The sequence below is a fragment of the Bombina bombina genome, chromosome 3 (assembly GCF_027579735.1).
Source record: "Bombina bombina isolate aBomBom1 chromosome 3, aBomBom1.pri, whole genome shotgun sequence".
Taxonomy (NCBI): Eukaryota; Metazoa; Chordata; class Amphibia; order Anura; family Bombinatoridae; genus Bombina; species Bombina bombina.
In genome coordinates, this window is record NC_069501.1 from 1,186,510,984 (window position 1) to 1,186,655,162 (window position 144,179).

Genomic DNA, 144,179 nt, shown 5'->3' on the forward strand with positions numbered 1-144,179 from the left:
TGTACCCGAGACAAACCATCAGCATTGCCCTGCAAAAGACCAGCCCTGTGCTCAACAGTAAAATTGTAGGGTTGCAAGCTAAGAAACCACCTAGTAACCCTTGAATTTGTTTCCTTATTCTGACTCATCCATGTGAGAGGAGCATGATCTGTTATTAATTTAAATTTTCTTCCCAACAGATAGTACCTAAGGGTCTCTAAAGCCCACTTAATGGCAAGGCATTCTTTCTCCACTATAGAATAGTTATTTTCCTGTGAAATAAGTTTTCTGCTTAGGAAAAGGACAGGATGCTCTTCTCCCTGACACTCCTGCGAGAGAACTGCTCCTAAACCAATATCAGAGGCATCTGTCTGTACAATAAAATCTTTAGCGAAATTGGGGGTTACCAAAACTGGATGGGCACAAAGGGCATCTTTCAAATGCTTAAAAGCTTGTTCTGCTTCTGGGGACCATTTTATCATAATTGGGGCCCTTGCTTTTGTGAGATCTGTCAAGGGTGCCGCAATTGTAGCGAAATTCGGGATAAACCTTCTATAATAACTAGTTATCCCAATAAATGCTCTTACTTGTTTTTTAGTTAGAGGCTGTGGCCAGTTCTGTATGGCCTCTACTTTTGTTGTTTGAGGTTTAACTAATCCTCTACCAATAGTATAACCCAAGTACTTAGCTTCCTGTAAACCAACAGTACATTTTGCAGGATTGGCAGTTAACCCAGCGGACCGTATTGCATCAAGTACTGCTTGAACTTTTGGAAGATAGGATTCCCAATCTGTACTATAAATTATAACATCATCCAAATATGCTGCCGCATAACGAACATGGGGTTTCAGAATTCTATCCATCATCCTCTGGAATGTTGCCGGGGCCCCATGTAAACCAAATGGCAACACCGTATACTGAAATAAGCCCTCTGGGGTTGAAAAAGCTGTCTTTTCCTTTGCTTGACTAGTGAGAGGCACCTGCCAATACCCTTTCGTTAAATCAATTGTAGTGAGATAACGTGCTTTTCCTAGCCTTTCTATTAACTCATCTACTCTAGGCATTGGGTAGGTGTCAAATTTGGAAACACAATTAAGCTTACGAAAGTCATTACAGAATCTTAATGAACCATCCGGCTTTGGAACAAGCACGATTGGACTGTTCCACTCACTTTGTGATTCCTCAATTACCCCAAGCTTTAACATTTTTTCTACCTCCAGTTTAATAGCCTTTCTACGAGCCTCAGGAACCCTATAGGGTTTAAGGCAGACCTTCTTCCCTGGTTCTGTTATTATGTCATGCTTAATAACATTAGTTTTTCCCGGTACCACAGAAAATACCTCTTTGTTTATTCTAATAAAATCCTTGACCTCTCGCTTCTGATGTACAGATAGGGTTTCCGATATATTTACCTCTGGTTCAGTGACAGGGAGTTCTGTAGGTTTTAAGGCAACTAAAACTTCCCTATCTTTCCAAGGTTTTAACAGATTTATATGATATATTTGCTCAGGTTTCCTTCTCCCTGGCTGACTTACTTTGTAATTAACATCACCCACTTTCTCAATTATCTCATATGGGCCCTGCCAAGTAGCCAAGAATTTATTTTCAACTGTAGGGACCAGAACTAACACCCTATCCCTAGGTTGAAACACCCTGGCTCTAGCATTACGGTTGTAGCTGTACTTTTGTGCTTCCTGTGCTTTTCCCATATGTTCCCTTACAATGGGCATGACAGCTTCCATACGATCCTGCATTTGGGAAATATGTTCAATAATACTTCGATAAGGTGTTGTCTCTAGCTCCCAAGTCTCTTTAACTATATCTAGTAATCCCCTGGGATGCCGCCCATATAACAGTTCAAATGGGGAAAAACCTGTAGAAACCTGGGGAACCTCCCTGATAGAGAACATTAAATAGGGTAACAGAAGGTCCCAATTTCTCCCATCTTTGTCAATTACCTTTCTTAGCATACTTTTGAGAGTTTTGTTAAACCTTTCTACTAAACCATCAGTCTGAGGGTGATATACTGAGGTCCTTAGTTGTTTTATGCCAAACAACTTACACAATTCTTTTGTAACCCTGGACATAAATGGAGTTCCTTGGTCTGTCAAAATTTCCTTAGGTATCCCGACCCTGCTAAACATTAGCATGAGTTCTTTTGCTATGGACTTTGCAGAGCTGTTACGAAGGGGAACTGCCTCAGGATAGCGTGTAGCATAATCAAGGATTACCAGTATATACTGATGTCCTCTAGCAGATTTAACAAGCGGACCCACCAAGTCCATAGCAATTCTTTCAAAAGGCACATCAATTATAGGCAAGGGCACTAAAGGGTTACGAAAATCTTTAGCAGGAGCTGTAAGTTGACACTTAGGGCATGAAGCACAATAATCCTTGATGGCTACAAATATCCCTGGCCAATAAAACCTTCTAAGAACTCTCTCTTTGGTTTTCTCAACTCCCAAATGCCCCCCTAGAATGTGGTTATGTGCAAGATTTAATACAGTGTTCCTAAAAGTCTGGGGCACCAAAAGTTGTTTAACAATGTCTGTTCCTTTCTTCTCTACATGATATACCAAATCATTAACTGCTTCAAAATAAGGATAGGGTAATACATTTCCTGGCTGTGTCACAACATCATTTATAACCCTGATATTATTTCTTGCCTCTATCAATGTTGGATCCTCCCATTGGGCTTTTTTAAAATTACCAGGGCCACCAACCAGATCTATCAAATCATCAATATTTTCCGAGCTAGTACTTGGTACTTCATTACTCTGAGAAGGTTGATCACCTACTAATACAGGCATAGGGCAATAAATCTTATTTTTCTCCTTTTCAATGGAACCCCCTTCAAAATCAGTTTCAGAGAAAGGAAACACATAAATATCAGAAGTTTGACATATTTCTGGAGATTCCCATAACTCCAGAAATTTTGGAAAATCTCTCCCTATCACCACCTCATGGGCTAAATTTGGTACTACACCAACACAATATTTTAATTTACCACACTGAGTCTCAATCTCCACCTCAGCTGTAGGATATTCCCGTTTATCTCCATGAACACAGATAATTCCCATTTTTTCCCCATAATCTAATACTGCATCTGGTACTAAAGATTTAGCCACTAGTGTGACCATACTTCCTGAATCAAGCAAAGCCCTAGACACTTTACCATTAACCGTCACAGTACAGTGCTATTAGACAATAGTGAATGTGCAACATTACAGTCCATAAATTCATCTTTATCACAGTCTCTAGCAATATGCCCAACCTCATTACATTTAAAACATCTTACAGGTTGGTTATATTTAAATGTTTCCTTAATTCCTGGGGAAATGTCTCTGGTGTTTTGCCTATACACCTGCTGCTCTCTTATCCCCTTTATCCCCTGAACAGTCTTACCAGTTCTTGTAGAGCTCTGGGTCTTGGGAATGTGGGGCTGATCCATTGAAGATTGTTGCAAAACTTCTCCTGAAGCTATAAATCTTTCGACCAATACAATCAACTGATCCGCTGTTTGAGGATCACCTTGATTAACCCACCGCCGCAGGGAAGCAGGTAATCCACGCTGAAACTGGTCCATCACCAGTAGTTCCACTATTTTGGTAGCCGAATTAACCTCTGGTTGCAGCCACTTCCTGGCAAGGTGTATAAGGTCGAACATCTGGGATCTTGCAGCATTATGAGATGAAAACATCCAGGAATGGAATCTTTGTGCACGGACTGCCGAAGTCACCCCCAGGCGTGCAAGGATTTCTGCTTTCAATTTCTCATAGTCACTGGCTTGTGCTGGCTCTAAATCAAAGTAGGCCTTCTGAGGTTCACCACTAAGAAATGGCGCAAGTATACTTGCCCACTCAACTGTCGGCCATTTTTCTCTTTCTGCTGTGCGTTCAAATGCCAAAAGATACGCCTCAACATCATCAGCTGCTGTCATTTTTTGAAGATATTGACTAGCCCTTATTACTCTGGAACCTTGGCTGCCACCAACATATTCAGAGTTCAGTCTTTCTGATATGGCTTGAACCTCTCGTTGCAGAGTCTGTGTAGCACTTTGCTGCTCCTCCCGGGTCTTCCTGAATGTCTCAGCTTGCACAGCAGCCATCTGTTGAATCAACAATTCAGTGTTCTCCTTCTGTGATTTAGCCAGCAGCATAGCACTCTCTGACTGGGCCAAGACCAACTGTTGCAGTGCTGCACTATTTTCAGCAGCTTTTCTGTTAGTCTCCTGCTGTATAGCATTAGAATGGATCAAAGCTTTAATGACTTCCTCCATGTTGCTTGCAGATTATTATGCCCACAGACATACAACGTGGTTACCCGGATTCTCCACCAAGTGTAACAGGAAACACTTTTAACCACGGTCTTCTAGGGCACAAATGCAGCACAGGACAATCCACTGTAGTTTAAAAGGCTTTATTTTCCACAGCAATAACAAACAGGCAGTTCATTTTCAAAAGAGAGAAATCCTTCCTCTGCAGCAAAGTTAAGTACTTTTAAATGTGTCCCAGCACTTCACAGCATTCCACAAGTGCTTTGTAAAAATAATGTCCTTTTACAGTTCACAGGAACAAAAGTCTTTTACACAGTGTAACAAACACACACACACCAGCTTCTGTAGCTGTGTAACTAACTCCCAAGGCCTAAGTGAGGCTGCTATTTAAACCCTCACAACTTCTAATTAGCCACACCTGTGATTAGCTGCTGGACAGCTTCACAGCTGTCTGGGATAATGGCCCACCCTCTCTCCAATTATCCCAAACCCCAGGGACCCAGAACACAGTTTATCAACTGCATAATCAAATACACACTCTTTCTCCCTGGGGTTTTAACTGAAAGGAGAAATGGCATGTACAATGCTTGGTCTCAAATATCTTCCATTTATAACCAGGCCTTGCTTTCTGTCACAATAGATAGATATTTATATATCTATATATATATATATATATATATATATATATATATATACAGTATATATCTATAGATACAGTATATATCTATATATATATATAATGGGTTTAAAAGAGAGAAAAAAATCCTGGATTGTTATAACAATATAATATATATATATATATATATATACACAGTATATATCTTTGACCGATTACAGGGTTGTTGGGCTGTTCTGCAATTTTTCCAGGGCTGCTTTTTATTCCCAGTCTGGCCCTGCTTAGTATCTTCAGGTTTCAGCGTATCGGAAGCAATCTGGCTTCTCAGCTGTTTGGACTGGCGGTTTAACTGTTAGACCTTCAGCGTAAGTAGAAGAGCTTTACCTGATTGTAAAGTCCTCTGCTTACGGTTACTTAGCGAGGTCGATTTTTAGCCTTTATTTACCTGGCAAACAGTTTGCAGCACGACAGCTCCCGCAATCCACTCTCTACAAGTATAACTGCTCGACAAGCCTAGATTGGTGTGCTCCCACTCAATGTTTGTTTTCTTGAGTCTACACGGAATTGGATCAGTATATTATGGACACAGCCGCTTTTTGATATACAACGGCTCAGCTGTAAGACACTATTACAGGACATCCTAGTGGTAACCATAAAGGAAGGACTGTTCTAAGAATTACAGAACATATATTTGACAAGGGGACTTTTTGTATTTGTTTATTTATTGTTTGTGATTGTGCAGTATACTTGAGCTTCCACATATGGGTTTTCCCTATTTATCTTATATTGGAACACAATAAATTTATGTAAAAAAGATACCTATTCTTTCTGTTGATTTTTTTTTATCAGAGTGGATGGCTGTATTTTATGCATAGCTATCTTTTAAATTGATACTGTTTTGAGGCAAGAGTGGTACTTATCAGTACTAACTTTTTCTCCTTTTTTGATCTAACTATTATATATTTACTTAAGCACTGATCTATATGGGACTTTTTGCCTACACTAAATACCTGTGCCTTGTTCATTTTCTATTTTTTTTATAATGATTGCTGTCTCCGTGGAGTGTTAGGGACAAAATCCAGATTGTAATGGATCAATGAGGGAGTTTAATGCGAGGAAATGTGATAAACATGTTTATACAAGGCTGTTTAAGGGTGGTTTTGGACATTTGCCAATGGTTGAGGGAGTTGGAGACTGGTAGTATGTTGAGGGATGATTTCAGTTTGAATAAAATTGATTTTGTTAAAGTAGCAAAATCTTGAGCTGAGAGAAGTGGAAATAGGAGGTGAGGGTGGGCGGAGAAGGGTATTAAAAGTGGAAAACTGATGTTTTGGGTTTTACGAGTAGAAATACGAGTAGAGATGTAATCCTGTTTAGAGACAGTAAGGGCAGAATAATAAGAGTTTAAGATGCACTTGTAGTGTAAACTAGACATGTGCGTTTCGTTTCGTTCCAAATAGAAATTCGGACGAATTCAACAAATTCGGAGATTCGAATCAATTCGAATTTCCAAATTACCCTAACAACGAAACTAAACTAATCCAAATGCATTTGTAACAAATAAATCCAAATTAGTTTGGATTTATTTGTTACATTCGAATGGTCATGGACTAATCACAATTCAGTATAAAACAACAACAACAACAACAACTAACAACTAACAACAACAACAATTATAATACTAACAACAACAACGCATACTAACAACAACTCCAATACTAACAACAACTCTAATACTAACAACAGCAACTCTAATACTAACTACAACTCTAATACTAACAACAAAAACTACAACTCTAAAACTAACAACAACTCTAATACTATCAACAACTCTAATACTAACAACAATAATTCTAATACTAATAATAAAAACTCTAATACTAACAACAACAACATCTCTAATACTAACAACAACAACTCTAATACTTCCAATTCCAATAAACATTAAAGGATCATATGTAACCTATTGGACCACAGTTTGGGCAGCCCAGCTTTACAACATTACAATACAGCTATTTCCCTTTCCATCTAAGTTTTTGTGCCCGCTAGTGTAGTATCCAAAAAATTTAATTTATAATCACAATTCAGTATAAAAATTTAATTTAGTGAGATTTAGTGAGATAGAACAGTGAAATAATTCTGTTTGTAAAACTTGGACCCATCTGAATCCACATAACACATATAGAACTTCTGAATTTACAAATCGAATCTGAAATAAATACATCTGAATTTATTCTAATCCGAATGAAGACAAAACTAATATATTCAAATGTACCTGAATTCAAATCTATCTGAAACGAAATTCTAAAAAAATCAGAATCGGTCTGAAACTAACTCAAACAAATTTTTCCACTGCACACATGTCTAGTGTGAACAATCAGCTGAATACCGATATTTTCTCCAATGTTGCTCAGCAGTGCGGGAATATTTGCATAGGTAGCGTGTCATAGGAGCATGCCAAGGCTAAGGATGAGTGTGTGATTTTCAAGCTAAAGTAAGAGTGGAATTGTAGTGACAGATCATTTGGCCAGGGTAGGAAAAGGAGGAAATGGAAGAGAGCAGAGGTTTCAGAGAGTTTAAAAGATGTTGTTGATCTTAAGACTTAATGCTTCTGTGGAGTTTGGTGTAAGGGTTATAAGAAGGGGAGTAATAGGAAGTGCTGTGATGTTGCAAGTGAGGAGATGGTAGTCAGAATATGCCCCATTGGGTGATCAAGAGGTCATGGATAGAAGTGAGCTTGTTGCAAACAGAGCAAGAGTTCCAGAGTGCACAAGTGAAGGGTGTGTTGGCTTAATAAACAAAAGGAACTTGAGTAAGGTTTCCAGAGTTCTCGTTTCTAGGTCTGTGGAAAGGCATACATTGGTGGGCAAGATTAGCAAGTTGTGGGGGACCAGAATTGGGAGAGACATCACCAGCTGCTAGTATGAGCAATATGTAGAGTGACATAAGATGAGATCCATATTTGCAGTATTGAGAGTGTCTTTGAGATGTGGTGCAGAAAGTGTAAAGATCTCCTGTTCTAGAATGCACAGAACTCATGAATGCACCATTGTTCAACTTCAAGAACGTTTTATTAACTGAAGATAACACACCCATTTCACTGTTATACCTCATGCTTGTCCTTAGTGTTAGAATATATGAACTGCAACAAATATAAACAGCAACAGCTGGAACAAACCATTATGATATATTCATTACAGAGGGGAGAGAAAGAGTTTAGGAATATGGGAAGTTCATGAGACCAAAAGTGAAGTGAGTGAAGAGATGGGCCAATGAATAATGCAGATGGTAAGGGTATGGGAGTAAATTAAAAATATACTGTGTTGTACAGGTAGCAAAAAGGAACAATTGATAATTATATATAGAAGTCAATAAAGTATTATATACATATAGCATTTTCAAACAAATCTTATGTGCATGTTTGTACTTTCTACAATTTGACTCCAGCTTTAAAAGGTAAGATGAGATGAGGTGTTTCCCTCTTACACGTCCTTCCTAATCTGGCTCCTGCTCTAGAGACATGGAAACACATTTCCTTTAATTAAATACTAATCAATCACATGTTGGGGGCTTCCCCAATGTCTGCTTTTATTCTAAGCTATTTCTTGAACTGGATAGAATCACTAACTGCCTCTTTACCCACCCAGCCACTCTAGCTTTATCAGTTCCTATATTATTCTATGGAGCACATTCAAAACATTATGGATAGAAAAGTGAGTTTTAGTAAATTAGTACAAGAAAATAAAATATGAACTGTTCAAGATAATATACCGCTCTTTACATCTCTCTGTCTATTACTACAGATTCACCAGTATGATTCACCTGGAACCTAAAACCTAGCTTTCCATATGTATAAATATGATCTGCATTCATTGGGATTAGGAAACTGTCAAAAATATTTGTTACCTACGCAGGGCCAGATTACGACCTACTCAGGGCCAGATTACATTTAACATGAGCAATAAGGGTTTTATTGCAGGGGTTTGCACTCGTCGGGCTTACCACTCATATTGCTTGAGCACAATCGAGACTTACACTAGAATGATTACCGTTAGCATGAGCAATAAGGGTTTTATTGCAGGGGTTTGCACTCGTCTGGCTTAGCACTCGTATTGCTTGAGTACAATCGAGACTTACACTAGAATGATTACCGTTAACATGAGCAATAAGGGTTTTATTGCAGGGGTTTGCACTCGTCTGGCTTAGCACTCGTATTGCTTGAGCACAATCGAGACTTACACTAGAATGATTACCGTTAACATGAGCAATAAGTGTTTTATTGCAGGGGTTTGCACTCGTCTGGCTTAGCACTCATATTGCTTGAGCACAATCGAGACTTACACTAGAATGATTACCGTTAACATGAGCAATAAGGGTTTTATTGCAGGGGTTTGCACTTGTCTAGCTTAGCACTCGTATTGCTTGAGCACAATCAAGACTTACACTAGAATGATTACCGTTAACATGAGCAATAAGGGTTTTATTGTAGGGGTTTGCACTCGTCTGGCTTAGCACTCGTATTGCTTGAGCACAATCGAGACTTACACTAGAATGATTACCGTTAACATGAGCAATAAGGGTTTTATTGCAGGGGTTTGCACTCGTCTGACTTAGCACTCGTATTGCTTGAGCACAATCGAGACTTACACTAGAATGATTACCGTTAACATGAGCAATAAGGGTTTTATTGCAGGGGTTTGCACTCGTCAGGCTTAGCACTTGTATTGCTTGAGCACAATTGAGACTTACACTAGAATGATTACCGTCAACATGAGCAATAAGGGTTTTATTGCAGGGGTTTACACTCGTCTGGCTTAGCACTCGTATTGCTTGAGCACAATCGAGACTTACACTAGAATGATTACTGTTAACATGAGCAATAAGGGTTTTATTGCAGGGGTTTGCACTCGTCTGGCTTAGCACTCGTATTGCTTGAGCACAATCGAGACTTACACTAGAATGATTACTGTTAACATGAGCAATAAGGGTTTTATTGCAGGGGTTTGCACTCGTCAGGCTTAGTACTCGTATTGCTTGAGCACAATCGAGACTTACACTAGAATGATTACCGTGCCTTCAGAGATCTGGTTAACTGTTTCGTGAAACAAAAAAGTTGCACAAAACACATCAAAAATATATTACAAAGTATAATGACACTCATATTAACAATATCTAATAAAAATTATTAAGAATACATATTGCACACAAAAGTTATAAAGGCTCAAAGATATGATATATATATGTATATATATATATATATATATATATATACTGTATATACAATATATATTTATATGTGTGCTGTGTACATATGTATTTATGTATTTATATGTATTTACAGACATATCTATACATATAAATACATATGTACACACATATATATATATATATATATATATATATATATATATGCATTGGAGCCCTTTGGACTTTATGCCCTTAAAGGGATACTAAACCCACATTTTTTTCTTTCATGATTCAGATAGAGCATGCAATTTTAAGCAACTTTCTAATTTACTTGTATTATCAATTTTTCTTCATTCTCTTGCTATCTTTATTTGGAAAGAAGGAATGTAAAGCTTAGGAGCCGGCACATTTTAGGTTTAGGACCATGGATAGTGCTTGCTTATTGGTGGCTGACATTTAGTCACCTATAAGTAAGCATAACCCAGGTTCTCAAAAAGCGCACATGAGAATATGCGATCAGGTTTGTGTTCAAGTTGGGTGTTAGGTTTTTTCCACTTTTTTTTCTCCAATGACTTCTATGGGGGAATACGTGAACGTGATATTCTAACTTCAGCTTTTTGTGCTTGTTGTGTTAGCGCATTAGCGGAAAAAGTTTACTTTCAACTCATAATACGAGCACAACACGATGTGCTCAAAAAGCTTACTTCTAGCTCAAATAAATCTCTAGTGGGAACGTTAATTAGTGCTCCACTTGTAATCTGTCCCTTATTGTTTTCCTATCTAAAACATGAATTATATTATTGTGTCCCCCAGGTTCCCCAGTCTAATTTATTGTGAAGTTCAAACTATATAGATTTACAGAGCTTTCTATATTATTCCTCTGCTCAAAAAAATGTACTACGGATTCATTAATCACTTAAAAGCTCATATTGCAGAAGGGGTCTGAAACGCAGCTCGCTATATCACTCAAACCCACTTGCTTACCTACCTCTGATTGGTGTAGTTTTATACGATTATTCTGCAATAAGAGTCACCTGCAATCCTAGCGCTACAGCAGTTACAACTATACAGTAAAACCCCACTTACACTTCATCGTTGTCTTAACTAATCTAGTCTGATTTTTCACGATCCGTAACTTCATGATATGCCGTACTGGGCAAATGTTTTAGGCAGGTGTAAAAAAATGCTGTAAAGTAAGAATGCTTTAAAAAAATAGAAATGTTAATAGTTTTTGTTTATCAATTAACAAAATCCAAACGGCTAGATTTAGAGTTTTGTCGGTAACGACCCGCGTAGCTAACGCCGGCTTTTTTCTGGCCGCACCTTTAAAATAACTCTGGTATTGAGAGTCCACAGAATGGCTGCGTTAGGCTCCAAAAAAGGAGCGTAGAGCATTTTTAACGCAACTGCAACTCTCGATACCAGAGTTGCTTACGGACGCGGCCAGCCTCAAAAACGTGCTCGTGCACGATTCCCCCATAGAAAACAATGGGGCTGTTTGAGCTGAAAAAAAACCTAACACCTGCAAAAAGGCCGCGTTCAGCTCCTAACGCAGCCCCATTGTTTGCTATGGGGAAACACTTCCTACGTCTGCACCTAACACCCTAACATGTACCCCGAGTCTAAACACCCCTAACCTTACACTTATTAACCCCTATTCTGCCGCCCCCGCTATCGCTGACCCCTGCATATTTTTTTTAACCCCTAATCTGCCGCTCCGTAAACCGCCGCTACTTACATTATCCCTATGTACCCCTAATCTGCTGCCCCTAACACCGCGGACCCCTATATTATATTTATTAACCCCTAATCTGCCGCCCCCAACGTCGCCTCCACCTAACTACACTTATTAACCCCTAATCTGCCGACCGGACCTGAGCGCTACTATAATAAAGTTATTAACCCCTAATCCGCCTCACTAACCCTATAATAAATAGTATTAACCCCTAATCTGCCCTCTCTAACATCGCCGACACCTAACTTCAATTATTAACCCGTAATCTGCCGACCGGAGCTCACTGCTATTCTAATAAATGTATTAACCCCTAAAGCTAAGTCTAACCCTAACACTAACACCCCCCTAAGTTAAATATAATTTTAATCTAACAAAATTAATTAACTCTTATTAAATAAATTATTCCTATTTAAAGCTAAATACTTACCTGTAAAATAAATCCTAATATAGCTACAATATAAATTATAATTACATTGTAGCTATTTTAGGATTAATATTTATTTTACAGGTAACTTTGTATTTATTTTAACCAGGTACAATAGCTATTAAATAGTTAAGAACTATTTAATAGTTACCTAGTTAAAATAATTACAAAATTACCTGTAAAATAAATCCTAACCTAAGTTACAATTAAACCTAACACTATACTATCATTAAATTAATTAAATAAAATACCTACAATTACCTACAATTAAACCTAACACTACACTATCAATAAATTAATTAAATACAATATGTACAAATAACTACAATGAAATAAACTAACTAAAGTACAAAAAATAAAAAAGAACTAAGTTACAAAAAATAAAAAAATATTTACAAACATAAGAAAAATATTACAACAATTTTAAACTAATTAAACCTACTCTAAGCCCCCTAATAAAATAACAAAGACCCCCAAAATAAAAAATGCCCTACCCTATTCTAAATTACTAAAGTTCAAAGCTCTTTTACCTTACCAGCCCTGAACAGGGCCCTTTGCGGGGCATGCCCCAAGAAGTTCAGCTCTTTTGCCTGTAAAAAAAACCATACAATACCCCCCCCCAACATTACAACCCACTACCCACATACCCCTAATCTAACCCAAACCCCCCTTAAATAAACCTAACACTAAGCCCCTGAAGATCATCCTACCTTGTCTTCACCTCACCAGGTATCACCGATCCGTCCTGGCTCCAAAATCTTCATCCAACCCAAGCGGGGGCTGGCGATCCATCATCCGGTGGCTGAAGAGGTCCAGAAGAGGCTCCAAAGTCTTCATCCTATCCGGGAAGAAGAGTAGATCCGGACCGGCAACCATCATCTTCCAAGCGGCATCTTCTATCTTCATCCGATGAGGACCGGCTCCATCCTGAAGACCTCCACCGCGGACCCATCTTCATCCGGGGACGTCCAACTGAAGAATGACGGTTCCTTTAAGGGACGTCATCCAAGATGGCGTCCCTCGAATTCCGATTGGCTGATAGGATTCTATCAGCCAATCGGAATTAAGGTAGGAATATTCTGATTGGCTGATGGAATCAGCCAATCAGAATCAAGATCAATCCGATTGGCTGATCCAATCAGCCAATCAGATTGAGCTCGCATTCTATTGGCTGATCGGAACAGCCAATAGAATGCGAGCTCAATCTGATTGGCTGATCGAATCAGCCAATCGGATTGAACTTGATTCTGATTGGCTGATTCCATCAGCCAATCAGAATATTCCTACCTTAATTCCGATTGGCTGATAGAATCCTATCAGCCAATCGGAATTCGAGGGACGCCATCTTGGATGATGTCATTTAAAGGAACCGTCATTCGGCTAGTAGGCGTCGGGAGAAGAGGATGTTCCGCGTCGGATGGAAGATGATGGCTCCCGAAGAAAGAAGATTGAAGATGCCGTTGATCGAAGACTTCATACGGATCATGGACCTCTTCAGCTCCCGCTTGGATGAAGACTTCATCCGGATCATGGACCTCTTCAGCTCCCGCTTGGATGAAGACTTCAGCCGGATCATGGACCTCTTCAGCCCCCCGCTTGGGCTTGGATCAGGACATCGGAGGAGCTCTTCAGGACGGATCGGTGAACCTGGTATGGTGAAGATAAGGTAGGAAGATCTTCAGGGGCTTAGTGTTAGGTTTATTTAAGGGGGGTTTGGGTTAGATTAGGGGTATGTGGGTGGTGGGTTGTAATGTTGGGGGGGGGTATTGTATGTTTTTTTTTACAGGCAAAAGAGCTGAACTTCTTGGGGCATGCCCCGCAAAGGGCCCTGTTCAGGGCTAGTAAGGTAAAAGAGCTTTGAACTTTAGTAATTTAGAATAGGGTAGGGCATTTTGTTATTTTGGGGGGCTTTGTTATTTTATTAGGGGGCTTAGAGTAGGTGTAATTAGTTTAAAATTGTTGTAATATTTTTCTTATGTTTGTAAATATTTTTTTATTTTTTGTAACTTAGTTCTTTTTTATTTTTTGTACTTTAGTTAGTTTATTTCATTGTAGTTATTTGTAGGAATTGTATTTAATTTATTTATTGATAGTGTAGTGTTAGGTTTAATTGTAACTTAGGTTAGGATTTATTTTACAGGTAAATTTGTAATTATTTTAACTATTTTAGCTATTAAATAGTTCTTAACTATTTAATAGCTATTGTACCTGGTTAAAATAAATACAAAGTTACCTGTAAAATAAATATTAATTCTAAAATAGCTACAATATAATTATAATTTATATTGTAGCTATATTAGGATTTATTTTACAGGTAAGTATTTAGCTTTAAATAGGAATAATTTATTTAAGAAGAGTTAATTAATTTCGTTAGATTTAAATTATATTTAACTTAGGGGGGTGTTAGTGTTAGGGTTAGACTTAGCTTTAGGGGTTAATCCATTTATTAGAATAGCGGTGAGCTCCGGTCGGCAGATTAGGGGTTAATAATTGAAGTTAGGTGTTGGCGATGTTAGGGAGGGCAGATTAGGGGTTAATACTATTTATTATAGGGTTAGTGAGGCGGATTAAGGGTTAATAACTTTATAATAATAGCGGTGCGGTCCGCTCGGCAGATTAGGGGTTAATAAGTGTAGGCAGGTGGAGGCGACGTTGAGGGCGGCAGATTAGGGGTTAATAAATATAATATAGGGGTCGGCGGTGTTAGGGGCAGCAGATTAGGGGTACATAAGTATAACGTAGGTAGCGGTCGGCAGATTAGGGGTTAAAAAAATGTAATCGAGTGGTGGCGATGTGGGGGGACCTCGGTTTAGGGGTACATAGGTAGTTTATGGGTGTTAGTGTATTTTAGAGTACAGTAGTTAAGAGCTTTATGAACCGGCGTTAGCCCAGAAAGCTCTTAACTACTGACTTTTTTCTGCGGCTGGAGTTTTGTCGTTAGATTTCTAACGCTCACTTCAGCCACGACTCTAAATACCGGAGTTAGAAAGATCCCATTGAAAAGATAGGATACGCAAATGACGTAAGGGGATCTGCGGTATGGAAAAGTCGCGGCTGAAAAGTGAGCGTTAGACCCTTTTTTGACTGACTCCAAATACCGGAGGTAGCCTAAAACCAGCGTTAGGAGCCTCTAACGCTGGTTTTCACGGCTACCGCCAAACTCCAAATTTAGGCCAAAGTGAGTAAAAAAAAGAAAAATAAATCAAATTAATATTTGGTGTAACCATACTTTGCCTTCAAAACAGCATCAATTCTTCTAGGTATACTTGCACGCAGTATTTTGAGGAACACGGCAGTTAGCTTCTGACAAGACAGTAGATGGGTGTAACAGGGTCCCACTGGTTGATGGCACTGCTGAACATCTTCTGATTGCGATAGTAAGTAAGCATTATTATTATTATTATTACTACTATTCTTTATTTATAAAGCGCAAACAGATTCCTCAGCGCTGTCCATGGGTACAAAGATAAAAGTACAGTACAATGCAATATAAAAGACACCAGACAAAGTTTAACAAACAAGCAAATACAGGGGGAATTGAGGGTCCTGTTACTGTGGGAACTTACAATTTAGATAAGTCATATGACTTAATATCTTAATGCATCCTGGGCCACCAGAATTGTCGGCTAATTAACTCTTGGGTCTTGTTAATTATTCCATGTCCTCCTAAAGGTTTATCATGGATAAAATGAAGGACTTCTGACACTACAGAATATTGTAATGCAACTATGTTATTGTGGGTCTGAAGATCTGACTGCCAGACACTCTCAAAGGGGTTGGACCTCCCTTGTTTAGGAGTAATTTGATGTATTGTGTCTCAGAAAGAAAGTTTGTTGGCTAGAAAATGTCCTGATTGAGGGACAGTATTTTGGACAGTTGGTTTTAAATCCTTTTCCCCAGATTAACCTACAGTATATGGGATAAAGTATCTGCTTTGCCATTTTTCACATAGAAAAATGTACTTTTTATTATGAAATATATATTTTATATATATTGGATACTGTTAATGTAAAATATATATCTATACCTATATATCTATAGAAATAGATATACAGGTATTAGGTATATACATACATATTTATAAAAATATGTATTTACAATAAAAAGGACATTTGCCTGTAAGTGAAGAACATTAAATGTTATATATGTACAGTAAATATACAGTAAAACACATAAGTAGATTGATACATTTTGTCAGTATATGGCCGGGTTATAATACAAATTATTTAATAATTAGTATTTCAAATAATTAAACAATTAAAACCAATATTTATTTCTAAGTTCTTTACGATATGTTAAAGTTATAAACACATTGAATTATATTTATAGAAACCAGATTATGAATCAGATGATACACACTTATGCTGTGATAAGATCCTTACAAAGATCATAAAAGAATGTCGTCTCCAAACATCCCATGATGTATGCTGGCTTGGTTGATTATCACGTCCCTGTTTGCTATCCCCTGCGGAGCTGTGAGCTTCAAAGCTAAATCTTTTGTTTGAACAATTGTAGAATTTAGCATATTGAGTGGGGAGGGGAAGAAAGGTTTAAATTGTGTAGTCAGCCAGGCATCTAAGGTCTCACGATCTCAGAGTTGCAATACACAGAATGTGTCCAGTAATAAAATAAGCATTTTCAAATTTAATATTTGATAGATTGTATACTTATTTTATCTTATTATACATATACATATATATTATCTACTGACATTCACAGATACCCTGACAATGTTATATATATATATATATATATATATATATATATATATATATATATATATATATATGTTATGATAGCTGATATCGGATTAGTACCACACAATAAGAGAATGACCAATAAAAGTCCTGGACAGGACCTGACTTTAAAAGAATCATTTAATTCGCTGATGTGTCAGACAGAATCAGTTACTTTTACATATAATGAACTAAGAATATCGGAATTCTGACATCATATAATCAACCGCCTAGAATTAAGAACATCAGTAAACCTCCCTTACAGGAACAATCGCTTTAGCTAGTGGGGTTAATACTTAATATACAGGGTATACATGCGAAGTTGAAACCCAACATCATCATAATTCTGTGCATTACCACACATCCAGGCACATCGGACAATGTTATGGATACTAACATTCTCTTTTGAGTCAATAACCAATTCTTAACATGTTATTAACCACGTAATAGTAGGTGTGTTTTCTCTCCTCCCATATCCCAGTGATGCCAATGACAGCCGTTCTCGGATTGGTAGCACACAACAAGACAATGACCAATAGTAGCCCTGGATAGGGCTTGACCTCCAAGTAGGCGTGTTTTCTACTCACATAAGTAAAGGCAATTTGCGGCCCGGCACACCCCCTCTGAGGAAGCGTAATGTAAAACTCGACCGCGTCAGGGGTTCTGTGTGTGTGTTTGTTCATTTTAATGAGCTCTCTGCTCGACTCAATTTGTGGTTTACAATTTATGTTTGTTTGTCCAAAAATGGGTTATGGGATATAAGATATTAGCTTAAAGGGACAGTTAACACCAGAATTTTGTTGTTTTGAAAGATAGATAATCCCCTAATTACCAATTCCCCAGTTTTGCATAACCAACACAGTTATAATTATACACGTTTTACCTCTGTGATTACCTTGTATCTAAGCCTCAGCAGACTGCTCCCTTATTTCAGTTCTTTTGACAGACTTGCATTTTAGCCAATCAGAGCTGTCTCCATGGTAAATTCATGTGCATGAGCTCAATGTTATCTGTATGAAATACTTGAACTAATGCCCTCTAGTGGTGAAAAACTATCGAAATGCATTTAGATTAGAGGCGGCCTTCAAGTCTAAGAAATTAGCATATGAACCTCCTAGGTTTAGCGTTCAACTAAGAATACCAAGAGAACAAAGCAAAATTGGTGATAAAAGTAAATTGGAAAGTTGTTTAAAATGACATGCCCTATTTGAAACATGGAAGTTTTTTTGGACTTGACTGTCCCTTTTAGGGTTTATTCATAGTTAAACATTTTGGCTCAACAATGGTTATTACTAAAGACTACAGTCTCTCTTTCTAATTGATACTTTACCATTAGCAATCTGAGCCTGCACTTAATATATTATCACCCAGCAAGCTTAATAATATTTCATCATTCCCAGTTCATAACCTTAACTAAAATACTGAACAACATTTTTCAGTTTCAATCTAATCAACTATCAGCAGAGAAGTGTTTTTAAGTATTTCTTGGCAGCATCTTTCCATACAGTATATTAACGCTGTCTTTTAAAAAATAACTAAATAAAAGTTATATTTTATATACACTGTGATTCTTTGTGCTTGCAGCATTATCTTTTGTACCTATTTACTAATAGGTTTTTTGTATACATTGATACATATTTATACATTTATTTATATATATATATATATATATATATATATATATATATATATATATATATATATATATATATATATATATATATATATATATCCATTGGAGCCCTTTGCAGACAAATACCTGAAAAACATGAACATTTTTTTTTATTCAATATTAATATTTAATAATGGTTTTAATTGTGTATGTGGTGTAAATATTTTACATTTCAATGTTCTTCACATAATAGAAAATGTTCTATGTATTTTTAAATATATATATATATATATAGATATAGATATATAATTTTACCAAACAATTATTAAATATATATAGAAATATTAATTTAAGAGTGAATAGAACATAATCTTCTATGTGAAGAACATTGGAATGTGAAACAATAATAATTCATGTTGGGTTTACCGCACTTGAATAAACACGATCGGGTTATCGCGTGAGTATGGATGTTTTTTTTAGTTTTCGCGCTCCTTTGAAGTCTATGGGAGAATAAATTAATGCAGTCAAATAGGCTGGGTTCTTTCTCTCCCACTCTGCACTGGGAGGTTGATTTATCCTGCTGACCCTTGTTACCTATCTTTGTAAAGGCAATAATATTGAATTGAAATTTTCTGTATAGATGGCAGTTTGATGGGCAAAATCAGCTGTTTTTAAATGGAAAAATAATGGTAGAAAATCTAGTTTTAAACAGTTTAATATACTCTGGAAGAAAATATATACAGTATATAATTGGGAGCACATTAAAGGGAAGAAAGATTTACATTATTAAGTCTATTTAATATCAACCACTGTCCCTATATATAAACTTTAGTTTTTTTGTTTTTTTTATATTTATTAAGGAAAGATTGCATACAGTAATCATGAACAGATACCATATATCACAAGCAGTGACATTACAAAGTTTGGGTGATATCAAAATATTCACATAAATACTTTCCATCTTTAAAAATTTAAATTTCTTACAAACCTGTAGAAACATTTTGATTCATACACTTTGGATTAGAAAGCCAATTTTTTTTTAGATTGCTTGAAATTACATATTGACAATGCATATCAATTTCTGGACAATAAATGGATACTTTAACCTGTCTTGAATAACAGAACTGGATACAGTTATATGAAGGATGAGAAATAGCATCTAGACTCCCCATGTTCCCCACTTTTGACCATTCCATCACTACTGTAACTTAAGTACCGGTAACATTTTTATTTCTATATTTTTATATATATATATATATATATATATATATATATATATATATATATATAATATATGTATTAATAGAGTTCTTGGGCTAAACATTAGGATTGAATTAGGGGTGTCATATTAATGTTAAAAGTATGACAATGTTGTACAAATAAATAAAAGTTTTAATTAGGGGGAACTTTATTTAAATTGTGATTAAAAAAAATATATATGTATATAATTTAAATTAAAATTGATATCAAACTTTAGCTGAAGTCTCATCAAGTTAGAAGCTTACTTGATAAACCAGAGATCTGCTCCTCTGCTCCTTTTTTTGTATTTCTTAAATCTATGATTGTTTTGCTTCAATATTCATATTTTACCACGACTGTGTACATTTCTATAAGGAATAAATTAAAAAATATTCCATACTGTAATACCCATAAAAACAAAATCCCAGCATTGAGTAAATCAATACAAAATTCAGGACAGTGACCAAGAGAACAGTGTTTCATTCATTACCTGGGTAATCAATAACTCTGGCTATTTGTAAAGGTGACGTATCATCGAAAGTTCACGGTTCTTGCAGATTCTTTGTGGGCAAATCACTTGTTTGCTTACATATGTTCTCTTAGTTACTGCTCTGTTTGTGGCTGGTACCTGAAGTCATTTCCCTCTTAGTCAAAGCTTTATAAAGAAATTATTTCCTAAATCTGATTTTCATCGTCGTTCTCCATCCTTTAACTTTCTTGGGTGTTTTAGACGAAGACCTGATCTGCAAGGTAAGCTCATACAAAATATGATTGCAATATATTTAGTTATAGGTGTAAAATTATTTACTATACCAAATGGGCAATAATATATATCCCAGAAATCTTCAAAATACTTTGTTATGGGCATAAACGTATTTACTGTACCAAATGGGCAATAATATATATCCCAGAAATCTTCACTATATTTTTTAATGGGCATAACCGTATTTACTATACCAAATGAGCAAAATTATACATACCAGAAATCTTCAATATATTTTGTAATGGGCTTAAACATATTTTCTAGACCAAACGAGCAATAATATACATCCCAGAAATCTTTAATTATGGTTCTGAGAGTAAAGAAACTTTCAAAATAACTCAAATAACAATATATTTTGCATTTCTTGGTATGCCATTTTTTTCTAGCTTTTATTTATGTTTTAATGCCATTGTTTATAAAGTATTTATAAAGACGGGTGTTTTGCCAATGTTCGTCATCATTACAGGAAAACAAATTATTTCTTTTTGAGATAAAATATTTCCTATATATTGTGACACCTTTTAATAGACCATTGTGTTTGTATAGCAGGGTGTAGCATAGGATAAGCTTTTAACACATCAAATATCTGTTTTCAAATGTTAAAAAAACTTTGAGATCTTATGCAACAGCATACTGTATAATAATAGTGGTCCACTAAAAGGTATTACTATATACTGGGAACAATATGTTCTATCATTGTTATCATAATGTCATTCCTCACATATGTATTGTATGAATTTTTAAAATAATAAAAAAAAAAATGAGTTTACATTTTTCTATAAGAAACACTCAAATAGAGGAGGGTATGCAAGATAAATATATTATTATAAAGAAATATATTAAAATGGGCTATGATAAATTGAGGCTATGGGGCCAATTTATCAATCTCCGTATGGAGCTTGATGCCCCTTGTTTGAAACAGAAGTTATGAAGCAGCGGTCTAAAGACCACTGCTCCATAACTTGTCCGCCTGATCTGAGGCCGCGGACAGAAATCAACCCGAACAAATACGATCGGGTTGATTGACACCCCCTGCAAGCGGCCGATTGGTTGCAAATCTCCAGGGGACAACATTGCACCAGCAGTTCACAAGAATGATAAATGCCGACAGCGTATGCTGTTGGCATTTATCGATGTGCGGCGGACATGATACGCTACATCATATCATGTCCGCTCGCACATTAAAAATAAAATAAAGAAACAAATTTTTTCTTTCGTGATCAGACAGAGCATGCAATTTTAAGCAACTTTCTAATTTACTCCTATTATCAAATTTTCTTCATTCTCTTGGTATCTTTATTTGAAAAGCAAGAATGTAAGTTTAGATGCCGGACCATTTTTGGTGAACAACCTGTGTTATTCTTGCTGATTAGTGGATACATTCACCCACCAATAAAGAAGTACTGTCCAGGATTCTGAACCAAAAATTGTCTGTCTCCTTAGTCCTTAGCTTAAATGCCTTCTTTTTCAAATAAAGATAGCAAGAGAACGAAGAAAAATTGCTAATAGGAGTAAATTAGAAAGTTGCTTAAAATTGCATGCTCTATCTGAATCACGAAAGAAAAAAATTGGGTTCAGTGTCCCTTTAAGCAATATGTTTTGTTCTATGAATAAAGTTTATCATTTAATTTATAGCACAGCAACATGTGACTAAAATATGAAATGCTAAAGCACAGAAACAAATATTGTACCTCATTCTTTTAAATTGATTATAAAAAAATGTAATCATTGTATTCGTTTATTTTATTAATAATTTTATTATTACTCATTTCATTTTTATTGTGCTTTAAATATGTAAAGGACATACATTTGTGTTAAGAAAATACTTCAATTTATCCTCTATTTAAAGTCTGCTTCAGACTCGCAATGTACTTCCAGTCTAGAGCTTAACACGGATGCTAAGCCAATCAGGAGCAACATATGTGCGCAGCCAATAATTACAGGTCTGAGAATCAGCAGCGCATTGCAGTGGTTTAACACATAGGTATAGGCAAGCAATGGTACAATTAGCATTAATATATTTTATTATTGTAGTTTTATTCCTTTAAGGGATGCGTAAATTGTGGCAAATTATTTCAGGAATCAAAATGCATAAAATATTCTCATTCTAAAACCCCCCAATGAAGAACAAATGTAAGAAACACATATTCCGTCTTTTTTAGATTTGGTTATCTGAGAAGTAGTTTAGAGAGAATATGAAGCAGGTACATATGCAAAAGAAAGGTATTTGTTCAGGCTTCTCATTTTAAGGATTAGTTGAATTTAAGATGATATACACTTGACGTTATGCATATTCATTTGTTTAGTGTAGAGTTACTTTTATGTGGCAATAATGTCTACCTTATCTGTAATAACCACTGGATTGCACTAATCTCATTCAGGGATTTTCACATTTTAAAAGTCATAGGTGGTGGGTCTCCCCACTGATGAAATTTACAAGTCAGTGCCCCCCCCATAATAGATGTTACTTTATGTATTCTCTTTAAAGGGACAGGAAACCCCAACATTGATTTTTTTTTGTGTGATTCAGATAAAATATACCATTTTAATCATCTTTCCAATTGACTTCTATTATCAAATTTGCTTCATTTTTTTTTTCTTTGCTGAAGGAACACTGGCAGATAGCTGAACACATCTAGTTAACCAATCACATAAGACAAAAGTGTGCAAGCACCAATCAGCAGTTTGCTCACACTAGTGTAGGATATGTGCGTATTCTTTTTCAAGGGATACTAAGAGAACAAAGCACTTTGAAAATAGAAGTGAATTTTAAAGGGACATGTTCTCTCTGAATCATGCAAGATTGATCCCCTTCACCAAAAACTGGGAACAGCCGAAAATTTTTATCTGTGCCTCTGCAGGAGGCCCTTTCCTGAGCGAGGCCTTAGGCAGTCACCTATTTGGCCCATTGCTGTCTCTGGCTGCCATTGAGTTATCATAAGTACATGAAGATGTTTGGTGATGAAGATGAAATTGCGGTAGCAATTAGCGCTTATAAAATTAAACAGAGATCAGATCTGTGGTTCATTTTATAAATGTGCCCCAAATACTCCCAAAATACAGCCTAGTGTGTTTTATTAAAAAATAAAGATAGCAGCATCTTTATTTTTTAATAAAATTAATGCACTAGGCAGTATCTTGGGTCTAAAGTCGGTGGCAGTGGGGTGTTAGAAAAAAAAAACAGCACTAAAAAGTGCCTTTACATTTCAATGGGAACTGTGTGTTCCCAGTAAATATATATATATATATATATATATATATATATATATATATATATATAGAAGGTGTAGTAGCACTCCAGCTTCAAATAGCTCCGTTGAGCTCTCCTTGCCCCGGGTGCACTTCAAGAGTATAGATAAAGCAGCAAAGAGGAAGTCACTCACAGGGTCTTGCAAAAAGATAAAGTATTTATTTTGACGTTTTTTGAGAAAGGGGTAACACCCGAAACATCAAAATAAATACTTTATTTTTTTGCAAGACCCTGTGAGTGACTTCCTCTTTGCTGCTTTATATATATATATATATATATATATATTTGCTTATATACATATATATTGAAGTTTGCTGCCATCGCTGCACTACTTACCCCCTTAGCTGCGCGATGCTCTGATGCAGTCTCTGACGGTATCAGAACGAGGCTCCCAAAGGCGTGCACTGATATTACGCATGTGGAGCGCTAATATCGTTTTCATGAAACCGATATATAGGACCCCACTTGAAATCTGACCCTAAATGTATGTCATAGTGACTTGGCCTCTTCCCTGACATTCATTTTGTTTACATATAGGGTATCAGCAAATTAAAAATTAATTTAAATGCTTTATCAATATCTTCATCCTTTATTTCAAATCCTTTATTTCAACTCAATAATATTTCTCTTACCTAACAACATTTCCCTCATCTAACTCTGCATTAACATCTTACTCAATTTTGCAGTCCTCACCTCCTGTTTCTCAACCTCCTACCCTTCTAGATTGTAAGTTCCCACGGGAATAGGGCCCTCGATTCCTCTTGTACGTGTTTGTAAATTCTGTCCTGTCTTAGAAGTTTTACATTATTATTTAAATGAACTGTATCCATGGACAGCGCTGCAGAATATGATGGCGCTTCATAAATAAAGTATAATAATATTTCCTTCTTTTCTAAAAAAAAAAAAATCCATTTATTGCAACAGGTTTGAAAACCTTACTTCCTGATATAAAAAACAGTTTTCAATAGAATTCTAGAGAACATGAGATTTAGAGCTGCATATTAATAGCCATTACGTTGTGTGGAAGATTCTCTTCAGTCACTCTGTAGACCACTTGGAACTTAATTGACCATTGTAGAAGAAGTACTTATCTCTGTAGACTCACCTAAACTGAGCCTCTCCATATTCCAACTCTCTACGATTTCCTCTTTTTCATGGCCTCCTACATCTCCTTCTACCTGCCTTTACCCTTCTGATCTCACTCCCTTCTCTTACCCCGGTCAACCTCCATTGTCATTCCACTGAGTGCAACTACCAAACACCATCACACTCTTAGAACCTCTCAATGTTTTCATTCCAATTTAACAACTAAAAACAATAAACACAACTCAAAACTGTTTGAAGGTTATTTTATCAGAGCGTAGATCCCTGTGCAGCTAAAACGGAAAGTCTAGTCATAATTAAGCTTTCATGATTCAGATAGGGTATGTCATTTTAAACACCTTTCTAATTTACTTTTATCATCAAATTTGCTGTTTTCTCTTGGCATTCTTAGTTGAAAGCTAAACCAAGGTAGGCTCATATGCTAAGTTCTAAGCCCTTGAAGGCCACCTCTTATCTGAATGCATTTGACAGTTTTTCATAGCTAGAGGGCATTAGTTCATGTGTGCCATATAGATAACATTGTGCTCCCAGCCGTGGAGTTACTTATGAGATGGCACTGATTGGCTAAATTGCAAGTCTCTCAAAAGAACTGAAATAAGAGGGCAGTCTGCTGAGGCTTATATACAAGGTAATCACAGACGCAAAAAGTATATTAATATAAGCATGCTGGTTTTGCAAAACTGGGGAATGGGTAATAAAGGGACTATCTATCTTTTTAAACAATAGAAATTCTGGAGTAGGCTGTCTCTCTAATGCCATTTATCCATTTGTTTGTTTTGCACATATAATGTATTGTGTAACCTGGAAAACAACTCCTTGCATTTAGTGCTACTGTGGGGATTCATTATAAATCAATAACATCCAAAGGTTGTTATAAGCTGTGTTTGAAAACATGTATCATGTGAACAAGAGCATATAAAGTACATCTGCACCACTATTAATGTGTAACATAATCTAACTGCTTCCTTGGATACGACAAATGGATCAATAATCATAATTGTCCATAATAGCAAAACACTACTTTTATGCTTCAGTCTTGCAGCTCCCAAATGGGACTTTGCCTATGTATTTAACCCATTTGCAGCAGTTAAATGCATTGCTATCTAGGGTCACTAATGCTGACATCACATATTCTAATGAATTAGAGCTAGTTATTTTTGCATTACATAGTTCCTTTTGTGAGGGGGTTACAGTGTGTGGAACTCAGAATGCACGAACAGATACCAAGAACAATGAAAGTATTTTTAAAAGCTTTAGTGATTGATAACCAAAAGAACAGTTGTTAGATCAAAATGAAGATCACAGAAACAGCAAGTAGGAAAATAGGCCCAATTTAGAACATTAAAGTCCAATACAAGGTTCAGAATACTTTTAAGTAGTTTGCAGTAACTAAGTCCAATGGGCACTGGTACTGGAATTGAATAGTAAAGGGTGAGGCTGTCACAGCATACCAGATAGGTACAGCAGGCACAGCTGGTGAGAGGAAAGCAGACACAGGATTTTCAGCAGGCACAAGATACCAAGTGGGTACTGTTGGTGAAACTGTCACAAGATCCTTTAGGATGCCCACTAACACTGCTCCTTCCTGCCTACCTGCCAAGCCAAAATGGAAGCCAGGCCATCCAAACACACTCCTACCTTCATCTTTTTTGTGCCTTCCCATGGTCCTAGTCACCCTGGCAGCAACAGGAGAGCGCATAAGGATTAAGAAGCAGAAGGTGAAGGCCTACCAATGGGGTACATTACTTCTGCTTACAGACTTAGCTGGCAACCAAGGAAGTCAAATTATCAAAGAGTTGTGAAAAATATTCATGGTGGGATCAAGACTGGGGGCTAAGGTAGAGCTTTTGGAGGACCATATAGGTTGCTTGAATAACCTACCTAAGTATGCCCTTTTGGAAAGGTACAATCAAGGAGAATAATAGGTAGAGGCACTAACAGTAGTAAATATGATTTGATTATTTTTTTAAATTGTACACTTTATCTGCATAATGAAAGTTTAAGTTTTCACTTCCATATCCCTTTAAGCTTACTGGTGCTTCATTCTACATCTTTACAATTCATTTCATAAAAGTTATTCTTAGTTTTCCTACTTTTTTTTTATCTGACTCAAAGTCACCATGACTTGCATTTTGTATTTCTTGGAATCTAAGGAGAAATAAATTTCAATATTTTCTAAAGATAGATTACAGATTAGACGGTATTCCATATGGTAATGCTTATTTCACTAATGTTTACATTTCATGTTTAATGCATATTTTCAAGTGTTTATAGAACTCAGTAACCAACAGCTAATACAAGTAAGGGGGAAAAATTAACATTCATATATTTCTAGCTAAAATGAATGTGTATATATATATATATATATATATATATATATATATATATATATATATATACACACACAATTAGTTCACAATCACACCTGAGGTTGGTCAGTACAGTTTTAAAAGTTTAAAAACACTCAAATATCCATAACTTTTGGCTCTATAGTGAGCCTTTATCTAATTAAATGATCTGTTATGCTCTACTCATTAAAGACTTTGTACAGAGGAGAAACATCATGGTTTGTTGAGTGTTATTATAAGTCCTTGCACTCAGTGCTTAACAAATTGCCTCATCTGCCCAGGTGCTGATATTCAGTCAAATACATGAGAAAAAAATTTGTAAAAGAAACTCACTCACTCACAGGACTTCTCAGTGTAGAAAAGATATATAAAGTAGCAGAACTCCAGTACTCAGCTCCACTAAGCACAGAAGAAAGCTGCAGTATCTTTGCCTTCCTCACAGCAGGACAGCACTAAAATTAGGGGTCTTGCCTGTAGCAGAGCTTTTGGACCTGCCTCATGGCTACACTTTTCCTTGAAATGGAGATCTGTTACTGAATCTGTAAGCAAAGAGCTAGCTCTGTGAACCACAAGCAAAAGACAGTGCAGGCAAGACCAACTGTTCCAAACTGAAGTATGTTTGCTTTATTTCAATCTGGACTAGCTTCTTACAACACACCGTTTAACTGATAGTGACACACTCAACATAAAGCATATACATAAAGAAAACATATAGGCATCAACACAATAAATAAATATAACTCTGACAAAAGGAAGCAGGATTATTATTATTATTATTATTATACTTTATTTATGAAGCGCCAACATATTCCGCAGCGCTGTCCATGGATACAATTAATTTAAATAAAACAATACAAGACTTGTAAAAGACAGGACAAAATTTACAAACACATACAGGAGGATTGAGGGCCCTATTCCCGTGGGAACTTACAATCTAGAAGGGTAGGAGGTGAGGACTGCAAGATTTGGAAAGATGTTAATAAAGAGTTAGATGAGGGAAATGTTAGGTAAGTGAAGTTAATTTATTATTGAGTTGGGTGGTAGGCTTCCCTGAACAGAAAAGTCTTCAGGGAACATTTAAAGGAAGACAGATTAGGGCAAAGCCCGACAGCACGAGGGAGAGTGTTCCAGAGGGTAGGTGCTGCACGACAGAAGTCCTGCAGTCTAGCATGAGAAGAGGTGATAGTTGCGGATGCAAGGAGCAGGTCATTGTTGGATCTTAGTGGATGGGCTGGAGTATACTTGTGTATTAGAGAGGATAGGTAGAGGGGAGCGGCATTGGTGAGAGCGTTGTATGTAAGGATTCAGGATAGGCATAAATAATAAAGCTCAAAACCATCTGTTTGTATTGTCACCTTATGCAAAATATATGCAAATTAGTCTTTTTTCCACAGTACACATTTTGGTGACCCAGGACTTTCTACCAACAGATGGCGCTAAGTTACACAATGTCCAGGAACTTTGTACCAACAGATTGCGCAGTGTTACACAATGTCTATGTATGTATCCAAACAGTTCACATATACACCTGAGCTTGGTCAGTACAGTTTTAAAAGTGTAAAGCCACTCAAATATCCATAATATTTTGACTCTGTAGTAAGCCTTTATCAAATCAAATGATCTGGTATGCTCTATTTGTTAAAGACTTTGTACAGAGCAGAAACATTGTGGATTTTTGAGTGTTATTATACTGTTGGAAGAAAGGCTATGGCGGCATTTATCGTCTGGCGGACGGACATTGTCTGCTCATGTAGACCCGTCTGCCTGGGATCGCAGAATGCCTGTATTTGCTTGTGCAATGCCGCCTATGTTTGCTCTAGTCCAAAGGCACAAGAGTAGAGGGATGTCAGTCACCCCGGGTTGAACGTAATAGCCGGTGTACTGGTTAGGAAGATGCAGTCTAATGACTGCTGCTTCCAAACTTTTGGAGGTGATGGGCCCCCAGAGGTGTATGCACAGCTTGATAAATGGGGGCCTATGCTTTAATTTTTTTTCTGAATGTCTTTGCTCTCACTCAGTCTGGGAAGTTCTGGCACAACTCATGGGTATATAATTGTAGTAAAGGTTTTACACCAACTTTGCAAGGGTTAAACACATATATATTTCTCAGCTTCATGACTTTTTTTTGCTGTTCATGTGCTTACTAAAATATAATTTTACCTTTTAGTTTAAAGTTTCTGAGGGTTATCTTTGTCAGTTTCAATATAAATGTACATAACCTGAAAACTAATGTTTTTTCCCTATTTTTTTTTTAATGTGTTTAATTATTTCACATTCATTTATGCATCATCAGTTTTGATTTTTATTACATAACATTACATTAATAATTAAATTAATCAATGTGATTTTTCATAGAATAAATTATTATTTTCAATGTTTAAAATATAGGCAAATATTTCTGTACATTGCCTTTCTAATCTGAAATGCATTGGTTTGTATATGTTCATCACTATTACTAAATAACACTGTATTATAACATTTTCTTCTACTAATTATAATATTTTTTTCTGGGGGTTGTCTACATAAAAATGTGCCTGCTTTTACAGGAAGATCAAACATTAAGTGCTAGATTACAAGTGGAACGCTAATTTATTGCTCACCCATGAATGGGCAAATATGCCCATTTACAGGCGCACAATAAATAACTAGCCATTACAAATGGCTGGTTATTGCTTGCAAGCTCGCAGTAGCAATAAGCGCTCAGAAAATTAAACAGAGGTCAGACATCTAGTTAATTTTCAAAATAATCCCCAATTGCCCCCAAATGAAAGAATGTTCTTTCTTTTTTTATTAAAAAAATTAGCATTTGTTTTAAATAAAAAAAACAGCAAAAAGCAATTATGAGGGGTTAAAGTTGGCAAGTGGGGGGTGCTAGGAAAAAACAGCACTGAAAAGCGCCTTTTCATTGCGGTCATTGGGAACTGTGTGTTCCCTGTAAATAAATAAATATATATAAATATATATATATATATATGTATGTATATGTTCCCTGTAAATATATATATGTATGTATATGCTTATAAACATATATATTTATGTGTTAATATGTGTATATACACATATAAACACATAAATATATAGGTATATATTCATATAAATATACAGTATCTCACAAAAGCGAGTACACCCCTCACATTTTTGTAAATAGTTTATTATATCTTTTCATGTGACAACACTGAGGAAAGGATACTTTGCAACAAAGTAGTGGGTGTACAGCCTGTATAACAGTGTAATTTTGCTGTCCCCTCAAAATAACTCAACACACAGCCATTAATTTAAAAACATTCTATGCCGTATTATTACCAGTGATTAACAGCGTAAAAACCATAAACCGTATAACTTATATTGGGTAGCACTCTGTTATCTTACATCGTAGTACTATGTTGTCTAGTAATTTAACTCTCAACCTTATTAAGGAGGCTTAATACAAAATAGCAGTCTGTTGCCTTATATCATAACATTGCATTGTCTAGCAATTCAATTCAAAGCTCTATACCGTAACCCTATTAGTGTTGCTCAATTTTGGGTAGAAATTAAATTTTTGTTATCTGCAATTATACCAGTGATTATTAACCTCCAAACAGCGCTGTGTACATTTGATAATAGGTCCATCTTTACTTGGACACGGTACTATTATATGTGGAGAGATTACCTTATTATCCACACAACGGCTGATATTTAAGGACATATCTGTGAATGAGAACAGCTAATAAATAAGCCGTGTGAAAAAGCACAAAAGACTACCAAATTGTTAAACACATACTACTAATAAATATATACAATTTTTGATCCGCCGATACTGTACTATTATCAGCATAACGCACTGTTACTACAATATCCTACAAATTTTGCTATAAAGTATTTCTATCTGTGCAAGAACCGTACATTGTGGTCACATTTGTGGATGAACTCTATATTGTATGATTTAGGGCACATAATATCTGATCAGGGTAACTAATGTTTAAACATCACACATATTTTGTACAGTATTAGGTTATTGAAAATAATAAACCTAGTCACCCTGTCACTCTATGGTATTTATACAACATTTGCTTCGCAACATACTTTACTCAATAAGGGACAATTATACAATTCAAATTTTACAGTACAATATATAAACAATCTTCTGTTTAGATATTCTGTATTTTATTAGCTTACTTCATAACATTAGTTTTACTTAATACTGTAGCCAGATGTAGACAGTGTATAAGACATCTCAACACTGATGGACTATTCTAGTAGCATTTAACAGCCAGAGCAATATTTTGAGCTTTGTCTCCCAATCACACTGGTAACACTAATACTAATTTTTATCACAGTGTGGCGCAAATCATTATTCCTTTTGGATTGTGTGCTATCTTATTTTAGCACATTCACCACATCTACCCATGTAGGATAAGAGTGACTCAATTTGATCCTTTATAGGATAGACTCACACCACTTGATGTTTTTAATGTTTTTTGTCCCATTTTAACCTATATTAAATAAAGTTTATCATTTTAACCGCTACTTTCCCCTTTTAGGGAAATTCAATAGTTAGTGTGTTTCCAATTGACACATCAGTATATAGTAGATTGTAGTCTTTTTGTCATTATCGGTCTTCATTTTTTGGCTAATATAGAGATGATGAGTGCTTTTAAGGGTACACACTTTTCTGAAGGTTTTATACCTTCTGTAGCATTGTTCTCTCATGTGTACAGCACCTACTCCTAATAATAATATATGAAGTCTTCATACTAACAAACAATAGGGCATCTCTATCCCAGTAGTGCCATTCTCTTTCCCCCGTTTCTTTCTTTCCCGTTCCCTTCTAAACACAGCCATTAATGTCTAAACCGTTGGCAAAAAAAGTGAGTAAACCCCTAAGTGAAAATGTCCAAATTGGGCCCATTTAGTCATTTTTCCTCCCCGGTGTCATATGACTCGTTAGTGTTACAAGGTCTCAGGTGTGAATGGGGAGCGGAGGTGTGTTAAATTTGGTGTTATCGCTCTCACACTATCTCATACTGATCACTGGATGTTCAACATGGCACCTCATGGCAAAGAACTCTCTGAGAATCTGAAAAAAACAATTGTTGCTCTACATAAAGATGTCCTAGGCTATAAGAAGATTGCCAAGACCCTGAAACTGAGCTGCAGCACAGTGGGTAAGACCATACAGCAGTTTCACAGGACAGGTTCCCCTCAGAACAGGCCTCGCCATGGTCGACCAAAGAAGTGGAGTGCACATGCTCAGTGTCATATCCAGAGGTTGTCTTTAGGTAATAGACGTATGAGTGCTGCCAGCATTGCTGCAGAGGTTGAAGGGGTGGGGGGTCAGCCTGTCCGTGCTCAGACAATACACTGCACACTGCATCAAATTGGTCTGCATGGCTGTTGTCCCAGAAGGAAGCCTCTTCTAAAGATGATGCACAAGAAAGCTCACAGTTTGCTGAAGACAAGCAGACTAAGGACATGGATTACTGGAACCATGTCCTGTGGTCCGATGAGACCAAGATAAACTTATTTGATTCAGATAGTGTCAAGGGTGTGTGGCGGCAACCAAGTGAGGATTAAAAAGACAAGTGTGTCTTGCGTACAGTCAAGCATGGTGGTGGGAGTGTCATGGTCTGGGCCTGCATGAGTGCTGCCGGCACTGGGGAGCTACAGTTCATTGAGGGAACCATGAATGCCAACATGTGCTGTAACATACTGAAGCAGAGCATGATCCCCTTCCTTTGGAGACTGGGCTGCAGGGCACTATTCCAACATGATAACGACCTCAAACACACATCCAAGACGACCATTGCCTTGCTAAAGAAACTGAGGGTAAAGGTGATGGACTGGCCAAGCATGTCTCCAGTCCTAAATCTAGGGGGCATCCTCAAATGGAAGGTGGGGGAGTGCAAGGTCTCTAACATCCACCAGCACTGTGATGTTATCATGGAGGAGTGGAAGAGGAAACCAGTGGCAACCTGTGAAGCTCTAGTGAACTCAGAGCGTTAAGGCCCTCTGAGTTCACCAAGAGGGTTAAGGCAGTGCTGGAAAATAATGGTGGCCACACAAAATTGGGCCCAATTTGGACATTTCCACTTAGGGGTGTACTCACTTTTGTTGCCAACTGTTTAGACATTAATGGCTATGTGTTGAGTTATTTTGAGGGGACAGCAAATTTACACTGTTATACAGGCTGTACACTCACTATTTTACATTGTAGCAAAGTGTCATTTCTTCAGTGTTGTCACATGAAAAGATATATTAAAATATTTACAAAAATGTGAGGGGTGTACTCACTTTTGTGAGATACTGTATATTTAAATCTGCTGCCCATTGATGCACGACTTACCACTTCACTGTGCTAGTTCTCAAGCCGTGTCTCACGGCATCAGAACGAGGCTCCTATTGGAGCCTATGGAATGCGAGGTCGTGTTCACATTGCACCTTACTTGTAATACCAGCACACATTTGTGTACGCTGGTATTACTAAGTGGCATGCAAATATCGCTTTCGCGGAAACGATAATTTGCGCTCCACTTATAATCTAGCCCGCACAAAAATATTAGCGATTTTATGCATTAACATGGCTCAAATGCAAAGGATAGTGCTTCTTTTATTGCACTCAAACATTCATTTTTTATTACCCCAGATGTTTTGGAACTACATTTCCCATGATGCTTAGGTACTCTGCAGTCTAGTTGAGCATCATGGGAAATGTAGTTCTGTAGCATCAGGGGTGCCAAGGTTAGCCATCAGTGCTCTAGGGCATGCTAACATCTGCATGTTGGATAGTACAGATGATCTAAATCTCTCACAGAATACACTTCTATGGGGTGCACACAAAAATATCATGTTGGATATCGCTCGAGTGCTAAGGCGGTAAAGCATGATTTTTTTGTGCGCACCCCATAGAAGTGTATTCTTTGAGAAATTTAGAGCACCTGTACTATCCAACATACAGATGTTAGCATGCCCTAGACCACTGATGGCTAACCTTGGCACCCCAGATGTTTTGGAACTACATTTCCCATGATGCTTAGGTACTCTGCAGTCTAGTTGAGCATCATGGGAAATGTAGTTCTGAAACATCAGGGGTGCCAAGGTTAGCCATCAGTGGTCTAGGGCATGCTAACATCTGCATGTTGGATAGTACAGGTGCTCTAAATCTCTCACAGAATACACTTCTATGGGGTGCACACAAAAAAATCATGTTGGATATCGCTCGAGTGCTAAGGCGGTAAAGCATTAAGCCAGTGGTGCACAAGTAGTGTAGTAAGTCATGTCGTTTTTTTATTAATAATAAGGGTTTACTTCAGGCCTCAAAAAGCGCTACATTTTACAGCAGCATTTTAGATTACATTTGAGCTCAACACTTAACTCACCACTTGTAATATGAGCACAACAAGCGCACTAGCAGTGCTCCCTGTGATATCCATTAAAAGTATAGGTTGTGCTTAGAAAGTTTAAATTCAAGATATAGAGATAAGATGGTGTGGTCAAATTTTTAATCATCCACTTGTGATGCCAGATTGTACGTTATTCACACGGGAGACTGTGAGCAAGATAACGCACCTTCAGTATCAATTGCGCTCCACTTGTAATTAAAGCTAAAATGTTTAATTATGCCTTAAATTAAAAAAACTGTACAATATTTATTTTGTCTGCTTTTACTGTAATTTACTGTAACTTCTCTAGTGCATTCAGTGGCATGCAGAAACCTGACACTTCTGTACAGTGATTGGTTGATCTTCACAAGCTTGTTTACATATTCCCCTAATTGAACATGGTAAAGGGATTAAGATAATGAAAATTTAAAAAAGCTTTTCAATAGATTTGTCCAACGGCTACAAAATATAGTATATTTTCCTAACAAAATATCAGTTTGAACTAATTCTAAAAAACTTTTGGATATGTTGAATACAGATGCATAAAAAAAAGAAGAAATGTCCCATTAATAATATAGATGCCGGTTATAAGTGCTTTGGGGCTATAAAATTTGTAGTTATTTAAGATCATGCAAATGTAATCCTGATAAAAAAATAATAAATGTATTAACCCCTAAAGCTAATTCTAACCCTAACACTAACACCCCCCTAAGTTAAATATAATTTAAATCTAACAAAATAAATTATTTCTTATTAAATAAATTAATCCTATTTAAAGCTAAATACTTACCTGTAAAATAAACCCTAATATAGCTACAATATAAATTATAATTATATTGTAGCTATTTTAGGATTAATATTTATTTTACAGGTATTTTGTATTTATTTTAACCAGGTACAATAGCTATTAAATAGTTAATAACTATTTAATAGTTACCTAGTTAAAATAATTACAAAATTACCTGTAAAATAAATCCTAACCTAAGTTACAATTAAACCTAACACTACACTATCAATAAATTAATTAAATAAAATACCTACAATTATCTACAATTAAACCTAACACTACACTATCAATAAATTAATTAAATACAATACCTACAAATAACTACAATTAAATAAACTAACTAAAGTACAAAAAATAAAAAAGAACTAAGTTACAAAAAATAAAAAAATATTTACAAACATTAGAAAAATATTACAACAATTTTAAACTAATTACACCTACTCTAAGCCCCCTAATAAAATAACAAAGACCCCAAAATAAAAAAATGCCCTACCCTATTCTAAATTAAAAAAGTTCAAAGCTCTTTTACCTTACCAGCCCTTAAAAGGGCCCTTTGTGGGGCATGCCCCAAAGAATTCAGCTCTTTTGCCTGTAAAAGAAAAATACAGCCCCCCCAACATTAAAACCCACCACCCACATACCCCTAATCTAACCCAAACCCCCCTTAAATAAACCTAACACTAAGCCCCTGAAGATCTTCCTACCTTGTCTTCACCACACCGGGTATCATACCGATCCGTCCTGGCTCCGAAGTCTTCATCCAAGCCCAAGCAGGGGCTGGCGATCCATAATCCGGCTGAAGTCTTCTATCAAGCGTCGGCTGAAGAGGTCCAGAAGAGGCTCCAAAGTCTTCATCCTATCCGGGAAGAAGAGGAGATCCGGACCGGCAACCATCTTGATCCAAGCGGCATCTTCTATCTTCATCCGATGACGAACGGCTCCATCTTGAAGACCTCCAGCACGGATCTATCTTCTTCTTCCGACGTCCAACTGAAGAATGAAGGTTCATTTAAGGGACGTCCCTTAAAGGAACCTTCATTCTTCAGTTGGACGTCAGAAGAAGAGGATAGATCCGCGCTGGAGGTCTTCAAGATGGAGCCGTTCGTCATCGGATGAAGATAGATGATGCCGCTTGGATCAAGATGGTTGCCGGTCCAGATCTCCTCTTCTTCCCGGATAGGATGAAGACTTTGGAGCCTCTTATGGACCTCTTCAGCCGACGCTTGATAGAAGACTTCAGCCGGATTATGGATCGCCAGCCTCTGCTTGGGCTTGGATGAAGACTTCGGAGGCTTGGATCAAGACTTCGGAGGATGGATCGGTGAACCTGGCATGGTGAAGATAAGGTAGGAAGATCTTCAGGGGCTTAGTGTTAGGTTTATTTAAGGGGGTTTGGGTTAGATTAGGGGTATGTGGGTGGTGGGTTGTAATGTTGGGGGGGGTATTGTATGGTTTTTTTTACAGGCAAAAGAGCTGAATTATTTGGGGCATGCCCCGCAAATGGCCCTTTTCAGGGCTGGTAAGGTAAAAGAGCTTTGAACTTTTTAAATTTAGAATAGGGTAGGGCATTTTTTTATTTTGGGGGTCTTTGTTATTTTATTAGGGGGCTTAGAGTAGGTGTAATTAGTTTAAAATTGTTGTAATATTTTTCTAATGTTTGTAAATATTTTTTTATTTTTTGTAACTTAGTTCTTTTTTATTTTTTGTACTTTAGTTAGTTTATTTAATTGTAGTTATTTGTAGGTATTGTATTTAATTAATTTATTGATAGTGTAGTGTTAGGTTTAATTGTAGATAATTGTAGGTATTTTATTTAATTAATTTATTGATAGTGTAGTGTTAGGTTTAATTGTAACTTAGGTTAGGATTTATTTTACAGGTAATTTTGTAATTATTTTAACTAGGTAACTATTAAATAGTTATTAACTATTTAATAGCTATTGTACCTGGTTAAAATAAATACAAAGTTGCCTGTAAAATAAATATTAATCCTAAAATAGCTACAATATAATTATTCGTTATATTGTAGCTATATTAGGGTTTATTTTACAGGTAAGTATTTAGCTTTAAATAGGAATAATTTATTTAATAAGAGTTAATTTATTTCGTTAGATAAAAATTATATTTAACTTAGGGGGGTGTTAGGGTTAGGGTTAGAATTAGCTTTAGCGGTTAAAAAATTTATTAGAGTAGCGGTGAGCTCCGGTCGGCAGATTAGGGGTTAATGCTTGAAGTTAGGTGTCGGCAATGTTAGGGAGGGCAGATTAGGGGTTAATACTATTTATTATAGGGTTATTGAGACGGGAGTGAGGCGGATTAGGGGTTAATACGTTTATTATAGTAGCGGTGCGGTGTGGTCGGCAGATTAGGGGTTAATAAGTGTAGGTAGGTGGCGGCGACGTTGGGAGCGGCAGATTAGGGGTTAATAAATATTATGTAGGTGTCGGCGGTATTAGGGGCAGCAGATTAGGGGTACATAGGGATAATGTAGGTGGCGGCGGTGTACGGAGCGGCAGATTAGGGGTTAAACATTTTTAATAGAGTGGCGGCGATGTGGGGGGGCCTCGATTTAGGGATACATAGGTAGTTTATGGGTGTTAGTGTACTTTAGAGCACAGTAGTTAAGAGCTTTATAAACCGGCGTTAGCCCAGAAAGCTCTTAACTAATGACTTTTTTCTGCGGCTGGAGTTTTGTCGTTAGATTTCTAACGCTCACTTCAGCCAAGACTCTAAATACCGGCGTTAGAAAGATCCCATTGAAAAGATAGGATACGCAAATGGCGTAGGGGGATCTGCGGTATGGAAAAGTCGCGGCTGCAAAGTGAGCGTTAGACCCTTTCCTGACTGACTCCAAATTCCAGAGGGCGGTAAAAACCAGCGTTAGGAGCCTCTAACGCTGGTTTTGACGGCTACCGCCAAACTCTAAATTTAGGCCTTACGTAGCACAACATTTTGTACTATATATGTACCAAGCGACTAACCAGAATCTCTATGGCCATATACAATAGACTGAGTATTTAAATTAAAGGGACAGTAAAGTCATAATTAGACATTCATGATTTAGACAGAACATACAATTTTAAACAACTTTTCAATTTACTTCTATTATTTAATTTGCTTTCTTCTCTTGTTATCATTTGCTGAAAGGTTTATCTAGGAAAGCTGAGGAGCAGCAAAGAACCTAGGTTCTAGCTGCTGATTGGTGGCTGGATATATATACCAATAGTCATTGACTCACCCATGTGTTCAATTAGAAACCAGTAGTGCATTGCTGCCCCTTCAAAAAATGATGCAAAGAGAATGAAGGAAATTAGATAATAGAAGTAAACTGGAAAGTTCTTTAAAATTGTAAATTCTACCTAAATCATGAAAGAAACATTTGAGTTTCATGTCCCTTTAAGCATTTTACAACTGTTTATACTGTTTGCTATTTAATTCAATATTCTCACTATTTTTTTTTCTTTTCTTTCACAGTACCCAAAACAATGTGCACAGGGAAGTGTGCAAAGTTTATTGGGAAAGCTCTGTTCCCTCTGGGAATATTAGCTATAGTTTCACATCTGCTCTTGTACTTTCCAAACGGACGGATTTTAGAGGTGGACCAGATAACAGATTTCGTTTGGTATTTCCATGGAATTGTTGGAGCTGGTATATTGGTAAATGAATTATTCTTATTGCTCTTACATTACTTGAATTATTCTGTAAATATAGCTCACATTAGGCCATTTTGAAAGCATTAGACTTGACTGGGAATAAAAAGCAGCCCTGGAAAACTTGGAGACCAGCCCTAACTTCCTTTGAGTCGTATAATGCGCACTCAGAGGGGATTACTAGTATACTCCTAAGCCCGATATTTCTTTTTCAGATTTATTTTATATTAGTTTGTATTAAATAAGTGCCATTAATCACCTCTTTAAATTGTAACTTTCCAGTCCCAGCTGCTGCAGCCCACCGGGAAATCTCCTGGTATCCTGGTAGGCCAATCCGGCCTTGAGAGCAACACAATATTACTAGTGCTATAGGCCATAGTCATTCAATAATCAATGTTTAATTTTCTCCCAAACAACAGAAGACTTGTGCTCTCGCAGCCAGGGACAGGCAAAGACAAAATTAAACCTTTATTATTCATATAGGTCATGGAATAAATTTTCTAAAAATCTCCCAATTTACGGGAAAATGAAGTAAAAATAAGCAGGCAATGTATTATTTAAATGGGACTAGACTTAGCCAAACAGAGGAGGAAAGGGATTTGGCAGTAGTAATAGATAACAAGCTAAAGATGGGTGCGCAATGCAGAGCAGCGGCTTCTAAGGCTAATAAGATGCTAGCATGTATTAAAAGAAGTATTAATTCAAGGGAGGAAAGCATAATTCTGTCACTATATAAATCCCTGGTAAGACCTCACCTTGAGTATGGAGTGCAGTTCTGGGAACTGATCTCAAAAAAAGACATTGCAGACCTTGAAAAAAATCAGAGAAGTGCCACAAAGCTAATAAGGGGAAGGGATAATTTAAGCTATGAGGAGAGGTTAGCCAAACTGGGTTTGTTTTCTCTAGAAAAAAGGCGCTTGATAGGTGACATGATTACTTTATATAAATATATTCAAGGCCTATATATAGAGATGGCAAAAAGAATTTCTTTTGTGACAAGACATCACCATTTAAGGCTGGAGGAAAGGAGATTTAACCCCTTAATGACCACAATGTTCCCTGTATGTCACTGGTCGTTAAGGGTTTTTTCAGGACATAATAGCACAAGTCTAGCAAGAACACGCTATTAATGCCCTCCCTCCAGCAGGCTTTGTGGAATAGAGCAGTCTCAAAGCTGGTGGAAAGACCGCGCTATAAAACAATCAAGTCCCAAAAAAAGGCCAGCGACATACAGGGTACGTCGCTGGTCCTTAAGGGGTTAATCTCCTGCAACAGAAAAGTTTTTTTCACTGTAAGAGCAATAAAATTGTGGAACTCATTACCAAAAGAGGTAGTGAATGCCAATACCTTAGATACATTTAAAAATGGTTTGGATACATTTCTGGCTAGAAACAGAATTCATGGATATGATTGCTAGTGTTAATTCAAATGTGTCACATTTATGTTGAAATTATTTTTATTTCCATATCACAGCATAAATAACAGTATATACATCCTGAGAGCAATTATTACAGTGCCTCAGACAATGTGTCATCTTAAATCAACATGGGAACATTTTTAACTCATAAATCCTTAACATTGATCTATGATAGATATCATGAGTAATGATCATTAACAAACCTAAATAAGAAATAAAAAAGAGAAAAAAAAAAGAAAATAAAAACAAAAATAAGAATACAAATAAACATTAAATCATGTCTGTGTTGTCAATCAATTATGTCTGGGATCTAAGCTGAGTGCGTCATTTGGCCAATTTATAACTATGAGCATCTAGTTTATAGAGTTTTTACCATAATCTTCTATTTGTGGATTCTGTCACCTGACCGTCATTGTTGAATGCATTATCCAATAGAACCATATTTTGTTAAACTGTGTAGTGTCTCCTTGTATCCATGCTACCCTTTCCGATAGTGTGTATATGTCTTTTATTTTGTCTAGTACTTCTTTCCAAGTAGGGGGACCTTCCTTCCAGTGCCTCGCTATGCACACTCTAGTGGTCGTGCAGAGTATTTTAATGAATTTATTAATGGTGGGGTTCAGGTTGGGCAATCGCCTATGAAGAAGTGCTTGGTCTATGGTTAGTACTATTCGTTTGTCTAAAACTTTACTGAGGAGATCATTGAGCATTCTCCAAATATTTTTGATGGGTTCGCAATCCCACCACATATGTTTATAAGAACCCTGTATCCCACAGCCTCTATAGCATAATTTGGACTTATTTATTGAATAGTGTGATGTTTTTAGGGGCGTAAGATACCAGCGAAATGTTGTTTTTATAGTATTTTCCCTATGGTCCGCACTAATAAGCCCCTTACAGGATTCGAAATATAATTGGTCCCATTCATCTTTTGAAATCTGATCTGCCCCGTCTTCTTCCCATTTTATCGCTATGGACGATTTCTCGGTGTAATGTGTGTCCTGAATTGCTATATAAAGTTTAGAAATGAGCTGCTTTTCCCTAGTCGGGTTTGAGCATATTCTTTCCATAACTGTGGGTGGGTGTTTCCCACGGGAGATATCATACTTATTAAGGGCAGAAGAGATTTGGAGGTATAGGAACCAATATAGTTTGAGTGGGGTTATTAGCTCCTGAAGGTGATTGAATGAAATGATTTGTGAGTGAATGAGAAAGTCTGCCACCCGGTAAAGACCTTTATTAGCCCACTTATCTAATGTGTTGTGAGTTTCCTTGGGAAGCAAGAGTCTGATCGGTTTGACCCAGGTGCCTGGAGGCAACATCGTTGGGTGTTTAGTTAATTGTTCCCAGTGTGAAAGTGTATCTAATGTTGAGGGTAGGCTACGGCTATCTTGGTGTATATCTTTCTTGGAGTTCCACAGAAGGTCATCCGTGTAATCCAATTCTATACTGTCAGTTTCTATTTTTGTCCAGAGAATCTCTCTTAGTGGTTTCTGGAGGAGCGAGGCTTGTGCTGTCCTAGCTGCTAGATAGTAAGCTTGTAAGTGTGGCATTCCTACTCCACCTAGACGTCGGTGTCTAGTTAATATATGGGATGCTATCCTAGCATTACCATCTCCTCTTAAGAATGAGATTAGTTCTGATTGTAGTTTCTGGAGCTCCGAGGAAGGGACCCTGATCGGCAGTGCTCTAAAGAGGTACAAGATCCTCGGAAGCACATTCATTTTTATGGACGAAAGGCGTCCGTACCACGAGAAGGTCCCCTTCCTCCAGGATCCAAGATCTCGTCTAATAGATTGAAATAGTGGGGTATAATTTAGCTTGTACAAATCATCGTGAATGTCTGAGATTTTTGTCCCTAGGTAGGTGAGCGAGCTCTTGACCCATTTAATATTGAAGTTGATTTCTATCAGTTTTTTTGACATGGGGGGTTAGTGCTAGTGGCAGGGCCTCACATTTGTCAACATTTATCTTATACCCCGAAATCTCTGCAAAATTTTGTAGGATCTGATAAAGGTTAGTCAGGGAGTTGAATGGGTCTGTCAGGGTCAATAAGACGTCATCCGCAAAGAGCGAGAGCTTATATTCTGAGTTACGGATCTTTACTCCTTTAATATCATTTGCGTTTCTAATGGCTGCTGCTAGTGGTTCCATGCATAGGGCGAACAGGAGTGGTGAGAGGGGACAACCTTGTCTTGTACCGTTCTTTATATCTATGGTCCTGGACATGTATCCTGCTGCACTAACCGTTGCTTTAGGGTTTGAATATATCCCTTTTAGTGCTTTCATGAAGGAACCCTCAAAACCCATTGTGGTGAGTATTTGGAACATATAGGTCCAGTCTATTCTATCGAACGCCTTCTCCGCGTCCAGTGAAAGGAGCAGAGAAGGCGTTCCTTTCCTTTTCAGATGGTCGGCTAGGTCTATAGTTCTACGCACGTTACCTTAATAAAACCTACCTGGTCGGGATGGACCAGGCGGGGTAGTAGCGTCTGGAGTCTGTTTGCCAGGATTTTTGTCAAGATCTTGAGATCCTGATTGATCAACGATATGGGTCTGTAATTATTACACCACCTAGGGTCCTTTCCTGGTTTTGGGATGACTATGATCTTGGCTCGGAGTAGATCAATGGGAATATCGGAACCTAGCATGATGTCATTGTATAATTTCTGTAGGTGGGTTATTAGGGGTGTTTTAAATAACTTGTAGTACTCGCTGGGTAGGCCATCGGGGCCTGCCGCTTTGCCTGCTTTTAGTTCCTTAATGACATTGAGTATCTCTTGTACAGAAATCTCCGCATTGAGGATATCATTCTCCTCAGGGGTGATTGTGGGAAGGTTAGCTTGATTTAAGAATCTAGATAATAGTCTATGTGTCCTGTCAGTGTGATGTACTTTTTGCCCATCATATAGTGACTCGTAATAGTTTGCAAATATATTAGCTATTTCTTGGGGATTCAACGTCTGAGTGCCCTCTTGTGTGTATAGATTGGTTATAGAATATAATTTTGTTCTATTTCGAAGTTTATTGGCTAGATATTTATCCGGCTTATTAGAGTATAAAAAGTAGTTTGCTTTTAGTTTTTGGAGGGTTCTCATCGCCGAATCGTTTAAGATTTTTGACAGAAGTTTTCTTTTAGCCTGGAGGGATCTAAATGTGATGTTAGATAGCGTGTTTTTGTGCTGGGTTTCTAATGTAGAGATTTCTGAGTGAAGTTGTTTAATGTTTCTATTAGCTATGGTGGTGATCCTAGCTTTTTCCTTTATCAGAATCCCCCTAATAAATGGCTTATGTGCAGCCCATGGGTTGAGTGAGTTAACAGTGGAATCAGCATTGGTAGACCAGTATTCTTTCATTAATTTTCCTAACTCAGTGTGAAATTGTTTGTTATGGAGTATGGAGGGGTCAAATGTCCAGGACTTCTGACGTTGATTATCAATTAGCCCTGTCATGGATAGTTGGACTATCGAATGGTCTGACCAGACACAAGGGTGGATATTAGAAGTAATAATATTTGGTATTAAGGTCTGGCTAGTCCATATATAATCCAATTTTGTGTAGCTGTTGTGGGCATGTGAATAAAATGTATGGTCTGTAGTGTTACCAAACAATGTTTCCCATGTGTCCAGAAGGTTATGTTCTGACATTGATTCTCTTATAGATTTCATTATGGATAATAGCCTAAGTTGTTTATTTGAGGGTTTAGTTATCGTCTTAGAATAATGAGTAGAGATATTAATGTTAAAGTCTCCACCAAGTATAATTCTGGAGTGGGACCATTGTGTTAACATATGGGATATCTGTCGAAAAAAGGTTTGTTGCCCTTCATTTGGGGCGTATACGTTGCAGAGTGTGATTTTCATACCTTGTGTGCGGCCCCTGACAATGAGGAACCTTCCCTCAGTGTCTCTTATGACCTCATCAGTTTCGAATTGTAGGGAGGAATGCAAAACTATTGAGACCCCTCTTTTTTTCTGTTCTATTGTGGAGTGGAAGTGGGTTGGATAGTGTCGGTGCCAGTATTTAGGGATCAGGGTTTGTGTGAAATGTGTCTCCTGGAGAAAGATGATCTTGGCTTTCAATTTTATATATTGGGTAAGGGCTATCTTACGTTTGATATTGGTGTTAAGGCCTCTCACGTTGTGTGAGAGAATAATGAGGTCATTGGTCATAGGAGTTGAGCGTGTAACTATATCTTATGGTAACAGTCTTACAGGTAGATGGTAGGTGTGGTATCAGTCAGTGTTTATACTCTGTTTGACAAACATTTAAAAGCCACACAAACATGAGAACATAAATAAAAAATAAACTTATTAACATATAAACCTTGAAACATAAAAATCTCGTATTAAAATACAAAAAATTGAACATTCAACTAGATGTAGGGAGCTGCCACGACCGCCACCCCGAGGCGACATTAGAGAGAAAGAGAGAGAAAAGAAGAAAATGGGGTAGAACCAGCCCAGGGCAGCGGTCATGGGAGCGGAAGCAAACCGGCATATTTTCATAACAGGCAATAGGAATATGACTAATGCTTAAGCCTCTTTCATTTTTCTAATAAAAGTGTAGCTTGTAGGAGCAGATGTTAAGTCTAAACATGATAAACAAGACAAAACCTAATAAACAAGGGTTTAATCACCCTTAGTCCGTATGGAAGGTCTAGTTTTGGCAGCTGTAAGGGAAAAATATTACTTTCTGCAAGTCAAATGCAGGGAAGGGGGGAAGGGTAAAAGAGAAGAGAGGAATAAGTTCATCAGATTATACTCATCTGATCAAAAATTTGCTTCCATCACGGATCTTGCAGTAGGATCTTTCTTGTTATCTAGAGTCACCAGTCACTTTGGTCTTTTCTTTTGCACTGTGGTCCACTTGGTTCTTTTGAAAGAGCTCCAACACCCTTGCTGTATGAAAATTCCGTAGGCATTAGCCGCCAAGCCCACTGAGTCTCTCACTAGACGGTCAGAACCTGCAATCACCACTGAACCTTAAAAGGTGACCTGAAAAGTGAGGCCGGCCGAGATCTGGAGCACGAACCCTTTGCACGCACCTTGCCAATGGAACCTCTACCTCAGCCGCGACCATCGCAAGACCAAGCAGGGAGTGGAGAATTCCCCTGTTCCTCCCACCAGATATGGACGTAGGCAGACATCGAGGCCTACCACTCTAACGGACCACTGATTAATCAACCAGGAAGACCCACAAGGAGACACGCATATTGTGCGCTTAGCTCTTTGACTCCGAGATAGGCTGCAGCTTGCTTCTACACGGAACTACGCAGCTCATTTGAAACGGTTCCCCAGATCTCATCACTGAGCAATCCTACACTAGGAGGGTAAGCAGCATCTCAGACCGTGCAGGGTCTTTCAATACCCCAATACTATATAGACAGGGACCAAAATGCCCGTTTTCATCACCCAATTTAGGACCTGCAACACCTAAGCACACACATGGCGATCTCGGTCTACATAGGCCTCAGTTAATTAGTTTCACTGAAATAGTGACATTGCACTAAATGTCTCAAATTCATCCACAGCGCTAAACCCCCACCACCACCTGGGGTTTGTTCCACTATATCACATAAAAATTAGAAACCTTAATAGGGGAAGACATCTTGAGACAAGATTATATATTTAAAGTGACATAGTCAAATGAAGCAAATGATATTTCCTATCTGTCTTCTACCTTTTGTGACTATATCCTTACACAGAGATACCTTGTGAGATTAACACAGCGATTTCATAAATTCTTTAGCTTTCACCAAACAACGACTAGGGGCGCAATCAAATATACGGCGCAGGTTTCGGCGCAAGCGTGGGAACCTGCACCGTCCGTAATTTCACCTCGCACATCGGGGTATTACATAAACCCCACCGGCAGCTCATAAAGTGCCGTAAGTCTGATAAACTAGCGATGTCCAGAAATGAGCGTAAATACAGATTTCTGGAGTCGCCAGTGACTTACAGCATTTTAGAAACTGCCGGCGCCTAAGAAAAGTAAATAAAATAACAAATCTCCCGTAAAAGTCTAAATAAGCCCGACACGTAAAACCCCTATATCCGCAACCCCCCCTCATTACTAATATTAAATGTATTAACCCCTAGACCGACAACCCCCCACAACGCAATATGCCTATTTAAACTATTAACCCCTATATCCGCCATCAAACCCACACCGCAAGTAATAACTCAATTATTAAACCCTAAATCCGCCAACCCCAACATCGCAAACAAACTATTAAAACCATTAACCCCTAATCCGCCATTAACCCACAACGCAATAAACCTAATAAAGTATTAACCCCTAAACCGCCATAGCCCACAACGCAATAAACCTAATCAAGTATTAACCCCTAAACCTCCATAGCCCACAACGCAATAAACCTAACCCCTAACCTAACCCCCCCTAACCTAACACCCCCTAAATGAACTAAAATTAGCTAATTTACAAGACACTAACGTTACTATTAAATTTTAAAAAATCTAACACTACTTAAAAAATAAAAATAAACTAAGTATAAGTTAAAGGGGCAGTCTAATCAAAATTCTGGAGTAGACTGTCCCTTTAAGCAAGAATTTCAGAAAATAATAAAATCTAAGATTACAGAAAATAATAAATAAAATTACAAAATTTTAAATAAATTACACCTAATCCCTATGAAAATAAAAAAGCCCCCCCAAAATAAAAACACCCCCTAATCTAATAAACTACCAGTAGCCCTTAAAAGGACTTTTTGCAGGGCATTGCCCCAAGATAATCAGCTCTTTTGCACAAAAAATACACACAGCCCCCCCTACCAGTAACCCCCCCCCCAACCAAACCCCCCCCCCAAACTAACAGCCAACAGCCAATAGGATTTCAGTAGCTCTCATCCGATTGGCTGATTTGAATTTGAAGGCTCAAATCAGGCGATAGGAATTCAAGGGACGCAATTTTTAATCGTGTACCTTGAATTCCTATTCAGTGTACGGTGGAGATCGTATGAAGAGGATCCTCCACGCTCCATGGCTCCGCGGTCGCCGCTCGTCTTCAGTTACAGAGTCGCCGGTCTTCAACTCCGCCCTCCGCTCCGCGCCGGCTGGTTCCTGGAAGAAGAAAGAAGAGTTTGCCGCTTGGAAGAAGACTTCACCGCCTGGAACAGGACCTTTAGATAGGGTGGGCAGCAAAAGAGCCGAATGCCCTTTTAAGGGCAATGCCCAACAAATGCCCTTTTCAGGGCAATAGGTAGTTTAGCGTTTTTAGTGTTAGTTTTTTTTGGGGGGTTTGGTGGGTGGGGGGTTTACTGGTAGGGGGGGCTGTGTGTATTTTTTGTGCAAAAGAGCTGATTATCTTGGGGCAATGCCCTGCAAAAAAAAGTCCTTTTAAGGGCTACTGGTAGTTTATTAGATTAGGGGGTGTTTTTATTTTGGGGGGGCTTTTTTATTTTCATAGGTATTAGGTGTAATTTATTTAAAATTTTGTAATTTTCTTTATTATTTTCTGTAATCTTAGATTTTATTATTTTCTGTAATTCTTGTTTAAAGGGACAGTCTACTCCAGAATTTTGATTAGACTGCCCCTTTAGTTTATTTTTATTTTTTAAGTAGTGTTAGTTTTTTTTTAATTTAACAGTAACGTTAGTATTTTTTAAATTAGCTAATTTTAGTTCATTTAGGGGGTGTTAGGTTAGGGGGAATTAGGTTAGGGGGGGTTAGGTTAGGGGTTAAGTTTATTGCGTTGTGGGCTATGGCGGTTTAGGGGTTAATACTTGATTAGGTTTATTGCGTTGTGGGCTATGGCGGTTTAGGGGTTAATACTTGATTAGGTTTATTGCGCTGTGGGCTATGGCGGTTTAGGGGTTAATACTTGATTAGGTTTATTGCGTTGTGGGTTATGGCAGTTTTGGGGTTAATACTTGATTAGGTTTATTGCGTTGTGGGTTAATGGCGGATTAGGGGTTAATGGTTTTAATAGGTAGTTTGCCATGTTGGGGTTGGCGGATTTAGGGGTTAATAGACTTTATTAGTTATTGCGGTCCGGGGTTGCGGGTGACAGGTAGATAGACATTGCGCATGCGTTAGGTGTTAGTTTATTTTTGCAGGCATTTTCGGGAGTTACGGTGCTCCCATACTCAGCGCAAGGCTTGCTGCGGCTGCCTTTTATGGCGAGGTAAAAATGGAGTAAGATTTCTCCATTTTTGCCCCGTAAGTCCTTGCGCTGGATATTGGATACCGATTTGCAACGCGGTTCTATGTTAGCTTATGGGAGTAATAATTGCGGGCGACGGGTGACATATACGTGCGTAACTTGTATGCTATGCCGTATATGTAATACCAAAATCGCGTAAAATCTGGTGGCGGAGGATATTGCGGGCGACGCTGCATATGTAATGGAGGCCTAGGAGGGAAGATATATCACTGATTAAATTAAAATGTCTCCCAAAAGGCTGAACAAGTCGGGGAGAAGAACTAAACAACTACAGACTCCTACACCTTCAGTAAACAATTTTTTCAAAACTTTGGAGTTTAGGACCTCTAATACAGCAGAAACAGGAGATCCTGGCCCTGTAAGCACCCTCTCATCTTCAGAATCTGATTCCGAACAGACAACAGATACTATCACTATCCCTACAACTTTATTTGAGTATATTCCTTCTAAAAAAGACTTTTCCACATTAATTACTCAAGTTAAGCAGTGCATCAGGAACGATATCTGACCTCAAGAAGGAAATTTCAGAAATCGGACACAGAGTTGAATCACTTGAAAACAACCAAGAAGTCCATTCTACAGCGTTATCTGACTTGCACAGCCATATCCAAAAGCAAGATCTTACAATCCTAGAATTAGAAGATAAATTAGACGACGCAGAAAATAGAAGCAGACGTCACAACATTCGAATCAGGGTAATCCCCGAAAGTATCCCACCAGCAGACTTGGAACAATACTTGCAAGACTTTTTCAACTAAAAAAAGAAGAGATGACATCTAAAATCGACATAGATCCCACAGGGCCCTACGTCCCAAACCTCAAAACCTCCCAGGGATGTAATAGTCTGCATCACTAACTTCCAGGTAAAAGACAAATTAATGAAACTTGCAAGAGACAACAACCCATCAAATAAGAAAAATCGGACATACAGATGTTTGCTGATTTGTCCCAAAGGACTCTATCACGACAAATAGAGCTAAGACCTCTCACCATGCTGTTACGGAAGATGAACATCCCTTACAGATGGGGGTTCCCTTTTCATCTGATAATTAATTTGAAGGGCCGTCGTATCACTTGTTCCTCAATTAAGGATATCCAGAACATATGCAAGGAACTTGACATCACACCACCATAAATAGAAGATAGTCAGACTAGCTCAATGGAGCAATCCAGCTCACTCAGTTTCCTTCCGCCCCCGCAGAGGAAGGAGTGGAAGCAAGTTCAACTAAAACACGAAAACAATCCTCGTCTCTCCATTCCCTGGTGGTGGAAAAAAGGATGAGACCAGCCTATCAACTGATATTCTTTTTTTTTGTCAAAATGTTATTATACCATGTGATAGTCACTTATTTTCTTATAAGGGCCTTAGTCCTTATACGTCTTCAGTTAATTGTTCAGTTAGGTTTTGTGTGTTGTTCATAGGCACCTACTATGTCTCTCCCAGCATACTTTGTCGACCCTCTCTTATTAATAGGTAATAATTAAAACAGTTAAGTCTATTAGAGGCCTCAAATGCATCTTGTTAATTACTTGTTCTCATACAGTTGGGAGATTTTCTCCTTCAATTTAATGCTAAAAAACTTATTTTTTAAGGTATGGAAAATGTATCTCTTTTTCCTTATTTTTGCTTTTGTTTTTTGTTGTTGTATGTACTCTAATTACAATACTAAAAGATTCTATATGTTGTAAACAATAATATCCACACAATATATACATTTTTTAAAAATATATTTTTATTGAGGTTGTAAAATAAGTACAGCAGGCAATTTATATCACAGAGTTACAAACACTGACATGAACATAATCTCCAAATAAAGACTTTTCAAACTAGGAAAACGCATATTGCATAAGAAAGCAAATAAAAAGTGAACCTCATATTTTCTATTAAGGTGTATCCCCTTAAGATATCATGAGATATAAAATGGAGCAGTAGTTTCTCCCAAAGACATAAGGGGACTAGATTGATGAAATAATGGGGGACTTTGGGGAGAAAATAAAATAAAAAATCAGACCGCTCTTGGGCCCAAGATAATTTAGAGAATGATGCAAAACAAATTGTGTAAGGGACAATAATAGTTTGGTATAAAGAGCTAGTACATAGAGTGAATTAGTATTATCACAAATTACATACTAGGGAACAAGGGGATATTTATAATATGTTTGTTAAGGTTACTCCATGTCTTTCTGGAATGTTATCGCCGCAGTCTAAGTGCTGCTCTAGAGTGGATAAAACTGAGAGAGTATTGGTACACTTTTAGAGTTATAAGTAAAACTGTACTCCCCTCTAGTGGAGAAGCCTGGTATCAATGTAAAGTCTTATAGTAGCATTTCAAAATGCAACATCTTGCTAGGAATATATTTTTCATGCAATTTAACAATGCAATAACAATGAACATACCATAGGTATAGGTGTTGAAATTCTATCACAATGTCACACAGGTCTGTAATGTAAACAATGAGTAAACTCTTAAAAATATAGCAATCATAGTACATAGATGTATTCATGTAGATTTAATCATCTACCTGACTGAATCTGGAATAGTTAACGCCTGCCTTTGAGTTTACACTGACATAATAAGAAAAAAAAATGTTGATACACTATGCAGGTTAAGCGTTCACATACACTCCAATAATTGTCAGGGCAAATGATGGGAGAAACTTCACTCGTGTAATTGGTGGTATGATTCTCAGCTATATAATACAATTAATCCTGAGACAACAGCCAAGTAACCCCAAACCCAAGCCACATATCTGAAATATATACGGATATTTAATGTTTCAGACTCCTAGGTCGTCATAAAAAGTTCCAGAGGATATATGGATGTGTCTCTAAAAGTTCAAGTAAATTTCTGTTAGAGTCAGTTAATACCAACTCTGTGAAGTGTGGATTAGTATCCTACCCCGCATCAGCGCTCTAGAATCATCAACCCACTCCAGTCGCCGAAAAGCTGCCTGGATCTATTAGAGGGACCAACCAAGTCCTGGTTCATAGGTGCCTTGAGGTATCACATGGAGCTGCACACTCAGCGTGCAAGAGCCGGTCAGCCCTTCTACTCGCAGACTGGACAAAGTGAGGACCTGCAAGACTTGACTGCCGCTTCTCAAGCGTGCCTCTCCCATCAATCTGGGTGGATTTAGTCTCTGCTCCTGTACAGGGTTGTGACCTATCTGCCATCTCTAGAACTCCGACAGCCCCAGCCAGCGGCTCAGTGCCAGATATCACACAGCATTCAGCGTAAGTATGGCAGGCTGGTTCTTCACACTCTCTCTCCCTCTGTATTGGTTGCCTTTGTGTACTCGATGAGTTCCAGGAGCTCCCGGTCAAAGGTTTAGAGGGGATCTCCTTTCTTTCGAGGCTCCCTTTCCACCATCCTTTTTCTGGGAAAAAGTTCTGGGAGTCAAGCGGAGTAGCAGTTGTCTCTTCTAGCGGGTTTTGTTTTTCCCAACCTGATTCCTCTCCACTTTAAGTGAGGAATCAGGTATCTTTGAGGAGCAAGTTGTATGCTTAGGAGTACAAACACTACCCCATTCCTTTGTCAGGTGGTCAGAAATGCTTTTAAGTTGGATGTCCAGTAATTCAGCAATAATAGCTATTAGCGATGTGTCACCAGTGTCCATTCTATTTCTATATATGTATAGCTCTCTGTAGAAAAACTTGCCACGTAGAGCACTGGCTGCACAGCAATGGCGCAGCAATCGTGAAGACAAATGAGGCTTCAGAAATAAGGGAAGGCCTCAAAATAATAATACCGGTACTGAGGGCTGGGATGGCCGCACTGCAATCCAAAACCCTATCTTTTGGGTGAGAGTGCCTTCAGTCGAGCTTCTCCACCTATCTGAATGTCCTAGTACCAATATTTCAGCTTAATTCTAGATAAAAGTGGTGAATGACTCAGGAGCTGAAGCTCAGTGCGACCAGTAAGTTGGCCGCTGCCCGGAAGTCCCCCCACACAATAATTTCTGTTGAACCCTAATGTGTAACACTAAAGGATTAAATTGTCCTAACAAACGTAGAATGGCCATCTTAGACCTTCAAAAGAGAGGGGGACATATTTTAATGTTACAAGAAACTCATTTTAAATCTAAACACATCCCTAAATATTTCTTACCCCATTATCCCCGAAATTTTCACTGTACAAACCCACATAAAAAAAATTAATGGAGTCAGTATTTTGATACACAAATCCATCACATTCACTAAAACCCATATAGAAATGGATAGAGAAGGGAGATACTTGAGTGTAAAGGGCCTTCTATATGGAAAACCACTTACCTTGGTAAATCTGTATGCCCCTAACAAACACCAAGATGCTTTCATAAATTCAGTCACGAACTCCATAATCAATACAGCTAAAGGTTCCTTAATAATAGCAGGAGACTTAAACACCCCGTTGAATTCAATTGGTTGCACCAACCCTGATACCAGAGCAAAACCCCCACATCTCCAAAATATATGGCAAAACTTTAAATTGCTTGGTTTACATGACACTTGGAGATATATCCACCCTCAAAAAACTGATTTCAATTTTTTTTCTCACACTAACCGTAGCTACTCCAGATTAGACTACCTACTAGTAGATCACTTAGTACTTTCGTATATTAAACACTCAAGCATAAAACATACTTCTTGGTCAGACCATTCCCTAGTTACGTGCACTATTAGGTGGCCCTCAGCTCCTTTCAAAACCTTTCAATGGAAATTAGACGAGAATCTCTCTCTTGATAAACACCAGATAAAACAATTTGCTAAACATATCAAATCATATTAGTCTATAAATAAAACCCCAGATGTTGACGTTGCCACCCTTTGGGAGGCACATAAAAGCACCATAAGAGGTGAATTCACCAAAGCAAAAGCCCAGATAACTAAACAAAAGAGGGAAGAATTTATTACTCTAGCCAAAGAAACAGCAGAACTAGACTTTACACATAAATCCCATCCTGATGATGCTAAAATAACTGAGCAGCTTAAAGACAAAAGAAAAAAGATGAACACTATGTTACAAATCAGACCCAAAAGCAATTATTATTCCTCCAACTGAACTTTTACAGAGAGGGAAATAAATCAGGAAAATTATTAGCAAAATCTTTAAAGAAACAACAGCAGAAAACATACATACATTCCATATATTCTCCCCAAGGCAAACAAATTGAAGACACCAAAACCATAGCAGACAAATTATTATTATTTTTTTTACCATAAACTATATAATCTATTCCCACACAGAAATAACCTCTCCCACCTACAAGCCTGTCAAATATATTTGGATGGTATTCCTGTTCCCCAATTGTTTTTAGACTATCGTGAGTCTCTAGATCAACCCATACAACCCTCAGAAATCCTTGAGGCAATAAAACACCTAAAACAAAATAAAGCCCCTGGTCCTGATTGATTCTCGGGCCTCTATTACAAAACTTTAGCAAAACAACTCACTCCTCACCTAACCCCTCTATTTAACACTATCTCAGATAACTTTTCTTTCCCAGACACTATGTTACAAGCAAATATATCTGTCCTTGAAAAACTAGGTAAACCTCCCAACACCCCTGCTAACTTTAGACCGATTTCCTTACTGAATGTGGACCTAAAACTTTATGCCAAAATATTAGCCTCTCGCTTGAACCAAATTCTCCCACAAATTATACATCAAGACCAAGTGGGCTTTGTTCCCCACAGAGAAGCAAAAGACAATACTGTCAAAATTCTTAACCTCCTTGAACACATCACCTTAACTAAGACACCAGCCATATTTCTTTCTACTGACGCTGAAAAGGCATTCGACCAACTTGACTGGATTTACCTATACGCAACATTACAATATTTTTACTTCCCCTTACCATTCATTCAGAAAATCCTTGCCATCTACTCTAACCCCACAGCACATTAAAGGCACTCTGTCTGGGCCATTTGAAATCCAGGAATGGTTCGCAACAAGGATACTTTCCCCAGTCTTGTTTATTCTCTCACTTGAACCTTTAGCTACCAAGATCAGATTAAACAACCAGATACATGGGATAGAGATAGGCCACCAAATCCACAAACTAGCAATTTTTGCGACACTTACAAATCCCCAAGACTCTCTTCAACCCACACTCTCAGAGCTATCGCACTTTGGACAGGTCTCCAATTTTTCGGTGAAGATGTCTAAATCGGAATATCTTCCCATCAACTTATCAATTTATCACAGCAATTTCTAGATAATATAAAATCACAATGTCCCCTCAAATTACAAACAAAATATCTAAAATATCTTGGCATTTATATCACACCAGAAAAGGCAAATTTACGCAAATACAACTATGGAAACTTAATTACAGAATTTCAAACCCTTACCTCCTTCTGGCTTCCTAAAAACATATCTTGATTAGGAAGGATACAAGAAGCTAAAATGATACTGCTCCCCAAAGTTCTATACATCATACATCCCAGGTATTTCAAAAGATTTAGATATATTACAAAAAATCATAAACTATTACATATGGCATCGCAGGCCCCTGCACATTAATAAAAAACACTTTATTTAAGCTCCCAAAAGACGGAGGGATCGGAGTTCCCCATCTTCGCTCTTATAAGCTAGCAATATCCGTACAAAGAATTTCTGACTGGTACAAATAATATGAGGGTGAAAATTCCAAAAGATGGATTCAAATTTAATCCTCAATGTCAACATCTTTAAATCTAGGTGGAATGTGTTGGAACCCTGCTTTTCTTAATAAACAAATTATATCCTCATCCTCCTTGACTAATGAAACGTAGGCTGATTTGAAGTTTTATCCGCAAATCATTCAAAAAAATCACTACCATTTATTCTCCTTTTACTACCCTATTACATAACCCTGAATTCCTTCCAGGTCTAACATTTGCCAATACCTCATCCCCAGTGCTCCCCGACTCATTACCTATTTTTCTGCTAACTGAAAATAGCAATATTAGGCCCAAACAAAAACTAGATACACTAGAACACCCCTTCCTTTTGTCTTGGTTTAGGTTCCACGAACTTAGACACTTCATCGTCACACACAGATCCAAAAAAGATTTAGATAATTCCGCCCCAAGAGAGAAGTCTAAAAATAGAAGTAAACAGTAAAGTTGTTTTTTTTTTAAACTGTATGCTGCATCTAAATTATGAAGTTTATTTTTGTCTTTCATATCCATTTAATATGGAAACACAGAGTGTTATTATAATGCAATTGTTAAATCTTGTATACACCCTGCAATTCTACATACATAGGGTCAGTATGTAGATAGTATATCGAGAAATATAAGTTTGCTATGTAGATACTCATTGGAGGGCATATAAATTATTAAACACACACACACACATATACAGGCGTACATCAGAGATATTGCAGGTTTGGTTCCAGACCACCTCAATAAAGCAAATATAGCAATAAACTGAATCACACTTATCTTTTTGTTTCCCAGTGTATATAAAAGTTATATTTACACTATACTGTAGTCTAGAAAGCGTGCAATAGCATGATGTCTGAAAATACAATCGGCTAGATTTAGAGTTTTGTCGGTAAAGACCCGCGTAGCTAACGCTGCTTTTTTTCCCAACGCACCCTTCCAACAACGCTGGTATTTAGAGTTGTCTGAGGGGCTGCGTTAGGCTCAAAAAAGGGTGCGTTGAGCCTAATGTAGCTCCACTTCAACCCTCAATACCAGCGTTGCTTACGGTAGCGGTAAGCTGGGAAAACGTGCTCGTGCATGATTTCCCCATAGGAAACAATGGGGCAGTTTGGGCTGGAAAAAAAACACCCTATGGGGAAACAGTTTCTAAGTCTGCACCTAACACCCTAACATGTACCCCGAGTCTAAACACCCCTAACCTTACACTTATTAACCCCTAATCTGCCGCCCCCGCTATCACTGACACCTGCATTATACTATTAACCCATAATCTGCCGCTCCCGACACCGCCGCAACCTACATTATCCCTATGAACCCCTAATCTGCTGCCCCTAACACTGCCGACACCTATATTATATTTATTAACCCCTAATCTGCCCCCCCAACGTCGCTGCTACCTTACCTATACTTATTAACCCCTATTCTGCCGACCGGACTTCGCCGCTACTCTAATAAATGTATTAACCCCTAAACCGCCGCACTCCCGCCTCGCAAACCTTATAATAAATTGTATTAACCCCTAATATGCCCTCCCTAACATCGCCGCCACCTAACTTCAAGTATTAACCCCTAATCTGCTGACCGGACCTCGCGCTACTCTAATAAATGTATTAACCCCTAAAGCTAAGTCTAACCCTAACCCTAACACCCCCCTAAATTAAATATAATTTTAATCTAACTAAATAAATTATCTCTTATTAACTAAAGTATTCCTATTTTAAACTAAATACTTACCTGTAAAATAAACCCTAATATAGCTACAATATAACGAATAATTATATTGTATCTATTTTAGGGTTTATATTTATTTTACAGGCAACTTTGTATTTATTTTAACTAGGTACAATAGCTATTAAATAGTTATTAACTATTTAATAGCTACCTAGTTAAAATAATTACAAAATTACCTGTAAAATAAATCCTAACCTAAGTTACAATTAAACCTAACACTACACTATCAATAAATTAATGAAATAAATTGCCTACAATTAAATAAACTAAACTAAATTACAAAAACAAACAAACACTAAATTACAGAAAATAAAAAAAGATTACAAGAATATTAGGCTAATTACACCTACTCTAAGCCCCCTAATAAAATAAAAAAGCCCCCCAAAATAATAAAGGTCCCTACCCTATTCTAAATTAAAAAGTAACCAGCTCTTTTACCAGCCTTTAAAAGGGCTTTTTGCGGGGCATGCCCCTAAGTAATCAGCTCTTTTGCCTGTAAAAAAAAAATACAACCCCCCCCCCCAACATTACAACCCACCACCCACATACCCCTACTCTAACCCAAACCCCCCTTAAATTAACCTAACACTACCCCCCTGAAGATCTCCCTACCTTGAGTCGTGTTCACCCAGCCGGGCACCGATGGACCAAAAGAGGACATCCGAAGCGGCAGAAGTCTTCATCCTATCCGGGCAGAAGAGGACATCCGGACCGGCAGACATCTTCATCCAAGCGGCATCTTCTATCTTCATCCATCCGACGAGGAGCGGCTCCATCTTCAAGACCTCCGGCTCGGAACATCCTCTTCCTTCCGACGACTACCGACGAATGAAGGTTCCTTTAAGTGACGTCATCCAAGATGGCGTCCCTCGAATTCTGATTGGCTGATAGGATTCTATCAGCCAATCGGAATTAAGGTAAGAAAATCTGATTGGCTGATTGAATCAGCCAATCAGATTCAAGTTCAATCCGATTGGCTGATCCAATCAGCCAATCAGATTGAGCTCGCATTCTATTGGCTGTTCCTATTGGCTGTTCTATTGGCTGTTCCGAGGGACGCCATCTTGGATGACGTCACTTAAAGGAACCTTCATTCGTCGGTAGTCATCGGAACTGGTTACTTTTTAATTTAGAATAGGGTAGGGACCTTTATTATTTTGGGGGGCTTTTTTATTTTATTAGGGGGCTTAGAGTAGGTGTAATTAGCCTAATATTCTTGTAATTTTTTTTTATTTTCTGTAATTTATTAGGGTTTATTTTACAGGTAAGTATTTAGTTTAAAATAGGAATACTTTAGTTAATAAGAGTTAATCTATTTCGTTAGATTAAAATTATATTTAATTTAGGGGCGTGTTAGGGTTAGGGTTAGACTTAGCTTTAGGGGTTAATACATTTATTAGAGTAGCGGCGAGGTCGGCAGATTAGGGGTTAATAAGTGTAGGTAAGGTAGCGGCGAAGTTGGGGGGGCAGATTAGGGGTTAATAAATTTTATGTAGGTGTCGGCGATGTTAGGGGCAGCAGATTAGGGGTTCATAGGGATAATGTAGGTGGCGGCGGTGTGCGGTCGGCAGATTAAGGATTAAAAAATATTTATTATAGTGGTGGCGATGTGGGGGGACCTCGGTTTAGGGGTACATAGGTAGTTTATGGGTGTTAGTGTACTTTACAACACTGTAGTTAAGAGCTTTATATACCGGCGTTAGCCCATAAAGCTCTTAACTACTGACTTTTTTCTGCGGCTGGAGTCTTGTCGGTAGAGGGTCTACCGCTCACTTCAGCCAAGACTCTAAATACCAGCGTTAGGCAGATCCCATTGAAAAGATAGGATACGCAATTGGCGTAAGGGGATCTGCGGTATGGAAAAGTTGCGGCTTTAAAGTGAGCGTTAGACCCTTTCCTGCCTGACTCTAAATACCAGTGGCTGGCCAAAAGCAGCGTTAGGACCCCTTAATCTAGCCGAATGTATGTACCTTAATTAAAAAAGACTTTATTGCTAAAAAATGCTAATAATTATCTGAGCCTTCAGTGAGTCATAATATTTTTGCTGGTGGTGTATATACAGGTATATGGGTGTGTATATATTTAGGTAAGAATATATTTCTTAAATAATTCATAACAAAATACCCTCTCACTAAATAATAAATATTAGTTTACTATTCACAAAAATGTATTAAATCAAAAGTTAAATTGAAACCATTTTGTCTCCTTGTACACAGTATTGAGGCTATTCACATTATTATAATTATACTATAGACAGGCATATGACAGGTATACAGACAGTAGTTCCACATACAGATAGTTAATATGTAACTTTCAGTACCATAGCCAGAAATTAAACAGACATGGGGCAGGTTTAAAGCCAGAAATCCCACAGATTTAAGCTATGTATACTGTTGGAAGTCTCAAAGACACAGAACAGTATTCATTAAACATTTGCAAACTAAAATAAGACAGATATATGGCCCCATTCTCACAAATACCGAGGTGGCAACGCTAATTATAGGTCTATTGTATAGTGAGTAACCACACACAAATAAGGCAGTTCAGTAGCTGGTTATTCTTTAGACACAGGAAGGCACAAGGCCGTTAACTCAGGACAACAGCAAGGTACATAGTTATCCTTTAGACTATGTTGAAAGTTACATGCAAGGGCTTTTTTATGTTAAGCATAATAATTAATATAACTTCTTTATATTCCAATCAGGTTTTCCTTCCAGCATTTATGATGCTGGGAGCAGGAGGAGAAGGGTGCTGTGCAAATCGATGTGGGGTAAGAAAATTATGACCATTAAATAAGATAAAAAAACGGATTTACAGATATTTGAAAATACATTTTATGTATATATATATATATCAGTGTTCTCCAAAGCAAACGTTGCCATCTGTGTGACATTATGAAGTAACTGGTGGCATTATAAAGTAGCCGGGTGGGATCAGTGTAATGTTTTCTCTTATTATATCATTTTCTCCTATCCAAAGCACAAATACATTGCATAATTTAACATAAATATATTAAATAATAATTTGTGCAATAAAAAAATGAACATTTTTAATATTAGCTTAATATTTGCTAAAATTTTAGCTGGGTGGTCAGTAAAATCAGCCGAGTGGTACACCCGCTAAAAAGGTCCAGGGGAAAACACTATATATATATATATATATATATATATATATATATATATATTTTATTTTATTTTTTTTAAATTGTGTTTTTATTGAGGTTATAAAATATACAAGTAAATGCAAAGTTGCAAAACAGTCTTAAACTTGAGAATATGAAAACATTGTTGCGTATATGTCCATAAAGTCCATCTTGTGAACAAGGGTTCTGTTATACAATAAAGTGTTTTCAAGCTCACACCGTATACAAGTAAAGAAAACAACAATACACTTTATACACAACAAAGCATAGAAATATGGTATAGCTCTCTTAGTCACAGACATAACAATTTACAAATAAGTAGCAAGTGTACGCAGCCTCAAACCTCTTTTATAGTTAGATTTATCTGTTTCCCACTATGATAAACGACCCCTCTTGTGTCATGAGCAGTAAGAATGTAATTAGGTGGGAATAGTAATATTTTTTAAGGGATATACAGCTAGATTACGAGTTTTGCGGTAAGAGCTGCTCGGTGCTAACTTGCAAGTTATTGACACCGCTCACCTCCCTATAGTGCTGCTATTACAGGTTTTCATAAACCCGGCGTTAGCAGGCAATAAGTGAGCGTAGAGCAAAATTGAGCTCCATACCGCACTCAAATACCAGCGCTGCTTTGAGCTGGTTTTACATGCTCGTGCACGATTTCCCTATAGACATCAATGGGGAGAGCCGGCTGAAAAAAAGCCTAACACCTGCAATAAAGGAGTGTAAAGCTCCGTAACGCAGCCCCATTGATTCCTATGGGGAAACAAAAGTTATGTTTACACCTAACACCCTAACATAAACCCTGAGTCTAAACACCCCTAATCTGCCACCCCCGACATCGCCGCCACCTACATTACACTTATTAACCCCTAATCTGCCGTCCCCAATGTCGCCGCCACCTACATTACAGTTATTAACCCCTAATCTTCCGCCCACAAAGTCGCCGCCACCTACATTACAGTTATTAACCCCTAATCTTCCTCCCCCAACGTCGCCGCCACCTACATTATAAGTATTAACCCCTAATTTTCCGCCACCACTATACTAAAGTTATTAACCCTTAACCCTAAATCTAACCCTAATCCTAACGTAACCCTAACAAAACTAACTTGAATATAATGAAAATAAATCTAAATAAAATCATTAACTAAATTATTCCTATTTAAAACTAAATACTTACCTATAAAATAAACCCTTAGATTGCTACAATATAACTAATAGTTACATTGTAGCTATCTTAGGTTTTATTTTTATTTCACAGGCAAGTTTGTATTTATTTTAACTAGATAGAATAGTTAGTAAATAGTTATTAACTATTTACTAGCTACCTAGTTAAAATAAATACAAATTTGCCTGTAAAATAAAACCTAACCTGAGTTACACTAACACCTAACATCACACTACAATTAAATAAATTACATTAATTAAATACAATTAACTAAATTACAAAAAGAAACAAACACTAAATTACACAAAATTTAGGTTCTGATGTTGTCTCTGAAAGGAAGGGGTGTGGCACTGAAATACATTGCGGTTACTGTTTGGCCAAACAGACAACTGTTGGGATACATCATCTATTATGGTTTTTTTAATGCAAGAATAATTTTTTGGTATTTGAATGTTGTTTTATGGTTTTTATATTTAATTAAAACACAACTATTTGGGCTCCATTTATCAATCATTTGGGGAATTCTCCTTTCTGTTCTCCTATCAGTTCTCCGCAGCTCTCCTTAGGAGAGGCGCACATTTGCGCCCGTATTTATCATAAAAAAGTAGTTTTTTTCTCCATATGAGAGCTGAGGAGAAATAATGATACATTTCTCCAGTCAGATTAGTATCTTCTCCTTATTTATCACTAAAAATAAGCAACTATTCTCCATGTCAATCATATGTAAACCAATAGAATTCTTTAAACAGCGTTCCTAGTAGTTTTGTTAACACCCCTCTTCAGAAAACTTTCATAAAAGAAAATAGATCTACAGTTTCATTGTTTTTGTGCTTCAATTTTAGCGCTTTTTTATACCTTATTTTTATGCCCCAATAGATATAATTTTTGTGCTCTGGTATATATTATTTTGGTGCTCCATTATATATATATATATATATATTTCACTTCATCATAAATTATTATTGCGCTCCAATAATCATTATTATCGTGCTTTGTTATAGATATTTTTGTACCTTTTAGAGCACTTTTTTGTGTAACTGCTTCTACAACTGGTAGAGAATAGATTTCTAATGCTGTTCTCCACTGTAGCTATGGAGAACTTTATTGCAGGGACTTGCAGGAGAACTTTCAGTCCTCCACAGGAGAATATAAATGATAAATTTGTAACTAGGAGAATTATGAGGAGAACTATATGAAATACGACTAAAAAGATCTAATTTAACCCTTTTTTTGGAGAACATGTTCTCCAAGGAGAGTGAGAACAGAGTAGGAGAATTTTACAGTCAAACTTGCGTATTTTTGAATGATAAATAGGGGAATTATTTCTCCTAAGAACTTTTAGGAGAAAATATAGGAGAATTGGAATGAGAAATGGAGCCCTTTATGCACTGTCTCTTTAATTCATAGATAGACTTTATTATTAATTTTTATAATTATCATCTTTTTTATACATATAACAAACAGTTAAAAGAAAAATTATGTAAACCCTTTGGAATTAGTTGGTTTTCTGCATGAATTGGACAAACACAACGTGCTTAAGCTAAAACACAAACAATTATAATCTTTCATGTATTTACTGAACACATCATATTAAACATTCAAAGTGCTGTGTAAAAAGTAAGTGAACACTTGGATGTAATAGCTAGTTGATGCTCCTTTGTCAGCAATAACTTCAACCAAACATTTCCGGAAGCTGCGGATTAGACCTTCACAACGTTCAGGAGGAATTTTGGACCACTGTTCCTTACAGAACTGCTTCAGCTCAGCCCTATTCTTAGGATGTCTGGTGTGAACAGCTCTCTTGAGGTCATTTCACAGCAACTCTATGGGGAAAAGGTCTCGGCTTTGACTGGGCCACTACAAAAGGCGGATTTTCTTTTTTTTAATTGACTCTGTAGGTTTACTTCAATGTTTAGGATCATTTTCCTGCTGCATCACCCAACTTCTACTGAGCTTCAGCTGGCGCAGAGCCACCCTTATATTATCCTGTAAGATGTCTTGATAAACTTGGGAATTCAATTTTCCCTCTATGATGGCAAGTGATCCAGGGCCCGAAGCAGCAAAGCAGTCCCAAATCATGATGCTACCTTCAAAGTACTTAACCGCTGGGATGATGTTTTCATGTTGGTATGCGGTGCCCTTTTACACCATACAGTACATAGTTCATGCATGTTTTTCCTAAACAACTCAACCTTAGTTTCATCAGTCCACAAAACATTTTCCCAGTAACATTGTGAAGTGGCAAACTTTAGGCGCACAGCAATGTATTTTTTTGGAAAGCAGCAGCATGGACACCATGCCTGTTCAATGTTTTCCATAAAGTAGACTCATAAACAGAGATGTTAACCAGTTCCAATGATTTCTATAATTTTTTAGCTGTCACTCTCGGGTTCTTTTTTACCTCTTTGAGAATTGTGCGGTGTCCCCTTCGAGTCATCTTGGCTGGACGGCCACTTCTAGGGAGAGTAGCCACAGTACTAAATCATCTCCATTTTTAGACAATTTGTCTAACAGTGGACAGATTAATATCTTATCTCTTTGAGATAAATTTGTAACCTTTTCCAGCATTATGTAATGCAACAATTCTTGAACAGAGCTCTTTTTTTTGCAAGGCATGGTTCACATCAACAAATGCATTTTGTGAATAGCAAACTCAAAATGTTTGAGTGATTTTTATAAGTCAAAGTAGCTCTAACCCCCACCTCCAATCTCGTTTCATTAATTGGACACCAGGTTTACCAATTTCCAAATCTAGGGCAAGATTACATATGCGGAGTCGACCGCAAAAGCAGGTGACGCCGTTTTTTTAACTGTTTTTGGTATTACATATATGGCACCGCATATAAATACAGAGCGTATATTTCACCCGTCGGCCACTATTTTTACTCCCATAAGCTAACATAGAACAGCGTCGCAAATCGGTATCACATATTCAGCGCAAGGAATTACGCAGCGAAAAATGGAAAAATGTTATTCAATTTTCACCTCACCACACATAGGCAGGCGCAGCAAGCCTTGCGCTGAGTATGTGAGCACTGTAACTCCCTGAAAATTGTAATAAACACCTAACGCATAAGCAATATCTATCTACCTCATGGAAATAACTAACACCTAACTCATGCGCAATATCTATCGAACTGTCAACCGCAATCCCCCACCGCAATAACTAATAAAGTATATTAACCCCTAATCTGCCAACCCCCACACCGCAATAAACGTAATAAATGTATTAACCCCTAATTCGCCATTAACCCACATCGCAATAAACATAATAAATGTATTAACCCCTAATCCGCCATTAACCCACATCGCAATAAACCTAATAAATGAATTAACCCCTAATCCACCCTTAACCCACATCGCAATAAACCTAATAAAACTATTAACCCCTAATCCGCCATTAACCCACAACGCAAGAATCCTAATAAATCTATTAACCCCTAATCCACCAACCCCCCCAACGCAAATAACTAATTAAATTACTAAGCCCTCTAACCTAACACTCCCTAAATTAACCCCAAATACCTAAATGAAAAAATACTTGATTTGAACAGCCAATAGTTTTTCAGTAACTCTCATCCTATTGGCTGATTTGAATTTGAAGAATCAAATCAGCCAATAGGAATGCAAGGGATGCCATATTCAAATGTGTACCTTGAATTTACTATTCAGTGTACGGCGGCGATCATACAAAGAGGATCTTCCACACTTCATGGCTCCGCGGTCACTGGTCCTGCTCCACACTCATCTCCGCTCTGCGCCGGCTTGGTCCTGGATGAAGAAGGAAGTGGTCCCCGCTTGGAAGAAGATGTTGGCTGCTTGCAAGAAGACTTCACTGCCTGGAACAGGATCTTCTCCCCCAGACTTCAGGAACGGTAAGCACCTATTTTGGGGTTAGAGTTAGTATTTTATTTATTTTTAAAAGATAAGGGTTTTAATGGGCACCCTTAAAAGAGCTGAATGCCCTTTTAAGGTCAATGCCCATACAAATGGGAATGGGTAGTTTAGTTTTACAGTTGGAGGGGGACTTAGAATTTTTTAAGGTAAAAGAGCTGTTTAATTTACGAGGGGGTCTTTTTTATTTTCATAGGGATTAGGTTTAATTTTTTTATTAGGGTACTTGCGTTGTGGGGGGTTTGGCGGTTTAGGGGTTAATAGTTTTTTTAGGATTATTGCGTTGTGTGGGTTTGGCGGGTTAGGGGTTAATAGATTTATAAGGTTTGTTGTGATGTGGGTAATGGCGGATTAGGGGTTAATAGTTTTAATAGGTACTTTGAGATGTGGGTTAATATTGGGGTTAATAGTTTTAATAAGGACTTGGCGATGTGGGTTAATGATGGATTAGGGGTTAATACATTTATTAGGTAGTTTGCGATGTTGGGGTTGGCGTATTTAGGGGTTAACACTTTTACTAGGTAGATCCCAAAGTGGGTTAATGGTGGATTAGGGGTTAATAGTTTAATTAGGCATATTGCGTTGTGGGGGGTTGTCGGTTTAGGGGTTAATACTTTTATTATTAGTTCCAATGTGGGTTTGATGGCGGATATAGGGGTTTTATGTGTCGGGTTTATTTTTGGGAGGCGGGTTAGACTTTTACGGGAGATTTGATATATATATTTTTTTTTCTTAGGCGCCGGCAGTTTCTTCAGAAATTTGTATTTACGCTCATTTCTGGACATCGCTAGTTTATCCGACTTACAGCACTTTATGAACTGCCGGCGCCGTATATGTGATACCCCGATGTGCGAGGTGAAATTACGGGCGGTACGGGTTTCAGCAGTTGCACTGATGCTTGCGCCGCATATGTAATCTCGCCCCTAATTAGCTCTAGTTGAAGTCATTAGCCTAGGGTTTCACATAGGGTTTTGGCCTACCGCTGGTATTTAGAGTCTTGTAGGTAAGGGTCTAACGCTCACTTCCAGTCGCAACTTTTCCATACCGCAGATCCCCTTAAGTCAATTGCGAATCCTATCTTTTCAATGGGATCTTTCTAACGCCGGTATTTAGAGTCTTGGCTGAAGTGAGCGTTAGAACTCTAACGACAAGACTCCAGCTGCAGAAAAAAGTCAGGAGTAAGGGGCTTTATGGGCTAACGCCGGTTCATAAAGCTCTTAACTACTGTGCTCTAAAGTACACTAACACCCATAAACTACCTATGTACCCCTAAACCGAGGCCCCCCCACATCGACGCCACTCTATTAAAAATTTTTAACCCCTAATCTGCCGACCGCACACCGCCGCAACCTACATTATCCCTATGTACCCCTAATCGGCTGCCCCTAACATCGCCGACCACTACATAATATTTATTACCCCTTAATCTGCCCCCCCAACGTCGCCGCTACCTACCTACACTTTTTAACCCCTAATCTGCCGACCGGACCTCACCGCTACTATAATAAATGTATTAACCCCTAAACCGCCTCACTCCCGCCTCAAAAACCCTATAATAAATTTTATTAACCCCTAATCTGCCCTCCCTAATATCGCTGACACTTAACTTCAAGTATTAACCCCTAATCTGCCGACCGGACCTCGCCGCTACTCTAATAAATGTATTAACCCCTAAAGCTAAGTCTAACCCTAACACCCCCCTAAGTTAAATATAATTTAAATCTAACGAAATAAAATAAATCTTATTAAATTAATTAATCCTATTTAAAACTAAATACTTACCTGTAAAATAAACCCTAATATAGCTACAATATAAATAATAATTATATTGTAGCTATTTTAGGATTAATATTTATTTTACAGGCAACTTTGTATTTATTTTAACTAGGTAAAATAGCTATTAAATAGTTAATAACTATTTAATAGCTACCTAGTTAAAATAATTACAAAATTACCTGTAAAATAAATCCTAACCTAAATTACAAATTACAATTAAACCTAACACTACACTATCAATAAATTAATTAAATAAACTACCTACAATTATTTACAATTAAATCAACTAAACTAAATTACAAAAACAAACAAACACTAAGGCCTAGATTTAGAGTTCGGCGGTAGCCGTCAAAACCAGCGTTAGAGGCTCCTAACGCGGGTTTTTTACGCACTCCGGTATTTAGAGTTTATTTACCGCGACTCAAAATACACCTAACGCTCAACTTTCTACCGCCACCTCAGACCCAGTAGTAAACATATACCGCACAAAAAAACATCCACGAATCACAAAACAAATATTACACAAAGTACACTTACACTCATACAAACACAACACTATCTTTATTTTTCGTATTTTTTATTTTTTCTTTAAAATACAAAGGATTAAAGTTGCGAGATCTCGGGTGTTTGAAAAAAATCCACACAAATCCATTTTCCCATTGACTTACATGGACATACGGGAAAAGACCCTCATATACCTACATCTAACGAATAACATTATCACAAACATACACTCATCGATGCATACAAACAATATACACCACATTACATACACAAAATATTTATTTATTACAAAAAGAACACGATTTAGTTACTTTTTCACACAAGCTCATGACGTCACTCACTTTACGAGGAAAACCAGTCTTAGAAAAAAAAATATAGAAATCTTTGGAGCCTCCATTGACTTCTATTGGGAAGACGTGCTCGTGCACGCGAAACCCTCATTTCCCTAACGCACGCAAATAGCGTAGACTGAAAAACTCCAAATACCAGCGCTAGAAAATACATGATTTCATGCGTTAGACCCAGCTATGATAAATAGATAAAGAAATGACTATTTCCCTATGGTGGACTTATGTTTTTTAATATTAAATATTCACCACACCATAAATATTTTTAACACTTTTAGATTACATCAACTACAAATCCCCATCACTAGTAACACATTATTATTTCAATAAAATTACATTTACAATTAAAATAAAATTCAATACACATTTCTGGATTCACAAACACTACACAATGGGAAACATCTCTCATTTACCTTTATTATTGCATTTCTGTTATTCAACTCATATGCTTGCAGCAACTGCATATCTACATAGGCTTAACACATGATCACTCATGGATGCACATACATTACTTTTAACATTCACTCATACATGTGCATTCAAATGATGGGGGAAAAACACATTACATTCTCTCTAGGAATCACAAAACACAACATATGGATTTTACTGTACTTTTAACATCATGATTCCATCACCAGAAACCATTAGGAATTACGTACAACAAGAACATCATTACACCAGATTACAGATGTCACTTTATGGGAAGGAACAACAATGCCAGACCGCTATATAGAAGTCAGCATATGTGGGACACAATCACAATATATACGTACATGTACATAACACGCATCACCCATCACGCAACCACAAAGCACACATTTAGATTTTATTCAGCACACAATAACAATGTAGCACAATACAACAACACAATGAGGATTTCACAACTACATAGGCAGGTTAATAATATCATGACGTCATTAGAAGATTCAACCATACACATCACAGATTCACCACTGTACCGCCCCTTTAGGAACTTTAACACTCAATACTACAATACAACATATACGTAAAACACACTTTTGAACAGCATTATTATGGAGATTTCAATGGGACAATTCAGAAATATTGTCAGATCGCACATCAATTATATATATAATACTACAGATGACAGCCGGAAGTTATTCAGTATTCGTGCAATTTTTATGGGACGCATACAATATCGTCAGATCGAAAATCAATTATATATATAATACTACAGATGACAGCCGGAAGTTATTCAGTATTAGTGCGATTTGAAAGGGACGCGTACAATATTCACATCTCGGCAATCACTTATATATACAATACTACAGATGACAGCCGGAAGTTATTCAGTATTAGTGCGATTTGAAAGGGACGCATACAATATTGACTGCTCGGAAATCACTTATATATACAATACTACAGATGACAGCCGGAAGTTCTTCAGTATTATTGCGATTTTACAGGGACGCATACAATATTGACATCTCAGCAATCACTTATATATACAATACTACAGATGGCAGACGGGAAGTTATTCAGTATTAGTGCGATTTGAAAGGGACGCATACAATATTGACAGCTCGGCAATCACTTATATATACAATACTACAGATGGCAGACGGGAATTTCGGAATTATTATTGCGATTTGAAAGGGACGCGTACAATATTGACAGCTCGGCAATCACTTATATATACAATACTACAGATGACAGCCGGAAGTTATTCAGTATTAGTGCGATTTGAAAGGGACGCATACAATATTGACTGCTCGGAAATCACTTATATATACAATACTACAGATGACAGCCGGAAGTTCTTCAGTATTATTGCGATTTTACAGGGACGCATACAATATTGACATCTCAGCAATCACTTATATATACACAATACTACAGATGGCAGACGGGAAGTTATTCAGTATTAGTGCGATTTGAAAGGGACGCATACAATATTGACAGCTCGGCAATCACTTATATATACAATACTACAGATGACAGACGGGAATTTCGGAATTATTATTGCGATTTGAAAGGGACGCGTACAATATTGACTGCTCGGCAATCACTTATATATACAATACTACAGATGACAGACGGGAAGTTCTGAATTATTATTGCGATTTTAAAGGGACGCATACAATATTGACAGCTCGGCAATCACTTATATATACAATACTACAGATGACAGACGGGAAGTTCTGAATTATTATTGCGATTTTAAAGGGACGCATACAATATTGACAGCTCTGAAATCACTTATATATACAATACTACAGATGTTACTTTATCATTTACAAACAATATTGCAGCAACATTGATCGATCACATTCGATGCACATTATACACAACTATGCACTTTCATTCATGTTAGCCTGGACGTGTGCTTGTTACTATAACATCGCGTTTAGGAAATATTGATTACGCATATGATCAAACATTACAAACATGCACTGTATGTGTGATATTTGACACTTTCACATTGAGAATCATTGTTTGAAACTAACATTTCAGCAAACAACAAATAAACGCCCACTGTGAAAGCATTCGCGCCGCTCACATACAAACAGGTGAATACAATCAGCAATCATTACAAACTCACTACCATTGGACTAATTGTACTATAAATCCCCCAAACAACATGGCCAATGCATCACTTGTGATCCACATCAGATCAAGTGCTTACCTTGTTACGCTGTTTTGAAAGATGGATGACGATGACATGGTAGACGCTGCTGGTGGTGCTATTGGCGAACTAGCTGTTGGTCGAATCAGGCAGCCTCGGCGGCTCAGACCGAGACGAAGGGGTCGTCTGGTTCGAGGTCCTCGTGTCTACAGGGTGAGACCCACCTTGGAAAACATGAGTGACTTTGAGGTTTATGATAAGTATCGGCTCGATCGCGAACAGCTCATTGGCCTTTACGATCTTCTTAAACCTCATTTTGAGCCACGTATACAAATAAGGACTGCTGTTCCCCCCATGAGTAAGATGCTAAGCTGTCTATACGTCCTGGCCTCCGGGAGTTTTCAATCCGGAGAACTGTACATGCATGGCCTGGCTCAAGGTACATTCTCTGGGGTGTTTGATAACTTTCTGAACGCCATGGTACGTATCAGTAAGCAATACATAGGATTCCCACAGAATGATGGTGATTGGAGGCGCCTGAAGCGGGAATTCTTTGATATTGCTCAATTGCCCAATGTCTTGGGAGCCATTGATTGTACCCACATTGCGCTGCGTGCTCCAATTGATGACTTGCCCTTCAGAAATCGCAAACATTTTCATAGCCTCAACGTGCAGTATGTTTGTGACGCACGGATGAGGATTATGCATGTGTATGCGAATTTTGGAGGTGCTTGTCATGATGCCCGCATCCTCTCTCTGTCGTCCCTGTGGAGACAGTTTGAGGAAAGACAAATGCCCCCTGGTTATCTCGTTGGTGAGTATTTGTGCACAACATGGTTAATTATTTTGACAATTGCCCCTGTATTTTTTAACTGTTAGCGTCATGTTCAGCTATAGGATTAAATTTAACCATTTGTTATTTACCGACGCTAATGTCTATTTTTATTGAAATGCAGATATGTAGCATGTCTTACCTTAAGTGTTCAGATAGAGAATGCAATGTAAACATGTAGTTAGCATTTTACACAAGGTTTGTTTTAGGAGAAATACGCATATGTAGCATGTCTTAGATGAAATGGCAAGATATTATCTCATGCAATTTAACCCTGTCATTGTCTATTTCTGCTAATGTCTAGTTTTATTGAAATGCAGATATGTAGCATGTCTTACCTTAAGTGTTCATATAGAGAATGCAATGTAAACATGTAGTTAGCATTTTACACAAGGTTTGTTTTAGGAGAAATACGCATATGTAGCATGTCTTAGATGAAATGGCAAGATATTATCTCATGCAATTTAACCCTGTCATTGTCTTTTTCTGCTAATGTCTAGTTTTATTGAAATGCAGATATGTAGCATGTCTTACCTTAAGTGTTCATATAGAGAATGCAATGTAAACATGTAGTTAGCATTTTACACAAGGTTTGGTTTAGGAGAAATACGCATATGTAGCATGTCTTAGATGAAATATCAAGATATTATCTCATGCAATTTAACCCTGTCATTGTCTATTTCTGCTAATGTCTAGTTTTATTGAAATGCAGATATGTAGCATGTCTTACCTTAAGTGTTCATATAGAGAATGCAATGTAAACATGTAGTTAGCATTTTACACAAGGTTTGGTTTAGGAGAAATACGCATATGTAGCATGTCTTAGATGAAATAGCAAGATATTATCTCATGCAATTTAACCCTGTCATTGTCTATTTCTGCTAATGTCTAGTTTTATTGAAATGCAGATATGTAGCATGTCTTACCTTAAGTGTTCATATAGAGAATGCAATGTAAACATGTAGTTAGCATTTTACACAAGGTTTGGTTTAGGAGAAATACGCATATGTAGCATGTCTTAGATGAAATGGCTAGATACAGATTTATATATAATTTTTTTTATTTTTTTTATGTTTCTGACAACTTTTAATATGGATTATGGTTTTTAAAAAATATATTTATACAACAATATACTAGTTTAAGTATTCTGTTTGAATTATGTTCTGTTCTAAATTTATAGGTGATTCTGGGTACATGAGCCGGCCTTGGCTCATTACCCCCTTGCGTAGCCCAACTGATGTGTCTGAGGAGCGCTACAATAGGGCTCATAAGAGAACCAGGGCGGTGGTTGAAAGGATGTTCGGGCTCCTGAAGATGAGATTCAGGTGCCTGGACCGTTCTGGAGGAGCACTCCAGTACAACCCAAAGAAGGTGGCTAAGATCGTTGTAGCCTGTAGCGTCCTGCATAATATTGCACAGCGGGCTGGGATGCTGCAGGCCGTCCCGGTGGACAGAGACCTCCTCAGAGATGAGGAGGATGATCCTGTTCTAGAGGGGGAATTCCAGGACGAGGGACTTGATGTCAGAGCAGACGTCATCAACCGCCACTTTAGACGGTAAATAATAGAAGTTACACTGGAGTATTTTCAATAGATGTGAACTCTAGGGAAATGACAAGTAGAGAATTGTGCAAACATGTTAGTATTGATCAAATGTTAGAATAATATTTATTTCTCATAATATAGGTGATGCTCTGGGCATTGGGTCCTATAGCGAGTCTTTGCCACCTGGTTTTTATAGAGGACATCAGATGGTAAGTAGAAATGTATGGACTGTTGCTGGCATGATTTGTACACAAATACATAATATGGCATACATTTTTAAAAATATAACTTTGTTTACACATTACTTATGTACATAATCAGAAAGGGATACTCTAGAATGACTATGGTTCAATGTCACACAGAGGTTTGTTCTGCTCAATATGACTCATCTTCACACTTGATAGAAAATAACACAGGTTCATACACAGGCTTAGTAAGCTAGTGATAGATATTTATTATGAAATGGGGGGTGGGAGAGGGGTACAGAACTGATTCACACACTTGTATGAAATCTTTATATATAATTTCTTACATTAGGGAGATGACTTAATATAAAGACTGAAAGGGAACAATTTGAAGCCTGACAGTGAAGATTTCCAAGACTGACAGTGGGGAAAAAGCCAAGATTGAAATTGAAGTATACCAATGGGATCATGTCTGGCATATTTAAATTCTGCTGACCTTGAAAACCATACAAAGACATGTTCACATGGTAAGTGCAAACTATTTTATAGAATAAGGCTGTGGAGACATCCTATTGGAGACACTTAGATGATTTTCTATTTTGTAGATGGTATTTCCCAGTCCTCTATTTAATGAACTGATGAATAAGACACCTATTGAAGATCAACTGTTTACCCCTGAATTGACATTCAAAGACCATGCATTGTCCAGGTTGGTGTACCAATGCATGCTAGTGAAGACTGTAGAATATTAGTAGCTTACATACATTAGTCATATTTAGTTCTTAATTAGATATTTTGGGATCACAATCAGACACTTAGATGATTTTCCTTTTTAGATGGTATTTCCCAGTCCTCTATTTAATGAACTGATGAATAAGACACCTATTGAAGATCAACTGTTTACCCCTGAATTGACATTCAAAGACCATGCATTGTCCAGGTTGGTGTACCAATGCATGCTAGTGAAGACTGTAGAATATTAGTAGCTTACATACATTAGTCATATTTAGTTCTTAATTAGATATTTTGGGATCACAATCAGACACTTAGATGATTTTCCTTTTTAGATGGTATTTCCCAGTCCTCTATTTAATGAACTGATGAATAAGACACCTATTGAAGATCAACTGTTTACCCCTGAATTGACATTCAAAGACCATGCATTGTCCAGGTTGGTGTACCAATGCATGCTAGTGAAGACTGTAGAATATTAGTAGCTTACATACATTAGTCATATTTAGTTCTTAATTAGATATTTAGGGATCACAATCAGACACTTAGATGATTTTCCTTTTTAGATGGTATTTCCCAGTCCTCTATTTAATGAACTGATGAATAAGACACCTATTGAAGATCAACTGTTTACCCCTGAATTGACATTCAAAGACCATGCATTGTCCAGGTTGGTGTACCAATGCATGCTAGTGAAGACTGTAGAATATTAGTAGCTTACATACATTAGTCATATTTAGTTCTTAATTAGAAATTTAGGGATCACAATCAGACACTTAGATGATTTTCCTTTTTAGATGGTATTTCCCAGTCCTCTATTTAATGAACTGATGAATAAGACACCTATTGAAGATCAACTGTTTACCCCTGAATTGACATTCAAAGACCATGCATTGTCCAGGTTGGTGTACCAATGCATGCTAGTGAAGACTGTAGAATATTAGTAGCTTACATACATTAGTCATATTTAGTTCTTAATTAGATATTTAGGGATCACAATCAGACACTTAGATGATTTTCCTTTTTAGATGGTATTTCCCAGTCCTCTATTTAATGAACTGATGAATAAGACACCTATTGAAGATCAACTGTTTACCCCTGAATTGACATTCAAAGACCATGCATTGTCCAGGTTGGTGTACCAATGCATGCTAGTGAAGACTGTAGAATATTAGTAGCTTACATACATTAGTCATATTTAGTTCTTAATTAGATATTTAGGGATCACAATCAGACACTTAGATGATTTTCCTTTTTAGATGGTATTTCCCAGTCCTCTATTTAATGAACTGATGAATAAGACACCTATTGAAGATCAACTGTTTACCCCTGAATTGACATTCAAAGACCATGCATTGTCCAGGTTGGTGTACCAATGCATGCTAGTGAAGACTGTAGAATATTAGTAGCTTACATACATTAGTCATATTTAGTTCTTAATTAGATATTTTGGGATCACAATCAGACACTTAGATGATTTTCCTTTTTAGATGGTATTTCCCAGTCCTCTATTTAATGAACTGATGAATAAGACACCTATTGAAGATCAACTGTTTACCCCTGAATTGACATTCAAAGACCATGCATTGTCCAGGTTGGTGTACCAATGCATGCTAGTGAAGACTGTAGAATATTAGTAGCTTACATACATTAGTCATATTTAGTTCTTAATTAGATATTTAGGGATCACAATCAGACACTTAGATGATTTTCCTTTTTAGATGGTATTTCCCAGTCCTCTATTTAATGAACTGATGAATAAGACACCTATTGAAGATCAACTGTTTACCCCTGAATTGACATTCAAAGACCATGCATTGTCCAGGTTGGTGTACCAATGCATGCTAGTGAAGACTGTAGAATATTAGTAGCTTACATACATTAGTCATATTTAGTTCTTAATTAGATATTTAGGGATCACAATCAGAAAAAGGAATACATATTATAGTTGATATAGAGGTATTTGAATGGACATGAAATATTACATTTATGTTCAGCATACATATATTGTTTACATGTGATATACATTATTATGTATAAATTTAATTTTTGAAATTTAAATATTATTTTTAATCAACAATATAATGGTGTATGTATTTCATTAATTTAAAATGAATGTAATGATTATCTTTAAAAAATGTTGATCAAAGTTAGAGCATAGACACCATATGATTTTAAATGTATTTTATGAATATTTTACAACGTGTGTATTAACTTTGTTCCATTTTTATTATTTGTCATTTCAGATTGGCATCTGATGACTTCATGGAATATTTAATTATTTTCTATTAAATATATATTTTTTTTTTTAGCAGATTCTAATATATATCAATATAATCTGTAAATAAATAAAACTTGGACTCCCATGACTGATAGTTGGCTATTTGACAAGCACATGCATAAGAGAAAATAATGCATTAATAGTAGAAAATAAAATTCTTCAGAGAATATTAAAAGATATATTTTAACATTAATTGGGGAGTCATATTCTTCAATGCTTTTATATTGAAAAAGTATATATTAAAAATATTTAGGATATGTATTAATATTATGATTGTTTTAACATTTAATAAGGTGAAGTGGTTCAATTACATGAAAGTGACAGTGTTGTTGAATGTAAAAAGAATTGTATAAGATCATGTATCTTCCTTAGGTATCTGAAAACATTATTAGAAAATATTTTACAATTATTACATTTATAAATGGTAGGTCATTTAACTTTATAATTTTTAATAATTAGTTATTGGATGCCAGGTTAATCTATGTAATTTTCTAGTGGAGTCATTTAACTATACTTAGTAATATTATGTATTTATTACAATCTTACCTCTTGGGTTAGACATCAAATATCTATATAGAATGTAATTTCCCCTTTAGTTTATTTTGTCAATGTTAAATCAAAATACAATATGTTTGGGTCCTTAAAGGGGTCATTCAAAATGTATATTTTGTATACATTGTTACAAATATCATACAAGAATTTAAACATATTTAGAATGTACTATAGAATTACATTCAGTCTTTAAATATACTTGTTAAAATAAAAATAAATGCACATATCTTAGTCAATGATATAAGGCATCTATATGCAAACAACAATCAGCATCAAAATAGCCTATGTAGAGATGTATTTAATCCACGAATATATATAATTACAATATAATAATTGAATAACAAAACATATAAAGTTGGTCAAATATAAGATTATGATACAAAATGCATACATAACATATAGCTTAATGTCCCTCTACGCTGAAGGCTAAAAAAGACCTCATTTAATAAATATATTTCAGTCAGTGTGTAAAACAATCTAGAAGTTAATCTAAATTTGCTTTACTCATATGTTAGACTCATTTAGCAAAAGGAAGGTGCCTAGGTTTATGATATATTAAGCATTATTGTGAAATGTTTATTTAAAGGGACATGAACTCAAAATATACTTAAAGGTAGCCATTTAAAAAAACAAAGATTTATACATTCTGAATGAGTATTCTATTTTAATCAACTTTAAAACTTGTCTCATATTATGAATGCTCATTGTGATGTTGCTATCATTACTTTAGAAATAAGGCAGTAAATAGCTAATTTATTTGCTTCAGTACTCTGGACAGAACTTGATTGTTTGGAATAATTGATGCAACAATCGTCAAGGACAACCCAGGTTTTTATTAAACAATTGTCCGTAATATAAAATATCATTATTGTTTTTCAAAGAAACATAACAAGATAACTTAACATTTGATAATCGTATTAAATAATAAAGTTGATTAACATTTCATGCTCAATCACCAATGGTAAATTTTTTTGGACAGTGTCCCTTTAAGAGCTTGAAATAGTGTATTTACTTCTCTTCCTATCTTGACATACTTTGCTTGAAAAGCATATCGAGATAGGCTCAGTAGATGAAGATTGGTGGATGCACAGAGATGCCTTATGTGATTGGCTCAACCATGTGCATTTAAATTTCTTATGTTGAGGATATATAAATACTAAGAGAAAATGATTTACATTTTAAAGTCTAAACAATCTTCTATCTCTACAGATCATTTGATACAATTGTTTGTAATGTCTCTTTAAAACTAAAGACGCCATTGCACAATAACATATATGAGCACTTCAGAGAAATACAAGCTCGAGGTTTATTTGCGAATAACAAAGCTGTAGTTTAACATTTATAAACAGATTATCAAAGTTACTGACATTCTTCCCGGAATTTTAACATTAATAAATATTGCGTGGGAAACGCATCTTCAAACACCAGATTAGCATATTTAAACATTAGTGTAATGTCACGCAATAGCACACAATCAATGTGCATTATAAATACATTTAATAGAGCAATGTCAATACTTCACAATAAATTTATTTAAAGAACAATAAAGACATACAATATTAAATGTGTATTTGTATTAAAGAAACAGACCGTTATTAAACCGAGAAATGTCTACAACATTAATAATGTGACAGGATTAGATTTTAAAGAGTATTTAATCATTAATATTTCACGGATCACGGATATTAAATCTGCGTCACACATATCCGCATGACAGGCCCATGAGTTACAAATAAGTCTACATGAAAAATGAAGTTACAGCACCACCAAGCGGTATGTGTAAGGAAGTTACTAAGATATGAAACATTAAGGAACGGCCAATCAGAGTTCATCACACAAACACAACTTGAGTCAGGATGGTCTCACAGACATTATAACAATATTTCAAACTTTTATCCAATCAGATGTACAGATAAATTGTCCCATGGTGCATCTCATGTTTACTTCACCATATAAAAGTCCATTACACGTTGCCATCTTTGTCAGTTCTCTAATGCCTGCAGGCAATATATATTATTATTATACAACCCAGCAGGCATGTCAGTTCCCAGGTTCACCAAGGAGGAGAGCGCTGCACTGGTCCACGCCGTCAAGGACTTTTATCCCCAGCTGTTTGGGAACAAGAGGAGCTCGACAGATGCGCCTGTTAAGAAGGCCCTCTGGGAGTCTATCACCAATGCGGTTAGATTGGTGTGTGACGTCCAGAGGACCCAGGATCAGATCATGAGGAGATTCGGAGATATGAGGTTGCGTTTATCGAAAAAAGTCAACCTCATAAGGGACTGGGTACAAGCCCGTAAAAGAGGGGGCCAAAGAAAGGCCCCGCGGAAACTGTACCTACTCCCTTATGAGGTGACTTTATGCGAGCTCCTCAATCTCCGGGTCCCCAAAAGATTTAGATCCTCGCCATCCTCGGCCTCCTCTTCTTCCCTCCCAGCTGCGGGATCTGAAAGTCCTGACGCGGGGGACAGGGCAGATGCTTCTCCGTCCGGTGGCCTGGGAGGACCCGATAGAGAATCTGAACCAGGTAATTATCCAACTTCATATAATATTTATAATGTTAAAAATCCAAAATGTGTATTTAGTCAGATACTAAACCTATACAGATCTCACAACATACACTACATATGATGTTTAGATATCTGATTTTACATTAGTGATACATGAAATTGGAATGATGTTTCTTGCGCTCTACAGAATATGCGTCACAGAGCGGAAATGTAATTTCGCATCCACGTTAACATGGGTTTGCGGAAAGTGGCATTGCTTTATACATGTTGGTCAAATGACGGATGCGTAATTCCGCTTGGAATCATTGCGCAATGATCGCGAAAATGGCATTTCTCATCCACGTTAACATGGGTTTGCGGAAAGTGGCATTGCTTTATACATGTTGTTAAAAATTAAATGGAAAATATTAGATTAGTGAAGAATACAGTATTCTTATTTTAAATATTATATCTAATAAAAAACGAATAATACTAATAAATTATAACATATGGCCATCAATTGATGATTATGTAATAACAAGCATATATTCTTAAAGATACAGTAAACAACACAACTGATTGAAAATAAGAGTCCAGGATATATTTATCATTCATTTAATTGCGGAAAATATTAACTCATGGGACTACCAAAGGATTAATATTTTTCTATTGATTTGTTATTAATGTAAATATTTTAAACATGGCATGATTAGTATTAATGATATGCAATCCTCATTTAATATATTACAGATATGGATGTGGCTGCTGGATCCTCAAGCCAGGGCTTGTCACAGTATGGTATGTCTCATTTTAATTGACATTTGTCTTAGAAACATGGAATGAACATTACATACTAAATACACATTGTTCTATATTTATATGTAATGTCTATTTAATAGATGAAAATTATATAATTATTCGGATATACTTAAATAACATATTTGATTTTAATTGCATGCTCAATACCATTCATTACATCAACATATGGAGTAGATAATTCATTAACAAACAACAACATTGTGGAATCTATTTAATTTTAGATTAAAGGGATACTGAACTACAATTATTAATATTGTCTTTCACATACAGTATGCAATATTAATAAACATAAAATATAATACTATCATCATATGTGACATATTCTATTGCTAAATGTAGTTTAAAATAAAGAAAGTACGTTTATGTGCATCTAAATATTTGTTGACCAACCTGGGTTTATATTGATGATTGGTGGATACCTTCAACAAACAATATTTATTGAATCCAATATTCCTTATCTGCCTTTAAGATTAATATCGAACAACATTCGAATTATAATAGGAGTCAATGTTAAATCATTTTTTACAGTTTGAACATAGAAATCAATTATTTAAATTAATCATGTCAGTGTCCCTTTAAGACAAAATAGATTCATTCATCATTACATTATTTTTATTAAAAACTATTGATATATAAATCTAATTATCTGTTGGAGTTACTTTATATATATCTGCATACTCTAACAGCACCATGATTACATATTAGTAATAATAAAGTTTGTTATGTATTGTGATAAATATGTGTTGTGTCCTAAACAAGATTACTGTACATTGAAAAAATGGCTCGATGTGACACATGTTTGTTTAGATTTGTCAACAGATGCTCCTCAATATGTGGTTTGTGTGTATTCTTGTAACTTCTTAAGGACATATGACGGAATTATTCCGTCATAAAACAATTGAGCTAAGTGAAAGCTGTGTCCTTAAAGGGTTAAGAACATTGATCATTGGGTATATTTAGATATGCAATAGCAGCATCTGAGATGAATTTGATGTCTAATGTAGTCTGACATTAAACATATGTTGAATACAGATATGTTTACAGAATCCCCTTGATTCAATCAAGCATTTTCTGGTGTAATGACTGCTCTATTATTCACATTTTAAAGTTGATTAATGTTAAAATTCTAGACAGATGTGATTTAGTGATATCCAAAATGTGTTTAATAATATATATCTATATCATTCATAGAGAGAGTTGGTGTGGGGAGCCCACAGGAATCCAGCAGTGACATAGAGCCGCCTTTGCGGTCTCCTGGTAAGTCCATTGACTCATTTATATGTAATTGAAGGTGTATTGCTAATCAATATTATGATCATGATTCCGATGAAGCATAACATTATAAAAAATCATAGAATTTATCTTCTGATTATATATTTATTTTTTATATTGAGCGATTAATAATTTCTACTTTATTATTCTACACATTTGTTATTCATAAGATGTCTAACATATGTTTTTTTAATTTTTTTTTTTTTTTAACAACAGTCATCAAGTGATACACACATGAGAAATCTTAAATGTTCTATGTACTATGCTTTTATGAATTTAACATTAAGACAAACAATACATTAAGATTCTGATTTATTGACAATAACAAATCTATTGTCATTTGTATGCTCCATCAAAATGATGTAAATCATAACTTTGTGTGTGTATATCTTTAATGCAACATTGATGTGCGTATTTGAGCAACAGTAACATATGTTATAATATCTGATCTTAAGGTGTACACAACATGTTATGTTTTACAGAGATTGATGTCACATGTGGGATGGAGGAGGAAGAGGCTGCCTTGGAGTCTGATGGTATGTGAAATATATCTATCATGTTTCCAACATGTTTCTTTTTTTGAAATCATTTTATTGAAGACATTCAAAGTCTACAGCTTTTTCCCTTTAAAAAGGAATATTATTTGTCTGTTCAAATACAATACTGCCCCCTTTCTATATCAGGCAGCATGAAAATCTGCTTGTATATATTTTTTTAAGAATATATAATTCATGCCATCATTATGTCACATGCATATTCCATGCCAAAACACAATAATAAGTTTCACATTGTACAGACAGTCATTGAGATTCATCTGAGTGCCTATATAGATACCATATCCTCATTTCAGAATAGTTTACAGATTCAAACACACTTCGAGGTATATTGAAAACATAATCAATTTTAAATGCGTTGATTTGATGTCAGGATGTATGAGATGTTAATATATTTATTTTACATTTTCAGATGGATCCACCACTTCTGGTCATCTGGATTCCGCCCCTGCCCAGTCACAGACCCCTCCCCGTGCACACACCCCTGACCATGGCCACACCTCTGCACACACCCAGAGCCCTTCCCATCACCAAACCCATGACCATGCCCCGACCACTGCCAGCCCTTCCCATATTTCATATCCTGTCCCTCCCAAAAAACGCCCATACACTCCCCTTCGCCGCTCTCCCCGTATTCTGGCCCGTACAGCTGCCCAGACCCAAACTCCCCACTCCCCAGCTGTACGGCCTACCCTGGAGCAGCAGCTCACCACTCCCCAAGCCATTCCCATCCCTCCCCGAGCCAATCCCATCCCTTCCCCCTGTTTAAACCTTCATTGTCCTGGGTGTCAGATTGTCCTTCCCAGGCACAGCTGTAAGTATCATTCTAAATACACTTTATAAGATACTTAAAGGTACAGTGAAGTTAAATTGGTTAAATTGTGATTCAAATCCAGCATGCAATGTTAAGCCAATGTATAATAGAATACTCTTATGAATTATTCGTCATTCTCTTGATATATTTATTGAAAACAACTTATTCCTATAATTAGTTTAAACAATAAAATAAATGTGGCCATCATTTCTTTATTGTTGGATGAATGTATCCATCAACCAGCATGCACAAACAAGGTTCATCAACAAATATTGGCTTCCATAAAAACCAACATTCTTGCATTCAAAATATAGCTTGACAATTAAAACATATAATGAATATGTGTAATTTCTAAAGATTTGTCATGTCATGCTCTATCTGAATCAGTCCATTAAATATTTAGGTTCAGTGTCCCTTTAATTGGATATCACTACATATACCAAACACCACTACTTGGATCCAAAATTTTATGTCCAAATGTGGATACATTATCTCTTGTCTAACCCAGTGGGAATGTAATTTCTTCTGGTTGCTATGTTTACACAGCTTGTCCTCAATGCCAAAATGTTTAAGGATAGGTGTGCCTACCACAGTCTAAATTGAATTTTTAAATTGCTGATGTAAGTACAATGTAAATCCTTTAACAAGATTTGATACACTCAAGCTGTATAAGTGGATCATCTAAAACCAATTAAAGGGTTCAACATGTTTGAGTAACATGAGCCTTTAATGATTTCTGTCTGTCTGAATAACCTAATTCATGTGTAAAGAATATATGAAAAATAATTGATGTAAATAATTATTTGTCTTTATGATGACAATGTATGTATTAAAATCTTTTATTCTGTTGTGTAATTATCCTTAATATTAATTTTTATTTTATTTTAGGCTGTGACTCAGCATGGCTCATGCTAGAAGGGATAGCAAGAGTAGAGCAGGCCGTGTTGAGGAACGCAGCTGTCCTGAGAGGGATGAACGACACCATGCAGGCCCAGCTCCGGGTTCAGGACTTGACTCTGCGTGAAATTATGCAATTACGTTCAAGGCCTGAATCTGGAGCTGGACATGCACAGGACAATGAAGAGGATGACCAGTAAGTGGAGGATCTGGATATGCTCCATGGTGGCAGATAATAATCCTCCGTCCACATGTTGAATTTGTATTTATATTGTTGCCCTTTGGCCTTTTTATCAGTTTTTTGTTGTGCCTGTTGCACTCTTTTACCTTGTCATGTGTCTCCAATGAGGCTATGCTGGCCCTTGGCAACTCTCTTCATGGACTGTGATGCACTGTGTTACCTTGTCATGTGTCTCCAATGAGGCTATGCTGGCCCTTGGCAACTCTCTTCATGGACTGTGATGCACTGTGTTACCTTGTCATGTGTCTCCAATGAGGCTATGCTGGCCCTTGGCAACTCTCTTCATGGACTGTGATGCACTGTGTTACCTTGCCATGTGTCTCCAATGGGGCTATGCTGGCCCTTGGCAACTCTCTTCATGGACTGTGATGCACTGTGTTACCTTGTCATGTGTCTCCAATGGGGCTATGCTGGCCCTTGGCAACTCTCTTCATGGACTGTGATGCACTGTGTTACCTTGTCATGTGTCTCCAATGAGGCTATGCTGGCCCTTGGCAACTCTCTTCATGGACTGTGATGCACTGTGTTACCTTGTCATGTGTCTCCAATGGGGCTATGCTGGCCCTTGGCAACTCTCTTCATGGACTGTGATGCACTGTGTTACCTTGTCATGTGTCTCCAATGAGGCTATGCTGGCCCTTGGCAACTCTCTTCATGGACTGTGATGCACTGTGTTACCTTGTCATGTGTCTCCAATGAGGCTATGCTGGCCCTTGGCAACTCTCTTCATGGACTGTGATGCACTGTGTTACCTTGCCATGTGTCTCCAATGAGGCTATGCTGGCCCTTGGCAACTCTCTTCATGGACTGTGATGCACTGTGTTACCTTGTCATGTGTCTCCAATGGGGCTATGCTGGCCCTTGGCAACTCTCTTCATGGACTGTGATGCACTGTGTTACCTTGTCATGTGTCTCCAATGAGGCTATGCTGGCCCTTGGCAACTCTCTTCATGGACTGTGATGCACTGTGTTACCTTGTCATGTGTCTCCAATGGGGCTATGCTGGCCCTTGGCAACTCTCTTCATGGACTGTGATGCACTGTGTTACCTTGTCATGTGTCTCCAATGAGGCTATGCTGGCCCTTGGCAACTCTCTTCATGGACTGTGATGCACTGTGTTACCTTGCCATGTGTCTCCAATGGGGCTATGCTGGCCCTTGGCAACTCTCTTCATGGACTGTGATGCACTGTGTTACCTTGTCATGTGTCTCCAATGGGGCTATGCTGGCCCTTGGCAACTCTCTTCATGGACTGTGATGCACTGTGTTACCTTGTCATGTGTCTCCAATGAGGCTATGCTGGCCCTTGGCAACTCTCTTCATGGACTGTGATGCACTGTGTTACCTTGCCATGTGTCTCCAATGAGGCTATGCTGGCCCTTGGCAACTCTCTTCATGGACTGTGATGCACTGTGTTACCTTGCCATGTGTCTCCAATGGGGCTATGCTGGCCCTTGGCAACTCTCTTCATGGACTGTGATGCACTGTGTTACCTTGTCATATGGCTCATATATTCCTTATTTTTACAAGATTATTTATAAACGTTGTGTATGTTTTCTTACATACTAATAAAATAAATTTTATTTCACAAATCTTTGTCCTCATTCTTCCTGTTATTTTTTGCAAGCTCTAGTTTATGTTGTTTATCCTTAAAGGGACCTAACAAATCTATTTGTTATAATGAAATCATATATGTAAGACAATAGTAAATGACTTTAAGATTAACATCTCCAATGTAATCTTATTATTTGTGTTTATATTATTTTCTCTTAGCTCTATCATTGCCTGATTATGATTAGCAGAGTAATTTCTTTATATATGTATATATATTTTTGTATTTGTGTATATATGTATATTTAAATGTTCATATCCATGTGTGTATTTATAAACTCTGCATGAATTGATGCACCTTTACAAAATGATCTGAGTATTGATACAATGATATAATCCCTGTAAAGTGTTCATTTTATTTAAATAGTATTGACTATGTGTATGCTCTTTTTAAAAACAAAATAATGTCCCTTTAAGTGATGTTGATCACTATTGTAAATGAATGTATTTCCATTTGTAAAGCGTTTTTGTCCTTTTTACAAGAACAAGGACATATAATTTTATTAATAAACAATCTTATTGTAATGTTGACAGCACCTGTATTTCATTTTCAAATCTATATTATTGTCAAAGTGTAACCAAATCAATCTCTGTGTGTAATACAAATAATGTAGATGATGAATATTAGTTAACTAATATGTTAACAAAATACATCTCCTCCCATATATGGCTATAGGTAGGCTGACCATAATTAAACTTGAATAAATGACACGTTTAATCAATACATGTATAACTATTGTTATTCAACAACAATCCAAACATATCTTAAAACATCAATGGCATATGTATTTCTCATGTGTATCTTTTAAATGTTAAAGATATACACCATAGCTATAGTTCAAGGGACAGTCAAGTCCGAAAAGATGATTCATGATTTGGTGACATTCCTAGATAGCAATCTACACACATACTAGTTCCTAAAATATAAATACGTTTCTTAATGATATGCCAAGATGTCACTGAGTCCTTGTATTGTCTGCGGTTTTTCAGCGATCTCGGATGCGCCATGTTGCTTAAGACGTCACCTGCCAGGCTGTCCAATGATTCCTTGTATTGACTGACGTTCTTACGTGATCAGGAATATGCCTTTTATTGGATTGCGTTTTGACGCGATCAAGGATGCGCCTTTTTTTTTTTGGGCGTTCTTACGTGATCAATAATGTGCCTTTCATTGGATGGCGTTCTTACGTGATCAAGGAAGCGCCATGTTAAGACGGCACATGTAAAGTTAAAAAAACGTGTGATTGGATTGCGTAGTCCCGCAATATTTGTGCACGTTAAAAACGTTTGTGACTGCATGCAATTTTAAAAAGCTTGCGAATATGTATTATTTGCATCATGTTACATTGTTGACCCGTAGCTGATAAAGACCAACACATTCTCTTTTGCTGGATGTCTGGTTGAATCAACGAACGAAAGCAAAATGTTTTCATGCATAGGATATTTCTAGGCAAGTGCAAATCTCTACAGTCCATGTTTAATATGTTTGTCAACAATGTTCCTTTTTCTTAAAAATTAATGTTGTGTTTAATGTTGAACATATCTAATTAATAAATATACGCTATTGTGTTTGAATAAAGTAATCAATATGCATTTATCATATGCTAAATATATGATGCCGACTTCTTCTAAATGTAATTTCGTTGTATATTTTATGAAAGGTTCATTAGACACTCACATTATAAATAAAAATATTTGATTTTGTCTCTAGTTAGATAGTCCATTGTTTAACCAATAGGTTTATTTTGTCTTGTGTTGTAAGAAAATGTAAGTTATTTTCTTACTCCTCGCAAAGCCAATGAGTTTCATGTGAGTACCATCTCCAGCTTTGTCCAGTTTGTGTAAAGGTTCTTTTCATATGTTAATGATGGGGTATTGTGTTTTACGGTTGTAATGGTGGTTCATCTATATTTAAAATATAGCTAACCCTATTTTATTTGCAAGTGTTTGAAGCTTTTTAATATTGCTATCAGTATATGTTAATCTTGTTGTTTGTAGTAGTGTCTATTACATACAGTTATGTAAAAAATATAGGATACTGTCCCTTGAATGCAAATGTTGTTTTTTTGTATCATGTATGAGATCCACATAGTTTAATCTTCAAATATATTTTTGTTAGCATATTTCACCCCCCCACTCCTAAAAGGAATTTAAACCATATTCATTGTTAAAATAAAAATAGTTACAATAAAATATTAACACAATAATGTCTCTTAAAGAAAATAGACTTTATTTAACACGTCAATATAAATGTGATTTTCAAATTTTTTTTTGGAAAAAGTACATGTAGATATAGCAACAAGCTTAAAATGTGTTAGCATATGTAATGTTGTTAAAGGGACAGTTTAGAAAAAAAAATTTTTAACATTATTCGAAAAGTAAATTCTGTAATAACAAGGATATCAAATGTTTCTCAACAATTGAACATTTGTCTGGGTTTATTTAAATTTGCTATCTAAACCTATGAGGTTGGTGTGCTCATTTCTTAAATCTTGAAGAGTGCTTGTAATCATTATACAATTTGAGCACTAGAGGGCATTTGGATAGCATTTGTATATGTAAAACCTTGTGCTCATACAGCATATTATTGACCATGTATTGATCATTGATATCTAAAATGTTGTTATGTCAGAACAACAAATAAGTGGTCATTTTTCATAGTCATAGATACAAGGGTAAGCACATAAGTCACACATGTATTTCTCCATGTTTTGTTGTTTCAAACTTTATAATGCGTAATACAGTGTTTTCTTTGTAATCAATAATTTTCTGACTGTCCCTTTAAGCTGTGTTATTGGCATTCAAACAGTAATATGCCATCATGGATAATTGTTATGGTAATTTAGTTAGCGATTCGGGAAACAGTTTGGACATCACATCACAGAAACCAATCAATATCATGAACAAGGATAGGTATGTGATGATGTGGTTTTCACACACTTATAACCCACACTCTGCAAAGAATCTTCCTCCATGGACCCGGTCCCATAGAAGTCGATTATATACAGAGTGTGGTCCACAAGTGTATGAAAACCACATCATCACATACCTATCCATTACCCAAAAAAAATAATTTAAGATGGAAAAAAATACTTACTTCCTCTTCCTTCCCCTCTTCCCACGGGGCTGAGGCTCTGGGAGAGGCAACTGCCGACTCCGAAGAGTCCTCCTTGGAGCTGTTGTGGGAGGAGTGGAAGGAAGAGTACTGGGACGACCAAGGTGAGGAGTAGATGGCTGAGGAGGAGGAGGAGAAGATGGATGAGGAGGAGAAGATGGCTGAGGAGGAGGAGGAGTAGATGGCTGAGGAGGAGGAGGAGTAGATGGCTGAGGAGGAGGATGATGAGATGGGCCGGCAGGAGGAGATGGCCCAGCAGCAAGAGGCCCAGCAACAAGAGGCCCAGCAACAGGAGGTAGACCAGCATGCGCCTCCCGGAAAAATGTGAACATTTCCTGATGAAGATTGAACATTCTTGTTTGTCCTTCTTGTATTGTATTCAGTATACTGATTATTTCATTTTGGCCTTGAATTATTTGATTCTGCCCATCAAGTATTCTGCGTCGTCCTTCTATGTTTTCTATCCGGGAGGTACGCATCTGGTCTATGTACTCCAGTAGAACCCGCACCTCCGCTATTTCTTCTTGTTGTGCCTGTTGAACCCGTGCACGGCGGGGTGCCCGTGCACGGCGGAGTGCGGGTCTTTGAGGGACCTCGGGTTCCGCGGGTTCAGCGGGATCCTCCTGTGCTTCCGGGGCCTCTTGATCATCTCCCGTGCGCTGTTCGTCACGGGGGGCCTCTTCCCTCCGAAGTGGGAATTCCTCACCACCACTCTCATCCCGGGGAGATGCAGGAGGCTGTGCTGCCTCGTCCCCAGACTCTGTATATTAAAAAAAAAAGAAAAAAAGAAATGTATATATTAGCATATTTGCAAATAAAGTTTTAAATGACTTAGCTTACGATACAATTACAAATGCAGAATCATTAATCCACTTTGAAATCTAACAAACAATCAATTCTATTTCCGCTTTTTCTAAACAGTGTTTGTGATATCTGGTCAATGTGAATGTTTTTGCGTTTGTTTTCAGTCTGTTTAAATGCACACCTAACCTATAGCCTAGATACTGATGTAACCGCTAAGTAATAGAATGCGTGTAAACAGCGTAATAGCATTAATCTGATCCTTAACACATGAAACCCAATGTTTTATCTTTCATGATTTATAAGCATACATTTAGTATCAACTTTCGAATGTACTTTTGTTATCTAATTAGCTTCATTCTCTGGATATTCTTTGCTGAAAAGCATATCTAAATATGTTTATAAGATTCTGATTGTTAGCTGAATATAGCTGCCTCCTGTGATTGTTTCACCGTGTGCATGGCTATTTCTTCATTAAAATATATCTCAAGAATGAATCAAATTATGTAATATAAGTACATTTGAATGTTTTGTCAAATTGTATTCGCTACCTCAATCATGAAAGTAAATGTTTGCGTATAGTGTCCATTGAAATACATTCGTATGTGAAATTATTGTTCAATGAGCTTACCGTCAGATGAGAGTGGCAGGTTCCCGGTATCGATTCCTCCGATACCGACTACTTCCACCTCGGAGATGCTGGGCCGCAACATTTCCTCCCATCTGCAGTACTCCATTTCAAGGGCAGGGCCGCCACCGGTCCCTGCGGCATGTCGGGCCTCCAGGCTTAACTTTTTTTTAAGTTCAAGTTTACAGTCCCGGTACCGATGTTTGATGGAATCCATATCCCGGTTCCGGCCACCCACTGCATTGACTGCATTCCGAATCTCGTTCCAGAGCCTCCTCCTGTCAGTCGGGGTAGTCTTCTGGTGCTGCAGCATCCTATACCTGGCCATATAGGCCTCTACGAGGGCCTCCTTCTCCTCCATCGTAAACCTCGCCTCCCTAGTCGCCTTGGCCTTCCCCTGTGACGATGCCCTCTGTTTCCCGGACTGTGAAGCCCTACTCTGACCGCCACTGGGCCCAGCCACTTGGTCATCTTGAACCAAGTGGCTGGGTCCACCCACCGCTTCCACCCCCGCTTCCTGCCCCCCTTCCTGCCCCCCTTCCTGCCCTGTTCCTCTCCCCCTCCCTCTACTCCCCCCTCTACCTGTCCCCTGCCTGGCCTCCATCTCCTCCCTAAACTAAACCCCAAATAATCAAAAAAAAGTGAGTGTGATGAAATGAAAGGGGGTCAAAATAAAGAACTAAAAAGACAAAAAAGGTGCTTAAAGTGTGAGGGATGTAAAAAAAAAAAAGAGGGTAAGGAGTATTTAAATAAACGAAAAGAATAAGACTAAAAGGAGGATATGTAAACTAAATGTAACTAGGGGATGGGTATGGGATGGGTATGGGGTATGGGATAAGAGTAAATGGGATGAAAGGGAATGGGACTACAAGGAATGGGGTATGGAGTGTAGTATGAGGGGGTAGGGGGTATGGAGTGTATGTAGTGTTATTGATAAGTGTATGTATGTATTGAATGTGTTTGCGTGTAAATGTGTTAAGTGTACAGATAAATCACTCGCTCGCTAACTAACACTACTTCTAATTCTCAATAACAAACACTCCCACTAACGCTCACTAACTACCACTAACTGACGCTCACACTAACAACTATCACTAATAACTCCCACTAACTCACTCACGCTCCCACTAACAGACTCTCTCCCACTCCCGCTAACTCCCACTAACTCACTCACTCTCTCACGCTAACACTACCAACTGACTATCTCACGCTAACACTACCAACTGACTCTCTCACGCTAACACTACCAACTGACTATCTCACGCTAACACTACCAACTGACTCTCTCACGCTAACACTACCAACTGACTCTCTCACACTAACACACTCTCAAAAATTCGCAAAATCTCTATTCTTAAATCTCCAAAGACCCACCAGCAACACAGTCAAAGAAGCCCTGCTTGTGTGGTGCTTATATACCCTGTGTAAATGTTTAATGATGTCCCAATTTCCATTGTAATTAGTGTTCAGGTGTGCTTTATTAGCAATTAATATTATTGCAATGTGTATTAGGTGTGTTAATTTGCGCATGCTCATTTTGAGTTGGTATTTGTGGAATGTGTAGAATGCGATGATGTCATAGTGGTCGTTTTCTCTAACATTGTCCAATAGTATTCTTTTTAAATGTGAATTTGCGATGGTGTGTTATTCGTGAAGTGTTGTATATGTATGTTTTTCATAATATATAATGATATTGAATGCGATTTTTTTTTTAGTGTATGTATATATTTTTTATTCCTTGTTGTTATTGTGCGATTTTCCGCATCTTAAAGTATATGCGTATTCCCCGTATAAATAGTATTAAAACTTCCCCCGCTTGTGAATGTGTAATGCTTGTGTGCTTTGTTGATTGATTGATGTTGTGACATTTGCGGCGTGTTATTGTTGTGCATGATGTGGTATGCGTCATATGACCGAGCTGTGCGTATTCTCGCGAGATCGAGTGTTAGGTAAAAAAAGCTATTTTTTGACTTTCCCATTGATCTCTATGGGAGACTGTCTAACGCGGGCAGGATTACGCGTGTGACATACACGCGTTAGGAGCATCGTTAGATGGTCTTATATTAACTCTAAATACCGGAGTCAAACAATGACGTGCGTTAGACATAAAACACGCGTGGCGTTAACAGCCCATCTACCGCCGAACTCTAAATCTAGCCGTAAATTACAAAAAAAAACAAACACTAAATTACAAAAAATAAAAAAAGATTACATGAATTTTAAACTAATTACACCTACTCTAAGCCCCCTAAAAAAATTACAAAGCCCCCCAAAATAAAAAAAATGCCCTACCCTATTCTAAAATAAAAATTAAACAGCTCTTTTACCTTACCAGCCCTTAAAAGGGCCTTTTGCGGGGCATGCCCCAAAGAAAACAGCTCTTTTGCATTTAAATAAACATACAATACCCCCCCCAACATTACAACCCACCACCCACATACCCCTAATCTAATCCAAACCCCCCTTAAAAAACCTAACACTAAGCCCCTGAAGATCTTCCTACCTTGTCTTCACCACGCCGGGTATCACCGATCCGTCCAGAAGAGGCTCCGAAGTCTTCATCCTATCCGGCAAGAAGAGGTCCAGAAGGGTCCGAAGTCTTCATCCTATCCGGCAAGAAGAGGAGATCCGGACCAGCAAACATCTTCATCCAAGCGGCATCTTCTATCTTCATCCATCCAACGAGGAGCGGCTCCATCTTCAAGACCTCCGGCGCGGAATATCCTCTTCTCCCGACGACTAGACGACAAATGAAGGTTCCATTAAGGGACGTCATCCAAGATGGCGTCCCTCGAATTCCGATTGGCTGATAGGATTCTATCAGCCAATCGGAATTAAGGTAGGAAAAATCTGATTGGCTGATTGAATCAGCCAATCAGATTCAAGTTCAATCCGAATGGCTGATCCAATCAGCCAATCAGATTGAGCTCGCATTCTATTGGCTGATCGGAACAGGATGAAGATGTTTGCTGGTCCGCATCTCCTCTTCTTGCCGGATAGTATGACGACTTCGGAGCCTCTTCTGGACGGATCGGTGATACCCGGCGTGGTGAAGACAAGGTAGAAAGATCTTCAGGGGCTTAGTGTTAGGTTTTTTAAGGGGGGTTTGGGTTAGATTAGGGGTATGTGGGTGGTGGGTTGTAATGTTGGGGGGGTATTGTATGTTTTTTTAAAATGCAAAAGAGCTGTTTACTTTGGGGCATGCCCCGCAAAAGGCCCTTTTAAGGGCTGGTAAGGTAAAGGAGCTGTAAACTTTTTATTTTAGAATAGGGTAGGGCATTTTTTTTATTTTGGGGGGCTTTGTTATTTTTTTAGGGGGCTTAGAGTAGGTGTAATTAGTTTAAAATTCATGTAATCTTTTTTTATTTTTTGTAATTTAGTGTTTGTTTTTGTAATTTAGTGTTTGTTTTTTTTTGTAATTTAGTTTAGTTGATTTAATTGTAGATAATTGTAGGTAGTTTTTTTTAAATTAATTTATTGATAATGTAGTGTTAGGTTTAATTGTAACTTAGGTTAGTATTTATTTTACAGGTAATTTTGTAATTATTTTAACTAGGTAGCTATTAAATAGTTATTAACTATTTAATAGCTATTGTACCTAGTTAAAATAAATACAAAGTTGCCTGTAAAATAAATATTAATCCTAAAATAGCTACAATATAATTATTATTTATATTGTAGCTATATTAGGGTTTATTTTACAGGTAAGTATTTAGCTTTAAATAGGAATACTTTAGTTAATAAGATTTATTTTATTTCGTTAGATTTAAATTATATTTAACTTAGGGGGGTGTTAGTGTTAGGGTTAGACTTAGCTTTAGGGGTTAATACATTTATTAGAGTAGCGGTGAGGTCCGGTCGGCAGATTAGGGGTTAATAAGTTTAGGTAGGTAGCGGCGACATGGGGGGGGGCAGATTAGGGGGTAATAAATATAATATAGGGGTCGGCGGTGTTAGGGGCAGAAGATTAGGGGTACATAGGGATAACATAGGTTGCGGCGGTGTACGGAGCGGCAGATTAGGGGTTAAAAATAATATGCAGGGGTCAGCGATAGCGGGGGTGGCAGATTAGGGGTTAATAAGTGTAAGGTTAGGGGTGTTTAGACTCGGGGTACATGTTAGGGTGTTAGGTGCCAACTTAGGAAGTGTTTCCCCATAGGAAACAATGGGACTGCGTTAGGAGCTGAACGCTGCTTTTTTGCAGGTGTTAGGTTTTTTTACAGCTCAAACTGCCCCATTGTTTCCTATGGGGGAATCGTGCATGAGCACGTTTTTGAAGCTGGCCGCGTCCGTAAGCAACGCTGGTATTGAGAGTTGCAGTGGCGGTAAATATGCCTGTATGCTCCCTTTTTGGAGCCTAACGCAGCCCTTCAGAGAACTCTAAATACCAGCATTGTTTAAAAGGTGCGGGGGAAAAAAAAACACGCGTAGCTAACGCACCCCTTCTAACGCAAAACTCTAAATCTAGGCGATTGTGTTTGTTGATTACTGTAACCAGATTTTAAGAAAATTTTGTACATAAATGCAGTCCTTTCTAAAGGGTTCACATACTTTTTCTTTCCCCTGTATTTGTTTTTTTGAGAACTAGATTTCAGAGTGTCTGACCAGATTAAAGTACATTATGTTTTTATTAAATTTCTATCAAAATTTGACTGTTAAATCCAGTTGTTGGTATGTTCTACATTTGTACAGATGTTGCTGTCAGTTCTTTTCTCTGCACTGGGGGCTGCAGGAGGAGCATTCTGCGTTGTGATCTCCGCAATGGGTTTGGTTAAAGGACCACAGTGTGACACAGGAAATGGAGTATTTGAGTACCCCTTCAGAAATGAAACTGAAGAGTAAGTCTGCACAAAATATTATATAAGTAACTTTAAAATGTTGCATTATTTTTGGATGCAAATTCTGTCCCTTTATTATCTCAGCGTGTCATCAAAATAATGACAACACAAAACCAAAAGAAGAACAGTGCTGGGCTGGGTAATTACTATGTGTGGCTTGCTATATAGCATCAATTCTGTTCCCATGTATAGCGTATAACAATCTACTATGCATGTGTAAAGTGAACAAATACACAAAATATTGGGCTCAAGTCCACTAAATACAGTAATATTCAAATATATCGCAGATGTTGCCTGGCTGCAACCCAATGCGTGATATACAGAAAGTTACCTGTGTCCTGAAACAAGTTCCAGATCATGGAGCTTTCTGAGAGAGCTATAATCCGTGTCAGCTCTGAAACCGTGCTGGTACTTCCTGTCCCCCTACTGAGACTTCAACTGAACGGGTGTCCTGGGATTTCCAGTCAGCGGTAATAAGATCAAAGGCTGTGGGGCACCACTTCTTACAGAGCTGTGGGGCAACTACGGAAAAGGAAAAGGAGTGAAGTCTTGCACTCTCTTACCGCCTCTCAACCATTACAGATTCGCCACCACCATTGGGCTAGAACGCCACCACCTTCCTAGGTTCCTCCTGACGTATTCAGGTCACGTGATGTCTCCAATGTAACCGCCCAACACCCTTCACTCAGATCGGATCGATGACAGGTTAGGAGGATAATAGCCACGGTACTTCTCCAATGGGGAAACAGTGCCACAGATGTATGAGAAATGCTGCTACCAGACAGGCAAGAAGCATACACAATCCAAAAAGGTAGACGGTAACAGCAGCGTTAAATAAATAGTTCAGTCTTTATTACTCCATGTTAAAATACATACTCCAAGGAGGGAGAAACAAATATAAAATACATACTCCAAGGAGGGAGAAACAAATATAAAATACATACTCCAAGGAGGGAGAAACAAATATAGAATAAGATACACGGATACAAAAGGCAGTATAGGCATTTCGGTGAGAGCCGTAATCACTACTGATAAAATGGTACATTCAGAGATTGTTTAAAAAGGGTGTACTAAATCCCCATTGGTTAAAACCAATAATTGGTCAAACCAATAGCCGTGCAACTATAAGTGCAAATATGTAATCCAAAGCAGAAACAAATAAGCAATGTGCAAATAGTGTCCATTAAAGAACACAGTATCTAGCAACATTCTATATTATAAACTAAGGGTTCAAACACATAGAATATACAAAATATACAAAAGAATTCCTACATAAAATATAGAAGGATATAAATTATGTGAATTAGTGAACCATGGATATGGTTATATCAAAGTAACTTGGCTAAGCTATAATGTTCATGTTAAGGCAACAAAAAGTATAAGAAATAGAGTCTGTATTATGTCATATAGAACATATATAAATACATTTAATTGCTTATTTATTCCGCCTCACATGACTAAAATAGATGTCTTATGATCTATGAAGCTGCTGTGAAAGCAAAGTCTAAATTAAATAAACTAAAGTAAAAAAACAAACACTAAATTACAGAAAATAAAAAAGAATTACAATTTTTTAAAACTAATTACACCTAATCTAATCCCCCTAATAAAATAAAAAGTCCCCCAAAATAATAAAATTCCCTACCCTATACTAAATTACAATTAGCCCTTAAAAGGGCCTTTTGCGGGGCATTGCCCTAAAGTAATCAGCTCTTTTACCTGTAAAAAAAAATACAATAACCCCACCAACATTAAAACCCACCACCCACACACCCAACCCTACTCTAAAACCCACCCAATCCCCCCTTAAAAAAACCTAACACTACCCCCTTGAAGATCACCCTACCTTGAGCTGTCTTCACCCAGTTGGGCACAAGTGGACATCCAAAGGGGCAGAAGTCTTCATCCGATCCGGCCAGAAGATGACATCCAGACTGGCAGAAGGCTTCATAAAGGCAGCATCTTCTATCTTCTTCCATCCGGAGCGGAGCGGGTCCATCTTGAAGACATCCGACGCGGAGCATCCTCTTCCATCCGACGGCGACTGAAGAATGAAGGTTCCTTTAAGTTACGTCATCCAAGATGGCGTCCCTTCAATTCCAATTTGCTGATAGAATCCTATCAGCCAATCGGAATTAAGGTAGGAAAAATCCTATTGGCTGATGCAATCAGCCAATAGGATTGAAGTTCAATCCTATTGGCTGATCCAATCAGCCAATAGGATTGAGCCTGCATTCTATTGGCTGTTTGGAACAGAAAAAGTAAATATACACATATAAACATTATATTTAACATATTAAAGATTTTTTTATTTATTTTCTACAATCTTTGATAAGACGACCAGAAGTCACTTCTTAACAGGGTGAGGTATTTTTCCAAATTGTTCAATCAGATCCATAATTAATTAGATTATGTGTCATTTTTGGAGAGATTTTGAACTCTCTATTAACCCCTTAATGACCAGCAACATATCCTGTACATCGCTTGTCTTTCTATGGGGTGTGTTTTTCAATAGCGCGGTCTCGCCACCAACGGCGAGACCACAATATTTTAGCAAGCCTGCAGGATGGAGGAAGGGTCTAATAGCGCAGTCTTGCAACTGGCGGCAAAACTAGCACTATTACACCCAGCCAAACCCTTAACGACCAGCGACATACAAGGTACGTCATGGTCATTAAGGGGTTAAATGCAGACCAGCACATTTTAAATATTAGATTTCTTCTGTTTGCTACTCTACATGTTATAGTGCTGCAAATTAAATTAATTTAATGTGTTGTCAATGTCAATAAAACTTTGAATTAAAGTTGATCTGTTTAATTTAGTTCACAGACACCTAGATTACAAGTTTTGCGCTATAGAGGGTGCAAAATGAACGCAACAAAAGTTACGTTATTTCACCCTCTATAGCACTGCCATTATGAGTTTTGAAGAAGCCGCCTTGTGCATGCGATATGGTTGCGTTATGTTCCATACCGCACAAAATACAAGCGCTGCTTTGACGTGCTCATGCGCGATTTCCCCATAGAAATCAATGGGGAGAAAGTGTTAGAAAAAAACACCTGCGATCGTGGAATGAAAAGCTGCGTAATGCAACCGCATTGATGTCTATGGGGAAAAAAGTTATGGTTAAACCTAAAACCCTAACTTAAACCCCACATCTAAACACCCCTAATCTGCCGCTCCCGATATCGCCGCCACTATACTAAAGTTATTAACCCCTATTCCCCCCACACCCCAACATCGCCCACACTATAATAAAGATATTAACCCCTATTCCGCCACTCCCCAACATTGCCGCTACTAAATAAACCTATCAACCCCTAAACCTCTGGCCTCCCACATCACTGCCACTAAATAAACCTATTAACCCCTAAACCGACAGCCCCCCACATCGCAAAAAACTAAATTAAACTATTAACCCCTAAACCTAACAACCCCTAACTTTAAATTAGAATTACAAGATCCATATCTTAAAATAAATAAAAACTTACCTGGGAAATTAAAAAAACCTAAGTTTAAACTATAAATTAAACTAACATTACTATTATACAAAAATGTAAATAACTATCAATTAAATAAATTAAATTACTCATTAAAAAACCTAACACTACTAAATAAAAAAATCAAACGTTACATAAAATTAAAAATACTAAATTACAAACAATAAAAAAATACTTAATTACAAAAAATTAAAAAATACTAAATTACGAAAAATAACAAATGAAATTATCCAAAATAAAAACAATTACACCTAATCTCATAGCCCTATCAAAATAAAAAAGCCCCCCCCCAAAAAAACCAAAAACCTAGCCTACAAAAAACTACCAATAGCCTTTAAATGGGCCTTTTGTAGGGCATTGCCCTAAATAAATCAGCTCTTTTACCTGAAAAAAAATACAAAGACCCCCCAACAGTAAAACCCACCACCCAAACCCCCCAAAATAAAAAAAAATAACTCTAAAAAAACCCTAAGCTACCCTTTGCCCTGAAAAGGGCATTTGTATGGGCATTGCCCTTAAAAGGGCATTCAGCTCTTTTGCTTGCCCTCTTTTAAGACAAGCCCAAACCCCCGATCCACTTACATTTTTTGAAGTCCGGACATCCATCCTCATCCAGACGGCAAGGTCTTCATCCATCCAGACGGCGTCTTCTATCTTTATCCAGGCAGCATCTTCTATCTTCATCCTGGTGGCTGATTTGAATAGCCAATAGAATTTCAGTAGCTCTCATCCTATTGGCTGATTTGAACAGTCAATAGGATTTCAGTAGCTCTCATCCTATTGGCTGATTTGAATTTCAAAAATCAAATCAGCCAATAGAAATGCAATGGACGCCATTTTAAAAAGACTCCCTTACATTGAACATTTCGTATACGGCCGTCGACCGTATGAAGATGATGCTCTGCCCTGGATGTCTTCAGGATGAAGCAGCTCCGCACAGCCGGGATGAAGATAGGAGATGCCGCCTGGATAAAGATAGTAGACGCCGCCTGTATGGATGAAGACCTCACCGCCTGGATGAAGACTTCTCGCCACCTGAATGAGGATGGATGTCCGGACTTCAAAAACTGTAAGTGGATCGTCAAGGGTTAGTGTTAGGTTTTTTTAAACTTTTTTGGGGTGGGTTGATTAGGGTTTGGGCTTGTCTTAAAAGAGCTGAATGCCCTTTTAAGGGCAAGAAAAAGAGCTGAATGCCCTTTTAAGGGCAATGCCCATTCAAATGCCCTTTTTAGGTCAATGGGTAGCTTAGGTTTTTTTTAGAGTTAGGTTTTTTTATTTTGGGGGTGGGTTGGGTGGTGGGTTTTACTGTTGGGGGGTCTTTGCATTTTTTTTCTGGGAAAAGAGCTGATTTATTTAGGGCAATGCCCTACAAAAGGCCCTTTTAAAGGCTATTGGTAGTTTATTGTAGGCTAGGGTTTTTTATTTTGGGGGGGCTTTTTTATTTTGATAGGGCTATTAGATTAGGTGTAATTGTTTTTATTTTGGAAAATTTGTTATTTTTTGTCATTTATTTTTTGTTTATTTTTTGTAATTTAGTATTTTAAATTTTTTGTAAATGTAGATTTAAATTTTTTAGTAGTGTTACGTTTTTTTAATGAGTACTTTAATTTATTTAATTGATAGTTATTTTAATGTTAGTATAATATTAATGTTAGTTTAATTTATAGTTTAAATTTAGTTTTTTTTTAATTTCTCTGGTAACTTTTTATTTATTTTAAGATAGGGATCTTGTAATTTTAATTTAAAGTTAGGGGGTTGTTAGGGTTAGGGGTTAATAGTTGAATTTAGTTTTTGGCGATGTGGGGGGCTGTCGGTTTAGGGGTTAATAGGTTTATTAAGTGACAATGATGTGGGAGGCCAGAGGATTCGGGGTTAATCATTTTAATTAGTGGTGGTGATGTCGGGGAGCGGCGGAATAGGAGTTAATATCTTTATTATAGTGTGGCAGATGTTGGGGTGCAGGGGAATAGGGGTTAATAACTTTAGTATAGTGGCGGCGATGTCGGGGAGCGGCAGAATAGGGGTTAATAAATTTATTAGTGGCGGCGATGTCGGGAGTGGCAGATTAGGGGTTAATAACTTTAATGAAGTGTTTGCAATGCGGGAGGGCCTCAGTTTAGGGGTTAATAGGTAGTTTATGGGTGTTAGTGTACTTTGTAGCACTTTAGTTATGAGTTTTGTGTAACAGTTTTGTTGCATAAAACTCATAACTACTGGTCTCAGATTGCGAAACGAATCGTGTCGTTATAGGGTGTAACGCAAGCTTTTTAGCCTCACCCCAAAACTTGTAATTTGCTGTTCTATAGATATCCCAAATACAAATGTCATTTTTTTGGGTGCGGAGCTGATGTTGCGTTACAGGCTATAAGGCTTGCGGTATAGCTAAACAGACAAGACTCATAATTGTTGCCTTGCTGTTTTAAAGCTGAAATGGCCAATTTTTCAGCATTAAAACATGAACGCAAAACTCATAATCTAGGTGAGAGAGGGCTGATAGATAAATGTAATATGCTACACACAAAAAAATCATTATTATTTTGAAAGTTACATTATCTAGCATTTATTTGTTATGGTTTTTTTTCCTTTAGGGAAAGCTATTTGTTTAATCAGGATTTATGGAGCACATGCCAGTATCCTGAAAACATTGTACTGTGGAACATTGTGCTCTTCTCCATTCTCCTGGGCATTGGTGCCATAGAAGCTGTGCTGTGCATCATTCAAGTTGTCAATGGACTTATAGGATTTGTGTGTGGAACATGTCTAAGAAAAAGGAAGGTCGGCAATGACTCTTAGGTACATTTCAGCCAGTCTAACAATGCTTAACATAAAACTGAAGCAGAGGGTTGTGAGCATGTTCTGTTTATGGGGTCGGCAGAATGGCTTGTGATTGGCAGCTCCATTTGCTGCAACAATAGAGAAATAGAAATCCTTTAGACCAAGGTGCAGCCAGTACCATAAAAGTAAATTAGCACCCAGGAGGGTCTTAAAATATGCTTACAATGGGCTTCTGTTGGTAATATCCACTAAACATTGCAGTCATTAACATGAAGTGTAGTAACAGTTAACATCTAATGCCCCATTAATATTACAAAAAAACGTTTAAAAAATGGGAAAATAATTATAGAGCAAATTAAATAACGTGTTATGCTAATTTTCTAAGTCCAGTGTTTCTCAAATTCACTCCTAATGTACCCATAACAGATTTCCATGCTAGCTGAACTAATGCACAGGTGAAATAATCAACTGGGTGCTATTTGCTTATTGGTGGCTGCACATTTTATATATGCAGCCACCAATCAGCAAATAGCACACAGGTGCTGAGCCTACCTACAACAAAGAATACCTTAATCATGAAGCAAATTAGATAATAAAAGTAAATTGGAAAGTTGTTTAAAATTGTATTCTCTATCTGAATCATAAAAGAAAAAAAATTGTTTACTTCAGTTCATTTTGCCATGACAATTGTTAGAATTTGCCAACTTACATTAAAAAATAAGTCATGTAACTCATGGCCGAGGGAAACATCTTCAATTTACATCATCTTGGACCTTCTAATAATTTGAATAATTGAATGCTAAAATAAAAAGTTAAAAACAACACATTAAATTGTATATACCAATGAGACCCTTAATTTAAAAAAGGATAATCTCCTCTTTAAAAAGGGGGTCATATGATCTTGAAGATACTATGGGCCTTGTAAGATTCTCTAAGAAATCTCCCCAGTACTATGAAACCGCTGCCCTAATTCTATAAAGGCAGTTTTTACCTTCCGTACAGTGTATCTCGCAAATGAGTGTTCCCTGCTGTTAAGTATGTGAAGGTCATGCACACAATACAATACAGGGGGAAAAAAATCGTAATTTAAAAATCATATAAAATAAATTAAATACTAAAATAAAAATATGCAGTAAAAATTGTATTGTTTAATTGCATGAAAAATAAGTAACAAAATTGTTCTGCAAAAATACTTTATAGAAAAATTAAAATTGTACTGAAATTATGCAGGAAAAAAAAAAATGTAAGGTGCACAATAGAAATCGTAATAACACTATACTGCACATGCAAAAAACAACATGCTGTGAAATTTGTATTTATAATAGAAACTGCAAAGCGTATTATTTTCCTTATTGCAAAATTAGTTTAATTGCCTCTGCGTTCCATGGGTTTAGCTACAAATTTGTCTGGCGTATTCTCTAACATATTCCCACCCTGCAGTTTTAACAGCAAATTGAATGGTGGGCGAGATTGTGTCACAATTCCCAAAACACTTATTACCTTAATAGACAAGCAACTGCCTACAAAAGGAATTGTAAGATACTGTACACTAAAACAGCATAATCTGATTTGTATTGGCTGCAGGATTTTATTTTTTAACTGCGCCCCCTACTTCCTGCCAATTTTGCACTCCCCAGCGTAGTTTTCCTTTCCAGTGAGCGCCGTCACTATCTATAGAGTTATAGTTAATCTACTGCATTTGTCCGTGACACAAATGATCTGCTTCATTAGCCTATTATTTAATTAATGTATTGGCATTTCCTATTTCATTTATATATTATAATATGCATATATTTATTTTCATTTTTATAGTTTTTATTTTTTATTTCAGAAATAATATTTAGAGCATGATCGAAAGAAACTTAATACTAATGAACGAAGGGCAGCAGAGGCAAACTACTGGACTTTCTATACCTGACTGAGAAGCTCAGATCCTTAAAGGGAGATAAAGCTGAAATTAAAACTATTTCTGAAACATAAAACTATTTCTTCCCTATGTAATACATTAGAGCATTTTTATTGCAGTTCATGTCCCTTTAAAACATTTATGAAACTCTCACATTTTTATTTAGTATGAAGATTACATTTTTGTATGAAAAATTTACATCAGAAAGATTAAATAACTTTTTTAAAGGCATAATGTGAACATAAAATGTATTCATGCATAATTAGAGAACTTTGCAATGCACTTTTATTATGTATTTCATGTTTTAATCCTGTAAATTAACTCTGAAAAGTGTAGTGTTTCCACTCCCACCACTCCTGAATGCTGTGCACAGTGATTGGTTGATATGTGCAGGACATTTATATCTGTCTCTAACTGGCCACCGTAAGGTTAAAAAAACAAAAAAACTTTAGGGGGCTTTTCAATGGGTGTGTTCCCATATTTTACAGATAGTTTTCAAATGCTTTTAATAATGTCTAATATTTTAGTGTCCCTTTAAGGACCAATTACTGTGGAAGACAGATGTGGGTGTGTTAGTGTATCCAATTTAGAGCATTCAAACTAAGACTATTGTGCAGTATATCCTAAATCAGTTGTTGTACTCTTTGTGTGATATTTTCTAAATTGGTTGCTCTGAGACATTCACATCTTAGCTTCACTAACAGCTAGATTACGAGTTATGCGCGCTATAGGAAAATTAACAAACACAACAAAATTTGCGTTATTTAACCCCCTATAGCGCAGCCATTACAAGTTTTGAAACAGCCGGCTTGTGCACGCGATATGGTGGTTTTAAACTCCATACCGTACATAATTCAAGTGCTGTTTTGACGTGCTCGTGCATGCTTTCCCCATAGACATTAATGGGGAGAGCGGGTTAGATCGCGGAATGAAAAACTCTGTAACGAAGCCCCATTGATGTCTATGGGGAAAAAAAAAGATACGATTAAACCTAAAACCCTAACATAAACCCTAAATCTAAACACCCCTAATCTGCTGCCCCTGACATCGCCGACACTTACATAATGTTATTAACCCCTAATCTGCTGCCCTGATATCGCCGCCACCTAAATAAATCTATTAACACATAATCTGCCGCCCCCGATATCGCCAACACCTACATAATGTTATTAACCTGTAATCTGCCGCTCCCAATATCGATGCCACCAAAATAAATCTATTAACCCTTAATCTGCCACTCCCGATATCGCTGCCACTATACTAAAGTTATTAACCCCTATTCCCCTGCACCCCAACATCGCCCACACTATAATAAATATATTAACCCCTATTCCGCCGCTTCCCAACATCACTGCCACTAAATAAAGCTATTAACCCCTAAACCTCTGGCCTCCCACATCACTACCACTAAATAAACCTATTAAACCCTAAACCGCCAGCCCCCCATATCGCAACAACCTAAATTAAACTATATTAACCCTTAAACCTAACCCTAACACCCTTTAACTTTAACATAATAAAAATAGACCTAAATTAAAGTTACAATTATTAACTAATAATACTTACCTGTGAAATAAAACCTAAGCTAGCTACAATATAACTAATAGTTATATTGTAGCTAGCTTAGGTCTTATTTTTATTTCACAGGTAAATTTGTATTTCTTTTAACTAGGTAGACTAGTTAGTAAATAGTTATTAACTATTTACTAACTACCTAGTTAAAATAAATACAAACTTTCCTGTCATATAAAACCTAACCTGCCTTACACTAAAACCTAACATTACAAAAAATAAAAAAACTACCATTACAAAAAATAACAAACTAAATTATACAAAACAATAAAAATTATTCCTATTCTAATACCCTTAAAAAAAAAAACACCCCAAAATAAAAAAGCCTAATCTAGAATAAACTACCAAGGGCCCTTAAAAGGGCCTTTTGTAGGGCATTGCTCTAAAGTTAACAGCTGTTTTTTTACAAAACAAAACAAACACCCCCTAACATTACACAAACCCCCACCCCCAAACCCACAAAATAAAAATAAAGTAAAACCTAATCTACCCATTGCCCTGAAAAGGGCATTTGTATGGGCATTGCCCTTAAAAGAGCATTTAGCTCTTTTTCCTGCCCTTAAAAGGACATTCAGCTCTTTTATGAAATGCACAAGCCCTAATCTAAAAATAAAAACCCACACAAAAACGAAAAAATACATTACACAAAATAGCAAACAAATTATCAAAAATAATAAAAAATATTCCTATTCTAATACCCATTTAAAAAAAAACCCACCCCAAATAAAAACCTTTTCTACAATAAACTACCAATGGCCCTTAAAAGGGCCTTTTGTAGGGCATTGCCCTAAGTTAAACAGCTCTTTTACCTGAAAAAAATACAAAGACCCACTAACATTACAAACCCTCACCCCTCCAAACTCACAAAATAAAAAAATACCTATATTAAAAAACTTAAAAGGGCATTTAGCTCTTTTGCTTTGCCCTGAAAAGGGCATTTAGCTCATTTACGAAAAGCCCAAACCCTAAACTAAAAAAAAAACACCCAAAAAAAACCCTTAAAAAAATCACTAACCTCCGAAGATCCACTTACAGTTTTTGAAGTCCTGCTTGAACGATCTTCATCCAGGCGGCGAAGTCCTCATTCAGGCGGCGAGAAGTCTTCATCCAGGCAGCCTCTTCTATCTCCATCCAGGCGGCATCTTCTATCTTCATCCCGGCGGCGCAGAGTGGGTCCATCCTGAAGACATCCGGCGCAGTGCATCCTCTTACGGTTGCCGCCGTACACTGAATCTTCAATGCAAGGTATGCGATGTTAGGGGGTGTTTGTTTTGTTTTGTAGCAAAAAAGCTGTTAACTTTAGGGCAATGCCCTACAAAAGACCCTTTTAAGGGCCCACAAAAGGCCCTTTTAATGGCTCTTGGTAGTTTATGCTAGACTAGTACTAAAGCCCATGTGCACGGGCCATTGTTTGCAGTACAGCGGTCCCACCCATTGCTCTCTCCCCCCTCTCTTTTGCTCTCTCTTCCCCCCTCTCTTTTGCTCTCTCTCCCACCTCTCCTTTACGCTCTCTCTCCTCTCTTTTGCTCTCTCTCTCCCCTCTTTTGCTCTCTCTCTCCCCTCTTTTGCTCTCTCTCCCCTCTTTAACTCTCTCCCCCCTTTCTTTTGCTCTCTCCCCCCTCTTTTGATCTCTCCTCCTCTTTTGTTCTCTCCCCCCTCTTTGGCTCTCTCTCCCCCCTCTTTGGCTCTCTCAGTCTCTCCCCCCTCTTTGGCTCTCTCTCCCCCCTCTTTGGCTCTCTCCCCTCGTTTGCTCTCTCTCCTCTTTGGCTCTCTCTCCTCTTTGGCTCTCTTTTCTCTTTGGCTCTCTCTCTCCCCCCTCTTTGGCTCTCCCCCCCTTTGGCTCTCCCCCCCTTTGGCTTCCCCCCCCCTTTGGCTCTCTCCCCCCTTTGGCTCTCTCCCCCCCCCTTTGGCTCTCTCCCCCCTTTTGGCTCTCCCCCCCTTTGGCTCCCCCCCCCCTTGGCTCTCCCCCCCCTTTGGCTCTCCCCCCCCTTTGGTTCTCTCCCCCCCTTTGGCTCTCTCCTCCCCCTTTGGCTCTCCCCCCCCTTAGGCTCTCTCCCCCCCTCTTTGGCTCTCTCCCTCCCCTCTTTGGCTCTCTCTCCCCCCTCTTTGGCTCTCTCCCCTCTTTGGCTCTCTCTCCTCTTTGGCTCTCTTTCCTCTTTGGCTCTCTCCCCCCCCCCCTTTGGCTCTCTCCCCCCTTTGGCTCTCTACCCCCCCTTTGGCTCTCTACCCCCCTCTTTGGCTCTCTCTCCCCCCTCTTTGGCTCTCTCCCGTATTTTGCTCTCTCTCCTCTTTGGCTCTCTCTCCTCTTTGGCTCTCTTTCCTCTTTGGCTCTCTCTCTCCCCCCTCTTTGGCTCTCCCCCCCCCTTTGGCTCTCTCCCCCCCCCCTCTTTGGCCCTTCTCCCCCCCTCTCCTGCTCCCTCTCTGGCTCTGTCTTAATTGAAAGCCTTTGCCTCTCTGGCCACGCCCCCATCGTGGCACCCCCCCGACCACGCCCCATCGTGGCACACCCGCCCGGCCACGCCCCTTGCGACACCTGGCCACACCCCCATCTCTACTCTCCCGTCGGCCATGCTCCCTGACACTCCGCTTCAGCCTTGCTCTGTGCTGAGTGCTGAGTGTCAGGATCCAAACGGCCAGGTATGTTTGTCACGTGCAGCCTCTACTGCGCATGACTGCATCTGACAAACATACTTGGCCATTTATTATATAGGATTAGGCTTTTTGATTTTGGGGTGTTTTTTTTTTTAAGGGTATTAGAATAGGAATAATTGTTACTGTTTTAGATAATTTCGTTTGTTTTTGTAATGTAATGGTAGTTTTTTTTATTTTTTGTAATTGTAGTGTTTTTTTATTTTTTGTAATGTTATGTTTTAGTGTAAGGCAGCTAAGGTTTTATTTCACAGGTAAGTTTGTATTTATTTTAACTAGGTAGTTAGTAAATAGTTAATAACTATTTACTAACTAGTCTACCTAGTTAAAATAAATACAAACTTACCTGTAAAATAAAAATAAAACCTAAGCTAGCTACAATATAACTATTAGTGTAATGTAGCTCTATTTTAATTATGGGGTGTTGGGTTTAGGGTTAGGGTTACGTTAGGGTTAGGTTTAGGCTTAGGTTTAGGGGTTACTAGTTTAAATTAGTTTATTGAGATGTGGGGGCTTTCGGTTTAGGGGTTAATAGGTTTATTTAGTATATTTCGTTGTGGGGGGCTTTCGGTTTAGGGGTTAATAGGTTTATTATAGTGGCGGCGGAATTAAGGCTTAATAACTTTAGTATAGTGGGGGCGATATGGGCGGATGGCAGATTATGGGTTAATAATAATTTAAATAGTGTTTGTGATGCGGGAGGGCGGTGGTTTAGGGGTTAATAACTTTAGTATAGTGGTGGCGATGTCGGGAGCGGCAGATTAGGGGTTAATAACTTTAAAATAATATTTGTGATGCGGGAGGGCCTCGGTTTAGGGGTTAATAGGTAGTTTATGGGTGTTTAGTGTACTTTGTGACAGTTTAGTTATGAGTTTTATGTAACAGTTTTGTTGCGTAAAACTCATAACTACTGCTCTCAGATTGCAAAACGGATCTTGTCGGCATAGGCTGCAACGCAAGCTTTTTAGCCTCACTGCAAAACTCGTTATGGCTGCGCTATGGTCCCATGAAAAAACGTAATTTGCGTTACGGGACTGACGTTGCGTTACATGCTAAAAGGCTTCCGGTACAGCTATACTGACAAGACTTGTAATGGCTGCGTTGCTGTTTTAACGCTGATATGCAGATAATAGAACTCCAAGTCGCCCCGGGAATGAAGTATACACTCTGTGCCTTTATTGTATTCTTTTACATTTATAACACTCTAAAGACAATAAAACATTGGAATTGTATGTCCTTTTAAAGATGAATTTAGAGATGGTGAAAATCAGTGTATAGTTTGATAATCTAATGTTTTTATAGTTTATATGTCTGAATGTTAATTTGATCTATTAAACTTTATTAAATACAGTTCACCTTATGCAGTTTTTCATTTATTTATTTTTTATGCTTGTGATATGTGTTTCTATTTATAGGTGTATACTTAACTACATATATATATATATATATATAGCATTCTTATTTTAACACCCTTAACCTTTACCAAATATTTTTTTAAATGCTGTTATAGATGTGTGCCATCTCTCTATAAGGCACACGTATTATGATCAATCTACTTATCTTAAAGGGACACTGAACCCAAATTTTTTCTTTCGTGATTCAGATAGAGCATGCAATTTTAAGCAACTTTCTAATTTGCTCCTATTATCAAATGTTCTTCATTCTCTTGGTATCTTTATTTGAAAAGCAAGAATGTAGATGCCGGCCCATTTTTGGTGAACAACCTGGGTTGTTCTTGCTGATTGGTGGATAAATTCACCCACCAATAAACAAGTGCTGTCCAGTAGACTGAACAAAAAAAAAGCTTAGCTGCCTTCTTTTTCAAATAAAGATAGCAAGAGAATTAAGAAAAATTGATAATAGGAGTAAATTAGAAAGTTGCTTAAAATTGCATGCTCTAAAGAAAATTTTTTGGTTCAGTGTCTCTTTAAGATCCGTGCTGTTTCTGCTCAAATGAGGATGGAACTAAACTGTAGTTGGGAAATGTAGCTAGTCAAGGAGCTGGGTAGAGCACTTGTCATTTTAAAATATACTTTCTTACCCATTCAACACAGTTAGCCTCTTTAAGATTTAAATCTTATGACAAAGTGAATTGGTAAAATAACTACAATAAGTCAGAAAGTTTAACTTAGGGTCAAATAAAATTTAAATAATTCACTGATGAGTGAAGAGAGTAGAAACGTGGGATGAAGAGCAAGCATAGCCACATTCCAGATTCCGCAGCACAATGTTTGCATTGTAGCTATGTCTATGTATATATGCATGCATGAGTGCACATACATATATACACATATAAACACATAAATAAGCACTTTCAACCACCAGGGCCCTAACAAGAATAAATGTGCATTTATTTAAAGGGACAGTATAATGTTGGGAAATACAACAGCATGTAATGTACCACATGTATGAACAACATTAAGGCTGTAGATGGCGCTGTACAGTTTAGATTACTAATTGTTTATATCTGTAAACTTGTTCATTCACTAACAGGAAGGAAGTTGTGTTCTTTTTCTCTTTTGTGTTTCCTCCTCTCTGTGTGCTGACCACTGTTTTACAAGTTATTGATATGTTCTAAATGCTGCTATTGCATCTGTATAAGTAAAGCCTAATGCAGTATTCCTAAAAGATTCCAGTGTCTTTTTGATAAATAACCAACAGGTTATGGGACCAGACACTAAAGGAAAACTACAAGTCAGTAAGTGTTGCATCTACAATCCAAGTAAATAATGTGTGAGGAAACAAGAGCTGCATCCAATTTACTGAAAGTGGTTCAGATGTGAAATATTCAATAGCAAAGCTAAACAATACCAACTGCTTGAAATGCTGTTATCCAAAGATGACTTATGGGAGATGCTGGATACAAACAGACCCACTGAAACCCCAGAAGAATGGCGCAAGAAAAACAGGCAAGCAAAAGCAGCTCTAAGCCTGTTAGTGGAGGATGATCAACTCATTCATATAAGAAAAGAAAACACAGATAAAGGTATGTGGACTGCACTACAAAAACTGCATGAGCGTTCAAACTTAAACAGTAAACTATATTTGCTGCGCAGACTGTATAAGATGAGGCTGGAAAAAGGCCAGGAAATGTATGAACATGTGAATGCTATGCTAGAGATTGTGGAACAGCTATGTGCAATTGGAGAAGAAATGAAAGACAATCATATAGTAGCATTGCTATTATGCAGCCTTCCAGAGTCATATGGTGCCCTTATCAATGCTCTAGAAACTAGACCTGAGACAGAACTAACAGTAAAATATGCTAATGGAAAATTAATTGATGAATACAATAGAAGAAAGGAAAACATGCATAGTGAAGAAAATGAGAGATCAGAGTTAGCTCTGAAGGTGCAAAAAGGCACAAAGCAAAAGAGAGAAACCAGAGTGTGTTTTTGCTGCAAAAAAGCCGGTCACCTGATAAAGAACTGCTCAATCTGGAAAGCTGAGCAGCAAAGGTTAGAGCCACCCACAAGAGAAAGAGCTAAGGCAGCCACAAAGGAAAATGCAGCTGCATCATGGAGCGGTAGCTTTAAAGTGACTCAGAATAGTAAACCACATGGATGGTGCATTGACTCGGGGCAACTAGTCACATGACAAGTGATGAGACATTCTTCACAGAAATTGATTTCAATGCAAAAGACAAAGTCTTCCTAGCGAATGGGAAAAGTATTACAGCAGAAGGTAACGGTCAAGGGTTCCTGAATTGCATTACACCATCAGGAGGTAAGCAAAGCATACTAGTAAAGAATGTTCTGTACATCCCAAGTTTAGAAGGAAGCCTCCTATCAGTGAAAATTCTTGCTAACAATGGACTCACAGTCCAGTTCCAAGGTAATGAATGCACAACTCGAAACAAGAGACAAATCCTAGCAAAAGGAAGGTTGAAGGAACACCTGTACAAACTCATCACTAAAAGTGAGCAAGCCAAAATAACCATTCATAATCCACACAACAAATGTATCCATCTGTGGCACAGGTGATTAGGGCACCAAAACCCAGAAGCCATAAAGGAACTTGCAAAGGGAGGTTTATCAAAAGACATGATAATATTGCCTTGCCACATGCTCAAGTGCACATGTTGTATCAAAGCAAACGCCACACGTGCCCCACTTCCACAAGCCTGTCAAAGAAAAACCACTCACCCCATATAACTCATACACAGTGACATGTGTGGACCAATGAAAACACCCACACCTGGCGGGAACAGATATTTACTAACTTTCATTGACGATTATTCCAGGTACACAACAACATATCTGATGAAGCACAAAAGCGAGACATTAGAGAATCTTCAAGAATTTATAGCTACATTCAGCAACAAATTTCAACGGAAACCAGGAATAATATGTACCGACAATGCAAGGGAATATATGAGTAAGGGAGGGGAGTCATACCTAAAGAAACAAGGTATTGTACACCAAACAACTGTACCATACACTCCTGAGCAAAATGGTGTTTTAGAAAGGAAAAATCGCACCCTCATAGAAATGGCAAGATGCATGCTTTCAGAGGCCAATTTACCTAACCAGTACTGGGGTGAAGCAATAATGACTGCAACATACTTACAGAACAGGCTACTATCAAAAACTATTGAAAGTACCCCATATATAATGTGGAATGGATCAAAACCTTTTATGGGGCATAGATGTAAAGCATATGCCTATGTTCCAAGTGAGAAACACTCCAAATTAGAGAACACAGCCATAGAAGGCATTCTTGTGGGCTACAGTGAACAAAGTAAGGGCTATAGAATCCTTCATCCAAAGACCAACAAGATCACAATAAACCGCAGTGTTTATTTTGATGAAAGCCAAACATCAGAAAAAATGTCCCTCGAAAGCCATGAAGAGAAACTGTCCACTGAACTAGCAAGAGATGCTGACCAAAGTGAAGCTGTGCAGGAGACAGAACAAGAAGTGGAGCTTACAATAAAAAAAATAGCTACTCACAAACCAGTAGAACCCACTGAACAACCAGAAATCAGAAAATCGACTCAGGTGACGAAAGGGATAACACCCCACAAGCTGTCATACATCGCTAAGACACATGAAACACTTGAACCAACATCCTGGGAAGATATAGAAAAAATGCCAAAAAGGGAAGCCAATCAATGGAGAAAGGCAGCCGTAGAAGAAATAAAATCACTTCAGGAAAATAAAACCTGGAAACTCACTAAGCTCCCCCCTGGTCGCAAAACTATAGGAAGCAAATGGACTTTTAAAGTAAAATATGATGCAGAAGGAAATATCCACAGATACAAGGCAAGATTAGTTGCAAAGGGATACAGAAATTTGGAGAAGATTATGATGAAAATTTCGCTCCAGTTGTAAAACACTCCACCATCAGAGCGCTCCTTAGCATTGCAGCCGGAAAGGGAATGCAAATGAGGCACCTGGACGTCAAAATTGCTTTTCTATATGGAGACATCAAGGAGGATCTTTACATGGAACAACCACCTGGATTTGAGAAGGAACAGAACCTTGTATGTAAACTTCAAAAGAGCATCTATGGACTAAAGCAAGCTGCGAGAATGGGGAATCAAAAAGTGAATGAAGTACTCATGAAACAAGGATCCTCAAGAAGCAAAGCAGATCCATGTTTATGTTCAAGGCATCAAGAAAACAAATTGATATACATCCTAATTTATGTTGATGACATCATAACTTGTTTTGAACAAGAACGGGATTATGACCGAATAGTTCACTTAATAAAACAGAACTTTGAGATTAAAGAACTAGGGAACATCACTCATTATTTAGGAATTCAAATAGAGAGGGAAGAGGATGGAAGCTATCTTCTTAACCAAAGTCAGAAAATTGCAGAAATATCAGAGCAGTTTCACATGCAAGATGCAAAAGAGGTGAAAACACCTATAGAACCAGATTACTTGAAAAACAACGGAATAGAAAACTTGTTACCCAATAATGACAATTACCGCAGGGCAATTGGAAAATTGCTATACATTGCCACCGTGACAAGACCAGACATTGCCGCAGCAGTGGGTATATATTTATACTCTGTAGAAAAGTTGTGACACCATGTCAATGTGACTGGAATGTAGTAAAGAGGGTGCTACAGTACCTAAAAGGAACAATTCGGATGAAGCTGCGACTGCCAGTAACATCAAACCCAAAACTAATTGAATATGTTGATGCTGATTGGGCCGGAGATACCACTGACCGCAAATCTACAAGTGGTTACATCTTCCAGTATGCAAAAGGAACAATAAGTTGGTCTAGTCGAAAACAAGTGACTGTTGCACTCTCTTCAACGGAAGCAGAATATATATCAGCAGCACATGCATGTCAAGCAATTTGGGTTTGTCAACTTCTACTAGATATGGGACTGGATGTGTCTAAACCCATACCAATCCTTGAAGACAAACAAGGGTGTATAAAGTAGACACAGTCAGAGTCAATCCTCGAACCAAGCACATTGATGTAAAATATCATTTGCTCAGGGGCATGCAAGAACAAGGCATTATTGCCCATCGGAAGAGATGACTGCAGACGCACTCACTAAACCATTGCCAAGGGAACGTTATTATTTTCTTCAAAGAAACTGAATGTAGTATAATTATGTACATGCTGTTGAGAAGGGGTGTTGGGAAATACAACAGCATGTACTGTACCACATGTATGAACAACATTAAGGCTATAGATGGCGCTGTACAGTTTAGATTACTAATTGTTTATATCTGTGAATTTGTTCATTCACTAACAGGAAGGAAGTTGTGTTCTTTTTCTTTATTGTGTTTTCTCCTCTCTGTGTACTGACCACTGTTTTACAAGTTATTGATATGTTCTAAATGCTGCTATTACATCTGTATAAGTAAAGCCTAATGCAGTATTCGTAAAAGCTTCCAGTGTCTTTTTGATAAATAACCAAGATATACACCACTTTTCATATAACTGCATGTAATAGACACTACTATAAAGAAGAATATAAAGAAGATACCAATATAAAAATCCAGTATAAAACCTTACTTAGAAGTTCCCAATTTAGCACTTTTGATGAGGTTAGGCTGGAACACCCACTGAAAGGGGCTGTGAAAGCAGGAGGATAAGATACTCATCCCTCCCCTGCATATTAAAAGACTCATTAGACAAACAGGAGCCAGCAGTAATCTGTAAACGCATGTATACATCTGATACTTTGAAGCTTGATTAGGAGTCTGAAAATCAGCACAATGTTATTTAAAAATAAGCAAAACTATACATTACAAAAACCCACCCAGATGGGCTATATAAATGGATCATCTATAAAACATTTATGCAAAGAAAAATCTAGAGTATAATGTCCCTTTAATTAAAAGCGTATGGGAGCCCTATGTGTAAATCAAAACATTTATATTAAAAAAAAGGAAAGGGCTTTATTTCTATGAGGATAACCTAACTTATTTTGGCTACAAAATTTAGAAAGAAAATGCAGATACTATTGTTTACAATCTTGCGGCAAGAATACAAGTTGTGCGCTAAACCGGGTATTGCACTCTCCATAGCGCTGCCATTACAAGTTACTGAAAAACCTTCTTGTGTTGTGCGTGGTGCGTTAAACTCCATACTGCACAAAACCCAAGGCCTGACTTTACGTGCTCGTGCACGCTTTCCCCCATAGACATCAATGGAGAGAAAGTGTTAGAAAAAAACTAACACCTGCGATCGCGTAATGGCTACCGCTATAAAGCAAGTATCATTGATGTCTATGGGGAAAATAAAGTTACATTAAAATCTAACACCCTAACATAAACCCCTAGTCTAAATACCCCTAATCCGCCCCCCCCGACATCACCAACACTAAATAAACTTATTAACCCCTAATCCACCGCATACCCACATCGCTAACACCTAAATAAACCTATAAACCCCTAAACTGCCGCCCCTGACACTAAATAAACATATTAACCCCTAAACCGGTGGCCCCCACATCGCTACTACTATAATAGAGTTGTTAACCCCTAAACCGCCACCCTCATCGCCAACACTATATAAAGCTATTAACCCCTAAACCGCCGGCCCCCCACATCACTAATACTAAACTAAACCTATTAACCCCTAAACCACCGCCCCCCACATCGCAAATCACTAAATTAAACTATTTACCCCTAAACCTAACACCCCCTAACTTTAAATTAAATTTACAATATAACTATCTTAAAATAAATAAAAACTTACCTGTGAAATAAAAAAAAACTAAGATTAATTTGTAAAAAAAACTAAAAAACTAATAAAATAAAATAAACTACAAATAAAAAAATTACAAGATTAAAATAACCTAACACTACAAAAATAAAAAACAACTAAATTACAAATTAAAAAAAACTAACACTATGAAAAATCTAACATTACCAAAAAACCCCCACTAAAATTACAAAAAATAAAAAACACTAAGATTACAAAAAATAATAAACGAAATTATCCAAAATAATAAAAATTACACCTAATCTAATAGCCCTATAAAAACAAAAAAGCCCTCCAAAATAAAAACACCCCTTAACTAACAATAAACTACGAATAGCCCTTAAAAGTGCCCTAAGTTTAACAGCTTTTACATTAAAAAATTACAAAGTCCCCCCCCTAACAGTAAAACCCCCCACCCAACCAACCCCCAAAGTAAAAAAAACCTGTCTAAAAAAGGTAATTGGGCATTGTCCTTAAAAGGGCATTCAGCTCTTTTACTGATCATTAAAATCAAAAAGCCCTAATATAAAAAAAAACCACCCAAAAAAAAAAAAAAATAACACTTACCCCAGGAATCTACTCCGGACATCCATCTTCATCCATCGCGGTGGCATCTTTTATCTTCATCCCGGTGGCGCAGAGCTGTGGTGGCGCGGAGCTGTCCAGGACCGGAGGCGACATCCAGGGCGGAACGTCCTCTTCATGCGATAGACTGCGGCACACTAAAGCTTGAATGCAAGGTACCCCTTTTATATTGGGGTACCGTTGCATTCCTATTGGCTGAAAAATTCAAATCAGCCAATAGGATGAGAGCTGCTTAAATCCTATCTTAGTTTTTTTTATTTTACAGGTAAGTTTTTATTTATTTTAACATAGTTATATTGTAAAGTTAGGGGGGAGTTAGGTTTAGGGGTTAATAGTTTAATTTAGTGACTTACGATGTGGGGGTCCGGCGCTTTAGTGGTTAATAGGTTTAGTTTAGTATCAGCAATGTGGGGGTCGGTGGTTTAGAGGTTAATAGGTTTATTATAGTAGTAGTGATGTGGGGGGGCCGGCGGTTTAGGGGTTAATAGCTTTATATAGCGTTGGCTATGTGGGTGTGCGGCGGATTAGGGGTTAAGTTTAATATAGTATTTGCGATGCGGGCGGGTGGTGGTTTAGGGGTTAATAGGTAGTTTATGGGTGTTAGTGTACTTTGTAACATTTTTAGTTATGAGTTTTGTGAAACATCTTTGTTTCGCAAAATCCATAACTACTGGTCTCAGATCGCGGAATGGATCACGGCGGTATAGACCATAACGCAAGCATTTTAGCCAGAATGCAAAACCTGTAATACAGCGCTATGAAAATCCTGCACTCAAAATTCAGTTTTTGAGTGCGCAATGGGGAGTTGCGCTACAGGCTAAAACTCTTGCGGTATAGCTATACCGTTGCGACTTGTAATACGAGAGACCTGCCATTCCACGCGCAATGGCCAATTTTTCAGCGGTATAGCCGTACCGCACCATACAGCAAAACTTGTAATCTAGGTCTTGGTTATTACATTTTTTATAGAAATATGCAACTAGTATTGTATGAATTTGCTGGGTCTGCTGAAAAAATAATATATCATTTGTCTGGGTTTTCTGCTACAAAATGACATAACACTGGTTAAAATTAATACATATAACTGAATATGCTTTGTAGTAAATACTGTATGTGACAAAATATTTAAACTAATACACAGAAATATTTTTTAATAATTTTGCAAAATTTGCAAATATAATACGTTTAAGGGCTGCTAACTGCCCTCTGTTATCAAGACTTTTGTGCAATTTTATCTTATCAGCCTGGGCATCTGGAATGCGATGCAGAACACTCTGACTGCAGCCTGCATGCCTGGGATAAGGGAGTGTGGTTCTTTTGACAGGTACCCATAGTGAATTAGAACCTGGTACTGCGCAGGGGTGATGTAATTTGCTCTACTGCCGGTGTTTCCTTACCTTTTTATGCTATCCTACCTACGTAACGCGTATGGCCAAGCCTACATCTAGATAGAGAACTTTCAGAGCCGCCATATTTGTTTCAAAAGGAGGCTGATGTTAAAATAGTGATCGGATTCTGTATAATTTTCCAACCACGTTATATTTGGCTGTTTTGAGTGCAGAGCTCGCTCAAACATAAATATTTAAAACCTAAACACAAAATATTATGTCTGGTATTAACTTATGATGATAGCGTTCATTTTATAATGTATTTTTCAGGCTATGTAACAAAAATAATGGAAACATATCTGTACCCTGAAAAAAATACATTTATAAAATGAATGCTATCATCACAAGCTAATAACATACATCGTTTTTTTTATTATGTTTTAATATTTTATGTTTGAGCGAGATCTGCACTCAAAACAGCCAACTATCACCATCCGATCAATATTTTGATATGAGCCTCTGTTTCAAACAAAAATGGCGGATATGAAAGTGCTCTATCTGCCCGTACGTGTTAGGTAGCCGGTAGGAAACGTAACACTGTAGGCAAATATAACAGAACACTGGGTCCCATGGTGGTGACAGAGCACATGGAGACTGGGAGGGATGAACACTAAAAACCCAGTTACTTCCTCCCACGTGTGCCCTGCTGTCTATCTTCATGTAGGCCGACTGTACATTGGAGAATAAAAAAAAACTTCTACTGTTCCCTTTAACCCCTGGCTCTCAGAAAGGACTGAAAAGTATATAACTGTGCAGTTCTGTGCAGCCTTTTTTGGCAACTAGTGAGTTAATTTACTGGGGCAGAAGGTTATGTGGGAGGGGCTGATCCTCCTGCTTCAGGCTTTTTACATAAGGACCAGGGCATAACATTCAAGTGTCAAGGCTGTTGTGCTTTTTATTTTAATTTAAAAGAGGGGCCCATTTATCAAGCTCCGAATGGAGCTTGAAGGGCCGTGTTTCTGGCGAGTCTTCAGACTCGCCAGAAACAGCAGTTATGAAGCAGTGGTCTAAAGTCCGCTGCTCCATAACCCTGTCCGCATGCTCTGAGCAGGCGGACAGGAATTGCCACAATACAACCCAATCAAGTACGATCGGGTTGATTGACACCCCCCTGCTGGCGAGTCTGCAGGGGGCGGCGTTGCACCAGCAGCTCTTGTGAGCTTCTGGTGCAATGCTGAATACGGAGAATGTATTGCTCTCCGCATTCAGCGATGTCTGTCGGACCTGATCCGCACTGTCGGATCAGGTCCGACAGACATTTGATAAATTTGTCCTCAGAGTCTGTTTATTTTCTTAAGTATATAGTAGTCTGAATATTGCATTAAAATTTTAAAATTAGCCATCAAATTAGCCATCTCTGATTTCTTTATCTTTATGTCTATATATAATTACACACCCATAAAAGGGGGGGGGGGGAATCAGCTTTTAGATTGTTCTTCAATTTCAATAATATATATAAATAATTTAATGTTCTACTCCTCTGCATGCACAAGGCTTTTATCCATACAGAATCAGCAGCCATCCTCCCTGAAACAATGAGCAGAGTAGCATCATACAAGATACAGATATATATTTTTAAGGACTTACAAAGAGAGTGATGTGTACAGGCATAACTTACAGCGTCGATATAGAAAAATTACACGGTGAACCTGCATAAACAAAAATGACAAGAAATGAAACCGTCCACTTTTTAAACCCCATATACACCAAGCTAGGTCCCTCTTAGACCTTTAATAAAATAAAAAAAATGCTGAATATAGGGGTAATATAGAGCCAAAGTCAGTCATGGAATGTTTGTTAGTTTGATTGCAAAAGGAAAAGAAAATATATAAAAGGCTTATAGAAAAAGAAAACCTTAACTGGGCTATTGCCCCCTCCCCCCAAAGGTTTTAGGCCTTTTTCCCCCTTAATATTTTTTTGGGTCAGTGGGTAAAATGTTTTTTTGCTTTCTATTTCATAACAATTCAAAAGAAAATGGGCTAGCAAAACACTTGCATACAAGTGGGTTGAATTGCATGCATCTCATACCATTTTCTCCCTGAGAGAAGGGAAAGAAAAGAAGGGGAGGGGGGAAAGGAAAGAAGGGAGGGAGAGAGAGAGAGAAAGAGAAGAGAAAAGTGGGGAGGGAAAGAAGGGAGGGAAAGAAAGGAGCAAGGGAGGCAGTTGAGAGGAAGAAGGGAGGGAGGGAAAGAAAGAAGGGAGGGAGTTAAAGGTGGGAGGGAGTTGAGGGAGGAAGGGAGGGAGAAAGGGAAAGAAGGGAGAGGAAGGGAGGGAAAGAATACACTTTGAAACAATCACTGTCCTTCACATGCAACAACATACAGTAATTACCATTATTCAAGTAATTAAACTTTTTAAGTGTCCATTTACTATTTACTCAGTGGGTTCATGAATGCAGAGAAAGCTATCTATTAGTAGCTAACATACATTAGACATCACAAGCTGATTTAAGTAGTGCACAGATGCATCCAGTCTGTTAGTTACTAAGACCTGTAATAAGCACTGCTCTCACAGACCACCACAGCTGACAAGGGGAGGCAGCATATTGGCACAAGGTCTTCTCCTCCAGCCTCACCTTGTAAGCATATCCCCGGGCAAGTTTCTCACCAAGAACACTTCCACTTTAAAAATGCCAGCGGCTCTAAATGAAGCAACGGTTTAAAGGAGCACTGCCTGTGAAGAGCGGCCTTAATCAGCACACATGCCTTGTCTATTCTGTAAAAGTCTGCACTTTATCGCTCACTGTACTGTGTGCTGGCTTTTAGAGAGAGGATAGGGCAGATGTGCTACCCCTCCCAAATCTGCCCCAATAGGCACCGGCCTTGTTGGCCTAGGCCATAATACGCCCCTGGCTAGGTATATATATATTTAATAACATTTAAAATATTATTTTGAAGTTCCTCCTTGGAGTAAAACTGAGGAGCCTTCCTGAGTGATGGGAGGTGGGATCTAGGGTGTAAAGCAGAGTATGAAGAGAGAATGGTTAGGGTAGTAAGGTTATCATGTTATGAGTGGGAACAACTCAACATTGTGGATATCATGTGTCAATGACGGCTCATGCGTTAAGGCTGCCATCTAGTGGACTGATTGATACAATTATATTTTTCGGATAATTCTTAAAGTTTACAAATAGTCACGTGTTCTCATTTGTATTAAAATATGTGATGCTACGTAAAGGCCAGGCCACAAAAATTATATCCATTTTTTGATTGTATCTGTATGTTGGGAGACAAGTAAACTATTTGATGTTGCCTTTTTAAATTGCCTCCTTGTATTATATTAGTGTGGGTGTATGGAGATGCCTCACATTCCATTAGATCAGAACAAAAATCCACACATCAGGAAAACATTTAACTTTGGTATTACAATAAAATGAGTGTATGTTCATAACTATGTTAAGAGAACCTCTCTTGAAATACCTGTAGAGAGTCAACTCAAATCAACCTTGCTAAGAGGATGTATATAACTATAATAAAACAGCAGAACTTTATGGCAAGTTAACAATTTCTAATGAAGGCATCTGCAAGTTATCCCTCTCCTATCTCAATAGTTCTCTGTGAGCGTAGGAAATGTTCTCTTCTGGAGTTCTTAAGTAAAGTCGTTGATGAGTCATATGTGGAGGTTCAGGTAGATAGTGAGTAGGCCACTCAATGTGACTCTGCACTGCGTCGGCTAGCAACTGTGCTGGCTGATTTGTTATACTGTTCAGAAGCAGCTCCACCGAGTCTTGCCCTGTCCCAATCCATGCCACAGTCTGTGTCACACTCCCCGCAAGCTCCCGAGGACCCGGACTCACTGGAGGTAGTTTGCTGTTCGGACTCGCCCCCTGATACAGATATATTTTTTATAGAAACATACAGAAACATGGATAGCACTTCCTGATTGGTGTCTACCCAGATGCTGAACCAAAAATGTGCCGGCTCCTAAGCTTACATTCTTGCTTGGAGTTAGCTGAATACATCAGGTAAGCCAATAAAAATAGGCATATATGTGCAACCACCAATCAGCAGCTAGCTCCCAGTAGTGCCTTGATGCTTGTGAGCCTACCTAGGTATTCTTTGAAACAAAGGATAGAAAGAGAACAAAGCAAGTTAGATAATACATAGAAATTGGAAAGTTGTTTAACCCCTTAATGACAAGTGACGTACCAGGTACGTCCTGCAAAAACTTGCAGTTAGTGACAATGGACGTACCTGGTACGTCACTTGTCTAAGAGAGTGCTGGAAGCGATCGCAATCGCTTCCAGCAGCTCTCAGGGTATTGCAGTGATGCCTCGATATTGAGGCATCCTGCAATACCCTTAGAAAGCATCCGATGCAGAGAGAGCCACTCTGTGGCCCTCTCTGCACCGGTAGCGATGTGGCCGGTTCGTTGGTGGGTGGGAGCGCAACAGGGAGGCGGGTGGGCGGCCCATCGCTACCCGGCATCCGGCTCCTGTAAGTGTAATGTGCACGCCGGGTGCCGGGAGCGTGCGGGGGCGCGCACGCGCGCGATTACCTACCCACACTGACACCAATGAGTGGGAAGAGGGGGGAAAATATATATATATGAGGATCTGGGAGGGGGAGGGGGTTGGGGTATTGTGGGGGGCTGCTACACTACAGAAAAAATTAAATTGGTAATAAAAAATAATAAAAAAAACACTTTTTTGGGGGGCAAATTGGGTACTGGCAGACAGCTGCCAGTACCCAAGATGGCGGCAATTAGGTAGGGGAGAGGGTTAGATTGCTGGGGGGGGGGGGGATCATGGAGGTTGGGGCTAAGGCAGGAGTCCATCACAGCTAAAACATTTTATTTTTTTTTATTAAAAAAAAGAAAAACTCCTTTTATTTAGTACTGGCAGACTTTCTGCCAGTACTTAAGATGGCGGGGACAATTGTGGGGTGGGGGAGGGAAGAGAACTGTTTGGGAGGGATCAGGGGGTGGGATGTGTCAGGTGGGAGGCTGATCTCTACCCTAAAGCTAAAATTAACCCTGCAAGCTCCCTACAAGCTACCTAATTTAACCCCTTAACTGCTGGGCATAATTTACGTGTGGTGCGCAGCAGCATTTAGCGGCCTTCTACTTACCAAAAAGCAACCCCAAAGCCATATAAGTCTGCTATTTCTGAACAAAGGGGATCCCAAAGAAGCATTTACAACCATTTGTGCCTTAATTGCAGAAGCTGTTTGTAAATAATTTCAGTGGGAAACCTAAAGTTTGTGACAAAATTTGTGAAAAAGTGAACTTTTTTTTTTATTTGATGACATTTGGCGGTGAAATGGTGGCATGAAATATACCAAAATGGGCCTAGATCAATACTTTGGGTTGTCTTCTAAAAAAAAATATATACATGTCAAGGGATATTCAGGTATTCCTGACAGATATCAGGGTTCCAATGTAACTAGCGCTAATTTTGAAAAAAAGTTGTTTGGAAATAGCAAAGTGCTACTTGTATTTATGGCCCTATAACTTGCAAAAAAAGTAAAGAACATGTAAACATTGGGTATTTCTAAACTCAGGACAAAATTTAGAAACTATTTAGCATAGGTGTTTTTTGGTGATTGTAGATGTGTAACAGATTTTGGGGGTCAAAGTTAGAAAAAGTGTGTTTTTTTCAATTTTTTCCTCATATTTTATATTTTTTTTATAGGAAATTATAAGATATGATGAAAATAATGGTATCCTTAGAAAGTCCATTTAATGGCGAGAAAAACGGTATATAATATGTATGGGTACAGTAAATGTGTAAGAGGAAAATTACAGCTAAACACAAACACAGCAGAAATGTAAAAATAGCCATTGTCATTAAGGGTAAGAAAATTGAAAAATGGTCCGGTCATTAAGGGGTTAAAATGACATGCCCTATTTGAATCATGAAAGAAAAAGTTTGGATTTCATAACCCTTTAATTGGATGACAACAAAATGTATTTAATTAAGATGGTATGAAATTATTAATTATCAGCATGAAAACAACATTTAAAATGTGAAACAGGAAAACACACGTGGTAAGTGTTTATATACAGAGACCTTTATATTACTATAAACACATAATAAAATTACAATAAACCAGTAAAGATAATACAGACGTACTTACACTTTCACTGATTAAGTACAATGTAGAATCAGCATTGCAGAAGGCACACAGCATTCTGTCCGGACTACGCAATTAATGTGTAGAATGTTGCAGGGTTAAAGGGACATTATACTTCTTTTCTATATTCTACACTTTCAACTGAAGTGTACAATAAGGCTTGTCAATATCACTGCACCGTGAGTGTTCACTGCTTCTGTCACAGGGTCTGGGTTTCCACATGTGTGTTTGGGTTTGGTCACTTGCTTATGTGTCAATATGGCGCACGGATGGTTGCACTATTGTATCAGACACAGTACTATGTTTAGAACTTCCATTTTGCTAGTTTTGTTTGGCTCAGCTCCGCCTCTTCTCTGAGGCCTCCCACAAGCTATTTCTGTTACCTGCCGGATGACCTGTGAAAGACAAGCTCTGTCTAAAGACATCCTCTGTGCAGTTGTGGCAGCGGTCAGCACTGGGAAACATACACCTAGATTACGAGTTTTGCGTTACGGCTTTTAACGCTGAGAAAAACGTCAATTCCAGCGTAATGGCCAGGAATGCATATTACAAGTCGTGTCTGTATAACTATACCACAACCATTTTAGCCTGTAACGCAACGTCCATATCGCCGGTATTACAGCTTGTGCGGTCCGGCTAAAATGCTTGCGTTACAGCCTATACCGACATGATCCATATCGGCATCTGAGAGCAGTAGTTATGGATTTTGCGAAACAAAAATGTTTCACAAAACTCTTAACTAAAATGTTACAAAGTGCACTAACACCTATAAACTACCTATTAACCCTTAAACCGCCACCCTCCCGCATCACAAACACTATAATAAAGCTATTAACCCCTAATCTGCCGCCATAACACTACGAAAAAAAATAAAAAATCTAAAATTACAAGAAATAATAAACACTAAATTACGAAAAATAAAAAACACTAAGCTTACAAAAAACAATGAACGAAATTATCAAAAATAAAAACAATTAAACCCAATCTAATAGCACTATAAAAATAAAAAAGCCCCCCCAAAAACACCCCCTAGCCTACAATAAACTACCAATAGCTCTTAAAAAGGCCTTTTGTAGGGCATTGCCCTATAAAATAATGGAGGTAGCTGGTTAGTTTTAAGGGGGCTTTTTCAGTCAGATAGGCCCCAGTGCATATTTTTGCCTAATTTGTGTCTAATTGTCTTGTCTTCTATCTTGTTTGAAAGCTCCTGTCATATGAGTATGTTACCTCTCTGCGTGTAACACTGGGCCAGGCAACTATCTGTAGGATAACAAACAGTTAATTGTTGTATTTCTCTCCCTGTTTAAAATTACAGAAGTCACATGAATGGTTTTCTGTGCACTAGGCCAGTGCACATGAAACTAGGCTAGGTCAAACAGGGTGTATGCTATTTTGCTGACAGGTGGTTCAAATGGAAACTAACTCGTTGAATTGTTCCTCATTCTTGTAAACTGTAACAAGTATTGGAAAACAGATGTATTAGAATGGGTATTTTGTCCAGCAACCAGATGAAGGGATCTTTAAGTAGAATATTACATGTTGATTACATAACCTGTTGTACTCTGTTAAAACTGAATGCTGGACTGCCCAGCTTCAGAATTTGCTGTCTGCATAATTCTCCCATGTTGATCAACTTGGTACGTGATCAAAATCTCAACAAAGAACCTGTGTATTCCTTGACTGTGGATATTTGTGTCAGGGAAAACAATGACAGTCCTACGTTAAACAGCTCTTTAACCTGAAAAAAAATACAAAGTCCTCCAACAGTAAAACCCACCATCCAACCAACCCCCCAAAATCAAAAACCTAAGTCTAAAATAAAACCTAAGCTACCCATTGCCCCATTTGTATGGGCATTTTCCTTAAAAGGGCATTCAGCTCTTTTTCATTGCCCTTAAAAGGGCATTCAGCATTTTTTTACAGGTAAAAGATCTGTTTAACTTAGGGCAATGACCTACAAAAGGCCCTTTTAAGGGCTATTGGTACTTTATTGTAGGCTAGGGGGTGTTTTTATTTTGCGGGGGCTTTTTATTTTTATAGGTTTATTAGATTAGGTGTAATTGTTTTTATTTTTGATCATTTAGTTTATTATTTTTGTAAGCTGTGTTTTTTACTTTTTTGTAATTTAGTGTTTATTATTTTTTTGTAATTTTAGATTATTTTTTTTTTGTAGTGTTAGGTTTTTTTAAATTTGTAATTTAGATTTTTTAATTGGTAGTTTTCTATATTTTATTAGAAAAGTTATGTTAGGTTAATTTATAGTTTAAACTTAGTTGTTTTTTTATTTCACAGGTAAGGTTTTATTTATTGTAAGATAGTTATATTGGGGGTGTTAGGTTTAGGGGTTAATAATTTAATTTAGTGTTTTACGATGTGGGGGGGCTGGCGGTTTAGGGGTTAATAGGTTTAAGTGGTAGCGGAGATGTGGGAGGCCGGAGGTTTAGGGGTTAATAGGTTTATTTAGTGGCAGCTATGTGGGAGGCCGGAGGTTTAGGGGTTGCTAACTTTTTTTTTTTTTTAAATATAGTTTTTATTTTAAACATAAAGCATTACAACTGTTGTTTTAAACATAGCAAGTATTGGATAAACATAAAAATCACACACCGCTTTGGGGCTGAGAGACAGTAACATCAAATAACATTGTAATTTCTTTCTCTATTCTTTACAATTCAGGGAAGTCAATCAATTCTTAGTTGGAAAGTGAGGTGCGGGGTGTGTAATTGTGCTTATGGTTAGTTAAAGTCGTAATCTATAGGTAGTTTGGAATTATGGCGATTTCCGCCACTTTTAGTGTGTAGTTACGCTAGAAGTTCATTGATGGTTAAGATACTGCATGTAAAAGTAGATGATGAGTAGCACGGAGGCCAGCAGGGTCCACCGCACATGTGCAGTCGGCCCTACATCCCTTTAAGATTATCTTTATACTGTCATGGACTAAAGTACTCCCACTGGGGAGGGAGGGGTTAGCAATCCAAGAATAGTAAGACGATTAAGATAGGGAAGGGGGAGGGAGGGGGCTCATTAAGTGATAAGGAGGGGGGGGGGTTAAAGAGGATACAGAATCAATCTAGGTTCCGTTTTGGGCATTAGTACTACCTAGGAACTGAGATGTCTAATGCTTAAGCTTGTTTCTCTGCAAGTAAGTCTCCCAGGGTTCCCAGATAAGGCAGAAGGTTTCTGATTGGCGCTTAACTCTATATACGAAATCTTCCATGGACTTAACGAAATTTAGATACTCTACAACGCTTTGCCATCTCGGAGGGTGCACTTTTTTCCAGTTCCTAGCAATTGTCATTTTAACTGAGGTGAGTATGTATATTAGGAGAGCTCTCTTGTGTGGGGGTGTTTTCTCTAAGCCTAAGTGTAAGAGAGCCATTCCTGGATCCGTAACCTCTGGGAGACCCATCATGTTACAGACCATACTGAGTTTACTCCAGAGTGGCTTAAGGCTAGGACAAGACCACCATGTGTGTAGTGGGGTGCCTAGACCACCACAGTTTCTCCAACAGGAGGAAGAGTGGCTAGGATAGAGGGTCTGAAGTCTGGTCGGGACCAGGTGCCACCTAGTAATCATTTTAAAATAGAGCTCATACATCATGGTGCAGTGCAGAGCCGCCTTGGTCTTAGTGATGGCTACTGTCCATTTCTTAGCTGTGTACGTCATTTTTAGGTCTGTCTCCCAGGAGAGCATGTGTCTCGTCTTTGGCAGTGTAGGAGGTACCAGTAAGCATCTATAATGTGCTGTGAGAGGTTTATAAGTCTGGAGGCCCGTTTTCCATCTAGACTCCCAAGCCATAGGGGTTCGAGGCGTATCTCCCAGAAACCCCCATGCCTTCAGCAAGGACCGTAATCTTAGGAGTTCAAACTCCAGGTGTCGTGGGATCCCAAAGTTAGCCACCATTTCACCTTGCGTAAGGAGACGGTCCCCAGCGTAGAAATCTCCAACTGTCAAGATCTCCACATGTCTCCACCAATTCAGCCTCACATTAGGGAGGGTCTGAAGAATGGGTAGTATGGGTTGGATAGGAGAAGGATGGGGGGCGATCTGGGTATTATGCCGTAATTTATACCAAAGTAATTGACATCCTCTCACTATGTGATTAGAAATAATACATGTGGAGGTAAGATGCGGGGGGAACCATAACAGGTCGGATAAATCTATATACGCCAGAAGAGAGGCCTGCTCTAGCTCCCTCCATCTCGTGGATGGGAAGTCTCGCCCCCATGCCGAGACGTGTGGGAAATCATTGCTGCTTCATAGTACAATCTCACACTTGGTAGGCCTAAGCCTCCCTGGTCAAGGGGGGACTGCAAAATTGCTGCTGCAACTCTGGGTCTCTTGTTGTTCCAGACATACCTGTTAAAGAGGGTCTGAAAGCTTTTTAATAATTTTTCTGGAACTAGAAGGGGAATACATCTCATGATATATGTTAATTTATGTAATAACATCATCTTCAGGGCCGCAATTCTACCCATCCAGGAAAGTTCATCGTACTTTTTGGCTCTCAAGAGAGTGTCAATTTCTTTCAGCAGGGCCTGATAGTTCTCTTGGAGGACTATCTCTTTATCATGAGATAGGAAAACCCTGAGATGCTGAATTCCTCTGGTAGACCATTTAAATGAATATTGCTTCTGCAAAACTCTCTGCTCTGAATTTTCAAGGTGTATCATATATGCTTCCGTCTCGGTGACATTAATTTTGTAATTAGAGAGCTTACCGAATCTATCAATTAGGGCCATCAATGGCGGAAGCGAAAGAGTCGGTTCCACAATAAAAAGAGTAAGGTCGTTGGCAAATAATGCCACCTTCTGCACCGAATCATGTAACAGTAGGCCCTGAATCTGGGTATCTCGCCTAATTGCTTCTGCTAGTGGTTCCATCACCATCGCGAAAAGGAGCGGCGACAGGGGACACCCCTGCCTCGTTCCATTCCGTATATGTATCCTAGGGGAGCAAAAACCCAGTCCCTTGACCACTGCTGTGGGAAGGATGCATAGCGCCTCTACTACTTTACAAAATTAGTGTGGGATCCCGAATAACCTCAAGGTCTCAAACATATATTCCCATCTCAACCTGTCAAGCGCCTTTTCAGCGTCTAATGACAGGGTGAGAAGGGGCAGGCCCATATCGTGTGTCTCTGAGAAGACATTTAGCAGCCTACGGGTATTGCCGGTACCTTGTCTGCCATGGACAAACCCAACCTGGTCCAGATGGATTATAGAGGGCAAGTGTTTCCCCAGCCTAGTTGCAAGGACTTTTGAATAGATCTTAATATCAACATTGATAAGGGAGATAGGTCTATAACTCCCACATTCCTTCAGGTCTTTCCCTTCTTTAGGAATGGTCAAAATGTTGGCCTCCAAGAATTCCTTAAGAATCTCGCCTTCCTTGGCTACACCGCTGAACAGTCGGAGAATGAGGGGGGAAAGCAGAGAAGCAAAAGTCCTGTAGAATAATGATATAAAGCCATCAGGGACAGGGGCCTTATGAGGCTTAAGGGACAAAATGGCTGTTTTTATTTCTTCAAGAGTAAATGGCTTTTCCAAATCTTCAACAGACTCCTTGCTCAGCGTTGGTAAGTTTAGCTTTGCTAAGAACTGCCCCAACTCCTCTCTACTTGACGACAGGTCACTAGAACTGCGGTCTAGATCATAGAGGGAAGCATAATAGTCCGAGAAAGCTTTACCAATCTCCTTGGGGGAAAGGACTATTCCTCGGGCCGACTTAATAGCCGGGATCCTGCTGTTGACCGCCCGGTTTCTAAGCTTGCGGGCTAAGAGCCTGTCAGCTTTGTTCCCTTTGCTATAATAGATCTGTTTCAGCTTAAATAGGTTAGCCTGGACTTTTAACAGTTCTCGCTTGCTGATGTCAGATCTTATAATACCCACCTGGGTAGCAAGAGTGGGATCAGGAGCTTTTTTATTAGCCATTTCAAGGGGTCTCAGATCTGCGTACAATTTCGCTAAGGGGATCTTGTGTGCCGCCTTACACTGGGCCCTTTTCTTTATGAAGTGGCCTCTTAAGTACGCTTTGAGAGCGGCCCACACTATTTCTAGATTTGTATCTCCAGTGCCGTTAAATTTAATAAAATCAAGGATTATTTTGGTTAGGTGCGGAATCTCCATTTCTGCGAGACACTGATCTGGAAGTTTCCAAGATGGTCTACAGTCAGGGGGTTGTAAGATTGAGAGTTGGGCACTAACCAAGTCATGGTCTGACCACAAACAGGGCTTAACCTTTGGGGCAGTAAATTTATCAAGTGTCCATGAATCTCATAGCAGATAGTCTATCCATGAGTACGAGTTGTGAGGTATCGAGTGGTGTGTGTAGTCTAGTTCAGTCAGAGCTAAACACCTCCAAACATCAAACAGTCCAAATTGAAACATGAGTCTACGGAAGGCTTGAGATAGTGTAGTTAAATTGCGGTCAATTGGGTGATTTTTATTTGTTTTTTTGTCTAGCACTGGGTCCCAGACCAAGTTCATATCCCCTCCCAGCAAGACGTGCCCTCTTTTGATGAGATCAAGTTTGTTTAGAAATTTTCGAAGAAAGGGGATCTGTCCCCTATTTGGGGTATAAATGGAGGCCAGCGTACAGAGAATCCCATTTAGAGTACAGACCAGGATGAGCAATCTACCCTCAGGGTCCCGCTCAATATGTTCTACCTTACAACTGACATCTCGGTGAATCACTATGGCGACCCCTCTCTTTTTTTTCGTAAAGGAGGCAGTTTCACATATCGGATAAAGGGGGGAACTCCTAGGTAGTTTAGAGTCCTTTTCCCAATGGGTCTCCTGCAAAAATACTAGATGTAATTTATGTGTAAGCAGGTAATTATATAAGAGACTCCGTTTAGTATGGGAGTTAAGCCCCTGAACATTCAGGGTAGCTACCGAAACGGGAGCCATGTTTTAAGTGAATCCCTCCTGTCTTACAGGTCAGGCCCCCAATCGGGGGATCAGGGCATAAAACTTGGGGGAGGTGGTGAAGGAGGGTGTGGTTGAGGAAAGCGTGGGAAGGGGAAAGGGGGGAAAGGATGTTAGGAGCACTTCAGTCCAAGAGCAGAAATTTCTTCTTAGATCTTACTAGCATATACCGATGTGTACACAAACACTATCACAATGAGTGATCTCTCAACTATCAGTAAGAGTGCACAACTGTATAAGTACGGGGGGGAGAGGCCGGCATGAATAGTCCAGCCCCAGTCAGCTAACTTAAAACATGCTAAATTTTCTCTATATGAGGACCTTATATTGTTTTATTAGGGTCTGATCACGTTGTTATCTCTGTCTCAAAATTATAAATAGGGGTGCAAGAAAATTCTACTCTCATAACTCTAGTGTTAAAGTCAAGTGAAAAGATTCATACAATGGTCAGTACCTAATCATTACTGTCTATGTCATCTGAGGCACTTCTTAGAGTTCTTGTGAATCAGAACTTTACTCAAGCAGGACAGTGTGACTTTTATCTTATAGATCTGATGGCATTTGCATAAACAGTAAAATGAACAGCAAGAAACATGAACAATAACAATACCAATAAAAATAACAGTATACATTATACATTGATGACCATCATCACGATAGGACTAATCTGGGGGGGTTATAGCGTTACTACACCTCAGAGCTGTTTTCTAATAAAAATCTAGTTGATGTCCGATTTACGGGTGATCCAACTCCTGACTGTCCTAACAGGAATAAGTATGGCTGTCTACAGTAAGTGGGAAGTAGAGGGATAAGAGTATTTCATCTCTTGTAGAGCTTTCTCAATGATAGGGGCATGCAACCAAAAGGGAGCATGAAAAATTAATTTATCTATTATCAGGTTGGTATAGCTACAAATGGTGTACGCTATATCTTGGTTATTTCTCTAAACATCTAACTAGAGTGTGTGTAGCTCTGGATGATGGTCATCTGAGTGCTGTGCCAAAACAAGATAAATCATGAACTGTCACATCTCTAATCTATTATAAAAAAACTTTGAAATATACATCAACAGGTACTTGTGAGCACAAAGAGACGAAATGGGAAAAAGAGAGGGAAAGAAAGGAGTTTAGAGGTGAGAGAATAATAGGTAAGGAGAGAAAGAGAACAAAGAGGAGAAACAGCCAAATACATATATGCGAAATACATCTATTATATTGTAGCGGTCTAACCAATCTTCGTGTACCCTTGGCACACACGAGTCAGTCTCTTTAGTCGTATATAGTCTCTTAATAAAAAGTCCAGAGTATGGAGAGATAACAATCTGCATATCAGACTAATTTCCATCTACTAGTGTCTCATGTGGGAGAGTCCCTATCCCTAGATATTGAGGTTTTCATCTGGCTGCTTTTAGGTCTCTGCTTTTAGGTCTCTGTGGAAGGGGGTCCCATTCAGGGGCTGATGCTCTCAAGCCTCTTCCAGGCACACTCGCTTGGGCAGTTGCAGGTGGATCCTGTGGTAGTAGTCCCCATCTTTGGAGTAGCTCTCTTGCCTGTTGGGGGGAAGAAGCCACAAATTGCTGTCCATCTTTGTTGATGTAGAGCTTAACGGGAAAGCCCTACCTATATTTTTTAGCTTTGTCCCTCAAGATTTTAGTGAAGGGTTGGTAGTGTCTTCTTAATTGGAGGGTATGCAGAGAGAGATCCTGATATACTTGAATAGCAGCATATTGCTCCGGGAGTGGCTTGTCGCTTGCTAGGGTTCTCAGTCATTTTTCTCGGAAGGTATAATAATGGAGCCGGGCAATGACATCTCTGGGTTTGTCACCTTCAGCCGTCCGCGGCCTCAGGGCTCTATGTGCTCTGTCGATCAGCATCTCTTTCTCTATTTCAGTGCCAAGGACAGCAACAAATAGGTCCTGCAGGAATTTTTCCAGATCTTGTGGAGGCACAGACTCAGGGATACCTTTCACCCTAATATTATTGTGATGAGTCCTGTCCTCAAGGTCTGCGAGTTTAAGTTCCAGATCCGTGATCTGTTCTGCAAGCCCCTGCGAATAACCTAATAGGTTGGAATGATCTACCATCAGGTCCTCCTGTTTACGCTCTAGAGCATCTGTTCTTTCACCGATTAGGGCTATGTCTCTTTTCAGATCAGCATGACCCTTGTCAAACTTCTTAGACAGGGAGTCATGGTGTGAGGCCAGGAGTTACCTGATAGAGTCCATAATATTATTATCGGCAGTTGCGTCTTGATGTTGGAGACAGCCGGTGGCTTGAGTTAATGTTGTTCTGATGCGAGCATCATTGAGGCTGCTTGTGTCTGAGGCTTCATCATCTGAGCCAGATTGTTGCCTGGGAGTATGTTGACCAAAGTGATCAGCAACTGTTATTTTAGGAGTGTTGTGGGACTTTTGTTTTCTCTTGAAAGTTTGAGGCATCTTGTGTTTCTGCAGTTGTAGCGGCATTAGGTATACCAAACAGATAAAGAGAAAAATATAGCACTATGAAGAAACCTTTTATAAGGCTGACTGGGGCTATGGCATTAGTGGAGTTGTTACATCTTCATCTCAATCCGCGACAGCAATCTATGAATTGAGCTGAGCCAATTAGGAGTCTGTGCCTTAAAGCTTGAGGTTGACAGGGCTTTTACAGAATTGTCTAGTCTCTCCTCAGTGGGACTATTTTAGAGGGGTAGCTTTAAATATATACCTCTAGTGGGTCCCAGAGGTATTATCTCCAGCAGGCCAGTTAGAATTAAAAAGCAGATTCTGATGTGTTTCCCGAATGAAGGTGGGCTGCACTCAGGCAGGGATATACTTCTCTACCAGCACCTATTGAATAAGCACAAGTGACAGGCCTATATGTGATATATGGACTTGCAATTAGTATGTTCCAAGGTGGATGAATAGTCCCAGTCTGATGGCCTAAGAATAAAACTGTCCAGGAGTATGCCCTTCAGAGTGGAATAAGTGTCTACAGATATTAATAGGGCCTGTTATGGTTACTTAATAAAGTTCAGTCCCAGTGCTTTAACTTATAAGGATGGCAATTTGTTAATGTGAGCCTGTGTGATTGCGGTGCTCTTACCCAGTCTCTTCAGTATGATCTGTTCCGCTGACAGAGGCCTCAGTCAAGTTCAGAGGTCCAGCCTTCCAGATGGCGAAAGTTCACAGCAGATGAGCCGTGGTGTGCTGCAGCTTTGAAGGGTGTCTTCGGGATCCTCCTAGCAGATCAATCCGACCTGAGCAAGTGGCTGCTGAACCGGAGCGGAGCCCCGACCCTCCGGTCAGCAGTCGTGAGGTCCGACACGGTGTTACGGGGCCAGAGAGGCTCGGTGCCCAAAGCTAAGTAGTGGCAGTGTCGGCAGCTATGTGGAGAGTATAGATTAGAAGACGGGTCTGAGGCTGCACTGTGTATGGTCTCCCCCCGTAAAGTATAGAGCGCTGCAGTTCAGTGTATGGGCAAGTCAAGATGGTGGTATTTCGCGCCAAAACAGCCTCCAAGCGTGGTAATAGTTTCTGGGGTGAGTATATGTCCCTCTTTAATAGCCCATATAGCCCCCCCCCCTGTGGGGTCTCCCAGAGTGTCCCCGGGCCAGACTTATGGTAGATTCTTTTAGAGACCAGTGGTCTGATTACCTGCCGCTCAGCAGTTCAAGGCCTCGGCTTTCCTCCCTGTTTGTCGTGAGCCCCCAGGTAGGATACAGAGCAGCTGAGATGTATCTGATGGTTATCAAGCTGCCTCTTGAGCGGAGCCCCGACCCTCCAGAGGGGAAGCAGGTGCAGCTGCGTATCGGATGTATTCCAAGTCGTTCCCAGCTCGCTGCTAGAAGTGCCGTAAGAGTTGGCACAGGTCCTGTGCAGCGATTTTCTGGTCTTTGAACAGTCTTATAGTCAGTTGGAGTATTACCTAGGGCTATATAAATCTTATAATTGCAAAGTTTTTGTGGTTCATGGGTGATTTTGAGTCAGTAATCTTTTAAAGCTCAGGAGCTCAAGAAAAACACAGCTTCTCTACACGGCAGTTAGCTCCGCCCCCCAGGGTTACTAACTTTTTATTAGTGTTGGCGTTGTTGAGAGTGGCAGATTAGTAGTTATTATAGTGTTGGTGATGACGGGATTGGCAGATTATGGGTTAATAACTTTATTTAGGTGTCGGCGATGTTGGGGGCAGCAGATTAGGGATGTTTATATTAAGGGTTTATGTTAGGGTGTTAGGTTTAAACATAACTTTTTTTTCCCCATAGACATCAATGAGGTTGCGTTACGGAGAATTTTCATTTCGCACTTCAGGTGTTTTTTTCCTAGCACTCTCTCCCTATTGATGTCTATGGGGGAAAGCATGCACGAGCACGTCAAAGCAGCCCTTGAATTTTGTGCGGTATGGAGCTTAACGACACCATATCACACGCACAAGGAGGCTTTTCACTAACTCGTAATGGCAGCGCTATGGAGAGTGAAATAACGCAACTTTTTTAGCTTTAGTTTCGCACCCTGTTTAGCACAAAACTTGTAATCTAGGTGATAGTAAGAGAATTTGGAAAAAATCTGGGACTGGAAAATATCAACCAGTCAGTGAGAAGGGACGCTTTCGTCAAGTTAGTCATTAGGGTTGCTACCTTGGCCATGAGTTACTTATGAGTTATGAGTTACACATTCTGCAGGGTATGCAGGGAGGAACATGAATAGTGCTGTCCAGGATCACAATTTGTGTGTTGTCCAGGTGCGCTTTCATGTTTCCCTCTGCACACCCTGCAGCATGTTCAACTCATAAGTGTCCAGGAAAACATGGCCGAGGTGGCAACCCTATTAGTGACTAGTGTTTAATCAAGTCCCCTGGGCCCTAATAATGTCACAATTTGGTTACAGTTACTGGTAGTAACAATTGCAATCTTCTTAGGTTTTAAGGGAGGCTTTTGTTAAATTTAGAATCAAAATGTGATATAGCATAATACGGGTCTAAATGGTACTATGCAGAACTAGCACCCTCTTGTGGCATAATAACTTAATACAAGTGTTGAGATTCACATGAAAGAATTATTAAAGACAGTGTATGCACATGAAGGAAAATTTTCATATAATGGATCACACCCAAAATAAACTAATGATCAGATAAACTTTTTGAAGCTCTTGAATGTATCTGCTGTCATTTTTATATGATACATTTCATTGTGGCATTTATTGTATATATTTATATGGTCTACCGTCTGACACCGCTTGGCACAGCTTTCACATTAGAGGTGATGTCACCAGGGTTTCCCCATACATGTGCACAGGTAGCAAACACATAGGGGCCGATTTATCAAGCTCCTTATGGAGCTCGATGCCCCTGTTTCCGAAACAGAAGTTATGAAGCAGCGGTCTAAAGACCGCAGCTCCATAACTTGTCCGCCTGCTCTGAGGCCGCAGACAGAAATCAACCCGATTGAATATGATCGGGTTGATCTGCAGAGGGCGGCATTGCACCAGCAGTTCACAAGAACTACTGGTGCAATGATAAATGCCAACAGCGTATGCTGTCGCCATTTATCGATGTGCAGCAGACATGATACGCTACGTCATATCATGTCCGCTTGCACTTACATAAATAGGCCCCACAGGGTGCAAGCAGGAGTCAGGATTATGAATACATGTTTTGTTTGCTTTCAGGTTTGGTTAGGAGGTCTAAAACTCAGTAGCATTCGTTATTATAAGAATGTAAAATGGTGATGTGAAAACAAATTAACACAACACATAGAATAAGTCTGGCACTCACTTGCAAGGACATAGCTAAGATTAAAAGCAAAAATGGAAGAGTTTGTTACTGTATCTGGCTATATGGGTCAAGCACAGGAACCAGGTCTCTTCCATCCTGGGTCCCTAATACAGCTAAACAATGCAAGCTCTCAATCAAACAAAATGGAAACCACCCAAGGGTACACAGGCTTATGTAATCTCCCTAGACATATACAAAACATGGGAGTGGACTGCACTCTCAAACCGTGCACACATCCTATGACTCTGCAAAATGCACAGCTCTGGATGCTCAATAGCACTCACAGGCAGCTGCATAATCTCTAAAGACCCACACAGTTAACCCCAGACAATTCTGGGTACAAAGCCCACAGGGAAATTTTCAAAACAAATTAACACAACACACAGAGGAAGTCTGGCACTCACTTGCAGCATGTACTCAGCTAAGATTAAAAGCAAATATACATATATTTTTTTTTTATTAAGGACATATAAGAGAGTACAAAACATGCGGGCAAAACAACAACAAAAAGCTCACATCAAAGTAACAGTTGCCTGTAAGACAAAAGAATACATGTACACTGTATAGTCCTCATTTTCATTTCTTCAATATACAAATCAGTCCACTCTTGGGTCTTTTGTGTACATATATATATAACAATAAGATTTCTGATTTGATGCTGTAGGCAGAACTGCATTATAAAAAGAAGCCTAAAACTGTGTTATGATTATGAAGGATACAGATACTGGTGCCAAAACTGGACATTACTATAGTTTATAATATATAAGGCAGCACAGACATAAGAAAACAACAAACCACATTCACAAACCTGTAACAATAAGAGACTGATCTAGATGCCAAGTATGGTCTCTGGGATAAGGAGAGGGGAACAGTACCTGGTAACAGCAGTTGTTTTTTATACAGGAGTTTCTCTACTCAATCTAGTATACTAATGTGGCCACCTAGTGGTGGGAAAGTGAAAATACTTGCTAGTAAATCAGCGCGAAATTCAAGGGAACTATTAGAAATCAAGGTTGCAGACGTAAGTAATAGATTATTGTTTAGTACTTAAACAATATAAAGCAGAAGTAGATTCCCCAATTCTACTTATTTCTGTGAAGATGTAAGCAGGGTTTATCCATAAACTAGAAGTATACTCTAGCTATTTGAATATATAGTAATCTGGGCTCCCTCCAGTGCAACTTCAGCTGCTAGCCAACTGTGTAGGGACTGTGGGACATGTTATCGAGTAACATTTAAAAACCATTGAGAGGGATTATCTTATATATATATATATACACACATACATATGGCTTTAATGTAGATATATGTTAATTTAGCCCTGTGGTTCTGAGTTTACTTAGGGGGTAACTGTAAGGTATATGTTTATGCTATTTCTGCGGTCTTTAAATATATAATCTTCCTTATACCTTGAGGACATTATGGAACAGTGATTTATGCTGTTGTGAGATACTATTGATCGCAACAGGGATGAAGGATGCATTAGAAATGAATACCATAAATATCTTAGCGCTGCTATGTTCAATTCAAAGATGCGCAATAAAAAACAGTACAAGTTGTGAACTAATACTTAGAAAAACTTAGAGCTGCTCAAACTAGAAGAGTATACTAGGACATAGTAAAATTTTAACACTCTATAGCAAGGGAACTCTAACTAATCAGGAGATATGTTGTTTGTTCCACTCATCTTAAACGTATGTCCATCTCTTCAGTGATAGAGAGTGCTCTCTTCAGGAACTTCTAAGTGGAAAAATTAACACAATATATACATCTCTCATCTGTAACAAGTTGTAGAACTTTCTACATACAACTTTAACTGCAAGCTATTTGTTCTGACAGTGTTAGTTCAGGTAAAGAGTCCTCTTTAGCCCGCTTCAAAACTTGAGTTAGTTTGTGTGTTTATGTCAGATAAGAACCAAGGGTTTCGTAACATGACAATTGTCGGATCACTTATTAGGGAGAGATTTTTGGGTGGGATTCCAAATGTTATTAGTTCGTTGTTGTATAAAAGTATGCAGACACGTATAACTTCATAACTTCATAACTTCATAACTCCATATGATGCCATGTTGATTTACCCCTGCTTCCCCTGCTGTCGCTATTAGGGTATGTTGTGTTGGGTCAGGTGGAACGCTGGCATGTGGTACGGAGGTGTTTGGCTGATTGCATGGCCAAGTAGGCAGCCCAGCTCAGTGACCGCGTTGATCATCCTGAGAGTCTCTATGTATCGCCCGATCCTCTAAGTTATCTGGGTGAGCATGAGGGGGACAAGACAGCCCCTCTGAAACTTGCTGTGTCCTCCGGTCGTCTCCATCTGCTGTGACTATCAACATGTCCTGCTCCAGTATTTCTGCAGGTAAAAGTTTTTTAGCCTCATTGTGTAAACTGAATGAAAGGCTATTTGTAAATAAGGCTGGTTTTGAAGGTAAATTTTTCTGGGCTTTGTAAGAAGGATAGCATATCTTAATAGTCGGTTTTAACGTATATAATATTGTGTCATATTCTGGTATTGCAAATATATTTCAAAATGTTCATGGATATTAACTAAATAAAAGAATTCAGGTATTTATATTAATTGTATGGTTTCTAGTAGACGCATGTTGGTTAAGGGTTTCTTTTTTTAAGGATAATTATTAAATATATTGTGTTATAACCCTGCCATAAGCTGATATATTATTTGGAGAGCAATACTTAGATTTTCATAAATATACTGACATAATATACACTATATATATATATATATATATACAAAACACGGAAGGGGACTGCACTCTCATACCGGACCGGGTACACATCCCATGACCCTGTAACATGCTCAGCCCTGGGTGCTCACGGGCACTCACAGGAAGCTGTGCTGTCCCCAGAGTCACAGGCAGTTAACCCCAGACCGTTCTGGGTGCAAGAACCATAGGCAAAATTACAAAACAAATCAATACAACACACAGAGAAAGTCCAGCACTCACTTATAAGCTCTCAGCTAAGATTTAAAAGCAAAAATGGAAAGGTTAGTTACTGCATTTGGCCAAATGGACCTTGATGGAAAGGACCTTGATGTGGTACCTGGGCTTGTCCCATTTGGCCAAATGTGGTAACTAACCTTTCCATTTTTGCTTTTAAATCTTAGCTGAGAGCTTGTAAGTGAGTGCTGGACTTTCTCTGTGTGTTGTATTAATTTGTTTTGTAATTTTCCCTATGGTTCTTGCACCCAGACCTGTCTAGGGTTAACTGCCTGTGACTCTGGGGACAGCACAGCTTCCTGTGAGTGCCCGTGAGCACCCAGGGCTGAGCATGTGTACCCGGTCCGGTATGAGAGTGCAGTCCCCTTCCATGTTTTGTATATGTCTAGGGTGATTACATAAGCCTGTGCACCCTTCCCTTGTTCCCAGTTTGTTTGGATTTGAGATCTTGCATTGTGTGGCTGTTTTAGGGTCCCAGGTATTGGAAAGGACCTTGATGTGGTACCTGGGCTTGTCCCATTTGGCCAAATGCGGTAACTAACCTTTCCATTTTTGCTTTTAAATCTTAGCTGAGAGCTTGTAAGTGAGTGCTGGACTTTCTCTGTGTGTTGTATTAATTTGTTTTGTAATTTTCCCTATGGTTCTTGCACCCAGACCTGTCTGGGGTTAACTGCCTGTGACTCTGGGGACAGCACAGCTTCCTGTGAGTGCCCGTGAGCACCCAGGACTGAGCAAGTTACAGGGTCATGGGATGTGTACCCGGTCCGGTATGAGAGTGCAGTCCCCTTCTGTCTTTTGTATATGTCTAGGGTGATTACATAAGCCTGTGCACCCTTCCCTTGTTCCCAGTTTGTTTGGATTTGAGAGCTTGCATTGTGTGGCTGTTTTAGGGTTCCAGGTATTGGAAAGGACCTTGATGTGGTACCTGGGCTTGTCCCATTTGGCCAAATGCGGTAACTAACCTTTCCATTTTTGCTTTTAAATCTTAGCTGAGAGCTTGTAAGTGAGTGCTGAACTTTCTCTGTGTGTTGTATTAATTTGTTTTGTAATTTTCCCTATGGTTCTTGCACCCAGACCTGTCTGGGGTTAACTGCCTGTGGCTCTGGGGATAGCACAGCTTCCTGTGAGTGCCCGTGAACACCCAGGGCTGAGCATGTTACAGGGTCATGGGATGTGTATCCGGTCCGGTATGAGAGTGCAGTCCCCTTCCGTGTTTTGTATATGTCTAGGGTGATTACATAAGCCTGTGCACCCTTCCCTTGTTCCCAGTTTGTTTGGATTTGAGAGCTTGCATTGTGTGGCTGTTTTAGGGTTCCAGGTATTGGAAAGGACCTTGATGTGGTACCTGGGCTTGTCCCATTTGGCCAAATGTGGTAACTAACCTTTCCATTTTTAATTTTAAATCTTAGCTGAGAGCTTGTAAGTGAGTGCTGGACTTTCTCTGTGTGTTATATATATATATATATATATATATATATATATATATATATATATATATATGTACATATAAACACACACATACATATATATATGTACATATAAACACACACATACATATATATGTACATATAAACACACACATATATATATATATATATATATATATATATATATATATATATATATATATATATATATATTATATATGTCAGTATATTTATGAAAATCTTAGTAGTGCTATCCAAATAATATATCAGCTTATCGCAGGGTTATGACACAATACAAATAATAATTTTTCTTAAAAATAGAAACCCTTAATCAACATGCATCTACTAGAAACAATGAAATTAATATAAATACCTGAACTCTTTTATTTAGTTAATATCCATGAACATTTTTGAAATATATTTGCAATAAAAGGAATATTAAGTAAATTTATATGCGCTTGAAAACCAACTATTTAGATATGCTATCCTTCTTACAAAACCCAGAAAAATATACCTTCACAATTCAGCCTTATTTACAAATAGCCTTTTATTTATTTAACACAATAGGACTAAAAACCTCTAACATCCAAGTAATACCATTCTAAATTGTGCTTATTAAACAATAGGATAATATATATATATATATATATATTCTGCTATTTAACTGCAATTTATCCTAATACAATATTGACTTAAAACACCAGAACTTTCATAGATAAATCACTTAGTCTACCAGATACAAATTTAAACAATACCTAGGCTTATAAAATATTAACTTGAAAAACACACTGCTTCTTTAAATCTTTTAACTGTACTTTAAACTGCAGTGACTTTAAAATATCACATGTAATTAGCAGCCCTTTTCTTATACTTTACCAAATAAACAGCAATCCAGTTTTCAATATTTCTTAACAGGTCCAATTTCACCTCAGAAATTCAAAATTGGGGGTCATGCATATGGAGTCCAATAGTAGGTGTCTGCTTTAATAATAACTGCCGTAGTTATTTCCTTCAGGAGTCAGCCCACAACAACCTCTTTCTTAGTCTCTATGCTGGGGTTTAAATCATCTGATTTCACCCCTCCCCGTTTTTGATTGTTCTCAGTCATTGGTGAATATTGGAAACGCCCACGGCCTTGTCTTGGATTGGTTCTTTGCAACTGAACATGGATTGGTTTATTTGGTAAATGTGTTGTCAAGGAAATGCATTCTTTGCAACAACCAATCATCTCATGGCTGCAATTTCGCATCATTATATCATCATTTATATAGAAGGAATTTTAGCAGAGCAGAAAAAGTATCAGCATAATAAACTCATAAATGGTATTTACTAGCGGTAAACTTTAGTTATAGAACTTAGCAGAAATATGTGACAGAATATCAGTGTCTGTAATTTCCTTTCATCTACTTGTTTGGTATTCAATTTACTTTAGACTTTAAGAGGAGGCTTTTGAAGTGACAAGGTTCGCTATTAAGGAGAAGTTCAGTATAGACTCAGGATTGAGGTGTACTATAACGGTAAGATGCAAAGTTGAAATCTTACCGAGTTGTAGGGAAGTTAAGTCCGTTTTGGTAGGGAGGTTCACTGGGAACAAGGAGGTCGGGTACCGGTAAGTGCTTGCATGGAAGATGCGAATAGCAAGTATGAGTTCCGGTGGCGTGTGACGTCACAGCCGGCTCGGTTTGAGCAGGGATCCTGTGTCAGGTGCAGCAGCTGCTGAGGAGTATGAATCCTGAGTAGATTGGTTGCGGCACAGAGACAGAATTCTAAGCAACTAACAATAGGTTAGTTGATCCTATATACCTTGTGCGTGGGAGGGATTTAGAAGATAGGTGCAAGGATATGAGCATCAAAGGTTGCTAAAAGAATTAGGATAGCATATAATCATGACAGGACCCCCTCCTCAAAGATCAACACCGGGGATCCGGTCGCGGACGGTCTGGATGATGGCGGTGAAACTGAGCCAAGAGGCGAGGAGCAGAGAGATTGGAAGAGGGCTCCCAAGAGTCCTCAGAATCCGGATAACCCTTCCAATGAACCAAATACTGTACGCCACCTCTCACCGCACGGGAGTCCAATATCTTCTGTACCTCATATTCAGATTGAGGAATTGGAAAGGAAGGCAGATGGAGGTCACGGACATTATGGTCACGTAGAGTTCGGTAGGGTTTGAGTAAACTTAAGTGAAAAGTAGGATGCGTCTTCATCGAAGCAGGTAAGGTAAGGGTGACAGCATTGGGGTTGACGACCCGGAGGATGGGAAAAGGACCAATGTAAGTTGAAGATAATTTCTTCGTCGGGAATGGCAACCGTAGATTTCGTGTTGACAACCATACGTAATCTCCTATCTGATAGTTAGGGGACGGAATCCTTTTCCTATCGTAATACCTTTTGTAGCGATCCTTTGCCATCTGTAAGTGTTGTTCCGTTTCAGAGAAAGAGTCGGATATGGTGTTTATCATCTCATTAACTACAGGACAGGAATTGGCAGATGAGACATCCCAGTGAAAGGAGGTATGAAATCCATAGTTAATGAAAAAAGGAGTTGATTTTGTAGAGGTATGGAAGGAGTTATTGAATGCAAACTCGGCAAAGGGTAATAGATCTACCCAATTATCTTGTTTAGCGGTTACGAAACATCTTAGGTATTGTTCTATCCATTGGTTTGTTCTCTCAGTTTGGCCGTTAGTTTGTGGATGGAAAGAAGTACTTAACCTCCTTGAAACACCTAATGCTTGACATAGTTGTTTCCAGAATTTGGAAGTGAACTGAGTACCTCTATCAGACGTTATTGATTCTGGTATTCCATGTAACTTGAAGACATGATTTATTAGTAGGTTTACAGTTTCTGCTGAAGTAGGCAATTTATGGAATGGTATAAAATGAGCCATTTTACTGAAAAGATCTACCACTACTAGAATAGTGTTGTTTCTACTGGAGAGTGGTAAATCAACTATAAAATCCAAAGCTATATCGGTCCATGGACGAGTTGGTGTCGGCAGGGGAATAAGTTCCCCAGTGGGTGAGGTCTTAGGTGTCTTTGAGACAGTGCAAGTTTTACAAGTCTTTACAAATTCTGAGACATCATGTGATAGTGTAGGCCACCAGAAGTATCTCTTTACTAATTCTTGCGTTTTGGTGATTCCTGGATGTCCTACCAGAGCTGAGTCATGGAAAGTGCTTAATACGGTCTGACGGAGTGAAAAAGGTACATAAACTTGTTCTTGATGGTACAATAAACCATCAGGACGTAGGGAAAGTTCACCATTGGGTTTGGTATTATCCAGGTTTTGTTCTTTTATGAAGTCTTGGGTTTGATCTGTTGTCAGAGCTAGAAATTTCTCGGCAGGTATGAGAGAATCATCTTCTGGAGTTGTCAATGGATTTTCTAGGTGTCGAGAAAGGGCATCAGCTTTTTTATGTTTTTGTGCAGGTCTGTAAGTAATGAGAAAGTTGAATCTAGACAAGAATAAATTCCAGCTTACCTGACGGGCGCTAAGAGTTCTGTTGGTTTTTAAGTATTCTAGATTTTTGTGGTCAGTATAAATCAACACAGGAATCTTTGTACCCTCGAGTAAGTGTCTCCAGTGTTCCAAAGCAGCCTTAATAGCCAACAATTCCTTGTCACCTATGGGATAGTTTATCTCAGGGGGACTCAGAATTCTGGAGTAGAATACAACAAGGTGTAGAGGGTCCATGGGAGTTAATCTCTGGGAAAGAATCGCACCAAGTGCATAATTAGAAGCATCTACCTCCAGTATATATTGTAAGTCAGGATTTGGATAGCTCAAAATGGGAGCTGTAGTGAAGGCTGTTTTAAGGTAG

General features: G+C 38.1%; 1 protein-coding gene across 1 annotated transcript; it reads left to right on the top strand.

Moving 5' to 3' along the window:
* Window positions 1-20,408: 20,408 nt before the first annotated feature.
* On the top strand, window positions 20,409-104,423 carry LOC128654610 (transmembrane 4 L6 family member 1). The gene is made up of 6 exons (XM_053708617.1): window positions 20,409-20,554; window positions 38,892-39,073; window positions 59,738-59,803; window positions 94,513-94,658; window positions 100,747-100,951; window positions 102,765-104,423. Exons 2-5 carry the CDS (start codon window positions 38,903-38,905, stop codon window positions 100,949-100,951), a joined length of 588 nt encoding a protein of 195 aa, XP_053564592.1. The 5' UTR covers window positions 20,409-20,554; window positions 38,892-38,902; the 3' UTR covers window positions 102,765-104,423.
* Window positions 104,424-144,179: the final 39,756 nt, after the last annotated feature.

Excerpts from the sequence above, each read along its gene's own strand:
- LOC128654610 (XM_053708617.1), top strand. The coding sequence starts at position 38,903 with ATGTGCACAGGGAAGTGTGCAAAGTTTATTGGGAAAGCTCTGTTCCCT. Across the intron at positions 39,074-59,737 it reads TTGTTGGAGCTGGTATATTG|GTTTTCCTTCCAGCATTTAT; the intron begins GTAAATGAATTA and ends TATTCCAATCAG. Across the intron at positions 94,659-100,746 it reads TTCAGAAATGAAACTGAAGA|GGAAAGCTATTTGTTTAATC; the intron begins GTAAGTCTGCAC and ends TTTTTCCTTTAG.